The following is a 130328-nucleotide window of genomic DNA, read 5'->3' on the forward strand; positions in this document are numbered from 1 at the left end:
GGGGTTTGTCCAGGGGAGGCCCTGGAAGGTGGAAAGAGGCTGGAGGGCGCACCCTGCTTGTCTTCCTTCAGCAAAACCCCACTCCTCCTCTTCCTCAGCTCCTGGCTCCCTGGTGGGACCTCTTCCAGGGGTGCCAGTGAGCAGCCAGGAGACCCAGTGGTGCTGTTTGCGTGGCTGTCAGAAGCCCAAGGAAGCCCAGCTTGGGGTGGGAGGGAGCGGGAGCCTGTGCGTGTCCCAGGGGCCAGGCGCCTCAGACAGTTTTGGGGGAAGGCAGAAATAAAGTTGGGTGCTTGCTCCAGGAGTCGGGTGCCGTGCTGGGCTGACTCTCTCACACATGGGTGCCTTTAACCCTCCTGCCGGCGCTGGGAGGGGCCCCAGGTGCTTATACCCGTTTTCCAGAGGAGGAAATGGGCTCGGTGAAGCAGAGTCTGCACAGCGCGGCTCGGAGCAGCAGCGCAGGGCTGAGGCGTGGCCTTGCCAACCCCTTGGTGATGTCAGGGGAGAGGAGGGCACGCCCACCAACGCTGGAGCCTCTGCCCTCAGTCTGCCTGGGGTTTCTGTCTCAAGTCAAGGATTTTCTGAGACCACTCAGGGGCAGGGTCTTGGGTGTTAGCATCAGGGAAGGATCACAGTGGGAGGGGGACACTGTGCCTTGTCCCCAGACATGGGAGGAGGGTGAGGGTGGAGTGGGTGGGCAGGCGCCCTGGCCGTGCTCCTAGCAGAGTGACAGCTCCCCTGGGAGATGCCGAGGCACAGGCTTTGGGCCAACCCTGAGACAGAGAATGCACTTGTAGTAGCCCTGCCTCTTGGACAAATGAGTGACTGCCTCACGACCTGTCAGTCTCTGAGTCGGCGAGCCAGGCCTCCGGCAATGGGCTGGGGTTTCCCCGCTGGCCACACTGGGTCAGAGAAGGTGATGTCTGTGTGTGCCATGAGGCCCTCCCAGCTTTCAGAGGCTGCCATCACAGTCCTCTGTTAGGATGTGGCTTTTGGTCTCGGAATTGCCAGAGAGCTCTTGGCTGGTTCCACAAGCCCCACTCTGACTCTGGTGGTTCAGCCCCTGTAACCCCAGCATGGGGGGTGTGATATGTACGGGGCCCTGGGCTATTGACCAGAACCCTGGTGGCTAGCCACCCCCAAGGTCTGTGGCCTGTTCCCCAATTCCCAACCACATAGCTATGTGGGCTCACTCATCAACTTATTCACTCATTCAACAGACATCTGTGGAATTAGGTGCCAGGCTGGCTCTGTTACAGGCAGTGGGAATAACATGATGAGCAAGGCAGGGTTTCTATCCTCGTAGAGTTTATTGAGGGGTGGGGATGGGGGCAGTAAACAGGCCAATAAGAAAGTACCTGGGATTGATAAGTAGTGGGGGAGGGGAGCCTTCATTTAGGTTGTTGGCATTTCAACTGAAACCTGAATGACTGGAGGAGGCTACCCTGGAAAAATCTGGGGGGGGGGGGTGGGGAATAAGCAGCCAGTGCAAAGGCCCTGAGGCAGGAAGAAGCAAGATGTGGAGGGATGAAGAGGGGAGGGGGCAGGCAGGACCAGGTCGGTCGGCGGGGGTGGTTTTATTCTAAGAGCAACAGGGTTCTAAGGAGGGGAGTGACAAGATCTGATTTAAGATTTTAAAAGTCATTCTGGATGCTCTGTGGAAAATGGGTTGAAAGCAGGGAGCACAGTTGGAAGCCAGTAAAGTTGTGCAAGTGAGAGCGATGGGGGTAGTAGGAATAGGAAGAAGTGGGTGCTTTTGTATGTTTTGGAGGTTGAGGCATCTGCACTTGTGACTGGATGGAGCGCTGAGAACCAAGGGGACAGGCATGGTTCAGGGGAAATGGGTATGTTAAGTCTGAGGCTGCCAGCCATGGAACGGGAGGGTCGGGGAGTGTGTGGGCTGAATGAGCCTGGAGCTCAGGGCAGATGTATTTGGGGAGCATCAGCATCCAGGTGGGAGCCATGGGGCTGGATGAAATTACCCAAGAGGAGCTCAGGTGCAGCAGAAAGGGGATCCCAGGACTGAACCGGGTGCAGCATCCCTTAGAGAGGGGTTTCTCAATCTCAGCTCTCTTAGTGCGTTGTGCCCATAATCCTTTGTTGTGGGGGGCTGTCCTGTTCATCCTAAGACCCCTAACAGCATCACTGGCCACTACCTACTAGATGCCAGTAGCACCCCCCTTCCTCCTGCTGTGACAGTCAAAAATGTCTCCAGATATTGCCAAATGTTCCTTGGAGGGAGGGGGCAAAAACCACTCTGGGGATCACCGATTCCCAGTTTGGGAGAAGAAAAGGTGCTGAAAAGGAGTGGCAGCGAGGAGGGGGCAGGACTGCAGCGTGTTCCAAGGGAAGGGAGCTGTCCACTGGATAAATGTTGCTGAGAAACTGAGTCAGGAGGACACAGAAATGAGCCTGGCACTTGGAGATGTGGAGTCATGAGTGACCCACCAGACGGCCCAGCGAGGGCTGCTGAGGCAAACGGTGGAGGAGATGGCAGCTGCAGTGGTGGGGTGGGGTGGCGGCGGTGGTGGTGGGGGAGGGGAGACAACAACCATAGAGGGCTTCTTAAGAGGGGGCTGGCCTGTGTGGTGGAGGAGTGACAGCCAGGGAGGGGATAACAGAGGGAGCAGAGTCCCGGGGGATGTGAGAGGGTCTGGGGCCCACCGGAGGGCTTGGCTACAAGCGAGCGGAGTCGGAGCTCAGGTGCAGGTGTGTGGGGGCTGAGTTCCTCCAGTCGGCCTCCATTTTCTCCTGTGTAGGTAAAGTCATAGGTGGGGCGGGGGAGAATGTGAGGGGTTCGGATCCTGGAGTGGGAAGGAGCCGCTAGGGACGTATGGAGCTTTGTGGTCATGAATTTAAAGTGCGGCCAGTCGATGCAGACAGTGCTCTGCTCCGGAAAAAGCAGCCGCCTGTCAAAGGCAGGTGGATGATTTAGGTTTGACCAGGGTTGGGGTTTTGACCAGGAGGGGGAGAGGACGACCGACTTATGTTGTAGAGGGCACGGCTCAGGGGTCTGGGGAGGTGGGGTCATACGGGGTGGCCTGGGGACAAGGGTCCCAGGGACTTGAATGGCTGGGGCTTCAGGGGAAAGCCTGGGTGTGGCGCCAGGTGAGGAGCACCCCGGTGGGCCCTCTGGGGCGGGAGGGCAGCGCCAGGAGCCTCTGCAGCCCTGGTCCAGGAGGACCTGGGGCCAGTCTCAGCCCTCAGCTCTGCAGAAGTGGTTCCAGGGCTTTCAACTGAGGTGGCACATCTCTTGCTGTGCTCTCACAGCCAGGGATGGGACAACTGTCTCCCCTTCCTTTGAAAAAGATGCTACTAGGTCACCTTTCCCCCATGGCCCCTCTTTCCAAGGACATCCTTCAGGGGTGCCTTCATTCGGGCACTACCTGTCTGAGAAAGGCTCACGGCTGTCATCCACTACTACCTGCTGCCACTACCCCTCACCATTCAACAATCTTGGCCAGGTGTTGGGGAGAGAGAAGGGATGTCTGCTCTGGCGGAAACCCCTCGGACACCGTCTTAGTACAGTGCTCCCAGCGTGAAAGTGGTGCTGTGCGCACGGAGTCAGGGACCCTGGAGAACAGAGCACCTCCCTCTGCCTGAGAGTGGTGGTGGCAGGTGAGTGGACCTTGAAAGAGAGCAGGGGCCCACCAAGCACAGAAGGAACGGTCAGGAGGGGGTTTCTGGCAGAGCACACTGCCCCTGGAAAGGGCTGGGGGACATGTGGGAGCTCAGGGCCTGTCTAGGGACCAATATTAGCCTGGTGGGGCCGGGAAGGCGGGTCAGGGCCTGTCCCGTCCACCCCTCCCCCACCCGTGGCTGGGAAGGATCCGGGCAGCTCCTGCTGCTGGCTGGTTGTGGGTCTGGGACTGAACTCTGCCAGCGGTGGTGGACAGGATGACAACGGAAGCTGAGATCTCGTCGGGGAAGAGCTGAAGAAGCCCTGCTGTGGCCGTGGCTCTGATCCATGCAGGGCTGCGTGGAGCAGGCAGCTCCGGAAGGTGTGTGTGACAGCAACGGAGAGCTGCAGAGAGGAGTGGGAATTGAGTTATGTAACGGCCCCACTGCCCCGAGGGCCAGAGGCATGTCTGTGGGGGGGGGGGCTGGGAGGCGACAGAGGCGACAGAGCCTGGGCAGTGGCTCAGGAGTGCCTGTAGATTCTCCCTGGTTGTCCCCACCGGGACTGGTGCCCAGCAGGGCCTGGCACTGGGTGGACCCAGATCTGCCCCTTCGAGGAAGGCCCGGGTGAGAATCCCCCAGCGGGGACTCACAAGGTTGGGGGGATGGGGCAGGGAGGGAGTATGAGCAGCCCTGGCCTCGGTTCCTGCAGAGTCCTAGAGGCCTGGACTTCCTTTTAAGTTTCCCTTTTAAGGAAACCAGGCCAGGAGACAAAAGGCCAATGCTGCCTGCAGTGTCTGGGGAGATCCCCGCTGGTCCCCCAGCCTGAGTTTGGTTGGAGAGGGTGAAACCGTGGGCCTTCCCAGTGCCCGTTCGGGCTGCCAGGGCGCTCAGACTCTGAGGTCCCTGGGACAGGGAGTCACGGGGACGGGCAGGTAGTTGCTTAAGTGGCTGGTTCCTGGGCTCCGGTGGCCACCCCTCTGATCTTCCTCAGGGAAGGGGCTACTGAGACCTCTCCATCCTTGGCAACTGCGGACCCAGGCCCTGCCCAGCCCAGCCCGGCCCAGCTCAGGGAGTGGGAAGGATGCAGCCATAAAACCTGACTCTGGAGGGGGCAAGAGAGGCTGGCTGCTGTCTCCGAATCTGACCTAGACAGCACCCACCCCATCAGGCTGTGGGCACTCGCACCTAACAGAGGAGCTGGGTAGGCTGGCAGGAGGCAGGGACAGCCTGGGATCAAGGAGGACCCCCTACTCCCGGGCCACATGGCTGGGGGGTCGTCTGGGGTACCACCATCTGAGCCTGGGTAGGGGTGAGACATTGTGGGCACAGAGAGCTCACCCTCCCTAGTCCCATAAAGATGGAGCGGGCAGGACTGAAGGTCCAGTGGGCATGCTTGGAGGAGCCCTACTGTCACAGGTGGATTGATGTCTATTTATACAGTGGATGCCACGCAGAGCTGTGGGCTAGAAACATGAGGCCTGGCTATAGGCTCGGGTTATAGCACTAGGAACTCTGGGAGCTGAGGAAAAACGCACCCTTGAGGTTGCTCGGGCTGGCACTGGTGGCAGTGGCCACAGGGAGAGTGGGTAGGGCAAGGGTGCCCAAGGGAGAGCCTTGCTCCATAGCTCTTTGAGGCCAGATGGGGGTGGGGCGGGGGTTGCTTAATCAGAAATTCCTTCTTTCCCCAACTCCTCTTTGTGCCGCCACTCCAAGAGGGGTGTGCAGTGTGAATGTGGAAGAGTCAGCACGACTAGCGCAGGGATTCGGGGTCACTAGACAGGCACAGGGAAGCTTCTCCCTTCATAGCTGTCCCTGAGACCTACTCTTTCTCTGAGCTGTATCAAAAAGACCCCACCCTTGGCCCCCACAATTCCCCTTGCTCTGCGCCAAGGACATCCTCTTCCTATTGGTCAAGAGGTTGAAGTTTGCCAAGCGTCGTCCACCCCCAACAAAACCTTGCCTGAGACTCCGTTGTCGCTGAGATTTGAGTCCAAGCCGGTTTTCCTCTTACCTTTGCCTTTAATGGAGGAAACTGAGGCAGCTGCAGGAGAACAGGAAAGCTGAAGTCATAAATCGCTGAGCGCTCGCTTGCCCCACCGGGCTTGGGAATCTTTTTGGTGCCCGCAAGAGGCGGCGGGCACGCGGGTCTCCCGGCCAGCCGCAGGCCATCTGGGCGGCGGCAGGGGGCGCTCGCAAACCTGGCCTCGCGCGCCTCCTGGGGCTCCGCAGGCCCGACGGAATCCAGTCGGGGCGGGAAAGCATTTGAGGAAGGGGTTAGGGGCGGTCTCCCCGCTTCCCCCACCCCCTCCGCTCGGCTTCTTCCTCCTCCGGCGCCGGGTAGGTGGTGTATGGTTTATTACGCTCCGGCGCCCCCGGACGCCCACCCTCTCCTTGGGGCTTTTGGGCAGTGGGAGGAGAGATCGGCTCCCGCCCACCATCCTAGCCCCGGGTGCTCGGACTCAGCCCCTAAGTCCGCAGGAAAAAGATCCCGCCTTGGTGCCCGCTGACGCGCCAGCGCCGCGTCTCAGCTCCCCGCGTGCACCGACCCTTCCAGTTCTGCAAGCATCCTTCCCAGAGTCCCAAAGACCCAGCACGCCGGGCCCCTGTGACCTCCTGCAGCGCGGAGGCGCGAGGCAAAGGGGTTGGGGCGTCAGGGCGGCAGCCGGGGGCGCGGGGAGGTTGCTGCCCGCCCGTCCTCCGGTGAGGAGCACCTTCCACCCACCCTTAGTCCGCTCGCCCTCCCGCCCCGCCTCCCTCCCCACCTCCTGCTCCCGCCTCCAGTCTCCTCCCTCCTCCAGCCGCGCTCGCTCTCCTCTCGACTCCCCTGCCGCGGCGGGCTGCCTGCAGGCGCGGCTCCAGGCTCGAGCGAGCAAGCGAGCGGGCTCCTCGGCCTCCGCGCCTCCTCCGACAGCCGGCGGCGCGGCCCCCGCCCGGCCCGCCGGGCCCTGCGCCCCAGCGTACGTCCAGCAGCCTCGTTGCGGGAGGGCGCAACTTTCCCCCCGTCCTGGGCTGGGCGGAGACGGCAGCGGGACAACTTGGAAAACTTCTCTGGGGCGGACTGCAGGGACGCCGGGCTCTGGTGGAACAGGATGTAGGAGGGCAGCGGCTGGCCCCGGGCGTCCCCCAACCTTCTAACCGCCTTTCGGCCTGGCCATGGGGCTCCAGCGCCTTCAGCGCCGCCAGGGGGGTGACCCCCTTGTCTAGCCGAGCTGGGTGGGACAGGGCTGTCGCGGGCTGTGCACGCGCTGGGCGAGCAGCGCCCCTTCTGGCCGCGTCCGATCCCGCCATGGACCACCAGGAGCCCTACTCCGTGCAGGCCACTGCAGCCATTGCGGCGGTCATCACCTTCCTCATCCTCTTCACCATCTTTGGCAACGCGCTGGTCATCCTGGCTGTGTTGACGAGCCGCTCGCTGCGCGCCCCGCAGAACCTGTTCCTGGTGTCGCTGGCCGCTGCCGACATCCTGGTGGCCACGCTCATCATCCCTTTCTCGTTGGCCAATGAGCTGCTGGGCTACTGGTACTTCCGGCGCACGTGGTGTGAGGTGTACCTGGCGCTCGACGTGCTCTTCTGTACGTCTTCCATCGTGCACCTGTGCGCCATCAGCCTGGACCGCTACTGGGCCGTGACGCGCGCGCTGGAGTACAACACCAAGCGCACCCCGCGCCGCATCAAGTGCATCATCCTCACCGTGTGGCTCATCGCAGCTGTCATCTCGCTGCCGCCCCTTATCTACAAGGGGGACCAGGGCCCCCAGCCGCGCGGGCGGCCGCAGTGCAAGCTCAACCAAGAGGCCTGGTATATCCTGGCCTCCAGCATCGGATCCTTCTTTGCACCCTGCCTCATCATGATCCTTGTCTACCTGCGCATCTACCTGATTGCTAAACGCAGCCACCTCAGAGGTCCCAGGGCCAAGGGAGGCCCTGGGGGAGGTGGGTCTAAGCAGCCCCACCCAGTCCCTGCAGGAGCTTCAGCCTCAGCCAAACTGCCCACTGTGGCCTCTTGTCTGGCTGCTGCCGGAGAGGCCAATGGACACTCCGAGCCCACTGGGGAGAAGGAGGCAGAGACCCCTGAAGATTCTGGGACCCCTGCCTTGCCCCCCAGCTGGCCTGCCCTTCCTAGTTCAGGCCAGGATCAGAAGGAAGGAGTTTGTGGGGCATCTCTGGAGGAGGAAGCTGAAGAGGAGGAGGAAGAGGAGGAGGAGGAGGAGGAGGGGGAGGAAGAGTGTGAGCCTCAGGCGTTGCCAGCATCTCCTGCCTCAGCTTGCAGCCCACCCCTGCAGCAGCCACAGGGCTCCCGGGTGCTGGCGACCCTACGTGGCCAGGTGCTCCTGGGCAGGGGTGTGGCCACTGCAGGTGCGCAGTGGTGGCGGCGGCGGGCACAGCTGACTCGGGAGAAGCGGTTCACCTTCGTGCTGGCCGTGGTCATTGGCGTCTTCGTGCTCTGCTGGTTCCCCTTCTTCTTCAGCTACAGCCTGGGTGCCATCTGCCCCCAGCACTGCAAGGTGCCCCACGGCCTCTTCCAGTTCTTTTTCTGGATCGGCTACTGCAACAGCTCGCTGAACCCCGTCATCTACACCATCTTCAACCAGGACTTTCGCCGTGCCTTCCGAAGGATCCTTTGCCGCCAGTGGACCCAGACGGCATGGTGAGCCGCCTGCCCATGAGGGGTTGGTGCCAAGTGGCACCAGGGCTGCCCTGCTTCTTGCCATGTGTTATGTGGCCACCTTCCTGTGGCTTTCTGGTCCCTGCTCAGGTCCTACAGGCCTCATCGTGGGAGCCCACTAAGATGGGCAGGGGCAGGGATGCTGTTCACAGGGGTCCATTTGAAGCCTCCCTTTGCTGGCTCAGCTGTGGGGCAATGTCTTCTCCACCCCTTGCCTGAGCACGGGCAGATGGATAAGGCTTAGGCCTTCCTGAATATAGCCGAGGCCAGGCTAGGATAGAGCACCTCTCTCCCGGAACCCCAGACCTCGGCAAGCCGATGGATGGGCTTCCCTTCCTCAAGGACCCTGTGTTCTTGGCAGGTTGCTTGCTTGTGGTGTTTTTGTTTCTTTCTCATCTTCCCCATGTTGAGCAGGAAGCCAGACTTCCACTTTTCCCAGGAGGGCCTGCTGCTGAGGAGGAGGCAGAAATGACGACTGTGCATCCACGTTGGGCACCCATGGTCCTCGTCAGGCGCTGGGTGGGGATTTATGGGCTGGAACTGTCTCTGGGCCCTTCTGTCCCCTTCCTCTTGCTTTTGGATCTGTAGCTCTGTTAGAGGCCAGAGCTGTGGATCGTTTTCCTCACCTGGCGCCCCTCTGGGAAGCGGATGGGCACGTAGGTGCCTCAGTGGGGTGGTCTGGAGGCCTGGCCTCTGCCTCCACAGGAGATCCCTGATCGCTGGCATTCACCCCCTGCGAAAACCGGGGCGACAATAGCTTGCCGCCTACTTGCCGCGGGGAGATGAAAGTCTTTGCAGAAAGCTTTGGGCTCCATGGGGGAATGCACTAGAGAACCAGAAAATGTGATTATTTGGTGATATAAAAATCCCCTTTCTCTGTGTTTACCACCACCTCTCTTCCTGTAGACTTTTGTTCTGTGCCTGGGGTGTGTGAATTCCTACCCCAAACTGGAAGTGGGGAGTGGCAGACAGAACCACTATTTCAGTTAACGGATTTCTTTGAGAATGTGTTCTTGTGCCTGTAAAGGTTTGAGTTATTATGCTGCATGACAATTTCTTGACATTTCACCTGCAACACCAAGAGGGTTTTCAGTAGCTTGGGCCCCCCAGTGGGGGATGTCTTTTGTCATCAAGCAGGCAAATTGTTTCCCCAAGATAGCTAAAAATACCTACACCCTGAGAACAGTCTGAGATGAGAGCCTGTGGCAGGTGACAGAGCCCCAGGTAGGGTGCTGGGGCTGGAGCAGGTGAGCAAGGGCCCTGTGGCTTCCTGGGGGAGCCTCCCACCGGAGCACCCTGGTGGGTCTCCAAATCCCAGATGGGTCCTTGTGATGCATGACTGATCCCACCCTGGTGGGTGCCAGTTGCCCAGCCATGTTGTTCCACCCTACCGATGGGCTCCGGGGGCTTCTCCCTCCTGGTACTCTCTCGTACCCCAGATCCTGGCACCCAGAACAATTGGGAGCATATGAAGGATGTTTCCCCATCTCCATGGGAGTGCCTCACTGAAGCATTAAGCCAGTGGGCATCTTAGCTTGGGGGTGGGCTGAGCGGCACAGGCACTGTTGGTGCTCTGATGGACCTGGCCAGATTTGGAGGGGTGCTAAGAGAGTTTTCTGGGGTGGAGTCAATGGAGGGGACCAAAGAGGGTCCCTCCTGAGGAAGGGGCAGTCCAGCTCATTCCTCCATCGCGGTGTGAGGGTGGGGACTTGCCTGGGGCCAGGCTGGGGAGGCTGGGCCTAGGGGCGGGGCTGACTTATCACATCTGCTGACTGGTCTCACGTGTGCCCCATGGGACTCCTGCTATTGTTGCCTCTGGCCCCCTTGTCGTGATATGCAGGTATTTTTCAAAAGTCTGAGCTATTTTATCAATAAAAGATATTTTGTAATAAGCAAGCTGTGTCCTCGTTGCCCAAGGGCTGCCCGGAATAGTTACTCGTCAGCTACTTGCATAGCAGACTGCGCATGGGCTCCCTCCCAGGGCTGGTGCTCTCTCCTCCTCCAGGTGTGGCTGGCTGGTGCCCACCCACCTGCCTGCCTGCTTTTTTCATCAGCATCCCTTATTCATCATTACAAGTCAGTGGGGTGCGAGTGGCCAGAGACTGGATGCCTGGGAAGGGAGGTCTTCCTGGAGGAGGTGGCCTCTGGGCTGGGTCTTGGGGGAAGAGCAGGAGTGCACCAAGAGGGAAGATAGGAAGGTGTTTCTGGCAGGGGAACAGCACATGCAAAGGATGCTGTATTTGGTGAATTTGTAACAGTTTGAAGCCTTGCTGGGTGGTCAGGGGCAGCAGCTGGAGGCCGTGGAGGTGGTCGGGCACCACCCACATGGGGTGAGAGGAGCACGGGAGGGAGGGAAGGACGTCACTCTGCGCAATGTTTAAGCTGCTGCCTTCGGTGAGGGGCTCTCGAATGGAGCTGCTCCGCTTCAGGCCTCCCACACTAAAGACGCAGGCCCCGGCGTCAGAGCTGGGAGGCCTGCAGACGTCATGCCCGTCAGTCTCCTCCGCTCCCAGAGAAGTGTCTGAGGCCTCAAGCCGCCCTGTGAGTTGGGTTAGGGGTTGAGTCCACCAGGCTTCCTGTCCCACCTCAGAGAGGGCAGCCTTTGCGGCCTGAACCAGGCTGGCCTTGTTCTGAGGGCAGGGGCGCCCGCAGGGGGCGGGGGATAAGGTGGGTGCCAGTGCAGACCCCAGGGCACAGTGAGGCCTGGGAGGGGACAGCGGGGGGAGAAGCAGTGAGGCCCCAAGGGTCTGGTGGTGGGAGGCCACCCCCTAGCCCCACCTTGACCAAGGATTCATACTTTGGTGGGGCCACGGCTTCGCCCCCACCCGACCCAATGTGTCCACCATTATTGGGGGACATTGGGCTTCACTGAGGACTTAAGAGAGTCACACCCCGCCCTGAGGAGCTCCCACCCCTAAGGCCCTGAGCCTGATGAGGGTAGATCAGAGTAGTTCATTCGCTCCCATTTACTGAGCCAATTGCTCTCCTGGCATTTTGTCTGATTTCCTCATTTAACCCTTACACCCATCTTGTAAGATAAGTGTCAGCCCATTTTATTCAAGGGAAACTGAGGCTCAGAAAGGTTTAACGACTTGACAGAGGTCATCCAGGCCCAAGCTCTTTCCACTGGACCACACTGTCCCCTGTTGCCTGAGGGTCTGCAGGGGGCAGGGCCATGGGCCTGGGAGAAGAGCTCCCTGCCCAGTCTCTGGAAATGGTGGCAGAAAATTATCCTGCTGGTGCTGGACTGCTGGCAGCCCATTTTGAAAACATCGTCTCATTTAATCCTCACAACCTTGCTGGGTGTGGCCATTTTACAGAAGAGGAAACTGAGGCTCAGGGTCACCCAGCAGGCACTGGGCGTTTGGGGATTCTGAAACTGCATCTGGGAGATTCAGTAGGCGGCAGTGCTGTGATCGACTGCTCATGTCTATCACACCTATGGAATGCGTAAGCAATGGGGGTGTCACAGGTTTTCCGTTCCTTAGAGCTCAGTCCAGTCCCTGAATTTTATTAAAGAAGAAACTGAGGCCCGGAGAGAGATGACTTGCGTTGGACTCCCCATCGCCACGTGGTCATAGAGCCGGGTCTAGACCCCAGGTTGCTCAACTCTGTACCCACCATGCCGCATCCCCGTACTAAAGGGATTGCATCCACACTCAGGGAATAACAGGCCCACACTCAGGAGCCATCTGTTGATGGTCCACCGTGTACCAAGTCCTGTGCCAGGCTCGTCCCCATTTTGCCACCTTTTTCAGTTCTCCGATGAAGAAACGAAGGTGGAGTCCTGAGGACTTGCCCAGCGCCACACGGCTAATGGGTGGTGCAGCTGGACCTGGATCCCAGGACCCTTGGCGCCCACTCAGGCCTTCTCCTCTCAATTCCTGCTGTTCTGTGGGAGCTGTGCCTGCTTTTGATTTTACCCCGAGCCTATCTGAGGGTTGGTGAGTTGATGAGGTGGGCTCAGAGCAGCAGCGATATGGGGTGATCCCAGTTTTTCCTTGGAGGTGAGGGCAGGGGCAGCAGGAGGGCCTGGTGGCTCCCGAGGTGGGTGTGCACTGTCCTGGCTAGCACTGCTGACTTCTGGAGACCCCTCTCCTCAGATGCCCCTGAACAAAGGGAGGCGCCGATAGGGAAGACAGGTAAAGAAGGGGTGGGGTGGAGGGCTCAGGAAGACCGATCCCCCAACTGCACCTGCTCTGTGAGAGTCTGGGTCCTTAGATCACAGGGATACCCTTGAAAGGGAGTTCAGACCCAGCCCTTGCCTCATGCCAGTGGCTGAGAAATTCAGGGCAGCTGAGAATCCCTCTTTGGAGCATTGTTGCAGGAGGGACTCTCCACCCACCTGCTCAGAGGGTACCTGTGGGCAGAAGGCCCTGCTGACCTGCCACCAAGACTCAGGGCGGAGGCGGCTTGTGGGTTCTTCAGGCCCTTGCCCTCTCCCCATCCTCTGTGTGATCTCCGTCTTGTGTGTTTGGGGGGAGTGTGCTGGGAAGGGGGTGTGAGGCCTTGCCAGCTACCGCCTGCTGATGCAGTTGCTGCTGCCTGGGGAGACGGCATCTGCCCAGCTGGGGTCGATCCTGGGTGACCTTTCACTTCCCCGGTGCTGCCGGGAGCTCTGCTCAGGGGGCCTGCTCACTGTGGGCAGCAGGGCTGGGGCGGGACTTCTGTGCTGGTGAAAATCACAGCTGAGATGGCAGGGAGGCCAGGGTCATACCCTGCTTCTGCTGTCATCTGCTTGGCTGCCCCCAGGCAGGGCTGGGTCCTTCCCAGGGCCTCGGTGTCCCTGCCTGCCCACGACGGGTTGCCCCTGTGGTCCCCAAGGTCCCCAGCTTGAGGATCCATGTCTGCCCCACCCTCGCCGCAGCTCCCGGGAAGGTCCAGACATGGAGGTTCCTGGAGTTAATCAGTTCTTCTTAGAGTCGAGCTCCTGGGCAGGACCAAGGCTGTGTTTTCTTCGCCTGTGTAGCTCAGTACAGAAGCAGTCTGGAGTGACGGATCAGTGTGGGGCCGTCTAAGTTGGGCCATGGTGAGAAGACTAATGACAGCTCTGAGTCATTAGGGCCAGTGCCTGGCCCGCCTCCTCTGAGCCTGGAGTGATTACCATCCCCACTTTAGAGGTGAGGAAACTGAGGCAGGTTGAGGGACTTGCTTGAGGTCATCCAGAGGGAGGACAGGAACCCACCCAATCTAATTTCAACTTTGTCACTAATTGGCTTCAGCATTCATCTCCTCAACAGTGGGGAGCAGGCCCGGGGCCCTCCCAGCCCAGCAGAGCTCCTGCCTGTGTGAGCTGGAGGGACTCACTGCAGAGACCCTGTGTTTTGGGGGTAATCTCCCTGCCTGCTGGCAGGTCCCCTAGAACAGGAGCCCCGGCAGCGGGTGGGAGGCTCCCCCGCTCCCAGCTCTGCTCCCTGTTAGCAGGGGAGGTGGGGGGCACTCAGCTAAAATTAGATCTGGGATTCTTCGAGCTCCTGCATCCGTCCTTTCTTCCATCCAGTGGTGTGGGGAAGGCTGCTGTCAGAAGGCCAGCGCTGGAAGGAGCCTAGATGTCAGCTCGCACCCTCCCCAGGGCTCGCTGGCTCTGATCTTCTCACACCCTCACCTGGCCTCTGGCCAAAGGCTCCTGCCCTTGGCTTGGCCTTGCGGCCATGTATTGATTAGCAGTGATTTGAAGGGGAGAGGCGCCTCCCTGTAATACCCCCCCTCTACCCCTGGGATTCTGTGCTGCTTCCTTCCTCTCTCCCCCTCCTCCCTCCCTCCCTTCCCTTCTCCTGGCCCTTCCCACTTCCGGGTCCTCAGTGACTGCTCCCCCTTCTCTGAGCCTCGCCTCTGCCTTCTGCTAACTCTGACTTCTGCCTCTCCCTCGGGGATGATCCTGGCAGTTCATGGGGCCTGCAGGCTCAGTGGACCACTGTGGTTGCAAGGGGACCGGAACAGACTGGAGACCAAAAAAGAGCCTTCCTCCCTGGCAAGCCAGGGCTATTTTTGGCTCCACTGCAGCCCCCTGGGGCCACTGGCTCTCCAGCAGGAGGGGGAGGTGCTGGGCCCCAGCTGAGGGTGCGAGGGTCCTGCACCTTTGATTTCCCTGGGGAGGGGGCAGGCTCCTCTGGAGCTGAGGCTTAGGCCCCTCCAATCTCAGAGCAGCCACTGCTCAGATGGACTGCCACTACCTCCAACCCCAGGAGACCTGGGCTGCTCCAAGAGGGAAAAGGGCTGGGCCATGGTGTGGGGAGCCCGGGTGTCGCTGCGTCCATCCTAGTTCCCACCCCAGCCCAGCTGCAGCTGTGAGTGGGGGAGCGTGGGAGGCTGCCTATGAGTCCCCGGACAGTGCGGGCAGGCGAGGGTTAAACCCAGCTCTCTGGCCCCCAGTGTGGGGGAGCGTGGTGGGGTGGTCACAGGCAGCGGACTCCACTCCGCTAGGTCCCTGGGTGCATGTTGTCAAGTGCCAGTTTGACACAGCTGTCCCAGTTGCAAATTCAGGCAGGAGAGGAGTGACCTCTTCACCCCCTGCTGGCCTGGCAGCTGGAGTTGGGTGGGCCCAGGGCTGGCAGCTGCTTGAAGGATTTCCTCTGCTGTCTCAGAAGTACTGGCTGGGGTCCAGAGGCTCCGGTCATGGTCCCAACAGGGCCACCAAATTCCTGGGTGATCTTGGGCAAATGCCTTCACCTCTCTAGGCTTCAAATTCCTCATTGTCAGACGAAGGAGTTGCACAGGAGCATGGTTCGAATGATGTCCTGGGTGCTGCCCTAGGAGCCACTGGGCAAGGGCAGAGAGAGAGGAGGCACCGAGTCAGTGGTCCCCTGCCCCCTCCCTGCCCCTGCTTCTGTTGCTATTTTCAGGAAGCAGCCCCTCCTGCCCACCCCAGGCTCGAGTAACACCCCCAGCCACCTCCCTGTCCTGCCCCTGACGCCTGCCTGTGTCCCAGGGAAACCTAGGTGGCATGACCCTCCGAAGGGTCATCTTGAAAGACATTCCCCCAAGGCAGGCTGGGAGCTGGTGGGACGGGAGTGGGCCAGTGCAGAGGTGACTGTACCAAGCCTGTGCTTGACATTGTGTCCACAGTAAGGCTGGAAGGGGGCTCGAGCTGGGGGGCAGCAGAGAGGAGGGGGGAGGTCCCCTGGGAGAGGCAAGAGGGGAGGGGGCTCCTGGGGAAGGCTTGCTCCCACGGGGGCACGGCCTGAAACGACACAGGGAGAGGATGTGGCTCCTGGAGACAGGCCCACTGTGGCCCGCGGGCTCCCTGGCAGGGGCAGGGGCTCTCTGCCTCATTGGCCCCGGGGCTCCTCTCATGGCCCAGCACAGAGCAGCCGCACAGAAAACATTGTTGACCCAGTGAGCTTCCCCAGCAAAGTGGGGCAGCCTTGGCGTCAGTTGCCTAGGCTGGGGGCCCTGCTCTCCGGGAATGTCTCTGATTTGGTGTTTAATTTTTCTGTTTTGTTTTGTTTCTTTCCATAGTTTCCTAGAGAAATTCTTTTGGAAGATTCCTTCCTGGCCTTGGCTGAGCCAGAGGCAGGAGAATTGTCCCGCAGAGCTGGGGGAGCGCCATGCGTCCCAGGAGGTGGTGGCAGGGACCCGTCCCAGAGTGTGGAAGAGAAGATGGGGGTGGACAAAGAGGGGAGAGGCAGAGGGAGGGCGTGGTTGGGTCATCCGGTGGCAGCATGAAAAGAGTACTGGCCTTGCAGTCAAACCTAGCTGCATCGCCTACCGGCTGTGTAGCCTCAGGCAAACTGCGAAACCTCTCTGAGCCTCAATTTCCTCACCTTTAAAATGGGGTAACATTAACTACCTTAAGATTGGACAGGTGTGTTGAGAGGTAGAGATGATATATAAAATGTCCTAATAGAGTGTGGGAGCGCAGAGTTGGCACCCATGAGTGGCAGAGCCATGAGAATCACCCCTCTAGAAGTCCAGGTCCTCTCCAAGGTGAGCTGGCAGAACCTCTGTCCCCCAGGTGGCCCCTGACTCACTGCTCAGTGGCCTGATGGCAGGAGGGAGGACTGTCTGTCCCGGACTCCTGTGTATGGAGTCTGCGCTACCTGCCGCCCCTCTCTCCCTGCTCCACAGGCTCCGAAGCCTCTCCCAGCGAGAGCTCTGCCAGGATTTCTCCAGCCTGCAGCTGGGAGGGGACGATTCTCAGGCGAATAGGTCAAATACGCCACAGTATGCCCACCCCCTTCCTGCTGTGCCCGTGGCAGACATCAGTAACGGACCCCAGAGCTCTCTCCATGAGCGGAAACAAGGCAGCAGGGCGTGCCAGGCAGGCATTCTCAAACGATGGCGGCTGGAGCACAAGAGGAACCCGATTTGCCCCCCAGGTCTAGGGAGAACGCTAGGGGCCACAGGGCAAGGGCTGCCAGCCTGAGGTGAGGGGAACCGCTGGGGGTGGTGAAGAGGGCCGTCTCTGGAGACCTTGGATTCCTGCACTGCTGCTGCAGTAGGGGCCCCCAGGGGTCGGATGTCAGCTCCCAGAGGACCCCAGAACTTCTGAGAAAACTGCATGTGGAAGCACAGCTGCCACATAGGGCAGGTCTGAGCGCGGCGGGGTGGTGAGGCCAGGCAGCGGGGCTGGACCTGGTGAGCGTGGGGGCTTTTGGGCCAGCACGTCTTGCCCTGGGCTGTGGAGGGGTGGGAAGAGCTGGGAAGGGATGCAGGCACTTTAAGAGGTCTTCTCCTCCAGGAGCGTGTGAAACAAGGCAAGGAAGCTTCGGGCAGCGCCAGCCCTCACAGTTGAATGGCCTCTGTGCTGCTTGTGAGTCTGGTCACCTGGTCTGAGCAGGCGCTGTCGCCCTCTGTGCTCCAGGAGTAGGATTTGAGCCCAGTTCCCTCTGCCTGCAGCCCCCTGGCCCGTCCCCACACGCTGCACCTTCCTGGCCCCTCCCCACCAAACCCTCCTCCCTCCTTGCTCTAAGGTTGCTCCAGCCAGTGTGCTAGGACCTCACAGACCTGGCTGCTGCTTGTCTCTGACTCCTGCTAGACGGCGAGCTCCCCCAGGGCTGGGAGGGGGTCTGTCTCATCCACCGTGTATCCCAGGCCTGACCGTGCCCTGCCAAGCGTGAAAATGTACGGGCTCCCTGGCCGGCCAGCTGCCCTGGATTCCCCTCCTGGAGGGGGGAACAGTGGACAGGGGGTGGAGGTCAGAGCCTCTTGAACACCAGCATGTGGGCTCCTGGGCTGAGCTGCGTTGGGCAGCTGGGCTGAGTCCCCACGGCACGGCTTTGGTTTGGCTGAGTGGAGAGTGCAAGTCTGGGGCCTGAGGGGATTTGCTGGGGCCTGTGGAGGTGGGCAGAGGCTGCCTCCAGCGATGCCCTCTGCCCCCAATGCCCATCTCACCTGCAGTCACGGGATGGACGGCTGGTCCGGGATAAGCAGCTTGGAGGGCCCTGTCTGGAACCTGCGTGGACACTGGGTCCCTTCCTGCCGCGCCTGTCCAGTGCACTGAGCTCTGTGCGCAGCTCAAAGGGCCACAGAGAGAGAGTCAACACCACCCAGGACCCTGGGAGCCAGGCGGGGCAGGGCAGGAGCGGTCCAGCGGGCAAGGAGAGGCGTCCAGCACCAACGTTACAGAGCACTGAGGGATGGAGGGCAGCCACTCAGCACTTGGCAAGCAGGGCAGGTGGGTTGGTGGGGGCATGAGGCAGGGAAGGAGGGCTGCCAGAGGGTGGTGCTCTGCGAGGACTGGAGGCTGGCGTCTCAGGCCGCAGGGGGTTGGATGGGGAAGCAGGGGAGGCCATACTGGCCAGGCTATGGCCTGGGTGTGGGCTTGCTCACGTTCCTAGGTGACTTCTGGCCCCAGGCTGCCCCCCAGGGGCCGGGGACAGGGCGGGGTGAGGCCGGGCCAGCAGCCCTGCTCCAGAGGCAGCTGACTAAAAATAAGTTGGGATGTCAGGGTCTCCTGGCTCCAGGAAGAGGCGAAGAGGGATGAGCGGCAGGGGGAGGAGGAGGCAAAGGGGAGGAGACGCAGTCACAGCTGAAAGTTGCCAACAAACTTATTGTTTATTTTCCTCTCTGGCCTGGAGTCTCTCAGGCCACCGCTCCCTGTGTCTGGGTGAGGAGCACTGGTCTCTCTGGGCCTGGGGGTGCCCCCAGACCCCTCGCTGCATACCCAGCACCCCATTTCCCATTCGTTCCTTTGAGACCCCCTCCAAAGTCAGCGGAGGGCCGGAGACGGGAATTCTGTGGGTGAAGGCAAAGGGATCAGGTTGCAAAGATCCCGTTTAGAGAAAGAATAAACTTGGTGCGTCCAAGTTTCACTTTTACTCTCGTATTCTGCAGATGTGGAAACTGGGCCAGGCAGTGTAGGGACCTGTCCCAGGTCACATGGCTGCCGATGCCTGGAGCCACACCAGAGCCCAGGTCTCTGGACACTCAGCGTTGGCTCTCTGCGTGGGGCGTTAGCTCAGATATGGCACAACCACTGCCCACACCCACCTTGGAAGAAGGGGCAGGGCGAGGGCATGCAACAGGGAAAGGTGGGTCCCCATCATGGTGACAGGCCAGTGGGTGTGGCTGGGGGGTGCGAGGGCAGGCTGGCACTACCACCCCACAAGTCGTCAGGGTTCATGTGACACCCACCTCAGCCCACCTGCCAGGCCTCCAGACCCCTCAGGGGCTTGGCTTGTTGGTGACATGCCTCCTTGTCTGTCTGCCCTGCATTCCAGGGGGCGGGAGTGGCTTTGCAGATACCGAGGGGTAAACATGGTGCACCCTGTGCCCTCTGCCTCTCGGCTCTGGGGCAAGGCCAGTGAGAAGCCCACTGCTCATCCTGGCTGCGGAGCTCACCGGGGTGACGTGGACACAGCCCCTCTTGACCCTGGGCATCCTGACCTGTGGCCTGGGCGTTGGGGGGCTCAGAAGATCTGCGTGGGCCTCCTTGCCTCTCCCTTGGCACAGCAGCTCCCCTAGGCTCGCCTGGATCCAGCCTGCAACCCGCGCCCCCATTTCCCTCCACCCTCTTCCCATCCTGCTCTCCTAGCCCTCACTCAGAAGAGCCTCCACTGGGTGAACCCTGACTGACCAGAGGTCACGGTCCGCTTGGTTCCCTTGAACCTCTGTGTGGGGCGGCCCTCGCTGCCCTGAACGCCTGCCGCTGTTTATCTGCACCTCTCTGATCACAGTGATGAGGATCAAAGCTGCCCCAGGGAGAGAGCCCAAGGCATCCTGGCCTACATGCCGATCTATATGACCCGATTCACATCTAAAGTTATACGACCACACAATAACCAGACTCCACCTGCACTGATACCATTTAATGACTTTGTACACCATCTTTCCTTTGTCTAGTAAAAATAAGCCATGTACCCTCGCCTTATAAATTTAGCCCTAACGTTCAACACATTCCAGCTCTTCACTGCCCAGGGGTCCTGTCCCCATGCCTGTAGCTCTTCACTGCCCAGGGGTCCTGTCCCCATGCTACTCCATGCTATTCTCTGAATAAAGGAGCACTACTGCCAGACCTTGAGAGTCCAAGAAATCTTTCTTTCGACTCCTCGGCATCAACAGCTGGCTGGGCAGCACGAGAGGGCAGTGAGCTCCTCAGGAGGGGCCGGGCCCAGGCCCTGTGCCCCCTGTGCTGCGGGGATAGGCCTGCATGTGGGGCATGGGAGGGAGTAGGGGCTGAGAAGCAGCTTGCAGGAGGGGCTCCCCTGCAGGGCCATCAGCCCCCTTTATTCTCTCTTTTTGATTCCTTTTCCTTCTCTTCCTTTGTTTTATTGACTCTGTTGATAAACTCTCTAGGACTCAAAATCCTCAGCCTTGACTTGCCAACTGCAGCTCCATCCATTGGTAATCTCTCTCTCTCTCTCTCTCTCACACACACACACACCTGCTTCTTCCCCCTCGCTCACTGCCCCACCCCCCAGTGGCAGGCGGCTCAGAGCCTCTGGAAGCCCAGCCCCTTGGCTCTCCCCCTCCCAGCTGGGTCGTGCCCCAGCCCTGGCTCATCTTTCCAGATTCTGGGGGTTGTTTCAGGGAGGTGCTGGGATCTGGGTCCCATCCTGTCACCCTGACCCAGCCATCCAGAGCTCTGGGCCCAGGACATGGGGCCCCAAGGCATGTGAAAGGCCAGAGCCACATCCTCCCAGAGCCTGGGATCCTGCCCTCCTGCCGAGGCCCAGCGTGCTTCCTGGCTGCCCTCCCACCGCCTGGCCAGGCTATCCTCTCCCCTACCCTGGGCGAACTCCCCCAAGCTGGAATGTCCCGCCACCCTCTCGACCTGGTGGCCCTGAAGTGGATGTCCGGCTGGAGGCTCTGTGGATGGAAGGCCAAGGGCCCAGAGGACAGAAGCAGAAAGGGCCACTGTGGGCGTGACCGGCTTCGTGGCGGGGGGCTGCCCTGGGCCGCGGGATGCTGGACAGGAAACTTGGCCTCTGAGGTCCCCTATGACCCCAGACTCAGAGCCCCCACAAACAGAACCCAGGCCCTGCAGTCACCCTGGGGTGATACTGGGGTATCCAATGAGGTGCTTTGCCCCCTGCCATCTGCTCAACCAGGCCTGGAGCAGCCCCGGAGCAGATGGCCACTCATCAACAGGGCTCTTGGGGTGGCATCTGCTCCTGACCAAGTGGGGTCCTTGGGCAAGTCACTCTGAGCCTGTTTTCTCATCTATAAAAGAGAAAGAATTAAGACAGAATGGGACAATGTCTGTAGAGAGCCAGGTGCATTGAACATTTTGTCCTCCCCTTTCTTCTCGCCCACAGACATGGTCTCTGCCCTTTCCAGCAGGTGCTGGAGGGTGAGGTGTTCAGGAGTAGCCCATCTCTAGGCACCCCCAGGGTCGGCCCTTGGTCCCGGGAAGCACTGGGGGTGACTGTGCAGAGCAGCAGAGCTGCATTCAGATCCTGGCTTATTTGCTATGTGACCTCAGAGAAGTTACTCAACTTCCCTGACTCTTGTATTGTCATCTGTAAAATGAGGTCCCTGCTGTACCTAGCTCAGAGGATCATGGAGAGAGTCATGTGGGGACGCTTGTCACAGAGACCGTGCCTGTGTTTGTTGTCGGCCCTAGGCAGGGTGGGAGGGAAGCAGGGCCTGGGGACGCAAGTGTGACCCTGGGGTCCTGGCTAGGCTGCAGAACGGGTCTGGATGGGACAGGGGCAGATGGGGGCCTGGGGCTGCCTCCAAGACACCCATCCCTGGGCTGCGGCATCAGCCAGGGCTGCCACCTCTTCTCTCTGTTATTCACTAGTAATTGCCCTAAATGCTACATCTGTTGTCATGACAACATATTACCCGTCCTCAGGTAAAAGCCCTGTGTGTAGGGGAGTCAGGCTGGCTCCAGCTCCGGGCTCCACCGCTGTCCCCGACGGCCTCTCTCTGGGTTCCCCAGCTGGTCCCCCCCATCCCTCCCTCCATCCCTCCCTCCTATTTGGGGCTTTCAGAGAGGTCACTCCTGTTTTCTGAATTTCCAGAATTTTTCTGTTACTTTTGTTGTCTCCGTCTCATTTTGCGTCACCGGGTCTCCCTCTCATTCCTCCTCCCCCCTCCCCTCCTTCTCTCACATCTCTCCTTCCTTCTCCCCTTCTTTTTCCTTTTCCCTGGATCCTGAGCCTCTTTCTTGGTTTCCCTCCATCTCCTCTCTGCCTGTCTCTGTCTCTCTCTCCCTCCTTCTCCCCCGACCATTGGCTGCAGTGGGACAGCATAAAGGTGGGTGGGGACAGGCAGGGCCTGCTGGCTGCGATGGGTCTGCTGTGCAGGGGCCTCAGGCGGCCTGTGGGGCTTTCTGCCCTGGAGCAAGTGAGCTCCGGGTAGGCACACCCCGAGAGCCTCTGGCCCGTCTGGTGTGTGGCCGGGAGGGGCTCCACCTGCTCCTGAGGAAGCGTGGGTTCAGGGAGCTGCCTTAACTCCTCCATGCCCACCCCCTGCCTTCTGCCCATCCCGCTCTGGGGCTCCAGCTCAAATGATCTCCTGACTGGGCCTTACACACTTCCTGAGTGCCCACTACACGCTCAGCACCATCCTAAGGGCATCCACACAAGAAGCCTTGTGACAGCTCCGGAGGTAAGTGACGTTATTCCATTTTACAGGCCAGGAAATGAAAGATCAGAGGGGTCAAGCAACTTGGTCAAGGCCACACAGCTGGTGGATAGAGGAGGCAGGAGTCGAAGTTCTGTTCCCTGGCCAGTGCTCTTACTCATGGTGCTCTAATAATAATACTGCTTCTTGGGTGCTCACCACGTGTCAGGCATGTACATCTAGTCCTAGTTAGGGCTCGGATAGCCCTCATAGCAGCCCTACTAGCTGATCCCATGAGCATCTGTTTTACCAATGAGGGAATCAGGGCACAGAGAGGTTAAGTATCTTTCTCAAGGCCACACTGCAGTCAGGAGTATGCCGGGAATTGAACCCAGGTCTTTTTGCCTCCAGAGCCCAGACTTTTAACCCTGAGTGCTGTTGCCACTCTCTTCCTCTCCTATGGGGAGGGATCATAGAAGAAAGGGACAAGGACTTCGACTTCATATGCCCTTCTTCTCCCTGATTCCCTGTAAAGTCCCCTTTGGTCCCAGCCAGGGACATTTTGAGAATCAGAGGAGGAAGCCGTGTGGCCATAAGCAGTGTCCTCTCCTTTGCTGGGTTCCGTGCAAGCAGGGAGGGAGTTCCAGGTCGCCAGGGGAGGCCCACAGGTCCTATAGCTCCTCGTGGGCCTCCAAGGCAAGCCCGGCACCCCACCCCCAGGCTCTCGTTGCTGGACCCGACCCCCAGGATCTGGGGGCGCAGGAGGGCTGATGCGTGGCTAGGAGCCTGAACTGAGTCATGGGCCTGTTGGGGCCCCAGCATCTGGGCAGGCTCTCCTGGCCCGGGTCCGCCAGGAACATCCACAGCCCTCCTTGCCCCACTGCTCCAGTCCCTAGAGAGCAGCTTGGGCCTTGGAACACACTGTCCCGGAGCACGGCTGTCGGCATGATGGAGAGGCGGGTTATTTTTAACAGCCAAGACTCACGGACGGAGCCTCCTCCAGGCCAGGGGAAGAGACCTCCATGGAGGGTGGGGACAAAACTCCAGGTCCTCCTCCCCTTGCCTGCCCTCTCTGCTCCTTCCCCATCACTCCCCGGCCTGAGAGCCACACAGGCTTTATGGCTGGCCCCAGGGTTGAGGGGATCTTCGGGCAGAGGTAGCTGCCTCCTGGCTCTCAACCCCGAGGGAGGGCCTGGCAGCAGTGGGAGCCTCAGAAGCGGGCCACCCCTTCCTCCTCTAGAAGCTGCAGGTCTGGGAGCTGATCAGACCTATGTGCCACACCGGGACTGCAGGGAGCCCAGGCCCAGGACCGGCCTGCTGGTGGCGGCTCCCACCAGGCCTGGACCCCCTCTCTATCTGTGCCTCGGGGGGAAGTAGCTCATTCTCCAAGCTCCGCAGGCCCTTCTCAGCTTGAGCTGGGATCTCCGTAGGACCAGGTGTGGGCCCTGTTGCGTCCCCAACTTCTTTGGACACCTCAGAGCTCACTCCCACTGGTCCCCTCCTGCTGACGCCCCGTTTGTTAGGTCTTCCAGGGAGCCAGGCATGTGCTGAGCGCTGGCCTGCATTCCTTTCTCCCTGTGAGCTGTCACCGCTGAGGGGGGGTGGAAATGCCTTACCCACCCCTCTCTGGATGCCGAAGTTTTCAGTTCTTGGAATGACCCTCTCCTGCCCTCCTGCATCCCTTCTTGGGAGTGTCCTTTCAGCACTTCCAAAGGACACACCGTTACCTCTCACAGAGCTTCATATGACAGCAGCCTGTTGCTGGGAGAGGGCAGCAGGCTGAGAGGCCAAGACCTGGCTCTGCCCTGCTCTGCTGCCGTGTACACGGGATGAGTCTCTCCTCCTCTCTGGGCCTAGGTCTCGTCGTCTAGGCCAGGGCAGTGTGGGAGAAAATGCTCCCCAAGGCCGTTCTTGCCTGAGGCCCAGCTGGGTCCACTAGGGGGTTCAGGCCTGACCAGCCAGGTCAGGGAGATGCTTGCGGGATGGACGTGCCGGTTTTAACACGCCCTCCACTTCTGACCTCGCCTCCTCCAAGCCCCTCTCCACTCTGCACTCAGAGGGGCCTTTTTATTTCAATTATTTTATTGAGGTCGTATTGGTTTATAACATTGTGTAGTTTCAGGTACACATCATTTATTTATTTATTTTTTAAGATTTTATTTTCCTTTTTCTCCTCAAAGCCCCCCAGTATATAGTTGTGTATTTTTAGCTGTGGGTCCTTCTAGTTGTGGTTTGTGGGACGCCACCTCAGCATGGCCTGATGAGCGGTGCCATGTCCACGGCGAAACCCTGGACAGCCGAAGCGGAGCACACGAACTTAACCACTCGGCCACAGGGCAAGCCCCCATCAGGTGTACATTATTATATATCAGTTTCTGTATAAACTGCATCATGCTCACCACCGATAGTCTAATTTTTATTCATCCCTATACATATGTGCCCCTTTACCTCTTTTGCCCACCTCCCAAACTCCTTGCCCTCTGGTAACCACAAATCTATTCTCTCTCTCTCTGTGTTTTTTTTGTGAGGAAGATTGGCCCTGAGCTAACATCTGTGCCAATCTTCCTCTACTTTATGTGGGATGCCACCACAGCATGGCTTGATCAGCAGTGCTCAGTCTACTCCCAGGATCTGAACCTGCAAACCCCGGGCCACCAAAGCAGAGTGCACGAACTAACCACTATGCCACCGGGCCAGCCCCCACTAATCTGTTCTCCTTATCCATGTGTTTGTTTATCTTCCACGTATGAGTGAAGTCATACTATGTTTGTCTTTCTCTGGCTTATTTTGCTTAACATCATACCCTCAAGGTCCATCCATGTTGCTGCAAATGGGATGTTTTTTTTTTTATGGCTAAGTAGTATTCCATTGTGTATATATGCCACATCTTCTTTATCCAGTCATCAGTTGATGGGCACTTGGATTGCTTCCACGTCTTGGCTATTGTGAATAATGCTGCAGTGAACACAGGGGTGCATAGATCTCTTTGGACTGTTGATTTCAGGTTCTTTGGATAAATACCCAGTAGTGAGATAGCTGGATCGCATGGTATTCCTGTTTTTAATTTTTTGAGAACCCTCCATACTGTTTTCCAGAGTAGCTGTGTAAGGTTGTGTTCCCACCAGCAGCGTATGAGGGTTCCCTTTTCTCCACATCCTCTCCAATACTTATTCTTGTCTTGTTAATAATAGCCATTCTGACAGATATGAGGCGATATCTCAGTGTAGTTTTGATTTGCTTTTCCCTAATGATTAGTGATGTTGAACATCTTTTCATGTGCCTGTTGGCCGTCTGCATATCTTCTTTGGAAAAATGTCTGTTCATATCCTCTGCCCATTTTTTGATTGGGTTGTTCATTTTTGTTGTTGAGTTGTATGACTTCTTTATATATTTTGGAAATTAACCCCTTGTCGGATATGTGATTTGCAAATATTTTGTCCAGTTGGTGGGTTGTCTTTTCATTTTGTTCATGGTTTCCTTTGCCTTGCAGAAGCTTTTTAGTCTGTTTATTAGATTTAGATTAGATTTGTTTATTTTTTCTTGTTTCCCTTGCCTAAATAGACATGACATTTGAAAAGATGCTGCTAAGACCGATGTCTTAGATGTTTTATGATTTCAGGTCTTACTTTCAAGTCTTTAATCCACTTTGAGTTAATTTTTGTGTATTGTGTAAGATAATGGTCAACTTTCATTCTTTTGCTTGTGGCTGTCAGTTTTCCCAACACCATTTATGGAAGAGACTTTCTTTCCTCCATTGTAAATTCTTGGCTCCTTTGTCGAAGATTAGCTTTCCATAGACGTGTGGTTTTATTTCTGGGATTTCGCTTCTGTTCCATTGATCTGTGTGTCTGTTTCTGTGCTAGTATCATGCTGTTTTGGTTACTGTAGCTTTTAGTACATTTTGAAGTCAGGGATTGTGGTGCCTCCAGCTTTGTTCTTTTTTCTCAGGATTGCTTTGGCTATTTGAGGGCTTTTGTTGTTTCATGTAAAGTTTAGGGTTCTTTGTTCTATTTCTGTGAAGAACATCATTGGGATTCTGATTGGGATTGCATTGAACCTGTAGATTGCTTTAGGTAATATGGACATTTTAACTATGTCTATTCTTCCAATCCATGAGCATGGAATATATTTCCATTTCTTTATGTCTTCTTTGATTTCTTTCAATATCTTATAGTTTTCAGTATTTCACCTCCTTGGTTAAATTTATTCCTAGATATTTTATTCTCTTTCTTGTGCATTGTAAATGGGATTGTATTCTTGACTTCTCTTTCTGTTAGTTTGTTATTAGTGTATAGAAATGCAACTGATTTTTGTAGGTTGATTTTGTACCCTGCAAGTTTGCTGTAGTTGTTGATTATTTCTAATAGTTTTCTGGTGGATTCTTTAGAGTTTTTTGTATATGGAATCATGTCATCCTCAAATAGCAAGAGTTTCACTTCTTCCTTTCCAGTTTGGCTTCCTTTTATTTCTTTTTCTTGCCTAATTGCTCTGGCCAAAACCTCCAGTACTATGTTGAATAGGAGTGGCCAGAGTGGGCACCCTTGTCTTGTTCCTGTTCTTAGAGGGATGGCTTTCAGTTTTCCACCATTAAGTATGATGTAGGCCATGGGTTTGTCATGCATGGCCTTTATTATGTTGCGGTACTTTCATTCTACACCCACTTTATTGAGAGTGTTTATCATAAATGGATGTTGGATCATGTCAAATGCTTTCTCTGCTTCTCCTGAGATGATCGTGTGGTTTTTCTTCCTCATTTTATCAATGTGGTGGATCACATTGATTGATTTGCGGATGTTGAACCATCCCTGCATCCCTGGTATAAATCCCACTTGATCATAGTGAGTGATCCTTTTAATGTATTGCTGTATTCGGTTTGCCAATATTTTGTTGAGGATTTTTGCATCTATGTTCATCAGCAATATTGGCCTGTCATTTTCCTTCTTTGTGTTGTCCTTGTCTGTTTTTGGTGTCAGAGTAATGTTGGCCTCATAGAATGAGTTAGGGGTGTTCCGCCTTCTTCAGTTTTTGGAAAAGTTTGAGAAGGATAGGTATTAAATCTTTTTTGAATGTTTGGTAGAATTCTCCAGAGAAGCCATCTGGTCCTGGACTTTTGTTTTCTGAGAGGTTTTTGATTACTGTTTCAATCTCTTTACTTGTGATTGGTCTATTCAGATTCTCTATTTCTTCTTGATTCAGTTTTGGGAGGTTGTATGAGTCTAAGAATTTATCCGTTTCTTATAGGTTATCCAGTTTGTTAGCATATAGCCTGTTATAGTATTCTCTTATAATCCTTTGTATTTCTGTGGTATCATTGTAATTTCTTATCATTCATTTTTAATTTTATTTGAGACTTCTTTCTTTTATTCTTAGTGAGTCTGGCTAAGCGTTTGTCAATTTTGTTTATCTTCTCAAAGAACAAGCTCTAAGTTTCGTTGATCCTTTCTACTGTTTTTTTTTTTAGCCTCTATTTCTGCCCTAATTTTTATTATTTCCCTTCTTCTGCTGACTTTGGGCTTTGTTCTTTTTTTTGTTATGTTAAGTGTAGTTTAAGATTACTTATTTGAGGTTTTCTTGTTTGTTGAGGTGGGCCTGTATTGCTATAAATTTCTCTCTTAGAATTTCCCACTTTTGCGGCATCCCCTAAGAGTTGATATGTTGTATTTTCATTTTCATTTGTCTCCAGGTATTTTTTTATTTCTCCATTGATCCAATGGTTGTTCAGCAGCATGTTGTTTGGTCTCCACATATTTGTGACTTTCCCAGCTTTTTTCTTACAGTTGATTTCTAGTTTCATAGCATTGTGGCTGGAAAAGATGCTTGCTATGATTTCAATCTTCTTAAATTTATTGAGGCTTGCCATGTTTCCCAACATATGGTCTATCTTTGAGAATGTTCTATGTGCACTTAAGAATGTATATTCTGCTGTTTTTGAATGGAATATTCTCTATATAGCCAAGTCCATCTGGTCTAGTGTGTCATTTAAGTCCATTATTTCCTTGTTGATTTTTTGTCTGGATGATCAATCCATTGATGTTAGTAGGGTGTTGAGGTCCCCAGAGGGACCTTTTTAAAAGATTACTCAGATCAGACACAGAAGTGCACAGCCCCACGTGTACAGCTCAGTGACTGTTTACATATGTATACTCCACCCAGATCAAGGTACAGAGCATTTCCTTCCCCTCAGAAAATCTCTTTCCCCCTTCCCAGTCAATAATCCCCAGGAAAGAACATCATTCTTATTTCTATCACTATAGATTAGTTTTGCCTGTTTTAGAATTTTCATATAAATGTGAACATATAGACTCTTTTGTGTCTGGCTTCTTTTGCTCTGAAGCCATATAATGTCTGAGAGATTTGTCCATGCTGTCTCAGTATTGGTTCATTCCTTTTCATTGCTGAATAGTATTCTGTTGTATGGATGTACCACAATTTGTTTATCCATTCCCTGTTGATGGACATGTGGATGGTTCCAAGTTTTGGGCAGCTATGAGTAAAATTGATATAAATGTTCATGCATATGTCTTTTGATGGACATATGCACTCATTTCTTTTGGGTAAATATCTAGGAGTGGAATTACTGGGTCATAAGATAGGCAAATATTTAGCTTTAGGTGATATTGCCAAACAGTTTTCCAAAATGATTCTACCAATTACACTTCTGTCAGCAGATTATGAGAGTTCCAGTTCCTCCACATCCTCACCAGCATTTGGTGTTAGTCTTTTTGCCAGTCTGGAGAGTGTGTAGTGGTATCTCCTTGGTTTAATTCATATTTTCCTATTGACTAGTGATGCCGAGCATCTTGTCATGTGCTTATTGGCCATTTGGATAACTTCTTTTGTGAAGTGCCTGTTCAAGTCTTTTGCCCATTTAAAAAATTGGATTGTTTCTTTTTTTCTTATTGATTTATAAGAGTTCTTTATGTGCTCTGAATAAAAATATTTTGTCAGAAATGTATTTTTTTATTGAAATAAAATTCGCATAACATAAAGTCAATCATTTAAAAGTGTAGGATTCAGTGGCACTTAGTACATTCCCAATGTTGTGGGACCATCACCTCCTTCTTGTTCCAGAACATTTCATCACCCCAAAAGGAAACCTCATTCCCATTAAGCAGTCGCTCCCCATGTTCCCCTTCTGCCAGTCCCTGACAACCCTAATCTACTTTCTGTCTCTATGGCTTTCCCTATTCTGGACATTTCATGTAAAGGGAATCATACAATATGTGACCCTTTGTGTCTGGTATCTTCCACTTAGCGTAATTTTTTCCAGGTTCATCTACGATGTAGCAGGCATCAGAATCTCATTCCTTTTTATGGCTAATTGTTATTCCATTGTATGGATCTACCACATTTTATTTATCCATTCAGCAGGCGATGGGCATTTGGGTTATTTCCATCTTTTGACTATTGTGAATAGTACTTTTATGAACATTTGTGTACCTGTTTTCAATTCTTTTGGGTATAGACCTAGGAGTGGAATTGCTGGGTCATATGATAATTCCATGTTTAGAGTTTTGAGGCACTGCCAAACTATTTTCTAAAGCAGCTGTACCATTTTACATTCCCACTAGCAATGTGTGAAGGTTCCAATTTTTCCACATCCTCAACAACACTTCTTATTGTTCGTTTTGAAAATTCTGGCCATTCCAGCAGATGTGAAGTGGTATGTCATTGTGGTTTTGATCTGCATTTCCCTGATGACTAATGATGTTGAACATCTATTCATGTGCTTGTTGACCATTTCTGTATATTCTTTGGAGAAATGTCTGTTCAGATCCTTTGTCCATTTTTCAGTTGGACTAAATTTTTCATCACTGAGCTGTAAGAGTTCTTTATATATTCTGGAAACTAGACTCATATCAGATCTGTATATATTTGATTTAAAAACACTTTTCTTTATTTTGTAGGTTTTCTTTTCATTTTTTCTTTCTTTCTTGTTCTTTGCTGCTCAGAAGCTTTTTAATCCTGATGAAGTCCAATTTATCTATTTTTTTCTTTTGTGGCTTGTGTTTTTGGTATCATAGCTAAGAACCCATTGCCAAATCCAAGGTCATGAATATTTATTCCTATGTTTTCTTCCAAGAGCTTTTTAGGTTTAGCCCCATTTGGATATTCGATCCATTTCAAGTTGATTTTTGCATATGCTATGAGGTAGGGGGACACCTTAACTCTTTGACACCTGTGTATCCAGTTGTCCTAGCACTGTTTGTCAAAAAGACTCTTCTTTCCCCATTGAATGGTCTGGGCACCCTTGTCGAAAATCAGTTAACCATAGGCATAGGAGTTTATTTCTGGACTCTCAGTTCTATCCCATCAGCCTATACGTCTCTCCTGTTTGGATTGTAAAAAGTGTTTTTGTTCCTGAAGAAGCTTGTCTTCTTTGCATTTGCCGTTTTCTTTGGCTGGAATGTTCTTCCCTCCAGTTTCACATGGCTCCTTCTTATCACTAAGATCTTCTGGCAATGTCTCCTTAGAGAGGCCTCCCCTTGTCACTCTGCACCACATACTCTTTTACTTTCTTCATAAGAATTATTGTGTTTGAGTTTGCAAACTCCACGGGAGCAGTTTTCTGCCCTAGTTAGTGGCATAAAGTGCCTGCAACAGGCACTTAAAATCTTATCAAGTGGATGGTCACTCTTGCCTACCCTGGTATGCCCTTCCTCACCTTCTGCACTGACTTAAATGCTCCCTGTCTTTTAAGATCCCATTCAAATGCCATCTCCTCCCTGAAGCCCTCCCAGGCTGTCTTTCTCGGCAGTGCCGTTGGCTCCCCTCCTCTGTCGTGGGGAGGGTTGGACCAGCCTCCTGCATTTGATTGGAAGCTCCCTGAGGGCAGGGGCCCCACCTCTGCATCCCCACTCGTGCCCTGTAGCTCACACAGAGTGGAACCTTCCCTGGACAGGCTCTGGTCCTGACCTGGTCTGAGTAGAGGACTGGGGTGAAGGCAAATTTGGGTGAGGGACATACCAGAGCTTGGTGGCCACCGAGTGGAAGGATTTAAACCAAGAGACAAAGTCAAAGATGGTCTCACAGCTTTTAGCTTCAGCATCTGGGGTGATCATCATTCTCAGGTCAGAAAAGCAGAAGTTAAGTGGGGGACCTGGTATGGAGACCAGCAATGAATTCAGTTTTCTACAAGTTGATTTGGAGGCTACGGCAAGGTGGACAGACAGAAGTGCCCCATGGCAGCTGGGATCCCGGGCAATCAGAGTGGGAGGTGACAGAGTTAGTTCCTGAGGACTGTGAGCCCAAGTGTGTTCTGTGTGGTAGGTGTGGGATCCTAAAAACCCTGCAAGTTAGGCTCTATTTGCCTATTTATACACCAGGAAACTGACGCTCAAAGAGGTGAAGCAACTGTCCCAGGGGCACACGGCCCCTAAATGAGAGGGCCAGAATGCACACCCGGGTCTTCTGACTCCAAAAGCTGCCTGCTGCGGCAGGGCTAGTGCTACGGGGGTCGCTTCTGCCAGAGAATAGCCCTGGCCTCTGCCCCTGGACGCACCAGCTGAAGACAGAAAGACGAGGTGGGACTGGCTCAGACATGGAGGAGGTGGTGAAGCCACACTTCAGACAGCTGCAGAAGCTGATGTGAAGGAATTAGAATGTCAGTAATTTTCATTTAGGCACAGGCTTGAAGACGAGACCTCGGCTAAGTGGCTGAAGAGAATAGAGATAGTAAACTAAGGCAGCACTGGGCTCCCCTTTGGCCTTTCCACACCTCCTTCCTGTCCTCTTAAGCCCCTCCCAGCCTCACCTTCCACCCTTCCACCAGTGGACTGCCCTGAGCCCACTTGCTTAGGGGTAAACCCCCTCAGCTGCCAGCCTCCCCTGCTTCCCTTCGGAGGCTCTCTGGTTGCTTCTGCCAGTGGAAGGCACACAGCTGGTTTCCCAGTGTTCCTGGGTCACAGGGAGGTGTGTGTGGGGGGGTTACAACATCCTCCACTCCCCAGGCACCAGCCCGCCGTTTCCCTGAAGTCACTCCTGCCATCCCTTTCCTCCTGTCCAGTGGGATGGAGCCCTGAGACCATCCATCTGCTGGTTTCCCCACTCTGAGACCTGAGGGGCAGACATAGCTGCACCCGCCAAGGAGCCTGAGCTCTCCTCCCCAGGGAAGGAATGAGGGGTGGCTGGAGTGGGACAGAAGGACAGAGGGCTGAGGAAGGGACAGGGGCAGGAGGGGAAGAGGTAGCAATTCTGGCTCTACCCCCTGTTACTGTGTGACCTCAGGCAAGCTCCGTCCCCTCTCTGGGCAGCAGTCCATCCTCTGTGGATTGCGGAAGCACAGTGCTTACAAGATCGTTTGTGAAGATGAGGTGAGATGATGCAAGACAAACCTGAGGACAGGCTTGCCCATGGCCAGCACTGGGGAATGGGGGTGGTTGTTATGGCAGCCACTGTGGTTGGCTGGGAGGCCGGTGATAGGGAGTGAGGACAAGAGAGGGGAAGAGCCAGCGGCTGCGGTCAGGGTCTGGGGGCTGGAGAAAATCCTGCAGGGAGCCCTCCCACCTCTCCTGCAAGCCTGGAAGAAGCTGCGGAGAGGAGAGAGTAAGGAGAGGACAGAGGAGGGGGAGGTGTCCTCACCAGGCTGCTTAGGGGCAGGAGGGCGTGTGGGGAGGGTTACGGGAGCTGGCATGTATCTGGGCACCAGGGGGCCCCTACACATCAGGAGACAACTGTCCTTCTCCCCAGTCAATGAAGAGCTGAGATCCAGGCCCAGGTTATCCACCTACCCAATACACGCTTCTCTCCTGGGGAGGGGCACCCCACTCCCCCGCCCCCTGGCCTCCCCAGTGGCCCCATCACATCCATCCGCCTTGTCCATCTCTGCTGTAAGGTCCTGCCGTAAGGAGGCTGCTGGCAGATGGTTTCCCTGCAGGGCACAGTCAGCCCAGGTTAATGGCTCCTCACTGGGCCTGAGTGATGGCCCTGGTGCCTGCAATGAACGATATGTGGTCACTGGTCCCTCTGCCCCTGGCAGCTCCCAGACACTTGCAATAGAATTATAGCCTCACATCCACCATCCCAGGGCCAGGGCGGCTTGCCCTCAGCTGTCCTCCGGGGTGGGGGGTTGGGTCATCCTACCTAGGGCCCCTGCAGGGAGCATGTGCCTGAAGACAGAGGAGGATGAGCCCAGGAGCTGGGGTCCAGAGACTCAGCTCCGGGTCACCAGGGACCCTGGGCCACTCACATGACCTCTGGTCTGGTCTCCTTACCCCTGGCCTCTCCTCCACAGCCTCATCTCTTTGGAATCCAGACTTGCCCATGGCGCTTTCCTGCTTTAAGCCTGTCAGTGGCTCCTACCTCGCAAGGACAGAGTCCAGACGCTTTGGCTGGTTCTGGGGACCCTCACATTCGGCCCCACAGCTCTCTGGGGGTTATTTCTTCTCTAGCCCTGTACTGGGGCTATCCTGGCTGCTTGTCATGCCCCCAAGGTATCCAGATCCTACAGGGTGTGTGGGAGGCAGCAGCCTATGGTTAAGGATGCGGGCTCAGGGTAAATCGCTCAGGGATGAGCTGTCCAGTGCCCCTGACATCCTCGGTCTCCTCTTCATCCTGAGAACCTGTTAGACCACATTTCTCAGTCCCCTTGACCTAGGGATGAGTTGGGCCAGTGGGAAGGGGACAGAAGAGACATGTGCCACTTCCACTTGGCCCAGAAAAGTCTCCCATGTGCAATCCTTCACTCAGTTTCCCTCTGCGACAATCTCAAACACCATGGACTAAAGATGGTGGCACCAGGGGATGAATGGAGCCTGGGTCCCTGAGTCACTGCTGGGAGGAGAGCTGCCTGACTCACATGGGACTGTGAGATGAGCAAGAAATCAATTTGTGCTAAGCCATGGAGATTTGGGGGCTCTTTGTGACAGCAGCTGTGTAGGAGTAACTGTGGGCAACTCATGTATCATAAGACTCAGTTTTCTCATCTGTGAAATGAGGCAGTAATACCTACCCCCTAGAATTATGAACGAGGTAATGTCAGGCACCCAGCACTTACTAAGCTCTCAATCACTGACGCTATTTGACATCATCTCTAGGCCTCTGCACGGGCCAATGCCCGGCCTTTTCTTCCCAGCCTTCTCCACTCTGGGCCTCCTGCCAGGCCCACTGCTCTCTCTGGGGGCCCTTTCTGAGCCCCCAGCTAAGGACTTCCACTCCAGGGCTCTGCAGCCCGAGAACACCCTCTGCCGGGCACTTTCCTCACCGCACTGTTCTCACTTGTCTGTGTGTCTGTCTCTCCCTGGACTGGGCACCACTAGCAGGTCATGTGGAGCTTGGCACAAAGCAGGGCACACAGATGGCTCTTTCCTTTGTAAACCAGGCTTGTCCTGGCTGTCCCTCCACTAGGAAGACTGAGGCCCTGCGTGTGAAACTGCTTTGGAAAGTGAGGAAGGCTCTCCAAGCCTCTCAGGGTCGGTTCTTGACCCAGAGCACCCCACCCCCTGTCCTCGCCTCGGCTCCACTCCGGGAGCGCCGTCCACCAAACTTCCTCTGCCTGCCTCAGCTCCCTCTGTCTCTGAGGCCGAAGGACAGAGTTGCCAAGGCAACTGGCCGCAGCAGAACTCAGGTGAGGCCTGTAACCCCGCCAGGGCCCTGCCCTCTTCCTCAGCCCAGCCATGCTGCAGCCCCCGCCAGCTGCTGGGCAGATGTGGCTAAGACTAGCCGAGTTTGGTGAACACAGGCCACCAGATAGCATGGGGGTCTCACAACCAGAGCCCTGACACAAGCCAGCCCGGGGCTCCTACTGACGGCAGCCGTGCTTGGCCCTCCCTCACTTCCTTCATCTCCTCCCTCTCTCTTTCCTCCCATGTGCAGAGGGTCAGGAGTGTGGTTTTCCCCTCCACTCAGGTGAGAGGGAGGTGGCCAGCCTTCCTTGCACCTTTGAAGTATGGGGTGGAGGTGAGGGCCCTGAAGGCTTGCAGGGAGCCACCCCTTGGAGGCATGGTGTTGGGGGAAGGGAGGGAGGCGGGAACTTGGCTGAAGCGAGGGGAGCCTGTGCCCATCGGGCCCCAGGGTTCTGGTTCAGCTGTGGCCTGGCCCTGTGAAAGGATGGGATGAGAGCTATGCTGATGGGTACTGGGCCAGGCTGGAGAAGAGGCCCAGCCAGCCCCTTGCTGCCTCTGTCAGCTGTCAGGTGAGTCTGGGAGGGGGAGACCCCGCCTGGGGCAGTGGGACATGGGCTGGACCACGAGGCTGCATTTCCCTCCCTCATTTCCTCCTCGCTCAGTCCCTGATGCTTCAGTCACAAGTAGTGCCAGAGTGGAGGGGCAAGGACGTAGAATGAGCCTCCAGGGTCTTTGTCCAGGAGATGTTTCCAGTTTGGAATGGGGCAGCGATTCACCCCAGGTGGAGCCCCAGTTTCTCCTGGGGCCCTAATCCTGCTGGGTGAGGATGCTCTGTAGGGTGTGCAGGCAGGATTCACCCGCCAGAGCTCACTGTGGTCCACGGCAGCTGCCCGCTGGGGAGGAGCCCTGCCCATGGGGGACCCTGTCTTTGAGGCTGCCCAGGGAGTGGCCAGGAGCCACCTGGCTTCCTGGCCCCCAAGTCCACCTGCCTCATGGACAGCTGTGGCCTGCTGGTAACCTGTCCCACAGATCGCACACTGAGGAACCGATTTCCAACCTGCGGTCACATAGACACGGTTGTGGTGACGTTGATGGGCTTCTAAATAGAAGAGGGAGACATGCTCAGTCTCCCTGTCACAGCAGCTCCACTCTGTCCCTGTTCCTCCCTGGTAATGTTTGTGTGGCCCATAGCCCGCTGTCCTCACTCAGTTCCGCGTCCTGCTTTTCTACCAAATGTCACAACAGCAGCATTTCCCCGTGTTGTCAGTGTTTGCAGGCCCCGTTTTAAAGGGCACAACTGCAGTTTATATAACTGTTCTTTTGTTTTTGGAAACTTAGGTGGCTTCTGGTTTTTCAGCACTACGGAAAAGCCTGCGTGGAATATTTTTGAGCCTAGAGCTTTCTCCTCCATGAGGATATCTCTCTGGGCAGGATTTCCAGAACCGGGACTGCTGGCTCAAGGGGCTCGGCTGTTCTGACCTGGTCCCTCCATCTTGAGATGAGGAGATGAGGTCCAGGGAGGGGAGGTGGCCTGGAGAAGGTCAACCGGCAGGTTTGTGGTGCTGCTGGGGTGGACCCAGAACCTGTGGCCTCTTCCTCTCCTTGAAGCTTTGTGGGAAACAGGTCTGAGCTGCTGCAAAAGCCCCTCCAAGGAGATTTCTTAAAAAGACAGCTTTATTGAGATATAATTTGCATACACACTTCAATGGCTTTTAGTATATTCACAGAGTTGTGCAATCACCACCACAAACAATATTGGAACATGTTCATCACCCCCAAAAGAAACCCTGTACCTTCTCTGTCATCTCCCAATCTTCTACTCCCCTCCCCAGCCACTGCCCCTGGCAATCACTAATCTACATTCTGTCTCTATGGATTTACCTGTTCTGGACGTTTCATATAAATGGAATCACACAATATGTGGCCTTTTGTGCCTGGCTTCCTTCACTTAGCATAATGTTTTCAAGGCTCATCCATGTTGTAGTGTGTGTCAGTGCTTCATTCCTTTTTATTGCTGAATGATATTCCGTTGTGTGGATATACCACATCTTATTTATCCATTCATCAGTTGCTGGACATTTAGGCTGTTTTGACCTTTTGGCTATTATGAATAATGCTGCTATGAACATTCATAGGCAAGTTTTTGTGGAGACATATGTTTTCATTTCTTTTGGGTATATACCTAGGAGTGAAATTGTTGGGTCCTATGTTGTAACTCTTTGTTTAACATTTTGGGGAATTGCCAGACTGTTTTCCAACGTAGCTGCACCATTTTACATTTCTACCAGTAGTGTCTGAGGGTTCCAACTCCTCCACATCCTTGTCGACACTTGTTATCATCTAGTTTTTTGGTGTAGCCATACTAATGGGTGTGAAATGGTATCTCATTGTGGTTTTGACTTGCATTTCTCTGGTGGCTAATGATGCTGAGTGTCTTTTCATGTGCCCAATGCCCACTTGTATATCTTCTTTGGAGAAGCATCAATTCAGACCCTTTGCCCGTGTTTTAATTGGGTTGTTTGTCTTTTTATCCTTGAGTTGTAAGAGTTCTTATATATTCTAGATACAAGTCTCTTATCAGATAAACGATTTGTAAATATTGTCTCCCAGTCAGTAGGTTATCTTTTCACTTTCCTGATGATGTCTTTTGAAGCACAAATTTTTTACTTTTCAAGAGAGCACACAGCAGCCGTGGACCTCTCTGTGAGGAAGGACAGAGGCGGAGTTAAGGGGAGGGCTCTGTGTGTTTGCTTGTCCGGGTTGAGAAGAGCAGGCCTGCTTGAGGTGAGGAGAGAGGCACCCACGGAGAAATGGAGGGCAAGAGAGAAGGAGACAGCCCTTGGGAAGGCAGAGTGGTCAGGCCCAGAGGGCCTGGGGCGTCTTCTCCTCATGTGCTGGCTCACCTCCCTTTCCCTTCACTCAGCTCCACTTCCAACGAACCCTCCCCTCCACAGCCTGCAGGGAAGTGCCAGGAAGCTGTCCCTCACGGCTGCATTTCCCCGGGGTGTGGGTGGAGGGCCTGGGGCAGAAACACCTCCAGGGAAGGTACGAGACAGGTAGAGACTCAGCTACAGAGCTCTGGGAGCAGCTGCCCAAAACATGCAGAATCCAGCACCCAGCACGGATTGATGTCTCAGTCTGTTTACTCACTCATTCGTTTGAACACTCGTTCATTTGCGCATCGTTCTCTAGGTGAGCAGCCCTGTGCCCTGGGCCCCGTGCTGGGCTGAGGCCCTTGGGGAGCCATGGCCTGGAACCAAGCCCTGGCCACATAGGATGCTGCTGCTGGAACCCAGGGTGGCTCAGGGCCACAGCCTGAGAGAAGAGAGACCAAACGACAGAAGAGGAGGAGGGCATCAGAAGCTCCCTGGAAATCCATCCACTTGCTAGCAATGAAATTAAGAAAACAGTTCCGCTCACAATAGCATCAAAGAATGAAATACTTAGGAATAAATGTAACAAAAGAATTGAAAAACATATACTCTGAAAACTACAAAACACTTTTGAAAGAAATTAAAGGAGATATAAATAAATGAAAAGACATCCCACGTTCCTGGATCAGAAGGTTTAATATTGTTAACAAGGCAATACTCCCCAAATTGACCTACAGATTCAGCACAATCTCCATCAGAATTCCAGCTGGCTTCTCCAAAAGATTGATAATATTCAATTTGGAAATGTAAGGGTCCCAGAATAGCCAAGACAACACTGAAAAAGTACAAAGTTGAAGGATTTCTGACTTCAGAACTTACTACAAAGCTACATTAACTAAGACTGTGTGGTGTTGACATAAAGCTACATTCCAATCAGTGAAATAGAATTTAGAATAGAGAAATAGACTCTCACATTTACAGCCAATTGATTTTTGACAGGGTTGCCAAGACAATTCAAAGAATAGTCTTTTCAACAAATGGTGTTCGGACACTGGATATCTATATGCAAAAGAGTGAATTTGGATCTCTACTTCACACTGTACATACAAAAATTAATTCAAAATAGATCAAAGATTTTTTTTTTGAGGAAGATTAGCCCTGAGCTAACTGCTGCTAATTCTCCTCTTTTTGCTGAGGAGGACTGGCCCTGAGCTAACATCCGTGCCCATCTTCCTCTACTTTACATGTGGGACGCCTACCACAGCATGACTTGCCAAGCCATGCCATGTCTGCACCCAGGGTTTGAACTGGCAAACCCTGGGTCACCGAGAAGCAGAATGTGTGAACTTAACCACTGCACCACCAGGCCGGCCCCTAGATCAAAGATTTTAAAGTAAGAGTGAAAACAACAAAACTCGTAGAAGAAAACAGGCATAAATCTCCTGACATTGGATTAGGCAATGGTTTCTTAGATATGACACTGAGAACCCAAGCAACCAAATAAACAATGGATAAATTGGACTTCTTCAAAATTAAAAAAATTGTGCTTCAAAGGACGCTGTCAGGAAAGCGAAAAGAGAACTAAGAACCAGGAGGAGGTGGAGACCCAGAGGTCCCCTGTGGCATCCTGCACACTCGTGAGAGATGGCCTTGAGGGTGGCCATGGGAAACCTGATTAGTGACATCACTTACAATTCAGTAGTTGAAAATAGAGCGAGTCAGAAACAGCACAGGTAACCATGGGGCAGAGGACTTCTTCTTCCGGGAGTCCTCTGGGAGGCACTGTGTGATGTGGGAAGTGACATCTTCAGCAACACCCACACTAGCCACGTAGCATCACCCAGGGGTCAGAAGCACCTCCCTGCCCTCGAGATCTGATAAGATGGCTGCGAACCCCAAGCCTCATCATCTGTGGCGGCCTGAAGCCCTCTTGGAGGTCTCTGTTACTACTGAGGCAGAGCTCATGGACCCCCATTCTTCCCAATGTGGCTCCCACACTGATGTCTGGTCCACACCATAGCTACCCTCCTCAGGTCCCTAAGAAGCCCCATACACAAAGCATCATGGGAACAGTGGACGCTTCTGAGCAGCTGGTCGTCCTGAGGAGGGGTCTCACTAGATGCTGCAGAGCCAATAACTTTAAAATGACGTTTTGGACAATCCCAAATTTGCCTATGGGACTCTTCACTTGGCCTCCTCCCATAGTGCCTCGGCTCATACTGCACCCCCCGCCCCATCTCCTTCCCTCCTTCTCCGTCATTTCTCACCTTCTCTTTGGAGACACCACCACAGCCTGCTATCTCCTCAGCCTAAGCCTGCCTTGTAAACTTCAGCTCCTGCCTTGGCAGGTAGCAAAGACTTTTTCAAACAGGTATGTCCTTTCTCCTCTCATCACACGAGCTGGTGGGCGTGTAGTCTGGTGTGGTCACTCTGGGAGCAATCCGCCAGCCCCTAGGGCATTAAGTATGCATAACTCCACAGGCTGCCACCCTACTGCTGGGGGTTTCTCCCAGGAAGCTCCCAGCCAGGTCTGCAGGAACCTTCATGAGGATGTTTCTTGCAGTGTTATTTACAGCAGTGAAGAGGATTAAATTAATGGTCCAACATTAGGAGAATGGATAGAATGTGAGCCACACAGCCATCAGGAGCCATGAACAAGGTGACACACAGTCACCAGCAGATCCTAAAATACAGCGCTGAGTAAAAACCGTGTGATGGGCAGAGTCTTTACCATGAATCCGCCCCTGTAAACTGAAAATATGAGCACACGGTATCATACTAGAGAGGTCTAAGGATACATGGATATTTAAGGATGTCCACGGGGGGATAGGAGGAGGAAGGGCAGTGAAGGGAAAACAGGAATCAGTCCTACGAGTGGCACCTCACAGGGCCTGCAGGTGAGGGTGGGTGTGAATGGAGGTGAGTGCATGTGCTCAGAAAGGAGGAGGCGGGAGTGGGGAGGGCACTGTGGCTGCAGAGAGAGGGTGAGCTGGGGCTGGGCTGAGAAACTGTCTCAGGACCTGCAGGGAGGGAAGTGTGGGCGAGCCCTGAGGAGCGGCAGCCTGGAGGGTCAGGATTCAAGCATGCGGGCCTCTGGCTCTGCTCGCCTGGGACAAGGCAGGGGCCGGAGGGCTTGGAAGATGTGGCCTTCTGCGTGCCTCTCTGCTGAGGTCGGGGCGTGAGGCTCAGCCAGCCAGAATTCTTGGGCCACCTCTGGCTGAGTGCAGACGACAGCTGTCCCCAGTGGAGGGGTGGGGGCCTTGGCCCCTGGAAGCAAGCCAAGGGATGTGGATGCTCAGCAATGTGCGGACGTGAGGAACTCTGCCGTCCCTGGCCTCTGGCTGGCCAGCCCGGAGCCAGGCCTGGACTCTTCCTCCCCTCTCCCTGACATCCAGCACCCTGGAGGCCAATGGCTCTGCATTGGGCTGGGCGGGAGCAGGAGGGACCTCCAGGGCCGAAGGGAGGGGAGGCCACTGTAAATGCCTTGGCAGCTTGACCTCATCTGCCTCCTAGTTAGAGAGACACTGCACAGAGCGTGCCTGAGCTCAGTGGGCATTGACTCCAGGACTTGGCAGCCTTGCCGGAACTTGGGGAAGAGGCAAGTGGGCTTCCTATGGGCCCACAGGCAGCCCAAGAGCTGGCCCATGAGTGGGAGGGAGGGAAGGAGGGCGGCTGTGGTGCTCTGGGCTCTGACAGACAGGAGATGGGAGTCTATGTCCCTTCTGTCCCTCATTAGTGATCTGGCCTCAGGCCAGTTGCTTCCCTCCTCTCTAAGGAAATTGTGGGGTCAGATACACTCCTGGAGGTGGAGAAACTTCCTTTGTACACTGTGAAGTGCTGCCTGAGTAGGGGATGGAGTGGAGAGCTGGCCTTTCAGGCTGTGATTCACGTGGTTCGCGTGATTCACTGGCCTCGGCTGGGCAAGCACAGTGGTCCCAGTTGCAGGCAGGTGTCTGAGCTGCAGGCTGGGCCCTTCTCTTTTGCGTCCCCTCTCAGACTAGCGCCTGGGCTGGGGTGAGTGCGAGTCCAAAACCGAATCCCTGCCCTGGCCAGGACATGGGTTTGGAGCCCGTAGAGGCTCTGTCAGTTTGCATTTTGCAAACTGGAAAGGACTGTCCTCATGAGAAGGGTTATTACAATGGCGAGATGGCCTGATAGCTTTGGGAAGCAAATCAACAACGAGAGAGCAGCCAATCTCTCAACATACGGAAGGCCCACCGTATGGGTGTGGCTTCACTGGGGCTGCCTGCTCAGCGGTGAGGCCCTGAGTGGGTTGTGGGACCTGCACTGGTCAGCTGGCCAATGCTCTCACCCCGTGGCTGTGGCGGATGTGCTCAGAGACATGGAGACGCAGGCCAGGCCAGGCCCAGCTGCTTGAGTTACTTGCAAGTGTGCTAATTCACTGCCCCCTCTCCTGCAGCTGGGCCTCTTGCCCAAGGTCACAGGGATGGTCAGTAATAGTCTTGGTCAGCATCCAAGGTCTCAGAGCCCTGGGCAGCTGCCCAAGGCTGGGGGGTTTCCGCCTCGCAGCCCCTCCCAGAAGCATGCTTGTTTGGAACCCTGGTGATGCTGCAGCGGGTACTCTGTGTGGGGCAGGTGATGGCGACAGGGAGCATAGCGTCCCTCTCAAGGGTACTCTAGAGGGAGCCACACTCTGGTCTGACCTCACCATCCCAAAGCAGGGGTTCCATCCACAGCACTGTCAGACGGCCATCCAGGCTCTGCTTACATCCTTCCAGGGAAGGGGAACTCACTGCTTTGTGGGTAGCTGGGCTCAGTGTTTTCAGGTGGATAGGGAGGATGGAGTGCAATAATATCTTCAAGTGCCGGGCCCGTGGAAGTGCCCAGGTAATGTGTGCCCATCTTGCTCCCCATTGCTGGGCAGTCATTCCTGTTATAAAAGGCTTCCTGTAGTGACCCAAAGTCAGTCACTGCCAGACATTGGGGGTATCCTCATGCTACCCCCTAGAGCTGTGCAGAGCAAGTCTCACGCTGTTTCCCTTAAAGTGTCTGAAGAAAAGCATTACGTCATCCCTCAGCCTCCTCTCCCCCCACCCCTCACCTTTGCCAGACCTCATGCCATCCTGATGGGGTCCTCGGGACACAGCAGATCACTGCTGGCCATAGTCTGCTGTACGTAGGAGGACGGGGCATCCGCGTCCAGCTGAACCAAGGTGTAACCATGTTGCTTGTTTTGGCCAATGGTATGTGGGCAAAAGTGTCATATGTCCCTTTCAGGCAGAACCTGTAAGAGTCAGCCTGTGGTTTGCCATGTCTCTTTTCCCTTTGTTACCAGACAGAGAAAATGTTCTAGATAAAGGCTACTTGGTCAGCTTGAGTCCCAGAGCGAAGATGACATGCATCAGAGCCACAGCCAACTCACAGTGGATGTGGAGCATGAGAGAGAAGCCATTGAGATTTGGGGATCTTTTGTCAGTGAAGTAAGATGCAGCCTGTCCTGACTGATACACACTCGTTTGCTAATGTTTCTTCGAAAGTGGGATTTTAGTCTCACAGGGACGAGAGCAGTGTGCGGTAAGATGGGATGCCCTCCATGAGCAGGGATTATGGAAACATCGATCAGTTCAGCAGTTCTTACAGCAGCACATGCGCTCATAATAAACTAGGATGCCGCCCATTCCTTGTGAACATGAACAGCTGGCGAACCAGGACTTCCTCGTTCCCTGCATAAGCAGAGGAGCGTCTACACCTGCAGAGGCCACTTGTCCTTCACTGGTATTCAGTTTCACCCACTGACTCTCAGCTATCTCTATCCTGTTGGGTTCATTTGTTTTAACATTTTGTTATGAAATTTTCAAACATGCAAAAAAGTTGAAAGAATTGTACGATGGACACCTATAAACTCCCCACCTAGATTCTAAAGTTTACATTTTACTGTGCTTACTTTGTCACATCTCTATCTATCTATGCATCCTTCTACTCATCTTTCAATCTGTCTTATCTTTTGATGACTTTCAAAGTAAGTTGCAGACATTAGTACACTTCCTCTGCCCCCCAAACATTTCAGTGTGCATACATTGACTAGAGATCAATATTTCTTTACTTTTTCTTAGGTATATACAATGAAATGCACAAGACATAAGTTTTGACAAATGCAAACAGCTGGGTAACCCAAGCTTCTATCGAGACAGAGGACGTTACCATCATCACGCTCTTTCCCTGGAGATCTCTCCACCTCCACCTTCCAGAGGTGAGCACTGTTTTGAGGGGTTTTGCCTATTCTAGAAATTCATATAAATGGAATTTTACAGTGTCAGACTTCTTTTAATCACCATAATATTTTTGAGATTCACCCAGATTGTTGTATGTATCTGTGCTTTGTTCCTTTTTGTCACTGAGTAGTGTTCTGTGGTCGGATTGCACCACAATGTGTTTATGTGTTGTCTTACCAATGGGCACCTGGGCCATTTCCAGCTGTTGGCTATTATGAATAAACCTGTTAAGAACATTTGCGTATGAGCCTTTGTGTGGACATAGGTCTTCATTTCTCTTGGGTCAGTATTTAATATTGGAATTGCTGGCTGATACGTAGATGTATCTTTAATTTTACGTGTTAAATATATAACACATAACGGTATAAGAAACTGACAGATTTTTTCCCAAAGTGGCTCTACTCTCTTCATTCCCACCAGCAATGTCTGGGAGCGCGCCCACTGTTCCACACTCTTGGGTTAATTTTGAATCTGGGTCCCGTCATTCAATGAGCCCACAGTCCTTTCCAGCCAATGCAATCCTTGAGATTGGTTAATATGCATACTAAGGCCCATCCAACTCACTGTCTAGAGTTTTGAGCTGAATGGAGCCTTACAGCTCGATATCAGAGGCTGACTCTGTGAATAATAAGTTGTTCAGTCATCTATAAAAACGCACCACTGCGCTCTAACCTGTGTACATCACCTCCAGGGTATCATGAGACGGTTTAGAAAACTGAGACATGCTATGCTTCTAACATCCTCCTCCTAATTGCCAAATATCAAAGGGGGAAGGGGCAGTTGGCAGGACCTGCTGAGGAGCCCTGTGTATTGGTGCATTGCTTCCTCTGGAAGATCCAGCTGATGCTGTTTCCCAGTTCTTATAAATAAAGCTGTTGAATAATTTAGGAATCTTACTAGAGAGAAAATTCAAGGGTATCTGTGTCTAGCTTTCTGAATCCCTTCTTTGAAAAGGGGCACAGAATTTCCCCATCACTTATCTGTTGGCAACTTTCTTGTCTCCCTGATTTTTCAAAGGCCACTGATAGAGAGCGCTTGATCACATCTGCAGGTTTGTGTAATTCCTTGGGCCTGAGGGCAGGGAGAGAGGGGAGGGAGGCAGACAATGGACATATTGAACACCCGTGTGTGCACTGTGTGTGCGTTATACACACACTGTCTGATCTCAGGTGTTATCATCATTCCCATTTTCAAATGAGGAAGCCAAGCCCCATAGAGACTAAGTGATTGTCCAAGGTCACAGGGCTGATTAGTGGCAGAGCTGGCATTTGCAGATCCCATGACCCCAAAGCTTTCTCCTAGACACTCTTAAAGAGCCCTCTGGTGGCCTCAACTGAGCACTGGTTGTGAACCTCAAACCTGTATTTAGGGAAGGCAGCTGTTCCAACAGAGCAGCAGGATAGCTTTCCCACCACTGAGGAGCAGCGCCCGGACCATCCTGGACCTGTCCGAGGTCAGTGGGGGACACGGGGCTTGGAAATGAGCACTCTCTCCAAAACACCTATTGAACTCGCTCTGCTCATGCGTTCTGCCCTTGATGTGAGTTCTTTAGGGTCGTGACGGGCCCTGGTGTCTGATATTGGGAACCCACAATCAGTCCCATTGTGAGCACGACGGCCTTGCCTGAGGGAGGCATCCCAGGATGCTCCAGGGAAGGGGTGGAGGTGATGCCCGGTCTTGGGAGGTGAGATCGTTCATTGGATTTCAAGGTTGTCAGTCACCCCCAGCCTGCAAATCAGGGAGGATCTTGAGGCATCCTTCATTTCCAAATTTGGGAGGGGAGGTGGAATTGGGAGGGCAGGGCTGGACCATGTCAAGAAATAATTTTGGGCAAATGAAAGCTATCCAGGACAGCTCCCAGTTGCTCAGAAGACAAACGACTCTTGGAGGTAGCATGTCTAAGGGATTGGGACAGGCATTTTGTGACAGATGTTTGCAGAGTTTGGCCAGCTTGTATATTAAGACGAAAGATTGTGGCATTACTCTCCAAAGCCTGGCATGCAGCACGCACTTAATAAGACACTTAACATCAAAATTGTATACGTCATAAATGGAGCCACTTTCTGTGGGGTGTTACATTTCTTGGAAGGAAAGGTACAACAGATGAGGACCCAGTCACCAGAGAGGGTCCCGTGGTTCAACTACGATGCCTTTATGGAATTAGCTGTGAGCTGAGCTATTGGCCCTGGGAAACTGGGTTTCGAGGGTTTAACTCCAAAGGTTGGGGATGAATGCAGGACTCTTTGGAGCCTTGATGGAGCCAGAGGACAAGTTGGGCATGTGTCTTGAAGGATGAGCAGGGCAAAAGTACAAAGGATACACACAGCCTGCCCCTATGGCTTCCAAGGAGGTCCTCTAGGCTCCTTCAGTTTGGGGTCACCCAAGCCTTGCTGGGGCTGCTTGAGCCTTCCCTCCAATCTGAGAGAGAAGGGACTGGGCAGGTCCAGGGATACCTGAAGCCTAGGGGCCAGCTCTGTACGATGGTTGATAGCCCATGGGGACCTGGGAGGACAAGGGGCCTAATCACATGAGCAGAAGTCCCAAGGCAGAGTGGTGAGGGGAAGGGCGCTGGGCTCGGGGACTGCAGGCTTCTTTATGTCTTCTGAGCATTCGTGAACCTTCTGGTCCTTTGTGACCTCAACTGTGAAGTGGGGATGATGATGCCAATTCCTGACCTGACCAATTCACAGAGCTAATGGGAGGCTGCAAAGAGGTAATAGATACGGCTCCGGTAGGATGTAGAAGGTTGTGAAAGACCATTGTTCTTGCCATAGCAACAAGGATCACTGAATTCAAAGGCAGTTTGAAATAAATTATCCAAACTGAGGAGCACAGCAGACAAAAATTTTTAAATGTTTCCTTTAAAGCTATAGGAAAGCTGTGGACACACACACACAGAGTCTAAATGAACTAAATTACAGAGAAGATCAAGCCCTTCCAGGAGAGGAGAGACGGGCAGTTGCTTTCATACTGCCAGTGGGGGTGGGTGCCTACACTGGGTAGTGGAGCAGCAGACCCAGCACAGGCAGAGAGACTTTGCTGGGAAAGGAGAAAACATCCAACCTTTCAACAACCAGGTGAACTCGTGTGGTAGAAGAGAATCTAGAGGAGCCCCAAATATAGAGCTATCCCCTGCTAGCTAGCTTTCCAGTTCTCCTTCATGGGCCTTTGGCTGAATAAGTGTCAACTGGGGGCAGGGCTGGAAAACAGAGAGAGAGAGCGAGTGAGTAAGAGAGAGAGAGAGGATGATCCACGATTTCACAGCACTCGGATCCAAAGCCCTGCTGGGAGGGAGGGTGCTGAACTCACTCTTGAAATATTGAAACCTCAGTGAAATTAGACTGCCTCAGCTTCCATCTAGTTCAACTCTTGATAAGGTTAATGAGATAAACCCCTTCGTGCCAGCAATCTGACAGAGGAAAGGGCGTGGCCTCTTCTGGTCGGGGGATATGCCTACTTCAGTGTCTGTCATTATTTCGTATACAGTGTCTGGCATGTAATACAAAATTATGAGACATACAAAGAAGCGGCAAAATGTTAACTCATAATCAAGAGACAAAGTAACCAGTAGAAGCAGATCCACAAACAACCTGGATGTTGGAATCAACAGGCAAGGACATTAAAAGACGAATGATAAATATGTCAAAGCATTTAGAAATAAGATGAGCAAACAACAGAGAAATGGAAGTGCTGAAAAAATAAGCAGATGGGACTTCTGCTTTCCGATCTGGCATGTAAGGAGTTCGGGACTTGTCACTCTTTAACGACAAGATAAAAAAGGAACAAACTGAAAAATCAACAGCTCTTCATAGATCAGTGAGAGAAGTGAGGCTCCACGGCAAACTGCTGCCCCCCAAATTGGAAAGACAGAGAGGCAAACACAGTGAACCACGACATGCTGGAGCAGAAACCTCTGAGCAGAAATCCCCACAGGAACCAGCACAGGGGCAGGAAAACTGGAACCGTAATTAATGAATTGCTGGAGGCTCAGTGTGGACAAGTCTGAGAGAGAAAAGCTCCAGGGGAAACCAGTCATATGGGGTGCCCACACTTCTGTGAGGTTTACCCCCAGGAACTTGACCAAGTTCTCACAGAAAATAGAGAAAAATCCTCCGCGCTTCTGGCAGAAGGAGGGTACAAGGAACCATTTTGAAACACACCAGAGCCCTCTGTTCTTTTTAGCAAGGTCAGTCCTCAGGAGAAACTGTTTTACCAGAGCCTAAACTATTGCAGTTTTGGGGCTGGCCCCATGGCCGAGTGGTTAAGTTCATGTGCTCTGCGTTGGCAGCCTGGGGTTCATCAGTTTGGATCCTGGGTGTGGAGATGGCACCACTCATCAGGCCATGCTGAGGTGGCCTCCCACATAGAAGAAGTAGAATGAGTTATAACTAAGGTATACAACTATGTATTGCAGCTTTGGGAAGAAAAACAAAAAACAAAAAAAAGTATCACAGTTTTATGAGAGGCTAACAGAACTTGAGGATTCAAAAAGAAATGCTGGAGACAAAAAACGCTATAACAGAAATGAAGAATGCCTTTGATGGACTCATTAGTAGACTGGACATGGCTGAGAAAAGAATCTCTGAGCTTGAGGATGTGTTAACAGAAACTTCCAGAATGCAGAAGTGAAGAGCAAAAAGACTTTAAAAAATGGTACAGAATAGCTAAGAACTGTGGGATAACTAGAAAAAGTGTAGCACACACATAATGGGAATACCAGAAGGAGAAGCAAGGAAGAGAAATAAAGAGAAAAATATTTGAATCAATAATGACTGAGAATTTCTCCAAACTAATGTCAACTACCAAACCACAGATCCAGGAAGCTGAATGTCTTAGTTGGTTTGGGCTGTGATATAACAAAATACCACAGACTGGGTGGCTTATAAACAACAGAGATTTATTTCCCACAGTTCTGGAGGCTGGGAGGCTGAGATCAGAGTGCTAACATGGTCAGGTCCTGTGTCTGGTAAGGGCCTGCTTCCTGGTTCATGAGCAGCTGTCTCCTTGCTGTAAACTCACGTGGTGGAAGGAGTAGTGGAGCTTTCTAGGCCTCTTTTATATGGGCACTAATCCTACTCATGAGAGCTCTGCCTTCATGATGATCAAAGGCCCTGCCTCCTAGTACCATCACACTGGGCATTAGGTTTCAATGTATGAATTTCAGGGGGATGCAAGACTACAGACCATAGCAGTTAGAGAACACTAAGCAGGATAAATGCCAAAAAAAGGGGGGAAAAAACCCCCCACCTAGGTATATCATGTTCAAAGTGCAGAAAATCAAAGATAAAAAATCTGGAAAGAAACCAGAGGGGGAAAAACACCTTATCTATAGAGGAGCAAAGATGAAAACTGTGGCTGAGTTCTCTTCAGAAACCATGCAAGAAAGAAGAGAGTGCACTGAAATATTTCAAGTGTTGAGAGAAAAAGCCCCCAAACCTGGAATTCTGTGAAACTATCCTTCGAAAGTGAAGGAACAAAAGAGACTTTCTCAGACAAACAAAAAATTGAAGGAATTTGTTGCCAGTAAACCTGCCTTGCAAAAACAATGTTAAAAGAAGTTCTTCAGAGAGAAATAAAATGATATAGGTCAGAAATTTGGGTCTACATAAAGAAAGGAAGAGTATCAGAGAAGGAATAAGTGTAGGTAAAATAAAAACTTTTCTCTTGTTCTTAATGATCTAACGGATAACAGTTTGTTCAAAATAATAGCAATAATGTATTTGAATATCACTTATATATAAGTGAAATGAATAACAGCAATGATATATGATGGGAGGGAGAAATTAGAATTATTTTGTTATTATAAGGTACTTGCACTGCCCATGAATTGCTATAGTGGAATTTGAAAATGGACTTGGATTAGTTGTAAATGTATATTGCAAACTCTAAAGCAACCACTAAAAAGAGGAAAAAAATATATATATACATAACTTATATCTTAAGAAAGGAGAGAAAATGGAATCAAATAAAATACTCAACTAAAACCAAAACAGGCAGAAAAAGACTGGAAGAAAAAATAGGAACCAAGTATAAGGGAAACAAATAGAAAACGGTAACAAATATGGTAGATATCGATCCAACTATATCAATAATTACTTTAAATGTAAATGGTATAAATACACCAATTAAAAGATAAAGATTGTCAGAGTGGATCAAAAAACAAGACCCAATTATATGTTGTCTACAAGAAACCCACTTTAAATATAAAGACACATATAGATTAAAAGTAAACGGATGGAGAAAGATATACCATGCTAACATTAATCAAAAGAAAGTGGGAATCGGGCTGGCCCCGTGGCCGAGTGGTTAAGTTCTCACGCTCCACTGCAGGCGGTCCAGTGTTTCATTGGTTCGAATCCTGGGCGCGGACATGGCACTGCTCATCAAGCCACGCTGAGGCAGCGTCCCACATGCCACAACTAGAAGGACCCACAACGAAGAATATACAACTATGTACTGGGAGGCTTTGGGGAGAAAAAGGAAAAAAGTAAAATCTTTAAAAAAAAAAAACCTCAGCAGTAAAAAAAAAAAAAAAAAAAGAAAAGAAAGTGGGAATAGCAACATTAATTTCAGACAAAGCAGACTTCAGAGAAAGGAAAGTTGTCAAGGATAAAGAGAGGCATTACATAATGATAAAGGAGTCAATTCTCCAAGAAACCATAACAATCCTTAATGTGTACGCTCCTAACAGCAGATTATGAAAATATGTGGGCAAAAATTTATAGAACTGCAAGGAGAAATAGGTGAATCTACTATTTTGGTTGGAGTCTTCAACATCTATCAGAAATCAACAGATCCATCAAGCACAAAATTTACATACTACTTCATTCCACAGCAGAATACATATTTTTCTCAAGCTCACATGGAATAGTCACCAAGATGGATGACATCCTAGGCCATAAAACACCCCTTAAGAAATTTAAAATAATAGCAATCATACAATATCTGTTCTCAGACCAAAATCAAATTAAACTAGAAATCAACAGTAGAAAGATAGCTGGAAAATCCAAGAATACTTGGAGATTGAACAACACACTTCTAAACAATACATGGGTTAAAAAAGAAACATCGAGAGAAATTTAAAAATATTTTTAATTATATCAAAGCAAAAATATAACATCAAAATTTGTGGGATGCAGTGAAAGCAGTGCTTAGAGGAAAATTTATAACATTGGATGCATGTATTAGAAAAGAAAGGGGCTGGCCCCATGGCTTAGTGGTTAAGTTCACATGCTCTGCTTTGCTGGTCCAGGGTTTTGCTGGTTCAGCTCCTGGGCACAGACATGGCACCACTCATCAGGTCATGTTGAGGTGGCATCCCATATAGCACAACCAGAGGCACTCACAACTAGAATATACAGCTATGTACCGGGGGACTTTGGGGAGAAGGAAAAAAAAAAAAAAAGAAAGAAAAGAAGAAAGATCTGAAGTCAGTCATCTAAGCTTCCATCTTAGGAAACTATAAAAAGAAGAGTAAATGAAATTCAAAGTAAGCAGAAGAAAAGAAATAATAAAGATTAGAGCAGAATCAATAAAATCGAAAACAAAAAATCAATAGAGAAAATCAATGAAAACAAAAGCTGGTTCTTTGAAAATGTCAATAAAATTGATACAACTCTAGTCAGTCTAACTAAGAAGAAAAAGAGAGAAGACGATTACTAATATCAGAAATGAAAGAGGGGACATCACTGCAGATCTTTTATTAAAAGGATAAAAAGGGAACAAGTCTGTGCCCACAAATTTGATGACCTAGATGAAACGGACCAATTCCTTGAAAGACACAATCTGCCAAAGCTTACACAAGAAGAAATAGATAATCTGAATAGTTCTATATCTATTAAAGAAATTGATTCAATAATTAATAACCTTCCAAAACAGAAAACACCAGGCCCAGATGGGTTCACTGGTGAATTCTACCCAACCTTTAAGGAAGAAATTATACCAATTCTGTACAATGTCCTGCAGAAGACAGAAGCAGAGGGAGTACTTCCCTAACTCATCCTAAGAGGCCAGCATTATCCTAATACCAAATCAGACAAAGACATTACACGAAAAGAGAACTACAGACCAACATCTTTCATGAACATAGGTGCAAAAATCTTCAACAAAATATTAACAAATTGAATGTGATGATGTATAGAAAGAATTACACACCACAAGCAAGTGGGACTTATTCCAGGTACGTAAGTTTGGTTAACATTCAAAAACCAATTAATGCAATCCATCACATCAACAGGCTAAAGAAGAAAAATCATATGATCATATCAATAGATGCAGAAAAAGCATTGACAAAATCAACACCCATTCATGATAAAAACCCTCAGCAAAGTAGGAATAGAGAAGAACTTCCTCAATTTGATAAAGAACATCCACAAAAACCCTACAGCTAACATCAAACTTAATGGTGAGAAATTAGAAGCTTTTCCACCAGGATCAGGAAGAAGGCAAAGATGTCCCCTTGAACCACTACTTTTCAACATTATACTGGAAGCTTTAGATAATACAATAAGATGAGAAAAGGAAATAAAATGTATACTGATCAGAAAGGAAGAAATAAAACTGTTCTTGTTCACAGATGACATGATTGTCTATGTAGAAAATCTGAAAGGATTGACAAAAACAAAATAAAACAAAACAAAAATCACTCCTGAAACTAATAAGTGATCATAGCAATGTTGCAGGATACAAGGTTAATATGCAAAAGCCAATTGCTTTCCTATTTAGCAGCAATGAGCAAGTGGAATTTGAAATTAAAAACACAATACCATTTACATTAGCACCCCCTGAAATAAAATACTTAAGTATAAATCTAACAAAATATGCACAAGATATATATGAGGAAAACTATAAAACTCTGATGAAAGAAATTGAAGAAGAACTAAATAAATGGAGAGGTGTTCCATGTTCATGGATAAGAAGATTCATTATTGTCAAGATGTCAGTTCTTCCCAACTTGATCTGTAGATTCAAGGCAATTTCATTCAAAATCCCAGCAAGCTAACTTGATAATATTGACAAACTGATTCTAAAGTTTACATGGAGATGCAAAAGACCCAGAATAGCCAACACAATATTAAGAAGAAGAACAAAGTCAGAGGACTGACACTACCTGACTTCCAGACTTATTATAAAGCTACAGTAATGAAGGCAGTGTGATATTGGTGAAAGAACAGACAAACAGATCAAGGGAACAGAATTGAGGACCCAGAAATAGACCCACACAATTGGGTCAACTGATTTTTGACAAAGGAGCAAACGCAATATAATGGAGAAAAGACAGAGTTTTCAACAAATGGTGCTGGAACAATTGGACAGCTACATACAAAAGAAAACAGAAGCAATGTAGACAGATTTTATGCCCTTCATAAAAATTAATTCAAAATGGGTCAAAGACATAAATGTAAAATGCAAAATGCTAAAACTCCTAGAAGAAAATATAGGAGAAAGTCTAGGTGACTGAGTAAGGTGATGACTTTTTAGCTGTAAGATCAAAGACTTGATCCATGAAAGAAATATTTGATAAACTGGACTTCATTAAAATTGAAAATCTCTGCTCTGTGAAAGACACTGTCAAGAGAATAAGATAAGCCACAGACTGGGAGAAAATATTTGTAAAAGGCATATCTGATAAATGATTGTTATCCAAAATATACAAAGAACTCTTAAAACCCAACAATAAGAAGATGAACAATTAAATTTTTTAAAATTGGCAAAAGACATGAACAGACTCCTCACCAAAGAAGATATACAGATGGCAAATAAACATGTGAAAAGGTTCTCAACATCACAAGTCATTAGGGAACTTCAAATTATAACAACAATGAGATACTACTACACGCCTATAGAATGGCCAAAATTTAAAACACTGACAACACCCAATGCTGGTGAGCATGTGGAGAAATAGGAATTCTCATTCATTGCTGGTGGGAATGCAAAATGGTATGGCCACTTTGCAAGATACTTTGACAGTTTGCTGCAAAACTAAATATATATTCTTACCATATAATCCAGCAGTTGTGCTCTTTGGTTTTAACCTAAATGAGTTGAAAACTTATGTTCACACAAAAACCTGCACATGAATGTTTATAGCAGCTTTATTCATAATGGCTGAAACTTGGAAGCAACCAAGATGTCCTCCAGTAGGTGAATGGATAAATAAACTGTGGTACATCCAAACAATGGAATATTATTCAGCACTAAAAAGAAATGACCCATCAAGCTGTGAAAATACATGGAGAAATCTTAAAAGCATTTTATTAAGTGAAAGAAGCCAATCTGAAAAGGCTACATACTGTATGATTCCAATTAGATAAAATTCTGGAAAAGGCAAACTATGGAGACAGAAAAAGATCAGTGGTTGTCAGGGGTTAGGAGGGAGGGACAGAGGAACAGGAGAGAAGATGATTTTTAGGGCAGCAAGACTACTCTATGTGATATGATAGTGGTGGACACATTATACATTTGTCCAAACCCGTAGAATATACAACACCAAGAGTGAACCCTAATGTAAACTACAGACTGAGTGATAATAATGTGTCGATGTACATTTATTGATTGCAAAAAAAATGTACCACTCTGGTGGGGGATGTGGATAGTGGGGGTTGAGGGGTATGTGGGAATTCTCTGTACTTTCTGATCAATTTTTCTGTGAATGTAAAACTGCTATAAAAAGTAAAGTCTATTGAAAGAAAAAAAGCAAATCAAAACTCTGGAACTGAAAAATTCAATACCTGAAGTGACACATTCATCTAATAGGCTTAAGAGCAAATTGCTTACAAAAGAAGAAAGGATCAGTGAACTCAAAGGCAGGTCAAAATAAATTGTCCAAACTGAAGCACAGAAAGACACCAACAATAATAGCAGAACAGAGTAAGGGTGAGCAAACTATGGGCCCATGGGTCAAAGCTGGCCCGCTGCTTGTTATTGTACATAAAGTTTTATTGGAACACAGGCATTGCTATTTGTTTAAATATTGTCTGTGGCTGCTTTAACGACTCAATGGCACAGCCCAGTAATTGTGACAGAGATCATACGGTCTGCAAAGCCTAAAATACTTACACTCTGGCCTTTTAAAGTTTGAAAACCCTTTGAATAGAGCAATAAAAATATATGAAACAATATTAAATAGAATGACTTATGCATAATTGGAGTCTCAGAAAAAGGAGACGAGAGAGAGAGAATGGGGCAGAATAAACATTTGAAGAGAGAATGAGTGAACATTTTCCAAATCTGATGAATGACATCAACCCGCAGATTTAAGAATCCTAGGAAACTCAAGCAGGAGAAACACAAGGAAGGCTATCGATACCTGGGTACATTATAATCAAGCTAGAGAAGAGAGGCAGAGAGAAAATCTTAAAATCATCCAGAAAATATAGTCATATTACACTCAGAGGAAAAGCAGTAAGAATTATAGCTGATTTCTTATTAGAAACAAAGGAAGCCAGAAGACAACTGAAGGATAACTTGAAAAAGCTTAAAGGAAAAAAGCCTGTGAACTTGGAAGCCTGTATCCAGTAATCATCTCCTTTAAAAATAAAGGCCAAATTAGGATGTTTTCAGACAAATAAAAGCTTGGAGAATTCACTGCTAGGACACCTGCACGACAAGAAGTACTAACAGAAGTTCTTCAGGCCGAAAGAAAGACTCGCAGACGCAAGTCCAGACTACCAGGAAGAAATAGAGAGCACCAGAACCTGTAAGCATGTGGGCAAATATGAGACTCATATATTGTTTTTACTTTTTAGAAAGACTTTTGACTGTTTAAAGCAAAAATAAGAATGTAGAAGTAAAATATATGGTAACATTAGTACAAAAGACTGAGAGGGATAAATAAATTATCCTGTTGCAAAGCTCATTTATCATCTTGATGAGAGTGACAGTTCAGGGGTGTACACATTCATAGAGACTCACTGAGCTGTACACTTAAGATCTGGGCAGTTCCCTGTATGTTAATTATACTGTACTTCAGTGAAGTGCTGTTAACAGAAAAAGAGAGATAACGGACATGACAGAGCTCTGTAAGCTGTGCAAGACAAATAGAGGGATGTTTATTTTTGTCAGAGGGGAGTCGGGTCCTGCTCCCTGGAAGAGGCTGTTACAGGCTGCAGATGGAGTTGGGCCGAGGTTCAGTCCACTTCCTGTTCTGCTGACAAGGCAGGAATTTCCTCTGCGACTGACTCCTGCTGGAGGCTGTCTTGCTCCTTCATGGAGAGCTGCAACCGGACTTGGTCCATGAGGTGAAGGGCCCTGAGGCCTGGCCTTCCTGTCCTGGGCCTCAGGAGGCAGGGGTCCTGGAAGACTGCCCATCCCATTCCTGGGACGCTCTCCTTGCGGTGGGGAAAACTAGAATGCCAGCCTGGAAGGCACTTCTGGTTCAGTCGGTGCATGGCTGCCATTTTACAGAGATGGGACTTGGGCTCAGAGCGAGTAAATTCAAGAAACTGGACTTGAAACCAGGCCTCCTTTTTGTGTTACAACAGCTGCTTTGGGTCTATTTAAGCGTGTCCTTCCTGAACAAAGCTCGAGGATCCACAATTATCTCTATCTCTGCCCCTTTCTTAAAAATCTTCATCCTACCAATGCCGTTGCTTTGTTAGTTCTGAGGAAAGCAGCTGACAAAACTGATTCATACTAAGGCATGAGTGACTGATACCCATTTAAAGCTTGCCTAAAAAGCCGTGCATGTTAACCACCTCCAAGAAATGGTCCAAAGGGTGTGATCTCATCCAACATTGCAGGCTGGGGAGAAATATTTTGGGGCAGAGGCATGCAAAGAAGGCGAGAAAAGAGTTTCCAGCCTGGAGGCAGCGTGGTGCAGGAGGGAAGGCAGGGTTCTGGCTCTGCCCTAACTCACTGGTTCATCTTGGGGACATGATAAAACCTCCCTGGGCCTATTTCTTCCTCTGTAGAATGAGGCTGGACACTAGAATAGCTCAGAGGCCCCTATCTCTGACATCCTACCTCTTTTCACTTACAACCTTCTGGTGTGTTTGCTTTGCAAGAGTGATCTCTTTATCGTCTTTGGCTCTCATGACCACCTTAGAGGGAGACTAGAGCCTTGGGTGTGGGGTCTGCACTTTACAGGTGAGGGCGGGGTGGAGAAGGAAGGCCACTCTGTGGGCTGGACTCTGAGTCCCTCCCTCTCCCCCAGGCTGCCTCATGAAAGGGGCTGGAGGAGCCTTCTTTGCACACCAGAGCCCTGACTGCTTCTCTGGCCGGCCCAGGGCAGCAGCGCCCTCCCTCGATGGGGGTGGGGGTGTAGGAGCCAGCCCCACTTGAGGCCCCAGAGGGAAGTAGGGGACCCCTGTCAGATGGGCTGTCCCTCTCAGCTCCGCCCCAACATCAGGCACCGGAGCCACCTCCAGCGCCTTCACCAACTCCCAGACGCCTCTCACCCTCTGCCCCTCTGTGCCTTTGCTCCGGCATGCCCTTGGCCTTGGCTGCCCTTCTCTCCTTCTCTGCCTGCGATGCCCTCACTGCAGTGGCTCCCCATGGCAGAGTGCAGTTCACGGCACCGTGGAGGACAGCCATTGAACTTATTCAAGGCTCTTCCTTGCTCCGGAGATCTCCCTGGGGGAAGAACCGTATCTGTTCCCTCTTGTCCACCCACTGCCCAGTGCACGGTGCCTGCACACAGCCCGGTTCAGGACATGCATTCTGGTCGCCTCAGTGGGCTGGTGCTGCAGAGTCCCTGAGCACTGACCTCGCCTGGCCCAGGCACATTCTGGGGAGACTGAGGAAAGCACAGGCTGAGAATCTACAGACACAGAAAAATCTGGGTTCAAATTCCAGCTCGTCGCACAGGATCTGGCGACTTTGCCTCAGGCCTCTGACCCTCACCCTAAAATGAGAGACTAGCGCCTCCTTCGCAGGCCATGGTGATGAGTAAGCGAAATGCCGTATATGAAGCAAATGCTCAATTAATGACAATTCTTATTCTCACTGTTAATACTCCTGGTACCACCGGAGAGCCCCTGGGCAGGCCACTTAACATCCTCTGCTTTCTCACTGTAAAGCGCCTACCAGTCCCAGCACTCCTGCCTCGCTGGGTGTGGGGCAGGTTAGACGTGGTTGGGTGATGATGGGTTGTGGGGCCAGGAGTGAGGGGGACCAGATGGGGCCCATGGCAACTTCCCACGCTCACACTGGGGCCGGGGCCGAGCCAGCCCCGCTGCTCCCTTGCCGCAGAAGCACTGGCTGCTCCCCCTGCTCTGCACCGACATGACATGGTCCACAGGAGTCCCATCCATCATTCCCGACCGCTGGCCCCCACCCCCCACGCGCAGAGCCCTAAGCTCCTGTGCTTCTCTCTTGCTTTAGGGATTTAAAACTGTTTTATTTCCAAAGTAAAAAGAACAAAGCCCCTCTAATCGTGACAATTATGTGGTAATAAAAGGAGGCTTAATGGGCTCTCGTTAAGAGGAGCGCATAGGGAATGAGACGCAACAGCTCTGACAGCTGCCAGTGCCGACTGTCACAGAATCACAGCTGCCACTCCCTAAGGGACCAGGAGGAGGGGAGGGGAACGTGGGAGACAGCCTGGAAGGCACGCCTGCCTGGTCCTTCCCCTGGGCTGCAGATTCTCCTCCAGGAAATGGGATTCCAGGAAAAATGGCCCAGGAGCAGACCCGGGGCCACCAGATCCTTATCTGGTCTCTCAGAGTGGTCTCAGGTGGCCTGCCACGTTTGTAGCGCTTGGTGTATGATCAGAGATGCAACAAACATGTGTCAGGACAGGAACTTAGAGGCCACGTGGATCAGGTATGGCACATCCTTGGCCACACATAACCACTCCTGTACCATCATGCACCCTTTCCTGCTGAGCCTAGAGACAGCCTCGGGATTCTTCCTTAAAGGACACTCCAGACCGTCATGCCCACTTGTCCTGTGAGTGGAGGCCTGAAGAGCCACAGCCAGATCCGGAACATCCTCGAACCCCGCGTGGTTGGATCCATTTCCTCAGCTCAGTGGTCCACGGCGGGAAAGCCGTGACTCAGGCCTGAGTGAGGGACCTGTGCATCTACGTAACATCTTCATCCTGAGCCGTGTCCCCTCGAGCTCAGGTGAGGAGTCCGCATGGAGCCCTCATGTCTCCAAAAGTCCAAGTCAGTCCATGTCAGTGTTAGTGGGAGCTCTGGCCTTGCACTAACGACATACGAGGCTCTTGTATTGTACTTTGTATTAATGAAATACAAACTTCTTCCAAAAGTTTCCCCGGGAAAAGGCACAGAAGAGGAAGGTGTGTCTGAAAATGTCTTCAGTGCACCGTCGCACGTGATGGATGGCGTGGCAGGTGTGTTCCTCCAGGTTCCTGCGGCAGATGGCTGCTCCACGGAGGAGATGGCCTCCCTGGCTGCTGGCCCTTCTAGCTCCTGGCGGCAGGGGCAGCTCCTCCTGACCTTGTGGACGTGTCCCTCTCCTCTCCTCCACCGTAACATCCTGTCACTCAGAAACTCCCAGTGATGATTACAAACCAACGAAAAGGCAAATAGGCAGAGGAAACACTAACAAATAGCAACTTTAATTACCACATGCACATGCAGACCACATTCCAGGAATGCATTTTAACCAGAGGCACCTCCTGGGGAAAAACTGAAAACACTAATAAGAAAAAAAGCCCCTGCTGCCTCTGCTAGACTTGGCTCTAGCAGCAGCTGCTCCTGTTTGAGAAGACCTACATTCCAGGAATATTACATTTTTAAATTTTAATTAATTTTTATTTTTGGTGGAGAGTGTGTTTATTTTTTGAACCAGTAGCAGCAGCAGTGGAGGGAGAAATGGGGGAACAGCAAAGCTGGTTCAAGGTGTCATTCTGCCTTGGCTGGGGTGGTGTGTGTGTGGTACCCAAGCGCCCTTTTCCGGGCCTCCCTGGCCACACAGACTCCATGTCTCTGACATCGCTTCAGATTGATGCTGTTAGAATGAATGGAGAAGGAAAGTGAAGGGGATGTGGGCGGAACGGTACCCCTCCTGGGATTCTTGCTGGGGGGTTTCTGGCACAGAGCAAACACTGCTGGTGGGGGCACATCGTGGGGGAAGGGCCATCTGCTGGGAAAGGGACAGGGAAGGAGATGTGACCCCCTGCCCGTCCTTGCGGAGGCTGCATAGACTCCACTCTACACCCCCACCCCCACCCTTCAGCACCAGTGGAGGAACCTAAGGCTGCTGGCTGGCCTGAGGTCACCGGGAGCGAAGCGGCGGCAGGGCCAGCCCGGGGCTGCCCCAGGTCCCACAAAAGCCACCTGCCCACCTAGCCACCCAGATCCCTCTGAGCGCCCATTGTGGACGCACACCAGGATGGCTGACCGCGCCTGCCCACGGCGCACCGGGAACTAGGGTCTTTGCGCTCCTCCCCGGGCTGCCCGGAACAGGAAACACCCCGGGGAGAGCGTTGAACCGTGCGGGCGGGCGCCGAGCCGGGGGCGCTCTTGGGGCGCGAGGAGAAGCCTCAGAGAGCATGCGTGAGAACGCCAAGACAGCAGGACTGCCTGACCCCATTTGTATCGAAAACCAATGAATATATATTTTATGAGGAAACCACGAATCTCTTATGCCTCTATGCGAATTTTAAAAGATCCGGAGGAGTACCCAAAAAATTGTTAGTAATGGTTATTTGGGGGAGGGAGATGCTTCATCTTGGACGTTTGGTATTTGCTCGAATTGTTTACCGTGAATGTGGAGATCTTTTTACATATTATTTTTGTAGAAAAATACTAGCTGAAGTAGTTACCTCTGGGGACAGAAACTCATGTTGGGGAGGGGGAGGTAGTTAAGAGACACATTAGCATTGTCTGGAATATTTACGGTTTTATTTTGTTTTTGATTTTACAAAGAGATGTTCTTGAGCAACTTTAAAAAACGCTAAAAACCTGGCAAATAAATAAAAAGTAAAACCGGCTGCAGCTTCTGAGCCGCCCTTCCCCACACGCTGCCTCCACTTCCACCCTGCCTGGGATGCTCAGGGCTTAGGAAGGCAAACCCCTGTCTGCAGCTGGAGGAGGGCCTGCAGAGGCCCAGCTGACTGGATCCCGCAGGGGCCAGGCCCAGAGAGGCTGTGTGCTGTTCCAGGGCAGCTCAGCACTGAGGATCCCGGCTCCTTGGAGTCTAGAGGGGGGTCAGACGTCGCTTCACTTACCCAATCCTGCAGTCAGCTGCAGAGGAGCAGGGCGGGACCCAGGGCCCCAGCCCAGCTCCCCAGAAATGGATGGTGTTCTTGACACTGATCCTGGCCCTCCCCCCATGGCAAAGCATCATGCCAGTCTCCGAAGTCCTTCTCTCTGCATCCGGAAGGGGCCCTGGCAGGTCCTGAGCCCACAGTCTGAGGATCCACAACTTTGCCCAGGGGAGGCCTGACCCAGCATGGGCTGGGGGAGGGGTGTATGCTTGGCAGAGGGGGTCTCACGCCCCACCCAGCACCGAGCACCCTTCCCTCTCCCCACCCGCTCTGCTTCCTCAGTGGCTGGCAAGTGGCATTGTCAGCACCTGACAGCCCCCTCGGCTCCCTCAGTCCTGCTCCTGCACTGTCATGTCACTTTGAACAGCTATCGTGCCACCTCTGAAACACATCCAGTTTCCTCACTTGATTCTGGTAAGAGCCCTGGACAGAAGCCAGGAAACCCAGCCTGGAGTCCTCGCTTTGCCCCAACCAGTCTGGTGACCCTGGGCATCCTTTTCCCTGGGGAGTGAGAGAGGCACCACCTTCCTGCCCAGCTGGACAAGAACATCAGGAGAGCTGAGGGCTGGACGAGGCAGAGGGAGCAGTGTTTTCATTCATTCAATAGTCAGTGTTTACTAAGCACATGCAGCACACCAGGTGCAGTGCAAGGGGAGACCCAGAGAGAGGAGAAACTGTCTCTGCCATCGCGGAGCTCAGAGCGGAGAGGGGTGGCCAGCTGACAAGCGGACAGAGAGTTATGTGACAATTCCACAGTGAAGGCTTTTGAAGTAGCCAGACAGGGCCTTGAGTTCTGCCTGAGGGAGCTTGGAAGCTTTGTAGAGGACAGGGCATTTGATCTGGGCTTTGAGGGATGGCTAAATGTTCACCAATTGGAAGAGACCAGAGGGGCCTCACAGGCAGCAGGCAAAACATGTTTCACCTAGAGATGCATCAGAAGGGCTGCGGCGGAAGATGAGGCTGAAAAGGCAGGCGGGTGCCAGATAATGCTGGGTCTTTGTATCAGGCAGAGTGCTCTTGGCTGCAGATAAGAGAACTGCCCAGCTAAAGTGTGTAAACACAATCTTTATTATGTCACATAACAACAGAGGCAGGGCATTGGCAGGGCTGGCTAACTTAGCAGCTCAATGGTATGGTTAAGGACTGTTTTTTCCACCGTGGGCTTCCACCCATGGTCAGAAGATGGCTGCCACAGTGCTAGACAACATGCCCTCAAACATCCAACGACAGCAAAGGGCACTTTCCCCAGAAGCCTCAGCAGACTTCCACCCAGGTCCCCTTAGCTAGGATTGGGTCACGTGACAAGGCCTCAGCTGTAAAGAGGGGATGTAAATGCAAGCACCTGGCATTTTCTCTCTTTAATGGAAGGCTGAGTAGGCCAGTAAGGAAGGAGGGTGGAAGGAGAGGGCCTGGGAATGACCGTTGTTAGACACCCAGTGGTGTCTGCCAGTGTCTTGAATGCCAGGCTTACGAGTAAGGACACCACCATGAAACAATGGGGCAGCCATCAAAAGCCTGCAGCTGGGGTAGTGGTGGTGGAGCCTGAGTGCTGGGAAGCTCACACACACACACACACACACACAGAGCAGTTCTCACATTATCCCCCAGAGGGAGGAAGGAAGGGTAATTGGCAGGGGGTCACCCAGTTCCCAAAGAGCAGTGACCCAACTTGCTCAGTGATTCCCTGGAGGCTGGCGATCTATGTGGGGAGCCTGCAGATGGCCAGGGAGAAGCCTTCGGAGACTGGACAGGCTCAGAACACATGGCGGGGCAGGGCCACCGTGCCAAGCTCTTCCCCACCAATGCCTGAAATCCCACCGTTAGAGCTTCATTCCTTTGGGTTAAGCACTGCCCTCCTCCATTTTACAAAGCAAACACCCACAGCAAACAAAGGCACTCAGGCCATAATGGGAGTAGTTGACAGAACCATCGTTGACCCAGACAGGGCCCAGATCCCAGGGCATCTGGTTGGGACTAGGCTCTAAGAGCAAGGAAGGAGGCCACCCAAGACTCGCTCTGCTGATGTCCCCGGCTGCTCCCGGCACTTCCTCACTCTGCCATTGAGGATGAAAGCAGCAGACCCAATCATGGGTGGGTGAGTCGGGGGAGCAGCAGGGCCAGAGGCAAAGCCTGGTGGTCCCTAGCCTTCCCCATGTCCCTGCGAGAGGGGACCGCGATTCCTGATGTATGAGTGCTGTCAGTCCGCGCTCCATACAGACATGGCCACTGAGGCCCGGAGAGGCCGGGCACGCAGCTGGTGAGTGTGAGCAGAGGGAGGAAGGCAGGACTTTGGCACATGCCTCCTCTCAGCCTGTGTTACCGGGGGGATTATGGGTTGGGGGTTGGGGGAGGGGCCCTCCCCACCTCTGAGACCCCCTCCCTCACAGGGCAGAGCCACTGAGTTGGCTCCCAGTTCCCCACAGACAGATGTGAGGGAGAAATAAACTTCCATCTTGTTCAGGTGCTGTCACTCACAGCAGAAACCAATCCGAACGGACACGAGCCCCTCACTCTTTGGAGTCCTGCTAGGTGGCCAAGTGCTGTCACCACCATCGTCTCCCATGGGGCCTGCCAACCCCCTGGGATTCTCCGAGTGCTCCTGTTTGGCAGGGCAGTGAGGTGGGCTGCCCAGAGTCAGAACCACAGGGCAGCTCCAGCCACGGGCCTTTTGCAGTCTCTTGGCCCCATTTCCCCAAATGACCGAGCAGCAGAGTTTGTAAACTCACTTTCCTGAGCCCTCCACAGCCATGTTGGACCAGAGTCTCTAGTGACGGGCCTAAGAACGTGCCTTTTTAGCACTTCTGGAGGATTCTGAAGAGCGGATTTAGCCCAATATGCTTATTTAACTCAGAGAGCAGAGAGGGGAAGTGACCTGTTCAGGGCAACCCACCTGGCCAGTGGCAGAGTCGAGATCAGAGCTGGGTTGGCCTGGCTCCCAGAGCATGCTGGCTGGAGGAGGAGGGGCAGGAAGGCCTGCGGTCAGTGGTCGGGCGTGGAGGGCTGCCCAGCTAGGGGTTAAAGGCCAGAGCCTCCTCACAGTCTCTGTGGCCAGGCTGTGATGCCAGCCGAGGACCTGACACTCCCCCGGGATGCTAGGACAGCTTTGCCACCCCGTGCACATTCTTCCCAGTGCCGGGAGTATCCAAACCGAGCTCAGGCAGACCCAGCCACAGAACAGGTTTGCACATCTGCCTGCTGCAGTCTGGCTGTACCACTCCTCTGTGGGCCCCTCACCCCAGCCCACAGCCCCCAAGTTTCTGCCTCTGCCTCTGACCTCTGGCTCACCCCCAGGGCACTAGGCTCCTGCTTCTCTGACCTCAAGCACTGGGTTCTGGCACAGGGCTGGGCGCACAGGGCTGGGTGCACAGGACACTCTCAGTGGTTAGTGAGGACAATGCTAATCTGGGAGAAGAGTCCCTGGCAGGAGACCTGGCCCTGCCCTTATCTCCATAAGGTAAGAGAGATGGATGGTGGGATGGAGGGATAGAGAGATGGAGGGATGGATGGATGGAGAGATGCATAGAGATGGAGAGAGAGAGGGATGGCTAGAGAGATGAATGGATGGATGGATGGATGGATGGATGGATGGGTGGATGGATGGATGAGGAGAGAAAGAAGTGTGAGCCCATACTCTACTTCCCGTGAATGGATTTCCATCTCAGGACGGAGTTGACTGGACGGCTCCGTCTCCCAGATGGTGAGTGAAGCGGGCAGTGGCCTGGAGCAAGGCAGGGCTGGGCAGGGGGCAGTAGTAAGGTTGGGAGGAGACTTGGTGATGCCTGGATGTCAGGGAAGGTGGCCTGGGAGGAGAGTGTGGAGGATGGGGCTGAGCCTTCTGGCTGGGGTCAGGAGACAGAGAAGGCCAAGATTCAGCCGCATTGGCCTGCCTCTCTCCTGCCTATGTCTGAGTGGGAGCCTCTCTTTGGGGCATGGGATCCCACAAACTGAGCTGTGCTGTCCCCCTGTGCCCCACCAGGGCCAAGTGCTGTAGCATTCTGAGGATATGGGGTGTTGGTGAGGATGAGTCAGGTAACCACAGTCATGGAGCCCCGCACGGGGCATGGGTGACAGAGGGCCCAGGGGTGAGGCATTTACCGTCTGTGGGAGGTGGTTGCAGAGGAGGGCACAGGGGCTGGGCTTGCCTGCAGCAACCCTCTAGTCGTCTCAGCAAGTCTGCAGGGAGAGCCTGTGGGAAGCTGTGCTGCAGGATGGGCAGCGGGCTCTGTGAGTTGGGGTCTCTGCTCCAGAGCCAGGCAGCAGGGGCCAGATGGGAAGTCATCCACCACGCAGACGCCGGCTGCACCAGGGCCGCTGAGTAGCCGAGGGGGAAGGCTTCCCTGGAGCAGAGTAGCTCTGGGGAGCAGGAGGGAGGCGCAAGGCAGATCACTCCGTGTGCGCAGTGCTGGGCGCGGACAACGGTGGCTTCCAGGGACGAGCTCTCTCCCCGTGTACCCCCTCCCCAATTGTCCCTGAGTCACCAGCACCCTTCGCTTCCACTTGGTTCCCTGAGGTGCTTCCTGTCCCCCACTGTCCTGTGAGTCACCTCCGCCCACTCAGCGTCCCTCCCACACGGTGCGAGCATCATCCCTGCCTCCCCAGCTCACTCTCCCTGCCTGCACGTGTGCTTTCAAAAGGTTGATGAGAGGCAAGCGGCGTGGGTAGGCGGGCAGGGCCCCGAGGGCGCCAGCCTCTCTCTGCTTCTCACTCCCAGTCCATCGTGCAGGTCTTCTCCCCAGCTCTGGGGTGCTCTCTTCTGTCAGGTGGCAGACTGACCAAGTTGGAGGAGTGAGGGCAGGGGACAGGTTGGGGAAGGTGCTGGGCTCCCAGGGCCTCAGCAGAGCGGGAGGGTTCAGAAGGGGCCACCTGCCATGGCACCACGGAGGGCTCCTTACTGCTCCACGCAAGCCCACCCCCTCGTTAGCTGATTGTGAAGCCTACCTTTCCACCATTCGAGGTGCATTCCTCCAGGCCACAGCACTGGGTCTCCAAGAGAGCCCCTCAGGGATGAAGAAACCCCAAAAGGGCTGCCAGGTGGATCTTCACTTCTCAGCCATGGGTTTATTCTCAGTTGCTCCAGCCAGCCGTCCCCAGCTGAGGACAAGGCCCCACTGGGCAGTGGCCTGGGTGGTGTCCCAGTGGGAGCATGCAGAGCTGGCCTTTAGCACTGTCTGCCTTCCATCCTGCTCTGTGGCCATATTTCTGGACCTCGGGTCCCCTTTTACAGCATCGGGGCGGGGGGTGGTGGATGTTCTTTGAGTTTCCTCCTGGCTCCAACATCGGAAACCGACACCTACCTCTGTCTGCAGCTGTGTGACTTCAGTCAAATCGTTTGACCTCCCTAAGCCTCAGTTTCATTCTGTGTGAATGAGAGAGATAATGACAGCCCCTGAAGATTAGATTTTTGATGGAAGAATCGTAACAGCAGTGACCCCTTAGCCCTTTACCATTTGCTAGGTGCTTTCACACAAAACGTCTCGGTGGACCCTCCCAACAACCCTGTGAGGTAGTGGTATTTTCATCCCCAGCTTACAGTTTGAGAAACAAAGGCTCAGCTATAGGCAGACAGGTGCAGAGGTGGGCCTCCCGTCCAGGTCCCCCATCACCAGATGAAAGGCCAGGTCCCCGGGGAAAAGCCCAGGTCTAGCTGGAGTGAGTGGTGGCCCAGAATGTCTGGCCTCCTCCCCTTTCTCTCCTGGGTTGGGCACCTCTGGGAAGGCAGGGGCTCTGGGAAGGCAGACCAGCGGCAGCCCCTCCCCACTGCAGCTCGAGGGGATGGGGAGATACTTCTGACAGCTGTGAGGATAATCAGCACTTCTCCGTCGCCACTAATAGCATGTTTAGCTTGCCGACTCCTCTGTTTGCCTGGTGCCTCCCACGGGCCCACAGCTGGGACTTACTTAGCTCCTGCTTGGGGTGGGATGGCCGTAGCAGAGAGGCCTCCCTGCTCCCTAGTCCTGGCCACAGCTGGTGGCTCCACCCAGGACCCTGGACCTGGGGCGCAGGAACACCTGCAATTCCATTCCTCAGCTCCCCCCACCCCAGGGAGCTCCCTCCAGGCTCTAGGGACGTGGAAAGGGCCTCCTGTTCCTGGAGATCTGAGTGCCCCATCTCTCCTAGCTTCAGTGCTCTGAGTCTCTCTCCCTACCCCACCCAGGACCAAGTGAGGGAAGATTCTGGGTCCAAGTGGGTTCCTTCTGCATGGAGAGGGCAGGACTTGGGCCAGTCCACCTTCAGATTACACTTCCAGCCCTCCATCTGACCCCTTCACCTCTCCGGGCCATCATGGGACACAGCCTCTGCTCAGGTCTGACCATACTGCGGGCAGGATGGATCCCCAGCCCATCAGGCGTGATCACTCCTGAGCGCCAACTCACCAGGTTAGTAGAGAACCCAGCTCGCACTCTCGGGGGCTGCTTCTCTCCTGGCTCATCCCCGTGCCCCAAGGGTTCATGGGCTTCCCCAAAGCCGCTGGCCAGATTTCCCTTCTGGGAGGATAAGACCCTTCGGGCTGCCTGTGCCCACCATCCTCAGCCTGGTGTCTCACTGCCACGCGGTGGCCCTGGCTTCCTTGCTCCTGGGCCTAGCTCCTGCCTGATGAAAGGCTTCTCCCTTAGGAGTCACTCCCTGGTGACGCACCAGCCCAGACAGGATGGACCCCACAGTGGGCAGCTGAGGACACTTGTCTGTCTGTCCATCGGTTTTAGGGACGCGTTGACCTAACAAAGCTACGAGCCTTTGTTTACCACAGGGCTCACCACTGGAATGTTCCCCCAGGACGGCAGGGGCTTGTTCCCATTCACGGGTGGTCCCTCCAGCTCCTAGAGCAGTTGAGGGCTCAGACGGGTCCTCAGTTACCATTTGCCGACTGAACAAATACATACAAATTTCTGTTCTCTTTTCCCTTAACCTTATTTCACAAAGAATCTTCCAAGTTTGCCATTTTTCTTGGCTGCGTAATAAATAATCTGCCTTATGGAGACATCGGCCCCTCCCCTCACAATTTGCAGAACATTTTGGCTGATTCCAGTTTTGTACTATTATAAATAATGTTGCTATAAACAGCTGTGTACATATAGCTATTTTTCCCTTGCAATTATGTCTTTGGGAGGAATTCCAAACAGTGGGATTACTGGGTCAAAGAGCATGGCATATTTATGGCCCCGGATATGGTGGGACTGGCTGATTCTCAGCCCCCAGGCCAGCTCTGTTGTCCCTAAGGTTTGTCTCTGAGTGAATGCCCACAAAAGCCTCTTGCCCCTGGTGCCCAGGGGGGCTCTCTATGGCTCCTGATGGCTGTGGGGCCAGGCGCAGTGGCAAGGGAGCTGGTGTGAGGTTTGTGGAGGGGGTCAGGAGGAGGGAGCTGTGGGAACGGAGGAGATGAGGTGTGTCCCCCCAGTTCCTGGGGCCAGGAGCCCTGTTATGGGAGCACAAGAGGGCCACTTCCTTTCCCAGACCCATTCCTGCTCTAGGATCAGCTCTCCCTGTCCTGAAGCCCCCCCATCCCAGTCTCTGAGAAGGGAGCAGGATTCCCCAGGGGCTGCAGGAAGAAGGGAGGGGACTCTCATGTCTCAGCTATGTCTGACTCCCCTCCTCGAGGCCCTTGGATGGAGGGCCATGTCTGGGGAGAAACAGGTCGTGTGGAAACTGGTTTTGAGCAAAAGCATTGCATCATTCTAGCAAATGGGTCTGAGATCCAGTCTCCCCCAATGGGCTCTGTCTGCCTTCTGTCCTGTCCCCTTCCTCTGCCCCTCACTTATTCACTTACCTGAGCCCCCTTAACCCATCTTCAGCCCCCAGACCCAGGGACCTGGATGGTAGAGGGGGAGGGGTCCACATCAGCCCATTCTGGGCCCTACCCCAGAACCTGCCTCCTGCTTGAGGTGGGGTGGACAGGGGAGTTGGCCTGCTTACTTGATAGCTGCATTTAACAGAGACCCCCAAGGTGATGGAGTCGTACATTGTAAAGAGTAGTGCAGTGGCAGGAGGGGCCTGCTGTTTCTCAGCTGGCTAAGTGCCAGCACAACAGTGATGGGCAGCAGAAGCCAGGAGGGAGGAGTCAGGGCTCCTCGTGTCCCTCTTGGCTGTCTCCTCCGGAGCATGGAGCAGGCTCTCTCTGTCCCTTCTTCCCTCGCCCTTTTGGCTTCTGGGCCTCCCATAGCAAGAGGTTCTGGGAAGCAGTGCAGAAAAAGCACGGGAGTTGGGAGTTCTCATCCTGTCTTTGCCACTAACTAGCTGTGTGACCCAGGCCCTCTGCCCTCTCAGTCCTCAGCCAGGATGGTGACACTCACTCCTGCCTCATGTGGCTCCTGCAGCGGCTTGGACCCAGCAGGATGGGCCTCGAGTGGCTGACATGTTGGCTGGACCCCAGGTGGGGTGGGAATCCGGAAGGAGCCTGGTTCCTGTCTCCTGACGTCAGCTCTTAGCCTGGCGCTAGGAGCCTCTCTACAGTTAGGGGTGTCAGTCCCCCTTTCTTCAGCTTCCCCCTCCTCTTCCCATGCCTCACTCTGCTTCACAGAGATGGGGAGCTTTTTGCTGGCTGATGATGAAAACAATGGCTGTGGGAGCGTGTGGGTGCACACAGGGGGGCTGTGTGGGTTGTGTAATTTTCCCGGACAGGCAGGCATGAGAGGGGGAAGAAATTATCCTGTCTAAAATCTCGGAGATGAGCTCTTCTCCAGAGCTGGCAGAGTGACGGCATCATGTCTGGGTGGTGAGGCACGAGACAGGCTAGGCCATTCCCAGAGGCAGGAGCGAGGCAGGGCAGGGCCAGTCCTCAGCGAGGATCCCAGGAAGGCCACAACAACAAAGATGACCTTTTATGTTTGCCCAGGCGTCATCCCTTACAAAGAGCTGTAACACCCACCAGAACAAGAATCCAGAGGGACCATCAGTCAACCTAGTTTACAGGCGAGGAAACCAAGGTTCCAAGGGTTTAACTGTCCTGCCCAGGGCACAGAGCCAGTTGGTGGTAGAGACAGGGCTTGAAGCCAGGCCTGTGGATCCTGAAGTCCACATCTGCCTGGCACCTCCTCCTAAATGACCCCGTGGACGTGATGTTTCTGAAGGTGAGGGAGGGAGGGACCACCAAAGCAAACAGCAGCTGCAGTTTATGTTCTGGATCCCCAGACAGAATTTGCCCAAGGCCCCTCTGCCCCCCGACTCCCACCCAGCCTCCACCTTGAGAAGTGCATCTTTCACGGTAGAGGAGGAGAAAGGTTGGACTGGGGAGAAGGCAGTCCTACCGGGACCCCAAATCCCAGGGGGTGGGCTTGGCAACTCTCTGGGATTCACAGGGAACCTCTAGGAATCTTTTGGACTCCTTGCTCTCTGCATGCTGATTGTTTTTCCACTGTAAAGAAGGAGCCAGCTGGGGTTGGCCCTGTGGCCTAGTGGTTAAGTTCGCGTGCTCTGCTTCAGCGGCCCAGGGTTTTGCTGGTTCGGATCCTGGGCGCAGACATGGTAACGCTCGTTAGGCCATGTTGAGGTGCTGTCCCACATACCACAACTAGAAGGACCCACAACTAAAAATATACAACTATGTACCAGGGAGCTTTGGGGAGAAAAAAGGAAAAATGAAATCTTTAAAGAAGGAGTCAGCTAACAATGGCTAAAAACAGAAACTTTCTCAGAAATCTCTAGCGCCTTCCTTGGCGACGTTTCCTTTAGATAGTGGGAAGTCCTGTAGTGATGGGCCAGGCGGAAGGAGAATGGGCAGGGACTGTTGGTACCAGGTCCTTATGGTAGTCATTGGGCCGGTCACAAATGTTCAATTCCCAGGCCCATCATGGGTGTTGACTTCTCCATCCACTTCAGTTCACGCCTGGCCATCTGATTTGCTTTTACCAATAAAATGTGAGTGGAAGCGATGTGCGTGTGACTTCCAGGCGGAAGCTTTGAGAGCCCATGTGTGGTCCAGCATGTTCTCTTTGTCTCTGAGGTCTTGGACCTGTTGAGATGAGGCCTCCATCAAACTGGGTCACTGAGTGACTATGCCCATGGTGAACTTGTTGCGTGCACAAGAAATAAATTTTATTGCTTTAAGCTGTTGTGATTTGGGGGCTGTTTGCTACAACAGCATAACCCAGCCTATTGGGACTGATACAGTCACCAAGCTGGCCAATAAGACCCTTGCCTGGGACTTTAGAATTAGGACTTAGGTCTTTCTAGTGGGCTGGCCCCATAATATGTAAACCTGGCTGCTGTGTTTTCCATGGGAATGTGGAAGCAGAACACTCATTTTTTAAGGAGAGAGAAGAAAGCAGGCACACAGGAAGGAGAGATGGAGAGACAGCCCCAGCACGCTATTTCCTGCCGAAGACCTGGATGCATAAAAATCCCCATACTTTTTCTTATACAAGCGTGGGCGAGTTTAGGTTGCTTTCCAGCAAGAGTCCTAATAGACTGAAAGGGGATTTGGGACAAGCCCCCATCATACAGATGAGGCTGCTGAGGCTCAGAGCGGTCAAGTGACTTGTCCGAGGTCGTAGAGCCACCGAGGACAAATTTCACTTGCTCCCTTTCTTGGTAAAATAATTCAAACAGTAAAGATAAACGTGTTAGCCTTCCCTTCTTGCTCTCCCAACCCCATTTGCCAAAAACAAATACTGTTTTAAGTTTGGTGGGCATTTTACCAGACCTTTTACATTTTTTTTTTGAGGAAGATTAGCCCTGAGCTAACATCTGCTGCCAATCCTCCTCTTTTTGCTGAGGAAGACTGGCCCTGAGCTAATATCCATGCCCATCTTCCTCTACTTTATGTGGGACACCTACCACGGCATGGCTTGACAAGCAGTGCCATGTCCACACCCAGGATCTGAACGGCAAACCCTGGGCTACTGAAGCGGAACGTATGTAACCACTGTGCCACCGGGACGCCTACCAGACCTTTTACAAAATGTATTTACAAGCATGTATTTATGCCCACTTTTAAAAGAAAAATGGGGTCATATTATACCCATTTTTCTGAAATTCACTTTTTTCACTCATCAGATTGTTGACACTTCCAAATTCTATCTGTACCCCGCCAATCTGGTGACATGCCAGGGAGAGAAGTGGTGAATGCAGTCAGGGCCCAGACTCAAGGGCTGGAGATCAGAAAGCCCTCCAGGAGGGGAGAGACTGAGGCAGGCCCCTGGCGCAGCCCCTTTTGAGCCTCCCCGCGGCCCCTCTGGTCAGCGGCTCCTCCGGCCAGCTCTGCACCAGGAGCAGTTTGGCCTTTTGTTTAAGTTGAAACCCGCTCTCGGGTCGAGTCCTCCCACTGGCCCAGTGCGTCTCCATAATTCCTGCGGCACATCGCTTTACCTGCCCCCCGCTTCCCACAGTACCTAGGGAGGAGCGGGGTGTCTCCCGCCTGCTGTGGGTGTAACTCCCCGACTGTCAGTCACATCACAGCCTTAGCAGCCCCAATGACCTGCTCTGCAGAAGGTGGTAACAAGTGCCATTATGGATCAGGAAGAAATCAGGGGCCCAAAGGCAGAGAACCAAGGACCTCGCCGAGGGAAGGGAGAGAACCCAGAGGGAGCTGAGACAGCTGGAAGGCGGGCGGGTGGGCAATTAAAGAAGGGGGCTGAGTTTTCAATTAACAGGCTCCTCCACTAGCAGTGGATAATTAACGGATTAGTAAGGCTGTTAGCAAGGCTGCTGCCAGCCAGGATTGGTGCGGGCACCTGGGGGGAGGATTGGGGCTCCAGATCCTGCAGGAATGAAAAGGAGCTCAGGAACCTGAGGGCAGCTGAAGGTCATGGGACTGAGCAGGGACATTGCATGCAGGCTGGAAGGTGGGAGGGCAGGCCCAGAGTGCAGGGGTACTGTCACCTGACTGTCCCCTAGCCTGAAAGGGCCCTTTTTGCAGAGCTCTCTTTGCCTGGGGACGGGCTAAGGAGGCAGTTTATGAGAACATCTTGGGTGTTGACACCCCTTGAATTTGCATATCACCATACAGCTCACAACAAGCTTTCACAGTCATTTGAGGTGAAGCTGCACAATGTAGAGGTGAGAGCCAAGACTGTAACATTAGACACTCCTGAGTCAAAATCTTACTCCCACTTCCCACCTGGGTGTGGCTCATCAGACATCCCAGAGGCTCTCTCAGATGCTCTCCCAGGCTTCTCAGCACCTTCTAGTTAGGCAAGGTCACACCCAAGCATAAAAGAGCCAGTGTATGACCCTCCAGCTGTGTCTTTCTCTGCCAGGGAGTTTGAAGGCGACAGTTCAGAAAGCAGAGCCTTAAACAGCCTGAATCCCTGAGTGACCTGCACGGCTCAGATCCCCCAGCGTGTCCCTGGGGAACATGCAGTGGGAGTGAGAAGTAAACCATTGTGTTAAGTCATGAGAGTTTGGAGCTGTTTGTTACAGCAGCATAACCAAGCCTACCCCGACTATTACACAGATGACCCGCACCTCCCTGAGCCTCTGTTTCGCCATCCATAAAGCAGGTAAGATTGTACTCACCTCAAATGATTATTGTGAGGTTAAGTGAGAGGATATATTGGTTGGCTGAAGAGTACTCTCACCTCCTGAATCCCACATCCCCTCTAAAAAAAAGGAACAATGCCCCAGCCAAGGTCATTTGCTTGGCCACTGATAGTGGTTGGAACTTTTACAGTGCTGGGCAAAGAGTTTAAAGGTTGAGCCCACAGAGGATGGGTAAGGTCCGTTGGATGCTGGAGGCCAGACCAGCTCCCTCCCTGTCTGAATTCTCCACATCTCTTCTGTCTGCAATGTGGGGAGAGAGGCTGAGGGCTGCTACCCTGGTGCTCACCTGGGGAGGGCTGGCTGGACCGGAAGTGCTTCTCCGGGAGCTGCTGGGCCCAGGTGGGCTTCCCTGGGTTCTTGAGGCCCCAGGCATCGGTGACTCTTATGACCTGTCAGCAGCAGACTTTCCCTCTGCCCCTCTCCTGCATAGCCCCAGCTGAGCATCCTCTCCTGGCCACCCCCTTCCCCACCACCTCTCCATCATAACCTTTGGCCTGCTCCTGAGCTGGTCCCATGTTCCTCCAAAGAAGAGGAGCAGAGTCACAGCCCTGGAAGCGGCTGATTGTTCTTCTCCACTCCATTTTTGGCCTGTTCCCCACTGCTCCTGTTTGGTCTAGAGGATCAAACCCATTTTTTTTTTTTTTAGCTGATCTCATTCTTCCTGCAGTTTCTGATGCTCTGCGTCCAAAGCCTGAGTAACCGTTTCTGATCGCTTTCCAAATATGCAGCCCTCTCACCCTCTCTCTGTAGTTGGCTCCCTGCTCCCAGCTCACTCGATTTAGAGGCAGAATGTTCCCGGCACAGGCTTTTAAAATTTTCTTCTTAGCCTGTGCATATTCCACTGGGACTCTTCCCCGCTCAACCCAAGAAGCTGCCATTTCCCCCCAAAGCCAGCAGCCACAACCCCTCTTCTCTAAGCTTCCAGCCAACCATGACTGAGCCCCCAGCTCTGGACCCTGAGATACACAAGCACAGTCAGGAGTGACCTCATGGTCACTGAGGATCCCCAATCAGGAAAGAACTTGACTCCCAGATGTCTTACGTGTAGCCACAGACCGGCAGGGGTTGGCAATTTCCCTTGTCTCTCACAGATGAACCCCTGTTCTGGCTGATGCCAGCGCTGCCACCCCAACCACCAGAGGTACGGCCACTAGGCCTGTGCTGTCCAACACGGCAGCCACTGGCCCCCTGTGGCTACTGAGTACCTGAAATGTGGTCAGAAAAATTAAGATGTGCTGTGCGTGTAAAACACACACTGGATTCTGAAGACTTAGGATGAAAAAAGAACATAAAATATCTTGTTAATGTCTAATTAACACCATAAATTACCTCATTCAATAATATATAAAATATCTCATTAATTTGTATTGTTACATGTTGAAATGATACTATTTTGAATATACTGGGTTAAGATATATTATTGAAACTAATTTCACCTGTTATTTTTACCTTTTCAAAGTGGCTGCTAGGAATTTAGAGTGACATATGCACATGCATTACATTTCTGTTGCCCATGCTGCACGGGCTGCCTCTCCATCACACCGGCCTGCGGAAGGCAGCCACCGAAACACTGTAGGTTAGTCCCCTATTGCTGCAGTAACAACTTTCCACCAACTCAGTGGATTAAAACCATGCAAATTCACCGTCTTACAGTTCTGGAGGCCAGAAATTTGGCACAGGGGCCACTGGGTTAAAATCGGGGTGTCACCAGGGCTGTGTGCCTTTCTCGAGGCTGGAGAGGAGAATCCGTCTTTTGCCTTTTCCAGCTTCTATGAGCTGCCTGCTTTCTTGGGCTCTTGGCCCCTTCCACCTCCAAGGCCAGCAATGACCGGTTGAGCGTCAGTTCACATGTTCTGACACTGACTCTCCTGCCTCCCTCTTCCACAGTTAAGGGGCCCCGTGATTACCTTGGGCTCATCTGGATGATCAGGACAACCTCCTTATTTATTTATTTTTTTGAGGAAGATTAGCCCTGAGCTAACATCCGCAGCCAATCCTCCTCTTTTTGCTGAGGAAGACTGGCCCTGAGCTAACATCCGTGCCCATCTTCCTCTATTTTATACGTGGGATGCCACCACAGCATGGCTTGATAAGCGGTGTGCAGGTCTGCACCTGAGATCCGAACTGGCGAACCCCGGGCCGCTGAAGTGGAGTGTGGAAACTTAACTGCTGCACCACTGGGCTGGCCCCATAACCTCCTTATTTTAAGGTCACCTGATTAACAACCTTCATTCCACCTGCAACTATGATTCTCCATTACCATGGGGATTGAGATGTGCACATCTTGGGGGCCGCTCTTCTGCCTCCTATATGCCAGTACCTTGTACATCTGTTTTCTTGTCCTGTTCAAACTGGTCAGATCTTGGAGATGACTGACGTGGGACATGCCTCATTTCCCCCTTTTCCTTTCCTACAGTCCCCTGAGATCTGTTTGGGGATCATGTGATCCCAAAGAAGGAGACTCCATTGTGAAGTAGATGGGGAGCGGGAGCATGTGACTTGACTGAGCCAATCAGCAAGTTATCCCCTACCTGCTCCCTACATACACAGGAACTGACTTGTTCAGGAGGGGGCATGTGGCACAAGCCAGGCCAATCAGAGCAAATCTCAGGACTTCATTGAAATACTGGAATGAAAGAGCTTTCTCTGCTCTAGAGGTTGAGTCCACCTGGAAGCTTTGGAACAGCTGTAGCCATTTTTGCTACAGGGGGAAAGCCAGCCTGAAATGACAGTAATTTGCAGAGAACTGCAAGGAAATGGTGCCATCTTGAACCTCTGGATCAAGCCATGCCTGAGGCCCTCCCTGGCTCTAAATTTTCAGTTAGGTGAATCAACAAATTTCCTTTATTCAAACCATTTGAATTGGATCTTCTGCTATTTACAAAATAAAGACTTGAGGTGACACACAGTAAGGTTAAAGTAGTATTTAATGAAGACACATCAGGACACCTAAAGTCTGCCCTCAACTAGCCACCCTTCTCACGGGTCCCTGAGGCACAGGTCCACAATGGAACATGCCCATCCCTCCCCCACATTTCTGAGAGGACCCTTTCCCTCTGCTTCTCCCCTCTCCTGGAGTTGATGTTTTGGGTGTGTTGGTCAGCCTCGTCCAATCCGTTTTCTCTGGGAACTGCTCTAATCCTATGGCTGGATTGATGGGGCAAGAGATGGACACAAGGATGAACCAGACCATCAGGTGTTCTCTCTCAGGAATTTGAAATAAGAATTCAGAGGCGCCAGCAGTCCACTGTCTGTGGGAACTCAGAGCTGAGGGCTAAGAAAGCTTCCCTTCACCCAGAGGGAAAGAGGTGCAGCTTGGCATGGGGAGAAGAGCAGAAGCAGGCGGCCCCGAGGCCCGGAAGAGCCAGAGGGAGCAGCTGCTTCCATCTCCAAGGGCCTCCAGCTCCGGGCCAGTCCTTCCCGAGGTCTGACTGCTCCTCCTGCCCATCCTGAGATGTACCATACGTCCTCAGAATAAATCCCCACCCACCCCTTTTTCCTTTGTAGATAAGTTGAATGAATTTCTATCACTTGAAATAAAAAATCCTTGAATAAGGCACCCTTCCCAACCCCACACCTGCCCTAGGTCCCTAGACTAGCGCCCTGGCCTTCTGGGGACCCTCATGCAGGCGGCCCTCATCCTACCTCTGTGCCAGGCAGACCAGGCTGCTGAGCTTGAGGCGTTAACTGAACCGTCTGGGTCACAGAGGGCAGGGGAAGCAGCGCTGGGCGGAGTCCCAGGGCTTCTGACCTGAGAGCATTGTCCCCTTCCTCTCTCTCAAAGTCCAGGATGGCTACACAACGCAGTAGGGCTGATGACAGGTGTCCTCTGAGCGGGGCTCCTGGGACGACCCAGCAGGTCTCCACCTTTGCCCTTCTCCCTCCCCTTATTCCTCTCTGGGGCACGATGCTCTGCCTGAAGGGGCATCAGCCATCTTGTGACCATGAGGACGAAGGCACCTGCTGAGGATGGCAAAGTAGGAAGCTGGAAGGACAGTGGTCCCCGATAACCTCGCCCCAACCCCAGCAGCTTGACCACCATAGCCTCCTCTTGGCGTCTGGACTTATTACTTGAGTTAAAAGAAAAAACAAAAAAACCCCCACACACTCTATCGATAACACTATTGTCAGGTTTCTGTGTTTGCGTTACGTGCAGTTGTCACTGATCCTCACTTGTGTCCTCTGGGAATTTTGGTCACAGATGGAGTTTCCTGGTAGGAAAGGAAAGGGCTCAGGGATTCTCTAATCTCACCATTTTGTTTGCAAGGACAGGCGGAAGGTCGGCAGGAACCTGATCTTCCCCAGTGCCCTGGTGGGTGAATTCTAGGAGGATTCCCTCGTCATAGAGAACCCAAAGGAGGATGGCCACCATTGGAGCCATTCTTTTCATTTTACTGATGAAGAAACTGAGCTCTGTGTCAGTTAGGGTATGTTCGACTGCAAGTAAGAAAAATCAGCTAATGGGAGGTTAATTGAAGAGGAGTTTATGTTACTCACATAGCAAATCTATGGGGTCCCAGAATTGTCTCACAGCCCAATAAAGTGAAAGTGTGAGGTTGGCAAGTCTGAGATTTTCTTGGTATTTCCTTCATTGTTGCAAGATGGCTGCCATAGCTCCAAACATCACATCCTCACTTCATGGTGAACAAAACTGAAAAGAAGAGAAAAGGACAGAGGGGAGAAAAGGGGAGGGAGTTTTCCTTATAGAAGAAAATCTTTCCCAGAAGGACCCCAGCAGAATCCCCCTTCTTTCTCATTGCCTGGGTATAGGTCACATGGTTACCCCTAGTTGCAGTAGGAGCTGCCCAAGGCAAGTATTTAACAAAGGGCAGAGGTGCTGCCACAACTGTTTGCACAGTCATGATCCATCCCCTGGCTGGTCATAGTGCCACCAAGCCAAATCAGGGTTGTGTTGGTAAGGTATGAAGAGAGAATGCCTACTGGGTAGGTGACTGAGGGGGACCTGACTTGTCCAGGATCAGACAGTGACTCGTGGAGAAAATAAGACTAGAACCCCAATCCTCTCTCCTCCGATCTCTGAGCAGAAAGAACCTCCGTGTCCCGGTGCAGTAGATGCTGCCAGGGCATCTGCTGGACAATCAGAATACTATGCTGTTGGGGTAGTCCACGCCCTTTAAGACAGTCATGGTTTTCCTGTGCCCTCTGCTGGAGACTGACCAAGAATGGGTGCGTGATGCAATTCTGGTCAGTGAGATATGACAGAAACCACTAGGAGGATTCTGGGAAAAGTTCCCTCACTCTTAAAAAGACATATCCAGGAAGAGGTGGTCTCCTCTGGTGGGTGTTGTCAAGTTTGGATGTGACGCCTGGAACTGTGGCAGCCATCTTGTCATTGTGAGGGATGCTGGCCTGAGAACAGAACTGGCCCACTGAGGAGGGCAGCATGGAAAGGTGGAAGCAACCTGGTCTCTGTTGATGTCACCGCAGCACTGAAATAACCAGCTGTGGGCTGTCGTACCTCTGGGCTTCTTTGTGCAGGAGGCACATCTCCCTTATTGTTTAAGCCCCTTTGAGTTGGGCCTTCTGTTCCTTGCAGCCGAAAGCACTCTAGTCCACACATTTCCCTCTGCTTGAGTTCCTGCTCCAGGGGCAGGTGCAGAGCAGCACCAAGCAGTCCCACTCTGGGCAAGAGCACTACTGCCCGTTCTTTGCACAACAGTTGGAGCTCAGCCTTGTGGGGCTGGCTGCTTAGTACATAACCACGCTGCCCATTACAGCCAGGGAGAGGCCGAGAACTGTGTTCAAAACCCCAGGGAGTGGGGAGGAGTAGGGAGGAGTGGGGAGGAGTGGTTTCGGGGGAGGTGTCGTGGGGGCCGCATAAAGGAAGGCCATTCCTGAACCCTCAGAACCACCTCCCCCCACCAGCCCAGCATGGCCCCGGGTGGCCCTGGAGACAATGCCATCAGCCACCCACCAGCTGCTTGTGGGCGGGGCGGGGCGGAAAGGCTGGTGGGTAAGTGCTGGAGACTCCCCAGGCCCTGGGGCTGGACCAGAATGGGTTTTTGTGGAGGAAGTATGACCATTCTGTCTCCACCGCTTGCTGGGTGCAAGATGAATACAGGCCAGTTAAGTACTTTTCTGGCAACTGATTATATAGATTTGCTTCCACATGAGCTCTCTCTTGCCATGACCCAGGACCCCAAGAGGGCCCTCCCCCAGTCATTTGTGTCGAGAACACTCTGAACATGCTAGCCTCTTTGCTTTCTGGGAAAAGGACTCTTTGGCAGGGAGAAGGGTCTAGAGGGAAGCACTTCTTGAAGCATTTTCTTTCTTGGAGGAAATGCTAGAAGGCCTGAATGTCACTGCTCCCCCCAAGCCACCCACCGCCAGCTGCCAATTGCAGGTCTGCAGATTGCTGGTCCCACCATGCCGCTCTCCCGCCCAGAGGCTCCAGCGGTGCCTGCCGCCCTGGGATTGCCATGCCTGAGCCGGGCGACAAGCAACTTCATGTGCTGCTGTTCCAGCTTCACGTGGCTGAGCTCCTGCTTGGGCCATTCCCTGTGCCAGAATTCCCTTACTGTCCCAGGCAGTTATGCCACCCTAGTGTGGCCATCAGACTCATACGGGTTGGCTCAGGCAGGGGCATGTGACTCATTCCGGGCTGAAGTAGGTCAGTCCTAGGGTTTTGGGGGAACCTTTGGGAAACGGATGCCCACACTTCTGCATTGGTTAGCTGGAGAGGATACAGCTGGCGTTGGTGGGGACCATCTTTGTCATCCAGGGGAGTCAGTCTGCGAATGAAACCAACCCAGAGGAAAGCAGATTGGAAAGGCATCAAGGGACATCAGATGACATTATCTGAGCACCAGAATCAACCTATGCCTGAAACCCACCTCTGGACTCTTCAGTCATTTGTGTCAATAAATGTCCTTTGTTTAAAAAAAAACACCATAACTATTTGAGCTGGGCTTTCTGTCACTCACGTTAGAAGTCGTTATTAATATAAGGCACAATTCCCTGTCAGGCAGAATTAATCTCTCTTTTGTTGCTCTCACAGCATGTTCCCCACCGTAGCAGCATTTGCTGATTCTTTCTCTACCTGCCCAACTGAACTGCCCCTTCTGCAGGAGTGGACACTGCTGTGGCGCCACTTCCGCTAGATCTCAGGTGCTGTTCATTCTTCTCTCAAGTTGAGTTAAGCTCCTTGGCGCATTATCATCTTTGGTCCACATAAAACCCCTCTCTTGTTTTATTTATTGTCTTTTATCTCTATACCCCACTCCCATTCCCTTCCTCTGCATAGGCAACATGCTAATGGGCTCCCCCCCCCATCATTGTATGTGTTCCTCAAGATGGATATTGTCTGTGTGAAGGGTAGTGTTTTGACTCTCATGTTGTTTCTTTTTAAACTCAGCATTGTTTTAAGGCCCATCCAGGTTGCTTTCTGTGCAGCAAATCTCTCCCAGCTGCTGCTTTATTCTCCACGGTGTGAATCATTCCCACTTTTCTTTCCGTTCTCCCCGAGGTGGACCCCTAGGTTGCCTCCAGCACTCCTTGCTCCCCACACCATCACAAAGAACTCTGCAGTGGACATTCATGATATGCACGTCCTGCGGACCTCTGTCCATTTCTTTTGCATCTATACCTGGAGATGGAGTTGCAGGGTTGTAGGGGGTGTGTACCATTGATTAAAATACCTCCACAGGGGCTGCGCTCCCACAAGCAGCCCCATCACCAACATCCCACATGTGCACCCAACACCAACGCCCATCTTATCCAGCTAAGTTTGGCCTGTCTAATAGATTGCACTAGTTCTCTACTGCTGTGTAACAAGTTACCACAAACTTCATGGTTTCAAATAACACACACTTTTTATCTCCCATTTTCTATGGGCCAGGAGTCTGGGCATGGCTTAGCTGGGTCCTCTGCTCAGGCTGCAATGAAGGTATTGGCTAGGCTGCATTCTCCTCAGAGGCTCAACTGGAGAAAGATCTGCTTCCAGGCTGCCTTAGGTTGTTGGCAGAATTCACCCCCTTGTGGTTGCAGAACTCAAGGTAACTTTCTTCTTCAGGGTCAGCAGGAGAGAGAGTCTCTGACCTCTGCATCCTTTTCTAAAGGGCTCACCTGATTAGGTTTGACTCACCTAGGATAAACTCTGTTGATTAATTTAAAGTCCACTGATTAGGGACTCTAATTACATCGGCAAATTGCTTTACTTTTCCATGTAGCATAACCCAATCAGGGGTTGACAGCCATCACCTTTGTTATGTTAGAGGCAAGTTACAGGCCTTGCCCACGCTCAAGGGGAAAGGATTATATAAGGGCTTGGGCACTGGGGCTCATCTTGGAATTCCGCCTACCGGCATAGGTGTAATGTGATATTTTATTGTTGTTGTTTTAAGTTGTGGTAAAATACACATAACACACTTACCGTCTTAACCATTTTTAAGTATAGTTCAGTAATATTAAGCACATTCACATTGTTGTGCAGCCATCACCACTATCCATCTCAAGAAGCTTTCATCCTGCAAAACCGAAACTCTGTACCCATTAAACACTGACCTCCCATTGCCCCCTCCCCCAGCCCTGGGAAACCACCACTCTACTTTCTGTCTCTATGATTTTGACAACTCTAAGTATCTCATATAAGTGGAATCATACTGTATTTGTCTTTTTCTGACTGGCTTATTTCACTTAACATAACGTCCTCAAGGTTCATCCGTGCTGTAGCATGCGTCAGAATTTCCTTCCTTTTTAAGGCTGAATAATATTCAGTTGTAGGCATAGACCACATTTTGTTTATCCGTTTATCTGTCAATGGACACTTAGCTTCCATTTTTTTTGCTTTTGTGAATAATGCTGCTACAAACATGAGTGCACAAATATCTCTTTGAGATCCTGCTTTTAATTCTGTCGGGTATATGCCCAGAATTAGAATTGCTGGGTCATATAGTAATTCTAGTCTTAAGTTTTTGAGGAACTGTCATACAGTTTTCCTAGTGGCCGCACCATTTTACATTTCCACCTACAGTGCACAAGGGTTTCAATTTCTCCACATCCTCACCAACACTTGTTATTTTCTGGTTGTTTGATAGTAGCCATCCTAATGGGTGCAAGATGGTATCTCATTGTGGTTTTGATGTGCATTTCCCTAATGATAGGAAAGTTGAGCACCTTTTCATGTGCTTATTGGCTATTTGCATGTCTTCCTTGGAAAAAAGCATCTGTTCAGTTATCCTATTATTATGATCTGTATTTCTCTACTAATGATTTTGGCAATCTCCTCATATGTTTCTTGGATTTTGGGGTTTCCTCTTCCCAAACTTGCCTGCTCATAGACTTTGTCCATTTATTTTTTCTTGTTAATTTGCACGAGTTCCTAGTTTATGGAGGCGCCAGTGATCTTGTAAATTTTAGACTTTGCACATATCTTCTCTCATTTTGTCATGTGTTATTTGGAACAGATATCTTTAAATTTTGACATAATAAAGTTCCCCCTCCCCTTTTTTGGTTTATGGATTGTGTTTTGAAATTTTGTCTAAGGAATCTTTTCCTCCTTCTGGGTCTCAGAGATGTTGAGACCTTCCATGGTCCCTTCCATGTTGTTTTCTATCAATGTTATAATTTGGCCTCTCACATTGCCTCTTTAATCCACCATCTGAGCATCCACCTTGTATGGGATAACATCGTTTTTCGCTATAAAGCAAGTCAGAGTTTTCCCAATAAGAACAACTCTTTTTCCACTGGCTTGTGATGCACCTTTTAACACATATCAAGTTCCCCTGTAACCAAGGAACCACCTCTGAACTCTCCATGCCATCCCAATAGGTCATCTATTCTTTCACAAATATCATATTGGTTTTTTGTTTGTTCGTTTTCTTAGAACAATGTCACTGTAGTGTGTCTGAGTATCTGGGAGAGCGAGTTTCCTTCCCACCCTCCTTTTACTTAGGCATCTACAGACCTTTATTCTTCCTCGCACATTTCAGAGTAAGTTTACATAGCTGGAAGTTTCACTGGCACCACAGTGAAGTTATAGATTAGTTTAGGGAGAACTGACAGAGTCATATATCAGGCCACCCCTCCCCAGGGCACGAGATGACTCTAGTTGGGGAGTGTCTACACCCCCACTTTGCTCCCTCCCAGCAATTAGCGGGCAATGGATGGAGTTTGCTAAATTAATGCTACGGAGGAAATCTCCAAGGAGGAAGGAAGAGTGGGCCTGGAATGTTCCTCAGCACCATTCCCTCTATTCCCAGCCAAGTTGGGCAATAGAGAGGAAATACCCTGTTATAGAACCTATGTTTTCTGGGTAGGCAAAACCCAAGTACAATGGAGGAAACACATAAGGTGAGAAGTTGGGCACCTCTAGGTGGGGGCAAAGGGCAAGGGGATCACAGAGCAACAGAATAACTCCTAGCTTTCCCCAGGGTGGCCCAACCCTCCTGGTCAGCATCACATGGTGGCACTGGCTGGTTTACCATCATCCCTGATGTTTGGAGGATCAATCATGCTTTTCCAAGTGCGTCTGCCCCACAATCTTACTGAGCCACACCCCAAGCATTCGAAGTAAGTAGACAGATTATTACCCCTATTCACCAGCAGAGAACTAAGGTCCACAGAGAGGGAAGTTCACTCATCATTCAATAAACGTTTATCAAGAATCCATAGTGCTGGGCCCTTTGGCAAAGCAGAGACCAGACAAATGGCCCCAGCCTGGTGTTGGTAAGTTAGCAGTAGACACCATGGTTGACACGTTGTTTTTGTCAGTCAGCATCCCTTTCCTGAGGAAACCAACCCCTCCACACCCCACTCCTGCTGAGGTGGTTAATCATGGTGTCCCACTCACTGCACACAGTTAGGGAAAGGGGGCAGGGGTCTGGGTGGAGCCCACATGTCACCTTACCCCTTGGACACAATGATTGGCCCAGACGGTAGGCAGATGATCCTAGCAGAACCAATCAGAGTCTTCTCTGGGGTTTTCATACGGATGTTGGGGGACAGACATTTCTTTCTACTAAGGTTGCTAGGGTGGACAGATATAAGTCTTGGGCTGCTGGCAGTCATCCTGGTATAGGATAGAGCCTTCAGGAAGAACAAAACCAAGCTGAGACAAGTAGTGCAGACACATGAGAGAGAATCAGAGACCTGAAAATGTTGTTTGAGCACTGGATCAAGCCATGCCTGAAGCTAACATGCCTATACTTTCCAGTTATGTGAGCCAACCCATTATCTTTTGACTTAAGTTTGTTTAAGTTGGAATCAGTGGAAAGGAAAAGAACCCCACTGGACAGAGAACCCAACAACAAGCCCAGCTTTCTGCCCATTCTACTGTGCTGCCATCCCTCAGGTATCACCAGACACTTTTAGGTTGGGGCTCATTTTGGTCCTAATTCCTCTTTTCTCAAAATCTCTTTGAATCCTAATTCTGTCAGCAAAAGTCCTTTATTCCTTATTGTTTCATGCCACCCGCTAGAAGGCTAAACCTGCCTTATGGATCAACATCCAAGTTATTGATAAAAATGTCAGGGTGAAGGACAGAGCCCTGTAGCAGGAAAAACCCTCCTCCCACAGGCCATCAACCTATTAATTTTTCACACCATTTCTGGTCTTCATAGAACCAAAGATTCTCATTATTATAAAATTACTTCACATTCCCCACATCCCATACCCCCTGCCCCTGCAGCTTCTTGGCTCAAGTTTTCAACCTTAAAGCTGCCAATCTTGGCCAGGAAGAAAGTGGCCTGTGTGGTGAGCATCTGTTGGCGTCTTCCCGGCATCCATCTTCCCATTCTGCCACTAGCAGCACCCAGATTTCACTTCTCCATTCTCAGCAGTGTGGTTTGCTGCACTATTTAATACGACTTTATGGAAGGTTCTAGGATAGTGGAAGGAGCTACAACACAGAGCACAACCAATGGTTACCTCTAAAGGTGACTGTGCTGACTTCTTGGACATGAAGGGTATCCCAGAAAGAGGCCCTTTCCCCAGCCCCCCTGGTGAGCCCCAGAGAGAGGGGCCAGAGCCCCCCTGTCCAGATAATGCCAGCCTCCGTCCTCTTCCAGATGCCCTACAGCAGGAAGACCCATCACATTCAGGGAACACCGAGCCCCAACCACAGGGAGGGCCTTTGTCCCTCTAGACCCAGGGAGTCAGTTACTTGCGTCAAGGCATTCTGGGTGATGCAGTCTGGCCTGAATTCAGGGTGGGGCTCTGGAAGTTCAGTCCAGGTTGGGTGGGGCCAAGCCCAGATGAGTTTCTCTGTTTCTCCCAATGTCTGATCAGCCAGAGTCAGTCTGCATGGCAGCCAGCCTGCAGGTCTTGCTGCGTGGCAGCTCCATGTTTTCTGCACACTGTTTGATGAAGGGCACACTGAATCCTCTGTACCCCAACTAAGATCCAGGTCTGAGAGGTGATGCTTCTTTTTAAATGTTCAAATTGCAGCAAACAGCAAAAACAAAACACATTTCTTACAAAGTAGCCACATGACTGAGGACAGAACTCTGCTACCTGACAGACCTGGTTTCTGCCGTCACAATATGCAACTTTCAAGTCGGAAGCATCTGTTTTGGGTCACTTCTCAGCATTAAATCTCCCTGAGAAGGAGAAGTGGGGTCCTACGGGAAACTGCGAAACTCGAATGCCCATACGGATGCTGTTCCCAGGAAAAAGGGACATCAGGTAAATTCAAGTCTATATCCTTAGGAGGCAACTTACAACTTCCAAATAAAGGTGGTTTTGTTTTTGTTTTTTTCAGCTTTAGAATCTCAGGATTTAGTTGTGGCTAGTGCACCTTGATACAGAAGAAAGGTAAGATGGGGGACAAAATGGATTCTGCAAATACTGAAAGGACATTGCAAACCTGGGTGAGGATGAGTGGACACAAACATACGGCCTAGGTAGATAGACACCAAGTAGCATAAAGAAGGTAGAGAGATGGCTACACCCTGGAGAGAAGGGTAGGGGCAGTCACATCAGGGGTAGTGAGTCAGAGAGAGGGAAGAGATGTGAACCAGCCTTCTGCTCTCCCACCCAGCCAGGCTCTGATGTGGCTTTGCTCACGCAGTGTCACAATGTTCTGAAACCGTGGAATTCTCTGGCATGTTGAGTGGGCTCATTACACGTGGAGCTGTGCAGGTCATTCCATCCTTCATTTATTCTATATGGGCTGCCTACTACTTGTTGGTCCCCTGCTGGATGCCAGGATCAGTCAAAAGATGAATGAACCAATAAGATCTTCGTTCACCTGGAGCTTAGGGCCGAGACAAGAGTTGTGTATTAATCAAATAAGCACACGAATAAACAAACACACGGGTCATAGGGCCAGCTGAAACCCAGGCACCTTGTGACTCTGGCACGTCCCTGACTATGGAATTCTTATCAACAAAGGAAATGACACTGGGGAGACCTGACTTGTTTTTCATGACCTCAAACTGGCTTCCGGTGATTCTCTTTTCTAAGTGTCCCCAACTCAGAATTTTGCTGGAGCCTAAACTCCAGCGTGGCAGCGTGTGTACCCGGGGAACCTCTTTCATCAGAACCTGGCTGCCCACAAGTCCTCGTCCAACCTTCCGGGAGCCCTGAGTCTCACGAACACCTCCAAAGACCCCACGCACCGGCGGGCTGCGGCTTGAAGGAGAAGCAAGGCGCAGCACACACCCAGGGCCTCAGGGACTCACCACACCCCACACGCGGCGTCCGCATCGCCCCGCCCACACGCCTTGAGCGCGTGTCACGTGTTCACGCAGCGCGCACCGCGGCGTGGGCGGGGCGCCACGGAGGCGGGGCTTCAGGCCCAGCGTGCGTCCCAATTGGCTATCAGGGCTGCCTTCCAGACCGGCGCGTATAAGCGGCGGGTCGACGCCATCCGACCTCCTGACTGGGCTGCGGCTTTGGCGCGAGTTGGCGGCAGGTGTGAGGTGAGACCTGCGCGGGGCGTTTCGTGCTGGGCCGGGTCGGACCGAGCCCAGGGTCGTCGAGAGGCTTTCTGGCTCCCGGAGCTGCCCGCAGGGCCTTGGTGACAGCTGGCGGGGACTGGACAGAGCCCCGGCCCTGTCGCCTGCCGCGCCAGTGACGCCCTCTGAGGGGCCGTGGTCTGAGGGGCAGCTTTGCTTGGTCCTTGGCCTCGGGCGCCCTAACCCGGGGCACGTGCCCAGGATGCTGTTGGACCCCCTCTGGGTCTGGGGGCGGCTCGTGGAGCGTCTGCCGTGGGCTGCGGAGGGACCAGTGCTGAGGGCCCCGGCTCGGGCTGGGGGCGAAGAGGTCATGCTCGAGTCTGGTTCTTTGTAGGGTGCAGACAGTGCAGACAGGAACGGGTTTGGACCTGATCCTTGGGTCAAAGGCTCTAAACGCTGACATGCAGTGCGCAGGGGCCCACATCATGTGCCATGGATGGTGGCAGATGGTAAGGCACATGGTGCCTGGCTAAAGGGACAGTGGCCCCGGGCTCCAGCCAGCTGAGGCCCTGTGGGGTGTCTGCCACAGATGCCAGGTCTCAGGGGTTTATTAAACAGCAGCCGCTGGAAACCTTGTTTTTTGTGGGGGTTTTTTGCTGAGGAAGATTGCCCTGAGCTAACATCTGTGCCAGTCTTCCTCTGTTTTGTGTGTGGCTCACCACCACAGCATGGCCACCAATGAGTGGTGTACGTCTGTGCCTGGGAGCTGAACCTGGGCCACCGAGCATGCTGAACTTAACCACTGGCCATGGGCCGGCACGTAACTCTGTTTTTTTATGTAAGAAGCTCTCTAGTTTTAAATGTTAATGTTAACTTGACAGGTTCTGGAATATCGTGTGGCCAAAGGAAGTACAGATGTGACTGCATTTGGCCTTGGGGCTGCCCGTTTGTCACCTCTGCTGTAGGTGCTTTAGGTCCTGAGGGAGGGACATCCAGGCAGGGGCTACAGACTTTCAGAGATCCCCATTTTGGGGCCTGGGTGCTCGAAAGGTATGTCCCGGAACCCACCTCTGGGTTGTGTGAACTGAGTGGTTGAGGTAATGGGCCAGTGGGAGCCACCCCTCCCCCTGTCTTTCCTTCCACCCCTTTGGGGTTAGCACAGATCTGCTTGGGGTTCGAGCTTGAGAATGGGGCGGTCTGAGGCAGGACTCCCCAGCTGCAGCCCTGGTCTGGGAGGCCCCTGTGCCAAGTGTCTGAGTGGGGCTGTGAGGACGCTGTCACAGTGGAAGTGCTTTGGGAGAAGTCTGCCAGAGCTTGTGCGCTGAGGGGTGGTGATCCTGTGCCACCTGGCTTCGTGGTTCTGGACTGTGCAGCTGGGGAGGGGGTGAGACCTGAGGAGTTCTGGGAGGGGGAGTCACCGTGTATCCTCTAGCGCGTCCCGGCTCCCTCCCCTGGGTGGGCTGCTGGGCATGCGGAGGTGAGTCAGTTGTAGCCCTTGCCCTCTGGACGCTTTCAGAAGATGTGGGGAAGTGAAACCTCAGTTCTGGAGGAGAGGAAAAACCTAGAGGGTGATTCAGAGGTGCTGTGGACACAATTTGGAAGGGAGAAGGCACTCCAGAGGGGCACGTGGATCGTGTGGTGGGGGCAGGATAACGTAAACAACTGGTCCAGCCAACTTATCAGGACACGGTGAGGGATCAGGGTGGAGGGGTTTTAGCACCCCATTTCTGGGCCAGGAGGGCCTCACTGCTGTTTTCTGAAGATGAACGTTTGTTCAGGGGAATATTGTGGTGGGAAGGAGGGGGCTGGGGAGGTACCAAGTGGGATCTTCTGTGGAGAGCGCTGCGTAAGAGGAAATCGATGTGGAATAGTCTCTCTTGTCCCCAGCAGATGAACATTCCTCGGGAACAGCTCTGTGTGGCATTTCCCTGTGTTCTGACCCCCCATCTAGTACCGGGCCCACATTCCTGTGACAATTGAGTGGGTAAAGGGCCATCTTCTGGTGCAAGGAGAAGAGCAGCTGAGCAGGAACTGGCTTTGTGGCGATGGTCCTGTTTGTCTTTGACAGTCTCATGCCTCCTTCCTGCCAGCCCAGCCTCGTTCTTTCCCTCTGCACAGGAGGGTCTGAGTCTCCAGTACAGCCCCTGTCTGTGCTAGGAGATGATGGGGTGGGTATTGATGATAAGAAAATTGATCTTCTTGTTAGCCTCAGGGAGCCCCTCTCTGGATGCTGGAGACATTTTGAAGACAGCGGGCTCCTTGGTGGGACCGGTCAGGTATGGGGTGGGGCTTTGATCTGAGCCAGCCCCCAGCTTCCAGCCTAATTTCTCACCACTGCTGGCCTGGGTGTTGTTTTGGGGGTGGGAATTTGGCGGTTACCACAGTAAACCCTAGTTGTGGCCCAGACTCCAGTACCCCCTCCATCCTTCTACCTCTCCCCAGGTCAAGTTCCTTTGGAGAGAGGGTGTGAGGGAGAGGTGGCTGGTTCCCAGATGTTATAGGCCCCCATGGACACCATTTTGGAAGCCAGACTCCATACTCAGCAGAAGAGCAGCCAGAATGGCCGGGAGGTAGTGCGGCCCCTCCCATTCCCAGAACACCCTCTGCCCTCCCACCTCCCCTCATGTGCCCCTCTCTCCTGGAGCCTCCCTCCCTCCGCCAAGGACTTTGAGTCCTCTCATCTCTCCCTGTGGCCCTTTTCCAGACCAGCCTGTGGTCCTCAGGCTTTGGGATGAAGCTGGAAGCTGTCACCCCATTCCTGGGGAAATATCGCCCCTTTGTGGGTCGTTGCTGCCAGACCTGCACCCCTAAGAGCTGGGTGAGTGATGCAGGGCTGGGGCCCACCCTGGGAAGCTTGGGGTAGCTTGGTTGTGGGAGCCACACTCTTGGAAGCAGCTTCCTTTATGTCTTTCCAAGCTTGGCCCTCCCTTGCCCATGTGCCTGCTCTTGTCTTTCAAGGGAATGGATGCACTGGTATGGGTTGTGTTGTTGGCCTCGGCCTGGCTCACAGGCCTGGGAGGGTTGGGTGGGGAAGTGCAGAGAGGCCTGAGGGGAGTTAGGGCATAGCCAGAGGGCTGGGGTAGTGCCTCAATGAGTCCTCTTGTTCAGTTTGGGGGACTCCGCCCACTCAGAGTCACTCAGCACATGCTTGAAGACCTCTTGTGCATCCCTGCCATGTGCTAGTGCTGATGGGACCCAGGGTTCTGGTGGAGATCCAGGCTACATGTTCTCTGTTGTTGATGGGAGAACTTCTCAGAGACTTTAACATATGCTGCTTTCCAAGAGGCGATTCTGTTCAGAATGCAGCCCTTTCATTTTGGAACCGTTTTTCCTGAGTGAGCTTTAGGATCAGGGTTGAATATCTTTTGGGAAACACTGAGCTATAATCCTGTCTCCTGGTAGACTCAATAGTCCATCAGGCAAAGACCACAGAAGACAGAACGGGGGCTTTCCTTTGCCACTTTGCGAAGGCCCCCAAGAACGTGCTGTCTCTGCCCCCTCTTGGGCAGGAGTCCCTCTTCCACAGAAGCATAATGGATTTGGGCTTCTGCAATGCGATCCTGGTGAAGGAGGAGAACACCAGGTAGTCAGAGCTGGGGGGTGGGCAGGGTCCTTGGGGGAAGGGCTGCTGGGGCCCTGCTTTGTGGTGGCATTTTCTTCCTGTGATGGAAAAAGAAGGGCTCCTACCTGCTGCTCCATAGCCACAGGCAGGGAGAGGTAGGCTTGGAGCTCTCTTGATGCACCCTCTGTGAGCATTTATGGATTGCCCACTGTGTGTCAGGCCCTGAACCTGTACCACTCAGTGGGGAGAGGGGTGGAAATGAGGCACAGATGGTCAGGTTCTTCCTTTTCCCGCTCTGTGATAAGCCAAGCTCAGGTGTTCCTGGGCCTTGGGACTGGGGTGTGATCCCTTCCTGATGGAGTAGCCCTCTGTGGGCCCTAGTAGGGGATGGGCCCTCTGAAAGATATTCCCCCTGCTCTCGGGGCTGTGTCCAGGTTTCGGGGCTGGCTGGTTCGGAGGCTCTGCTATTTCTTGTGGTCACTGGAGCAGCACATACCCCCCTGCCAGGATGCTCCACAGAAGATCATGGAAAGCACTGGGTGAGAAGGCAGGGTCTGGGGTCTGGCTGGCACTTCTGGGATCCTTGAAGAGATGACAAAGGCAGGGATGGTTTAGAGGGCTGGGTTCTGGAATGTTAGCTTTGCCTGGGACCCTTCCTTAAAGATGGAGTGTGAAGACTGGGAGCTGTGCCCTGGGGAGACCATGGGGCTGAAGGAAGTGACCTGAAAGACGTTAGGCATGCCCCAGCCTGACACCACTCTTCTCACACCACAGGGTGCAAAATGTCATCTCAGGGAGGGCCCCAGGAGGGGCTGGGGAGGGCCAGGTGCCCAACCTTGTGAAGAAAGAGGTACAGCGCATCCTGGGACACATCCAGGCCCCGCCCTGCCCCTTCCTGCTCAGGTAACTCCGTGCTGAGGGTCACTCGTCCCTAGGCTGGGGTCTCTGCCCTTCTAGAGAGTGAGTGTTGACTGAGCTTGGGGAAGGACTGGACTCCCCTCCTGGGGAGCCATGCGGTGTGTTTACCAGAGGGGCTCAGGGAGCCCCTGATCCGGATACTGTGGGACCTTTTAAGGACAGCTGGTTCCTTGGTGGGACCAGTTGGGTATGGGTGGGGCTTTGATCTGAGCCAGCTCCCAGTTTTCAGACCAGTTTCTCACCACTGCTGGCCTGGGTATTGTCTCTCTGTCCTGGGGGTGGGAATATGGGGGTCACCTCAGTAACCCCTGGTTGTGGCTGACTTAAGTACCTCCTCCGTCCTTCTACCTCTCCCCAGGTCAAATTCCTGTGGAGAGAGGGAAAGAGGCAGAGGTGGTTGGTTCCCTGATCTTATAGGCCCCCATGCTCCCACTTGCATTCATGCTTTTGTCACCTGTTCCCTCCCTTATTCATCTAGCACAGGGCTGAGCTCCTCTTAGATGCAGGACACTAACATAAAGGGGTGAACAGAGATACACTTGGCTGCAAGAAGGACAAAACAGGGCTAGGACTAAGAATACCTGGAGGGGAGGAAGAGACTTGTAAGCCCGGGACAAAAGCGGGGAAAGGAGCCAGCCTTGGCGAGGCGTCGATGGGAGGAACAGTCCTGCTGGAGGGAAGAGCAAGTGCTATGGCTGCAGGAAAGGGCCAGATTTCCTTATGAAGTTGATGGAGTTGGAAGCTGGGAAGTAAGGGAGAGAGTTGTTGGAGGTGAAATTGAGAGGTAGAATGGACCAGATATGCAGGGCCATACAAGAAGTTTGGATTTGATTTCTAAGTGCAGTAAAAACCAATGGAAAGGTTTTAAGCAGGGAATGATAAGATTAATTGGGATCAAGAGCAGAAAGCAGAAGACCATTTGGGACGCTATTTTGTTAGTCCAGGTGAGATGTGATGATGGCTTGGATGGGGAGGTGACAGTGGAGGTTGGAAAAATGGATTGAGACACCAATGTGAAATTAACGGGACTCACTGATGGATTGGAGGGTAGGGGTAGGGGCAGTGAGGGCAAAAGGGAGATCTCACAGGAGAGCCGGCTTTCTGACTGAGCACCTGGTGGTGTGGACAGAGGGGTCAGGCTTGGGAGGAGTGAGTTTGGTCCACAAAGGATGTTTTGGATATAAAGAGTTTCAGACACCTGATGTGCTGGTGGAGACACTGAGGAGGCAGCTGCTTATATGAGTCTGGAGCTCAGAAGAGAGGTTGGGGCCAGGGATGTACATTTGCAAAAGTTTTAGCATGTAGATGATGTTTAAAGCCAGGGGAGGAATGAGTCACTGAGGGAAAGAGGGTGCAGGGCTGTGTGTGTCTGGCTCAGCTGTCTTCAAAGTGCTGAGAAGTCAACTGAGCAAGGAGAAGAAGTAGAGGTTGTTGGTGACCTTGACCAGCCCTCCATGTGACAATTCTTTGACTTTGTTGAGACTTCCAGTCCTTTAGACCTGACCACCTTTATATCAGCCATCAGCCCCTTCTGTCTTTCCTTCCTCCTGGTCTATCTTTGATTCCAGGGCCCATCTTAATAATAATGTCCTTATGAAGCAGTCACTTGGGCACAACTGATTCCGTTTGAACCCAGCTGCTACCTGCCTTCTCTGTACCTAAGCAGCCAAATGTTGCTAGGGGAAAACACACTTGGTGGTCCTGTTTTCCTTGATGAGTGCAGTTCTCAAAGGGGCACAAGGCTGTGATCCAGACTGCTCCCATCTCATCTTTACGCACCGTCACCTGATACCCGTGTCTCATGCTTCATGGAGACATAGGAGCCATCAATGGGGACATGCTGCTTGTCCACCACATCTCCATACTACCTGCATCTCCACTTCCATCCTCATTTAAAGCCAGTCCCCCTATCGGGCCTCTGGACAACCCCTCCAGACTTTGCCCCTTTAGTTATTCCCTTTCCTGCTTGTATCACTAACTCCTCCCTTTTTATTTCACCCTTCCCAGCAGTTTGCAAAAACCAGGCCAGGTTATGCCTGAAGAGAGTCTTTAATCTCTAATCTGCTTTGGGGTAAATGGAGGCAAGGAGATGCTTTGAAGCTGATGCGAGGCAGCTGCACCATGAGGTCTTCTTGAGAGAGTATCAGCACCTCACAGGCATAGGCTCTGGCGTCAGGCCGGCCCTCCAGTCCCAGCACCACTGCTTCTTAGCTCTCTCTACTGCTCAGCAGTTTCTGTAACCTCTCTGAGCCTCACTTTCCTCTTCTGTAAAGTCGGGACAATAATAGTGCCCACCATAGAGGAGTGCCAGGAAGCCCTCTGAGATGCTGTGGGACCCTGCCTCGTGGGTGGTGCCCTGCCACACCTGACTGGGCATTGCTCTCTAGGCTGTTCAGCTGGGCTCTGCTGCGGTTCCTGAACTGCCTCTTCCTGAACGTGCAGCTCCACAAGGGCCAGATGAAGATGGTCCACAAGGCCGCCCAGGCGGTAAGGCCCGCCCTCTGCTGGGATGGGGATGGCGGGAGCAGAGCGGTAGAGCTAGGCCAAGCCAAGCCCGAAGTCAGGACCAGCCCCTTCAGCTGCTGGGAAAAATCCACTGCTCTTTGACGACCTTCTCTTTGTGTCTCACGGTCCTGCTCCCACGGGGCTTCCTCTAACGTCTTTTCATCATGGTCTTAACAGCCATTACATCAACGCATTACCTTAAAAGTTGTCGACAGAGCTCCTCTACTTTTGGGAAATGTGCTCAGGAAGAACTGCTCAGCTGAACCCTCCCTCCCACTGGGGCTGCCCTGGGTCTGGAGGAGCAGGGTTTCAGCTCCCTGCGTCTTCAGGGTTGGGGGCAGGTAGGCACTTCCCTCTGCTCTCTCCGGAGCAGGGCTCGCCGCTTGTCTTCCTCTCTACCCACAAGTCACTCCTGGACGGGATTCTGCTGCCCTTCGTGCTGCTCTCCCAGGGCCTGGGCGTGCTCCGTGTGGCTTGGGACCCCCGTGCCTGCTCCCCAATCCTCAGGTAAAAGCCTTGTGTCCCTAGACATACATGGGAGGAGTCCCCAGGCTGGGGCAGGGGTGTGTGGGGATGTGCTGGCAGCAGCTCCCAGAGGCCCTCTTCCTGGCCTCTCTGCTCCCAGCCCTCCCTGTGGGCTCAGATGGAGGGTGAGCTATGGGCCCTAGGGCCATGCCTGGCCTCACGGTGTTCAGACAGGACCCAGGCTGGCCCTGGGTGGGCCGAGGCTCTCACTAGCCTCCTGCTTGGTCCTGTCTCCTGAACCCCTTCCCTCATTGTGCCGTTTGCCCCACAGAGCTCTGCTAAGGAAGCTTGGGGGGCTTTTCCTACCCCCAGAGGCCAACCTCCCCCTGGACAGTTCTGAGGGGGTCCTTGCAAGGGCTGTGATCCATGCGGTGAGTGCCCCCAGTGGTTGTGTATGGGGCCAGACCAGGGTACAGGGGCCTGTTGCTGCTCTGGCCTTGACACCTGTCTCCTCTACCCCCCTTTCAGGCTATGGAGCAGCTGCTGGTCAGCAGGCAACCCCTGCTCATCTTTCTGGAGGAGCTCCCTGGGGCCCAGGGGCCTCGGCTGTCAGCCTTGGGCCAGGCCTGGCTGGGACTGGTGGTGGAGGCGGTCAAGGTGGGCATCGTCCCAGATGCTCTCCTGGTGCCAGTGGCCATCACCTATGACCTGGTTCCAGATGCACCACGTTATGCACACCATGTGAGGCCCTCCTGCTCCTTGGGACCCCATCTCCATCTTTTAGACATTCTCCAGAGAGGAGGCACAATATGGTGTCCTGTGGCTGAGTCCCCTTTAGGGCTGGGGTCAAGGAGGGGCTGCAAAGGAATTCTATCCCCTATAATTATCATCTTGTGGCACCTGACAAGGCTGTTACAGTCATCCTTTCATTTCACTCTCAAAAGACCCAGCTAGAGAGGGATTTTTCCTGTTTCATGGGTGAGAAAATGAGCCTGGAGAGGTCATGGTCATGTACCAGTTTGGGCCTGAGACATAGTTGAGCAGAGAGTGGTGCCCCTGGTGAGCTGGCTCACTCAGCCCCTCCTTCCCTGCAGGCCTCAGCCCCACTGGGGCTGTGGACGGGAGCTCTGGCTGTCCTGCGAAGCCTGCGAGGCTGGGGCTGTAGCCACCGGGTCTGTGTCCGTGTGCAGCTGGCCCAGCCCTTCTCCCTGCAGGTACGAAGCCTGTTGGGTAAAGCTGGAGTACCTCAGGTCTGTCCTGGGGCTTCTGGCAGCCTGGCCCTCAAAGCCACTACAGGAATAGCCTTGCCTACCTGAGGTGGGCTGTGTGCAGGTTTCCTGGTGGGCCAGAGCAGGCCACCTAAGAGCCTTGTCCTGGGCAGGAATACACCATCAATGCCAGAAGCTGTTGGGGAAGCAGGCAGACCCTGGAGCAGCTGCTGCAGCCCATCGTGCTGGGCCAGTGGTAGGAGCAGGGGAGTGTGTGGGTCTCGGGGGCAAAGCATGCAGTCTTTTGGCCCCAGCTGGTGAACTGGCAACCCTTACCCCCACATACCCACATCACCAGCTCCAGCCTTGCCTCACCAAATATGCTTGGGTCATCCAGAACAGTGCCAGGCACCCCTCCTTGCCTGTAATCTGAGTGTGGGAAATGGCAGCCCTGGAAGGGGCTGGTGTTACATGAGCCATCCCCTGCCCTTGGGCTGGGATAGGGAAGCACCCTCACTTTTGAGAAAGCTGTGGGTTTCCCCATGACTATCTTTAGATTTGGTCCCTTCATCCTGTGATCTCTGTCTCTATCCCAGTACTGCTGTTCCAGACACTGAGAAGGAACAGGAGTGGACCCCAGTAACTCAGCCTCTTCTGGCCCTCAAGGAAGAGGACCAGTGCCTGATCAGGAGGCTGAGCTGTCACGTCCTGAATGGTGAGGGGGAACTAGGTCTGAGCCTTTTGGGGGAGGGTCCTGAGCAGTCCCTTCTCTCTGGGTTGGCGAGTCATCAGGGCCGTCCATTCCAAGTGGGTTTCTGCACCTGACTCTCCCTCCTGTGTGGCCCCTGGGATATGTGAATAGGAGTGGAACCCTCTTCTGCCCCTGTGGAGTGGGTCAGCCAGGGAGAACATGAGGGAGCCACTAAGTGAGTGCACACTGATGGCCTCCTGAACCACAGTGGGTGAGCCTGGTTCCAAGCCACCTACTTGAGGTCACACTGGCCCTGTTTCGGGCTCATCACTTCACCTCTCTGAGCCTGGTCTCCTTAGCTGTAAATGGGGGTGATGTTAACTGAGCGGAATAACGCATGTAAGAGACTTCAACACAGTGTCTGGCACAGAGGCGGCTCTAACAGAATTGTCATTACTACTGTCTTCTCAAGTGCTCCTCTGTGGCAGACTGTTGGTGGGTGCGACTACTAAGACCCTGCTTCTCAGCATAGATTTGATAAATGGCAACCTCCACTGAGAAGGGTGGCATCCAAGGCTCAGGCCTGCTCTGCCCTTCCCTGGGGTGGAGTGTGTGTGGGGTATGTGTGGCTGCTGCCAGGGAGCCAGGGGAGGAGTGTTCTTGGCCCACAATACCTGCAGAGTGATGGAGGAACTAGGCTGCTGGGCCTGGGCCTGGGCCTGGGCCCCTGACCAGCATCTCCCCACTCCCGGCCCCAGCCAGCGTGGCCAGCTCGGCGGTGATGAGCACGGCCATCATGGCAACGCTGCTGCTGTTTAAGCACCCAAAGGTAGGGCACAGTGTGGTAGGGGGCTGGGGAACAGGGTGTGGCCCTCTTGCTCAGTCCCTGCACTGCCCATCCAGGGGGTGTTCCTGTCACAGCTCCTGGGGGAGTTCTCCTGGCTGACAGAGGAGACATTGCTGCGTGGCTTTGATGTGGGCTTCTCAGGGCAGCTGCGGTGCCTGTTGCAGCACACGCTGAGCCTGCTGCGGGCACACGTGGCTCTGCTGCGTGTCCGCCAGGGGGATTTGCTGGTGGTTCCACGGCCTGGGCCAGGCCTCATGGACCTTGCACGCTTGAGCACAGAGCTGCTGCCGGCCTTCCTGAGCGAGGCCGTGGGTGGTGAGTCCCAAGTACTCAGGGTGGGTGGGATGTGTATAAGAAGTGAGGGGAACGGCTCCCTTCCTCATGCCTGTCCCCCTCCTCCCCCAGCCTGTGCTGTGCGGGGGCTGCTGGCAGGCAGAGTGCCACCTGAGGGGCCCTGGGAGCTGCAAGGCATCGAGCTGCTGAGCCAGAATGAGCTATACCGCCAGATCCTGCTGCTGCTGCACTTGCTGCCACAAGACCTGCTGCTGCTGCCGGTCAGGCCTCTCCTGCCAGCCCAGCTCGGTCCCAGGGCCTCCCGGGAGCCTCCTGGTTGTAGGAGGGGGCCCATACCTGCCCAAGCCCTTACTCCTCAGACCTTGGGTCTGCCTTGGGCCAGGCCCCTGCCCATCACCTGTCTCTCCTGAGGCCACACGAATGCCTCTTTCTCCCCAGCCTTGCCAGTCTTCCTACTGCTACTGTCAGGAGGTGCTGGACCGTCTCATCCAGTGTGGGCTCCTGGTTGCTGAGGAGGTAGGTGGGGCAGCTGGAAACAAAGCCCCTGCCTGAGGCCTGACCTCCTTTAGCCTTCCACCCTGAGTGACAGCTGCCCTGGGCTCTTTGTCTGCCTTGTGTGTGCTGTGGGGGTGGGCAGCCCCCTGACCTAGCAGACAGAGAAGCTTGGGTCCTGCTTCTGCCAGTATCCACCTTGGAATTTGGCAGACCACATCTGCCCTGGGCCCATGTGTATCCATCATGACAGGACCAGACAAGTATACCTCTGAGGGTCTTTGCACACCTCCTGCCCCTGACATTTCTTGTCCATATGGCTATGGTCCTTGAGGGTGAGTGTCCACTTCCCCTTGCCCTGCAAGTTGGCTCAGCACTGCCACGGTCTGGCATGGCCCTGGTGTCCTCTTGGGCTCCTTAGGTCTGCTTTTACTGGTTTCACCTCCATGTGCCTGGTCTGGGGGACTCGGAGCTGAACCTTGGCCAGCCTGACAGGGACCAATGGCTCCCATGGCCCCCAGACCCCAGGCTCCCAGCTGGCCTGCGACACAGGGCGACAGCGTTTGAGTGCAAAGCTGCTGTGGAAACCGAGTGGGGACTTTACTGATAGTGACAGTGATGACTTCGAGGAGGCGGAGGGCCGGTACTTTAGGGTGCGTTGGGAAAAGCCACTTGGTGGGGGAGGGAGGCAGTAGGGTGGCAGTGGGAGCTGCCCTCACCCTGGCCTGTCCTCCTGCAGCTCAGTCAGCAGTCGCGCTGCCCCGACTTCTTCCTCTTTCTCTGCCGCCTGCTCAGCCCACTGCTCAAGGCCTTCGCCCAGGCTGCCGCCTTCCTCCACCAGGGACAGCTGCCTGATAGCGGTGAGGCCTGCACTTCTCTGGTGTCCTCAGGGAGAGGCTGAGAGCTCAGGCAGGGGCTTTGCCTATGTGGGGCCCCAGGCCTAGGTCTCCTCTCTGCCACAGAGTCGGGCTACGTGGAGCAGCTGTTCCAGTTCCTGCAGGACACTGCCCAGGAGGAAGGGTTCTTTGGTGAGTCCCAAAGCAGCTGCCCAGGCTTTCAGGAGGCAGGGGAGGGTTTGCTGGTTGCTGCTGCCCCCTGCTGGGCAGTGGCAGCCCAACTCCAGGAAGGAGGGTTGCAGAGTACAGAGAGGGCCTTCAGGTCCCGTCTGAGCCCTAACCTTGGGTGGTTACTTCCTTCAACAAGGAGAGAAGCCTGTACCCAGTGGCTCTCTGCCCTCCCTACAGCCTTCACTTCTTTCTTCCCTCCAGAGTGTGCAGACCCAAATCTTGCCATCAGTGCTATCTGGACCTTCAGAGACCTGGGGGTGAGAGGAGCCGGTCTCACCATCCTCCTGTCTCCCACCCCCAGTCCCACCCCTTGATAGAGCTGCTCAGGGAAGCCCAGCTGTGTCCACTCTGGGATTTACCCAGTGTCTCCCAAGAATAGGTGTGACAGTAGTTGGAGAAGGTAGGATGGCTTTCCTGCCCCTCTTGGTCTCCCAAACCACTGCCTCATCCTTCTCCCAGGTGGGGTACTGGGAATAGTCTGAAAGGCAGCATTTGCACTCAAACGCTGAGGCCTGAGGGGCCAAAGGTCTCTGCAGTTTTCTGGGGCAGCCTCCATGGAGTGCTCACAGCCTTTCTCCATGGCCCAGGTGTTACAGCAGACACAAAGCCCTGCAGGCCCCATGCTCCACCTGTCTCCCACATTTGCCAGCCGGGACAATCAGGAAAAGCTGGAACAGTTCATTCGGCAGTTCATTTGTGGCTAGAACTGTGAGGTGGAGCCCGTCCTGAGACTTCTCAGCCCCAGAACACAGCCGTGCCCTGGAGCCAGAAGACAGAGGAGGTTGCAGACCCTTAGCTGGACTATAAAATCTTTGAGGTTTGATTGTCCCTTGCTGTCTTTTGCTTTCTCCATCCCTTGATGTGATAAAGCCCAGCAGTGTCTTTTTGGTGTGTGTGTGTCTATCTGTTCTCCTTCCCCACGCCATGAGAACGCTCTATCTTGCTCCTTGAAACACACCCTAAAAGAAGACAAACAGCAGAAGCCAAGCTGCTGCTTTGGCCTGAGTTTATTCAGGAGGAGAGCTCCATCTCCTCTCCCTCTACCTGGAAGAAGAGGCTTGAGGGGCCATGGCTGGCAGTGGGCCTCTTCCCGTGCTGGGCTGAGTGGGAATGGATGCACCCATCTCCAGTCTTAAGTCTAGGGCCTGTGGCAGGAGCCATCACACCACCTTGTTGATGATGACGCCTAGTTCTTCAATCTCACACTGGACTTCATCGCCTTTCTGCAACAGAGCAGGCCACGAGGATGTCAGTCCTTTAGTCTGACACACATCTACACATACACAGGCCTGGATTTCTGAAGTCTAAGCCAAGCCTGCCAGGCCTTCTGGGTCCTCCCTTTCCTCCTTTTAGCCAACCTACCTTGAGAAAGACAGGAGGTTTCCTAAATACACCAACACCTGGGGGAGTCCCCGTCAGGATGACGTCCCCTGGGTAGAGAGTGACGAACCTGGGGCAAAAGGGCCAGGTGAGACCTGGGGCTGAGGTGGCCACAGCCAGGGATGGAGGGCTCAGCTCAGCCTCAGATAGGTGTGTGGGGCAGGGCTGCATTCCACTTACTGGGAGACCCAGGCTATCAGCTCTTCTGTCTTAAACACCATCTGGTTGGTGTTGCTGCTCTGGACCACCTCCCCGTTCACTCGGCAGCAGATCTTTAAGTTGTGTGGATCTGAAATGCAAAAACAACACCTTGGGGTTCTCCCTGTTTTTCCTCAAACCTCCCCCTGTACTCAGAAAATGAAAGCACAGGGAGGCCCATGACTTGCTAGGTGAAAGGGCTGTCTGCTGGTCTCCCTGCATATGCTCTTGGCACTCTGCTTGCTCAGACTCAGCATTCCCTACTCCGGAACTTTCTGTATGGACACTGGCAGGCCTGTGTGCATCCACACCTATCAGAGCACCTGCCAGTGGTCAGTTGGGTGATTTAAGGAGGGAATGTGTCCCAGATCCTCCAGAGGGAGAGAAAAGTGGCAGTTTTTTGCCTTAAAAAATGGACATCTAAAAATGACTTGGCATCTATAAAACAACAGAGTAACTGCACAAGCGGGGGCAATGAAGCCTCCAGCACCTGATGCGGGCAGGGAACAGCTTACCCACGATAGTGTCCTGGGTAAGCAGCTCTTTGAACTTTTTTTGTTTTACACACTCACAAATATACCCCTTTGAGCAGGTGGAACACAATTTAACTTCACCAACTACTGCATGAGGTGGTGTGAGGCTTAACCGCCTGGACAGGCCCCCACCTGAATGGCAGCGCTCTGCCCTCTGACCTGCCATCTTTCCTCCTGGCTCACTGTGCTCTTGCTGCAGGTAGCTGGTGCTGCCCTGGTAACACTGGCTGGGCAAGGTCCTGTTGGTGCTCTCCAGCTCCCTTAGTGTGGAAAATGAATGGGCTTTCTAACAGCCATTCTGTGTGATGCGCAAGGGCCAGCTTTGCTTCCTTCCAACTTAAAGACTCTTCCAGATGGTGGTGGCTAGACGGAGCTAGACCTACCCATCAGGGGAGCACCATTCTTTGTAATGCACTTCACAATTGCAGGTTTACCACCTCTGGGGCTGTGGTCCTTTAGGAGGTGAGGGGACATGGAAGAAGGCCTGCTGAGGACTTGTGGCCCAGCTTTAGAGACTTGCTCTCTAAGGAATCAGCAGAAGGCAGCTGGTGGAGGGGGAATCCGCATCAGGCTGCACCCTACACTCCCACTTCCTGAGCACTGCTTTTTCTGTACTTTCACGTAGCCGTGCAAGAGCAGGGAGAGTCGTCCATGGGCTCTCAGAGACCTACCTGCTACACCGTCCTTGGTCACCAAGGCAGGGCCCAGGGGACAGAAGGTGTCAAAGGTTTTTCCTAGGAGCCACTGCTTTCCATTGCGTTTCATTTGCCAGTCACGAGCACTCACGTCATGTGCCACAGTGAAGCCGGCCACATGAGCCATGGCATCTGTGGCCTATAGGGGGTATGGGATTTGGCCAGATTGGAGGTTAGATCACAGTGACTCCAAAACCTGTAACAAAGCCTTTATCCCATGTTAGTAGCCAGAGCTAGCCAAAGGTGGTAGGGGAGGGGCAAGGCAGGTGTCAAAGCAGGTAGTGCCAACTACTTCCCAATGCCAGGGAATGTGCCAGTACTGGCACTGCCCCTTCCACCTCACCTTGATGTGCTTGCCTTTCTTTCCAATGACCACGGCCAGCTCCACCTCCCAGTCCACCTCCTGTAGAGTGGGAAAGGGGCAGTGAATTGCCTGGCTCTGGGGCCCTTTCCTGTGCTGAGGGGCTGCATGTTGTGCATCAGGGCCTGGGCCTCTAACATGGGGGTTGCCGCTGGCCCGCATTTATAATCAACACAAACCAGAGTGGAGTGAACAACGGGGGCTGCGTGACTTGCAGAGCCATAGACTTTGGGCAGTGGCAAGCAGCACCACTGCATACAGGCACAGCTGCCCATTGTGAGTATAAAGCAGCACCACCAGTCTGGGGGACTGAGTTTAGAAGTGACCCTTGATACTTCCAAAAAAGGATAAATAGCAAGTAATAATAGCTAACCCTACCATGTGCCAGGCACCTGCTTTAATGAGTTAACTCACTTAAATGATAAGAAAAGGATCAACATACCAAAATAAATGTGGGCAAAAGTCTTGAACAAACAATTCACAAAAAGAAAAGAAACAGCCACAAAAAATGAAAATATGCTCAGCATTTCCCATAATCAGCAAAGCACAACTACAAAATAGATCCAATTTAGCCTTTCAAATTGGCTGCTCTTTCTAATGGTGACAACCAGAGTTGCTATGAGCACACCTGATACCTGATCTCGGTCTCTTGGTCTCTAATATGGCTCCCCACTAGAAAGAACTGGGTACCTCGGGAGAAATGGCTAATTCCAGGTCCAAAATACAGTACAAGATGAGCCTGAAGTATCTTTGCCAGAAAGCAAGGAAGTGCTCAAAAAGTGAAGAGGATGGGAGCCAACTTGAAGCCCCTCACCGGCCAAAGTGAGACTTTGAATATCAAAAAGAATGTAAATGATAGATTACAACATATTAGATAAAAATCAGGAATTCACAGTGATACTAAAGGGACAGGGATAAAAAAAAGGAGGGAGGCAGCTTTTCTTCACAGAATGCTAGATAATAAGAGAAGTTATGATAAAAAATCACCTTTTCTAACCCCCAACGCAATAATGGATTCTGGTAAGGATGACCAGAGGATCCCTGGATGAAAAACTGCAGCAATAAGACAGTCATGTGGTCTCAAACTAATCCCTTATAGATTGATTATTAATTACCACAGTGAAATGCACCTTTACATTGGAGAGATCTTATGAACGTAAGTAAACTGAGTGATCAAGGACCACCTGACATGAGCCTCCCAATGGGAGGCAATGTGGGTACACAACATCTATTGCTCTAAGACTGAATGTTTGTGTCCCCCCAAAATTCCTATGTTGACACCTAACCCCCAATGTTATGCTATTAGGAGGTGGGGCCTTTGGGAGGTGATTAGGTCAGGAGGGCAGAGCCTCCATGAATAGGATTAGTGCCATATGAAAGAGACCCAAAGAGCTCTTGCCCTTTTAGCCATGTGAAGAAACAGTGAAATGACAGCAGTCTGTGAACAAGGAAGTGGCCCCTCACCAGGCACCAAATCTGTTGGTGCCTTGATCTTGGAATTCTCAGCCTCCAGAACTGTGAGAAGTAAATTTCTGTTGTTTATAAGCCACTCAGTCAGTGGTATTTTCTTACAGCAGCCCAAATGAACTAAGACACCTGTACAGACAAAAATGTTTAACCTGAATCTAATCACGAGGACACAACTAGAAAAATCCAGAGTGTAGGATATGCTATGAGACAACTTGCCTGGATTCTTCAATAAGTCAGTGTCATGAAAGACTGAAAAGGGCAGGGGGATTGTTTGAGATCAGAGATCAGCAAACTATGGCCCGCCTATGGGTTGAATCGAGCTCTCTGCCTGTTTTTGAAAATAAAATCAAGTTTCCCTGGAACACAGCCATGTTCATTCATTTATGTATCAGCCATGGCTGCTTTCAGACTGCAGTGGCAAAGTTGAGTTGTTGCAACAGACACTATATGGCATTCAAAGCCGAATATTTACTAACTGGCCCTTTGAGAAGAAGTCTGTAGGTCCCTGTCTCAGATTAAAGCCACTAAAGAGACATAACCAAATATAATGTGCAGCCTTGATTGATCCTGGGTCAACAAACAAAAAAACAAACAAAACAGTACCCAAATTAAAAGTCATCTTTGAGTGTGGTATATATATACAATAGAATACTACTCAGCCATAAAAAAAGACAAATTGGAGGCTGGCAGGGTGGCATAGCAGTTAAGTTCGCGCACTTCGCTTTGGCGGCCCAGGGTTCACCACTTGGAATCCTGGGTGCAGACCTATGCACTGCTTATCAAGCCACGCTGTGGCAGGCATCCCACACATAAAATAGAGGAAGATGGGCACGGATGTTAGCTCAGGGCCAATCTTCCTCAGCAAAAAGAGGAGGATTGGCGGTGGATGTCAGCTCAGGGCTAATCTTCCTCAAAAATTAAGACAAAATCTTCCCATTTGCAACAGCATGGATAGACCTTGAGGGTATGATGTTAAGCAAAATAAGCCTGACAGAGAAGGACAAACACCACATGATTTCACTCATATGGAGAAGATAAACAAACACATGGCCAAAGAGAATAGATTACTGGTTACCAGAGGGGAAGGGGCTGGGGGTGGGCATAAGGGGTAAAGGGGCACGTATATATGGTGGCTGACAAATAATAACGTACAACTGAAATTTGACAATGTTATAAACTATTGTGACCTCAAAAAAATTTTTTAAAAAAGGTCATCTTTGGGGACAACTGGGAATATTCCCATTTGGACTACATATTAGATACTATTCATGTTAATTTTCTTAGTTGTGATAATGATATTAGGGTCACATGGGACATTATCCTTATTCTTAGAAGATGCATGCTGAATTTTATTAATTTTCTACAATGAAGGTACAGCACTTTTGCAATTCAAATGGGAATAGTGGAAAGGTCTCTCTTCTCATTAATTTCTTTTTTCCTGAAGCCAGTCTTATTACTGTACAATCCCCTGTAGTTTCTATTTAATACACTACTGAGCAACAGGTGGCTCCTTTTGGCTGGATGCTGACCACTGAGTGCCCTGTAATGGGCCCCAGTGACCAGGGAGGGCAGTGGGGAGGCACCGACCTGGCTCTCGGGTGGGAGGACGACCTCATCGTAGGGCCCCACAATGGAGCTGGCAAACTTGCTGAAGATGATGGGCTCCTTGGGCACGGGCACGTTCTGTTCTTTGCAGTGGTCCACATAATTCATGCCAACACACACCACCTTGTCTGGCCGCGTGACTGGGGCCAGGAAAGTCACCTCTGACCGTGGTAGGACTGGTAATTGGGCAGCCAGGGCTCTACAGAGACCAGAGCAGGAAAGAGGGGCTGTGTGGGAGCAGGCCAGCAATCCTGGGGCATGCTGGGGAGATCCTGCAGCGGCTACAAGTTTTGCTATTTAAAATATATTTTCTAGATCTATCAACGAAAAGGGTCAGTGTGAAAATCAAGCCCAGCTCTTGCCCTCTGATATCAGAGCACTGTTTATTTATCCAGTGCTCATTTCCTTTCCCCCATTAGGTGACACACATCCATGTAAGTGAATTCAAAAGGTGCAAATGGGAATAACGGAGGCCCTTCTTCTTACCCCCTCTCCTAGTCACCCCGCTCCAGCCTTGGAGAAACCACTGTGTCCTGTGCAGCTCTTCCCATCCCTTTTTATGCAAATGACAGCACACCATATACAGCTTTTAAAAATACATATCTATTTTGAAGACGTCTCCATAATAGTATATAGCTTCCTCTTTTTTCTTATAGCTGCGTATTACCGTAGTGTAGAGACACCCAATTCCCTAATGAGAGATGGGGAAGTAGTTTCCTATCTTGAGAGAACATGACAGTAGGGGAAACATGCTCCTACCAACACTGTGTGCTGTCAAAGATTTCTATTTTTGCCAGTTTAACAGGTGAAAATGATCTCAGAGTGGTTTTTAATTCACTGTTCATCGACATCTTTAGACCAGATTCCATAGGGCTTCTGGATTAAGGGAAGTCCCTATCTAATCTAGCCCAAACCCAAGAACCATCTTTAAGAAAATCTCTTTGCAGTCATCTCTCCTCTAAGGAGCCAAGAGTCCAATCACTCCCCCAGCTTCCCAAGATGCCTCTTAGGACCCCAGGTAGCAGCCTCCTCAGGGAGGCAGCAACTTAATCCTCTGCGGAAGGCAGTGTGATGAAGTAGTTCTAGCTCCACCACTAAATGGGTGGCCTTGGGATAATCACCCTCCCTGGACCTCAGTTTTCCACCCTGTAAACTGAGGATGTTGTCATAAGATTTCTAAGGCTCTTCACTAAGAGAAGAGGTGACAAAGAAACGGTGGGGTTACTCTGCTCCCTTGCAAAAGAGCTCCCTGCCCATTCTGTTTCCCAGGGCAGGGATGGGGCGGGAGGAGGGAGAGGGGGAACAGGGTAGTCGCTGCAGGACAATGCTGCCTGCTGATTTACCTTCTCGCCACTGAGAGCGTGGCCTCTCCCTGCTCCAGGAACTCTATCATCGTCTTGGGCAGTGTGGGGTCAAAGGCATTGAGGTTGATGACCCCGCCACCAGCCTGTGACTCCAGTCCCAGGTGAGGTCCCATCAGGTGGGGTGCCTGGAACTGCACCAGTCTCATGTCTCTGGACTGTTGAAAGGGCCACCTCTGAGCCTGCAGAACGGTGAGCAATCTCCTTCCACCAGAGACCAGCATCAGAGTCTGTGGAGAAAAAAGCAGGTCCTAGGGGCAGGGAGCTGGGAACCATAATCAGGATCCCCAGAGTTCCTTGAGCTGTGCCCAAGGCCCTTCACCCCATCAGCCATTCCTGGCACACCACATGGGAAGTGCTTCAGATTTATGTTATTTCACTCTGTTACACTTTATGAGGTGACTTTTTGCTCAATTCAACGCATGTACTGAAACGTTTCTAGAGGAGTGACTATCTCATGCCAGGCACTAAGCTGGGTGCCAGGATTCCAGCGTTCTTTCAACCAGCGCTTTCTGAAAGCTTACACTGTACCTGGGCAAATCAGACCTACTCAGCTCTGCCAACCTGCTTGCGGGAGAGGCCGAAGTCAACAACTGATGCCATAAGTAAGATTCAGCAATTGGGACTACTGCTGCGACATCAAGGGTCCTGTCTTTGTCTAGTTTCTTGTTTTTTTTTTAAGATTTTATTTTTTTCCTTTTTCTCCCCAAAGCCCCCCTGTACATAGTTGTATATTCTTCGTTGTGGGTTCTTCTAGTTGTGGCATGTGGGACGCTGCCTCAGCGTGGTTTGATGAGCAGTGCCATGTCCGTGCCCAGGATTCGAACCAACGAAACACTGGGCCGCCTGCAGCGGAGCACGCAAACTTAACCACTCGGCCACGGGGCCAGCCCCCTTTGTCTAGTTTCTTGAGGAAGGAATGCTAAGCTGAGCTGGGCTGGGCTAAAACGAGCAGGACTAGGAATTAGACAAGAGTAGGGCCCAGCATGGGCAAGTGACACTGGAGAAACTGGATTCACAGTTGCCACAAGCAATTTTTTAAATGCCAGTTTGATCCTGTTACCCTCCTACTTAAAATGCTTTTCACTGCTGACATTACCAAGCCAGAACCCCTAGCTGTCCCAGCATTCTAAGAGCAGCCCCCACCTGCGTCTCCAGACAGAAATTACTTAGTTTCTCCTGCTGGAGCACAGGCTGCCTGAGAGAAGAGGCTGCAGACAAAGGGCAGGGCCTAGGCCTGACAAGCATCCCTGGGCTGTCTCTTCTCTGGGTTCTGGGGCCATGTCTGTCTCTTTCACTGCTGAGGCCACAGTGCCCAGCACTGTGCCTGGCACACAGAAGGCTCTCAGCTACTCTCTACTGAATGAGCAAATGCCAGAAGCAGAGGCTTGACTCTTCACTACTTGGGAAAGCTTGGTGCTTGTCAACCTCAGGAGGTGTGGCTGTGCCTTCCTCAAATCACCTAGAAGGTATCAACAGGGCTCAGGTCCTGTTTTGAGTTCTAGGCTCTACTCAAAGACAAACCCCGTTCTCTTGTTTTGTTTCTAATCTAAGTCTGGCCTCCATTCCAAACAGTCCCTCCCCTGCACGGTTCCTTGCTTTTAAGAATAGCCCTTTTCGCTCAGGCATGTGGAAGTAGTACCAGACGCCTGATCCTCACTCCCACCATTCCATCTGTCTTGTTCAGTTAAAGTTCTCAGTAAACTAGTAAACCATAGTAAACCACTGTGCTGGCAGATGAGTCCGACCAGAAAAACCAGGCTTCAAGCCTCCTGCCCTCCTGTCATAACACAAGCCCAATCATCACACTGTCAAAAGGCTGTTCAAGCCCAAGTGCATGTGCTCAGACACTCCACACGCTAAAATAACAGTAACTGCTCCCAGTGAATGACAGGTCTCATTTTAATCGCCTTATCTACAATGTCTGGTTTAATTATTTTGACAATCGTGGAAAGTAGGTACCATTAGCCTCATTTTACAGATGAAAAAGTTACGGCTTAGAGAGGTTAAGGGATTCGCCCATATTCCCAAGAAGGGGAAAGAGCTGGAAAGACTTCAATCCAAGTCCAGGTGACAATGAAGTTTTTAGTTCAGAAACCAGGTGTTGTGCAAACAAGATAATCCAGCTTCAGCCCACTCCCCCCCCCCCCCCCCCCAGGACACTTTAGCCCAGAAGGCTGTGGTGAGAAGTAGGAGATCCTCTAGAGGCCCTGGACACCCTGTCTGCCCCTAGCCATGCTCAGGGAAGCTTGGTCGCCTGCTAGCTGCTGCCTCAGGGATAAGGCTGGTCATCTGCTCTCCACGATAACCCCAGGCTCCACTAACCGCCCTTTCCACATGACAGGCACCAGCAGGTTCTCATTCTGTCAAACAGGTAGTGCACCCCATTTTACAGAAGGGGACACTGAGGCGTAAGGAAGAGAAGCCACCTGCCAAGGTCAGAAAGCGGCCCCGGTGCTTCTGTAACAGAGCCCGACCTCAATCCACCTCTGAAAAAGGATCCTTAAGCAAAGAGCAGCGACGTGAGGCGAAAACGGCACAAGCATCGCAGCCTGAAAGACCTGAGCTTGTACCTGGGACGGCGTCCCGCCATCCACTCGCCTGGGACCCTGTGCCGGCCCCTCGGGTTTCCTACGAGCCCAGCTTAGTCCCCTGCACTCAGTGGGCGCTCTCCAGGGCCCGCCCTGCCCTGTTTTCGGAGCGGGTGGAAACCTGGGTCCAGTCCTGCCCTCAGCTGGAGGCCTGGAGGGAGCCTGAGGCCCGGCGCCCCGCTGCCTGGCGCGGGGACGCCTCCCGGCCTGGCCTGAACTCAACCTACCTGGCGGCAGCCGGTCCAGGGGTCCAAGGTCAGCGAGAGCCGAAAGGCTGGTATCACGTTGGAGCGGCCGCCGGAGAACTACAGCTACAGGGCACCGCGCCGCGCCTCTCAACGAGACGTCGGCAGAGGCGGGCGCTCCCTGGTGACGTTGCAGAACTACGGCCAATAGTAGGGCGCCTCGTTCTGCCCCGGAAGCCAAGTCCGGAGGGGGCGGGTCCGGCGCTGGAGGTCTGGCGTCTCCCTAGTGCATCTTTGGGCTCTGGGCTGGGTCCACGCGGCGGAGGACGCGGGCGCCCGAGGCGCAAAGTTCCTGGAGGCGCTCTCTCTTAGGGTGCCCTGCGCTGGCACGAGCCTGAGAGAACGTGCCTCCTGAAGTTGTGCCCTCCGGGCGCCTCGCCGGCTTCACCTGCGGCAGGCCCTCCTTCTAGGCCAGGCCCCGTTCTGATTGTTGGGCAAATGCGGTGGAAGGAATCAAATTATAGCGCGCTGGCAGACAAAGACACATCTTTTTGTCTTCTGGTTTTAACATATCCTTGAGGAGAGGAGGGACGATTGCACCCATTTTATATATGGAGAACCAGGGGCCGGAAGTGTTTTGCTCAAGATGACTCAGGCAGTGAGTAGTGGAACCAGCATTCTTGACCCCAAGTCCAGCCTTTTACACCCAGTCTTAGCAGCCCTGTCTTCTATGCAGTGTGTTGGGCGCAGGGCAGGGTAGTGGGAGGCATAACCTCCAGCGTCAGAGAGCAGGCGTTCTAACGTGGAGAGGTGGTTTAATTATCAGGCGGTTACAACCCAGCTTTCCAGGCGTCTGGCAAATGAAGACACATAAGGGGCTCTGGGCAAGAGGTCCCAGACCTAATCAAGGACCAGATCATCAGGGGCTTTACTTGTCCCAGGAAGGAGTTGGAGCCTTATTTAAGCGCACAGGAGGCCATTGGAAGGTCCTCACCGGGGGTGCCATGGTTAGACTTGCGTTGAGTAGTTTTACTCTGGCCACACCTCCAAAGAAAGGTGTCTGGGTAAGAGTGCAGTGGGGAGCGCCGTGGTGGCTTGGCTTGCGATGGAGATGGTGAGTCCAGAGATGTTCAGGAGGTAGAACTGGCAGCCCTCAGTGATGACAGGAGGTGGGAGTGAGGGGGAAGGAGGTGCAGGCCCAGTCGTAGGTTTCCGGCCTGGTAGATGGCAGTGCCATCCATGGACACGGGTTCTGGAAGGGCAGCAGGTCTGGGGAGAGGATGGTGAGCTCAGTTTTGGATGGGTTGTATTTAATGTGCCTGTGGGACATTCCAGAGTCACTGCAGAGTGCGCAGTTGGAGATATGAGTGTGGAACTTGGGGCTCTAAACTGGGTTGAAAGTAGAGGTCAGCATAGAAATAGAAATGGAACCTGTGGGAGTGAGTATGATCGGGGGGAATGGACTAGAGAGCCTGGCGTAAACTCCAGTCAGGAGACATATTATGTAAGGGTGGGCAGCACCAGAGGGGCAGCCAGAGAGACTAAAGGGAAACAGGGTAAGGGAAATATAACTTAGGCAGAGGTCAGGGGGCCACGCTTTCCATGTGCCAAGGAGAGGAGGACTTCTGCTTCTGGACAAGATGGAGGAACAGGGACAGGATTTACACTCCTGCATGACAACCAAAAAACTCAGATAAAGTGTATGAAACGATGGTTTTTAAGAAATTGGACCTCAAGCATGAAGAAGAATGATCTTGGATAGACAGGAAACAAATGAGGCAGGCCCTATGGCTGTCCCAGCTTAATGCTTTGAGAGAGTTTGCAGGCTGTGGCACAGTAAGTGGGGACTGAGGTGGACACAGCATCTCCCATTAGTTGCAGCAATGGAGCTGAGGGCCCAGTGAGACCAAGGAAGCTAGAGCTTGCAGGATAGAGTACTGGAGTCAAGATACATGGGCTGAAAGAGAGCTCAGAGTTCTGTAGAGGTTTCTTCTCGAGTCTTCAGCAGAGTACTGAGCAGTGCATGCCTGTGAGGTAATTATCTGAGACCAGGGAAAGAATCATCATAAAAATTAGAGGGAAGAGTGCCAAGAGATTGCACAAGGCCAGGAACAGTGGCTCTTCCCAAGCAGTGTTCCAGTCCTGCTTGATGAATCAAAAATCAAGACCCAAAAGGATCAAATTGGCTCCAAGTAACTTAACTACATCACAGACCAAGCTCAGTAATGTTTATAGAAACAAAAATAATCAGCACCCACAGGGTAAAAATGATCTGCTATCTAATCAGAGATTACCCAGGCTTGGAAAGACCAGGAAAACGTGACCCATAATGAGAATAATCAAGCAGTTTAATCCAACTCAGAACTGAAAGATGTTAGAATTAACCGACAAGGACATTAGAGCAATTATTATTAACTGTACTCCATATGTTCAAAAGTTAACTAGAGACATGGAAGATACTTTAAAAAGACCCAAATCAAACTTCTATTGATGTAAACTACAATGCCTGAGATAAAAAATGCACTAGGTGGATTAATGGCAGACTCAATTGTGCAGAAGAAAAGACTAGTGAGTTTGAAAACATAGCACTAGCTGTTCGGCCGGAAGGTCTATCTTCTCATCATTTGCCAAAATGACCAACACAAAGGGAAAGAAGAGAGGTCCCCACTATATGTTCTGTAGATCTTTTGGAAAACATGAAGTTGTCCCTTTGGCCACAAACATGCAAATCTACAAGAAAGGTGATCTTATAGGCATCAAAGAAATGGGCACTGTTCAAAAAGGAATGCCCCACAAGTGTTACCGTGGCAAAACTGGAAGAGTCTACAATGTTACGTGGCATGCTGTTGGCATTGTTGTAAACAAACAAGTTAAGAGCAAGATTCTCACCAAAGGCATAAATGTACATATGAGCATATTAAGCACTTTAAGAGTGAGAAAACTTCCTGAAACATGTGAAGGAAATGATCAGGAAAAGAAGGAAGCCAAAGAGAAAGTACTTGGTTTCAGCTGAAGCACCAGCCTCCTCCACCCGGAGAAATGGAGAAATTGGTTCTCCATTTGTGAGAACCAATGGGAAGGAGCCTGAGCTGCTGGAACCCATTCCCTGTGAATAAGAGATGTAAAAAATATGAAACGCCTCTAGACTGTAAAACTGCTTCTCTCAATAGAGTAGAGGTGTAGGGTCCCCTCACCAAAGAAGCATTTAAAGCAAACTTAAAAAAGAAAACATACCACTAGGAGCTATCCAAAATGAAACACAGAGTAAAAAATAATTTAAACATGATGAAAAGATCATCAGTGAGCTGTGGGGAAAAAAGAAAGAGGACTATAGTAAAAATATGGGGAAATACAAGAGACTGTCCTTGAGTTTTCTAAATTATGTTTGACAATTGAAGCAAAGGTAATGCTGCCCGATGTGGTTCTCAATGTATATAGAGCAAATATTTAAGACAATTATATTATAAATGGGGGGGTGTAAAGGGAGGGAAGGTTTATATGCTTTACTTGAACTGGTAGAAAGTCTACCCCAATTGACTGTGATAAGTTATGTATATATAATGTAATATCTAAAGAAACCACTAAAAATCGATACAAAGTTAAGCTCAAGACCACTGGACATAAGTCAAAATGGAATTCTAAAAAATGTTCATGTAGCTCATGGGAAGGCAGGAAAAGAAAGTGAAACAAGAACAAAGAAAATAAACAGAAAACAAAAAAATAAAATGGTAGATTTAAGCCTTAATATAGTCATAATTAAATAATTACATTAAGTGTAAATGTATTATATGTTAAATGTAATAAAAAGTTAAATTAGATTGAATAATTATATTAAATGGTCTAAATATACCAGTTAAAAGGCAGAGATTGTCAATGTGGATAAAAAAGAAAACATGCTGGGGCCAGTCCAGTGGCGCAGCAGTTAAGTGTGCACTTTCCACTTTGGCAGCCCAGGGTTCACCGGTTTGGATCCCAGATGCGGACATGGCACTGCTTGGCACGCCATGCTGTGGTAGGTGTCCCACGTATAAAGTAGAGGAAGATGGGCATGGATGTTAGCTCAGGGCCAGTCTTCCTCAGCAAAAAGAGGAGGATTGGCAGTAGTTAGCTCAGGGCTGTTCTTCCTCAAACAAAACAAAACAAAACAAAAACATGCTGTCTCTATGGTGTCTACAAAAAACTCACAACAAATATAACAGTGTAGGCAGACAGTAAAAGGGGGAAGAGATATACCATGAAAACATTAACCAAAAGAAATCAAGAGTGGCTATAATAATTTGAGTGACATAGACTTCAGAGCAAAGAAAACTACCAATGACAGAGAGGGCCGTTACATAAGGATAAAGAGTCAGTCCACTAAGAAGACATAGCAATCAGAAATGTGTAAGTACAAACAGCAGGGGTGCGTAATATGTGAAATAAAGACTGACAGAACTGAAAGGAGAAACAGACAAATCCACAATTATGGCTGGAAACTTCAACATCCCTTTCTCAACTAGACAGAAAATCAGAAAGGATATAGAACAACTCAACAGCACAATCAACCAACAGCAGCTGATCAACATTTAGAGAACACTTTATCCAACAATAGCAAAATACATATCCTTTTCAAGTGCCCATGGAGCGTTTGCCAAGATAGACCATATTCTGAGCCATAAAACAGATGTGAACAAATTAAAAGAATTGAACTCATACAGAGTGTGTTCTTTGAGCAAATGGAACCAAACTAGAAATCAATAACAGAAATATAAGTGGAAAAAATTTTAAAAACTTGGAAACTAAAAAGCACACTTCTAAACAATCCACGAGTGTAAGATAAAGTCTCAAGGAAAATAAGAAATACATTAAGCTTAATAAAAATGAAAAATAACACACCAAAATTTGTGGGATGCAGCTAAGACAGTGCTCAGAAGGAAATTTACAGCACTAAATTCTTACTTTAGAAAAGAAGAAAATTCTTAAATCAATAAGCTTAGCTGCCTGTAGCTCCTAGGAAAAGGAGAGATAAATAAACCCAAAGCAAGCAGAAGAAAAAAATAATAAAGTTAAGAGCAAAAAATAAATGAAAATTTCAATGAAATTGAAACCAGAAAAATAATAGATAAAAATCAATGAAACAAAAAGCTGGTGCTTTGAATAGATCAATGCAATGACAAGCTTCTACCAAGAATGATAAAGGAAAAGGGAAGAAAACACATATTACCAATATCAAGAATGAAAACAGGTGATATCACTACAGACCCTGAAGGCATCAAAAAGATAATAAGAGGATATATGAACAAATCTACAGAAATATATTTGACAACTTTGGTGAAATGGACCTATTCCTCAAAGTTCAGACAATCAGAATTTGCCCAATATGAAATAGATAATTTGAATAACACTATATCTATTAAGGAAATCGAATTTGTAATTTAAAAACTCTTGAAAAAGAAATATCCACTCTTAGATGGTTTCACTGGAGAATTCTATCAAATGTTTAAAGAAGAATGAACACCAATTCTACATAATTTATTCCAGAGAACAGAAGAGGAAGAAACATGTCTCAATTCATTTTATGAAGGTTAGATAGCCTGATACAAAAAAGAGACAAGGATAGTACAAAAAGGAAACTAGAGACCAATATCGCTCATGAATATAGGTATAAAAAGCCCTAACAAAATACTACTAAGTATAAATCAGCAATATAAAAATAATTCTCCACCATGACCAAATGGTGTTTATCCCAGGAATGCAAAGCTAATATCCAAAAATTAGTCCATGTAGTTTACCATGTTAATAGGCTAAAAAAAACCCACTATGTCGTATCAATTAATGTAGGAAAAAATCTGACAAAATTCAACACCTGTTCATGATAAAAAGTCTCAGAGAACTAAGGATAAAGGGGAATTTTCTCAACTTGATAAAGAGCATTTACCAAAAAGCCTACAGTTAACATTATAGTTAATGGTGAAAAACGGAATGCTTTCCACCTAAGGTTGGGAACAAGACAAAAATGTCTGTTCCCACCACTCTTATTCATCCTAGTACTGGAAGTTCTAGCTGGTGCAATAAGGCAATGAAAGGAAATAAAAAGCATATACGTTGGAAAGGAAGAAATAGGCATATCCCTATTTGCAGATGACATGATTGTCTTCATAGAAAATTCCAAGGATTCTACAAAAACAAAACGAAACAATACTCCTGGGAAGAATAAGTGAGTTCAACAAGGTTACAGAATACAGATCAACATACAAAAATCAACTATATTTCTATACACTAACGATGAAAATGTGCATCCTGAAATTAAAAATACAATACCATTTGCTCAAATAAAAATGAATACTTAGGTGCAAATCTAACAAAATGTATGCAGGACTTGTATGCTAAAAATTACAAAACACTGATGAAAGAAATCAAAGATCAAACAAATAATGAGACATACTATGTTCATAGACTGGAAGACTCAACATAGTAAAGATGTTAATTCTCCACAGACTGATATACAGGTTTAACAATTCCTACCAAAATCCCAGCAAGATTGTTTGTGCATATAGATAAGAGTATTCTAAAATTTACATTGAATGGCAGAAGCACCAGAATAGCTAAAATAATTTCACAAAAGAAGAATAAAATGAGAGTAATCAGCCTACCCGATTTCAAGGCTTATGTAGTTACAGTAATCAAGATTGTGTGGTATTAGCAGAGGGTTAGACAGATCAATGGAACAGAAAAGAGAACCCAGAAATGGGCCCACACAAATATACCCAACTTGTTTTTGAGAAAGATACAAAAGGAATTCAATGGAGGAAGGATAGTCCTTTCAACAAATAGTGCTGGAGCAGTTAAATATCCATCACTTAAAAGAACCTTGACCTAAACTTCATATATTATACAAATTTAACTCAAAATGGACCCTAGAATTAAATTTAAAATGTAAAGTTATCAAACTTTTAGAACAAAATATAGAAAATCTTTGAGATTTATGGCTTGGTAAAATGTTCTTAGACGTTACACCAAAAGCATAATAAAAGAAAAAAAATCATTGAAGTGTACTTCATCAAAATTAAAAACTTTTGCTCTGCAAAAGGATGTTAAGAGGATGAAAGAACGAGCTATAGACTGGGAGAAAATATTTGCAAATTACTCTATCTGACAAAGAACTTGTATCTAGGATATATAATTAACTCTCAAAAATGAACAGAGAAACAGCAATCTAATTAGAAAATGGGCAAATGATGTGAAGAGATGTTTCACTGAAGAAGTTACACAGATGGCATGTGATCACATGTAAAGATGATTAGTGTCACTAGAGATTAGGGGGATGCAAATGAAGACCATGATGAGATATCACTGCACAATTATTAGAACAGCTAAAATAACAATGGAGACAGTACCACATGCTGGAGAGGATGTAGATAACCGCATCTCTCCTACATTGCTGGTGGGAAGGTGAAATGCTGTAGCCACTGTAGAAGGCAGTTTGACTATTTGTTAAAAAACTAAACATGCACTTACCATATGGCCCAACAATTGTACTCTTGGGCATTTATCCCAGAGAAATGAAACCCTGTACATGACTGTTCATAGCAGTTTCATTTGTAATAGCTAAAAACATGAGAATAACCAAATTTTTTTTTTACAATAGGTGAATGGTTAAATAAAATGTGGTATATCCATATCAAGGAAGGCTACTTGTCAATAAAAAGGAACCAACTTTGGATATACTCAATAACTTGGATGAATCTCAAGGGCATTATACTGAGTGAAAAAGGCTGGTCTCAAAAGGTCATATTTTGTATGATACCATTTATATGACATCTCAAAATTTCAGAGATGGAGAACAGATTAATGGTTGCTAAGGGTCACATATGGGCATTTTGGTTTTTATGCACGAGAAAAATAATCTTTTTTTAAGCCACTGCTATTTTGAACCCCTGTTACTTGCAGCCATACATAGTCTGAACTGATAAACCTTCTGTCATACCATGCTTTCTCAAATTTCCTCTTCAATCTCAGTTCCTTTTTCAGACTCACCCTTCTCCATTCCAACCTATAAATGTTGGCATCTCTCAAGCGTGGTCCTTATGGCTCCTTCTCTCACTCAGTAGGATCCCTAAGCAATCTTTTTCATCCTTGATGGCTTAACTATCACCTACAGAAGGAAGTCTCATATGTGTATATCTCCATACACCCAACTGTCTGTTGGACATCTCCATTTGATGTCTCAAAGCTACCACAAACTCAACATGTCTGAGACTGAATTCATGATTTTTCCACATAAAATATGGTTTTCTTCTCTATCTTAGGGGATATCATGACCATCCATCCAGCAGGGCAGCTCCCAGAGCAGAATTCAGTCTTTGCCCCTCCCTCACTTCCACTCCCAGTTCCAACCTATCTTCACATCCTAGCAGACTTACCTCCCCAAATCTTCTGAATAGTTAGAATTCCCACCATCCCAGGCCAAGCCGCTATTATGTCCTGCCTGGCCGTTCTCCTGCTATGCCTCTGTGACGATTTTAGAGCATGTCCACAAACTCTTTGACATTCCTTCCATCAACAAGTGGCGTCTAATTTCCACCTCCTTTACTGTGGGCTGAACTTAATGACTCACTTCTAATAAATAGAGTGTAGTGGATGACCCTGCATGACTTCCAAGGCTAGTGTGTTAGTCTGCTTAGGCTGCCATAGGACCAGATCATTTAAACAACAGAAATTTATTTTCTCAGTTCTGGAGGCGGGGAGTCTGAATCAAGGTGTTGGCAGCTTGGGCTCTTCTGAGGTCTCTTTGCTTGGGTTGCTGATGGCCACCCTCCTGCTGCCTCTTCACATGGTTGTCACTCTGTGCATGCACCCCTGGTGTCTGTGCAAATTTCCCCTTCTTATGAGGATGTTACCAGTGCATTGGGTTCTTGTTGTCCACCAGGATAGAAACCAAGAGAGATGACAAATGGAAGTAGAAAAGTGAAAGTTTATTAGCTCGTGCACAAGGGAGGCACAAGGGAGCCAGTCCAGAAAGGTGCCGGGGTCCCGCCCCGGCTGAGTCCAGGTTCCTGAGGGATGGACGGCGTCGGCGCAATGAGGGGAAAATAAAGGGGACGTGAGACTTGGGTTGGTGTTAGCAAGTCCAACTTTACTGTGCACAAGTGTTGTTTATATATTTTTCAGGATTAGTACAGAAATGGTTCTACAAATGTTCTCAGAGAGATAAGGAAGTAAAAAACGAGCACAAGAATATTTATTAGCATTCTATTCTATAGAGCATAAGGTTAATGGTAGTCTTCTCTGCAATTAACTAGTGTTTGTTGTCTCTAAGCTAAAGGAGATAGGTACCTAGGCATCTGCTGTAATTCATGGTAAAGTTAAATCAAAGAGAGAAGGTCCAGGCCTCCGGACAGGACAGCAGTCCGTCTGTTTACATCCTGGGGGAGCCATCCCTGCCTCCCTCAATCATTTACGCCATTAGTGTAGACGGTTAATGGGAACAAAAGGCGACTCCAGGGTGTCTTATCCCCAGGGCTATCTGCATTCTCAGCGGGCAGTTAAACATCTTTACTTTTTCGCACACTTTAGGGGGTGGAAGCATTCCTTTGTCTTTTAGATTGTAGAGCTAACAGTCCCTTAAGTACACTGCCGGAGGAAGTATCATTTTGTTAGTAAAGTAAAGGGCTGAAAAGCTAAGCTAAACTACATATCTTCAAGAATGAAAAACAGAAATAAGTATAGACATAACCTTGCTAGGAAGCATGCATATAATTCAGAAAATATCAGGGGTGTCGGCTGGCCATTCTTCACCGAGGGGCATCCCTGCACCCCTCGGCCCTTCTACTCATCAATTATTTATTATTTATTGCTTTTAGGAGAAAACCTCTATAACATTTTAACAGAAAGCAGAAGGTCAAGAATAATATATAGATACTTCTTGATCATCCAATTAACCAGCAAACCTAGAAATATGGTATATGATGCATATATATATATATTTAGCCAAAGAACTGGAGGGAGAAGGAAACATTAACCAGACAGAGGCCATAAACCTAATTCGACATCTTATCTGGGCAGGATTCCTTTCTGCTTGTCTCAAATGGGACTGTGTGCTCCTCCAATAATTAACTGAAAAATATCTTGAAAGTTACCTGCAGGTGGTCACATTCTCTTACTATATCTAATTTTCCCGGGAGGTAGTGCCTCCCAAGCAGCCACCCAAAGGAGTGAAAACTGGAGGTTAAGAAAGGAAAAGGAATGAAGAGCAACTAGAAGCAGCACAGGTTTCAGAACTATGTGAGGGGCTGGCCGGTTATTCTTCACCAAGGGGCGACCCTGCACCCCTCGGCATTAATTGGCTGGACCCTGTCAAACAGCCGATCAAATGATGTAGCCACGGCTCCCGGCAGAAAGGAAAGGTGCAGGTGATTGCCTCATTAGGGAGCAGGACTGTGGGGCTTTTATTAGGCAAAGGCTCGGGGAGAGTGCCTTGTCATGGCATGTAGAGGTGAGGTTTTCCTTGCGCTTGCAATATTGTTCGACATGCCACCATTGCATGTTTCATTAGCATGTAAGCTCTCCACCCCTGGGTGTGATTTTTACTATGATAATGGGGCTAGGGTCACCTTCGGTGGACTCCTGGGTGCTAGGGCACATATGTAAGCCTGGGAAAGTCCTGATGCTGTGGAATGTGGATCCTGGTGGTCTCTGATTCTCCTAGCTTGCCCAATGGTTAGGGGCCTTTTCTTGTTAGGCCAGGGGCCTTGTAGATGACCCTATCTCATTAGACTAGCTCCTGTCTCGGGGACACCAGTCATATGAGGGCCCACCCTAATAGCCTCATTGTAACTTAATTTCCTTTTTACAAGCCCTATCCCCAAATACAATTACATTCTGAGGTACTAGGGGTTGGGACTTTAACATAAAAATTTGGGGGGGACACAACTCGGCCCAAACCAGCTAGGTAATAAATGGTGATACAGCTTCTTCCTGGCTCTCTCTTGGGACAGTGTATCAGTCTGGGTCCAATCAGGAAAGAAATCACGTAGTAATTTGAACAGACTAAGTTTAATTTAAGAAAGTATTAACCGGGGATTGGAGTCATGAGGGATTGGCTGGTAGGAGTAAGGAGAATTCTAAAGAATATAAAATGATCAAATAGAAGGAGAAGCCATACTCTTAGGACCCAAGGAAGGAGGCCCCCAGGGCTGAGATGCAGCCCTTGCTGGGACGGCAGAGATGTTGTAGAGCTGCGCTGGGGAAACCTGCTGGAAACCTGGAGCTCACCGGGAGTCCACCCTCTGGGGTACTGGAGGCACTCTGTTACAGCACCTCCTGAGGGAGCGGGTGCCAGGGAGTCGCTGCCACCGGTGCTGCTGGCAGCAGGCACTCCAAGTGGAGAATGCGGCAGGAGCCTGGTGCGGGAACGAGCTGACACGCTGCAGGAGGTGGGCCCTGGGGAAGCCGCGTGTAACACAGGAGGCTGGTGCTGGAGGAGCTGCCCGTGCTGCGGGAGCCCGCCCAGTGGGAACACTGAAACCCAGGAAGCAAATCCTTTCCTCCTAGGATGTCTCTCCAGTGCCCTCCAGTGTCAGCTGGCAAGGAAAAAATATTTAAAGGGCCTGGGGCCATTTTCACAGAGCTGCAAAAAAGGTGAATCTGGAGCTGAGAGGCAATAAACAGATAACTGGCCCAGTCCACCTCCTTGACCTCTCTGCTTCCGTGTGCACCCGTTTACACACATCTGAACTCCGTACAGCAACAAAACGACTCTCTCTTTCTCTCTAACAATGTGAAGCATCCTTCGTACCAGTGACGAAGTTCTCACCCTTTCCCCAGGAGTCATGGGATCCATCACTGGCTATATTAATTGCTCCTCAAATTCAGTAACAGTCTCCCTGAGTATTCTGTTGCTTAAAATGTAAAATTACATTCTGACAACTTGTGTATAAAGTAAAATTGGGAAGGAGAGAGAAGCAAATGGTGAGCACATCCAAGTGTAACAATCCAATAGAAAGTACACGGAGCTACCACAGTTGACCTCTCTGTAATTGGTTGCAAGGCCGTGGTTGATACTGATGGCTTGCTTCTTTCACTGCACATTCCGTATTTCCTCTGCCCTTGATGAGAATTTCAGCTGATCGGGGTTCTTCACCTAGAGGAGTGACCTCAACTTTCCTTCCTGAAAGGTTTGAGCCCTCAGTCGTCCTGCCTTTTTTGGTTACGGTAGTTTTTCATTAACCTTTACTATTTTCATTAACCTTTTTTATTGCTGGATTTTTCATTAAACTTTGCTGCAAATCTCTGCCCCTTCCAAGATGGAGGAGGTCCAGTGTAGTCAACCTGCCACCAGACGGCTGGCTGGTGCCCACTGGGCATGGTACCATATCAGGAATTCGATATTGGTCTCTGCTTTTGGCAGACGAGGCACTTAGCAGTCATGTTAGCCAGGTCAGCCTTGGTAAGGGGGAGTCCACATCGCTGAGACCATGTAGATGCCATTCCTGCCAGCTGGTCACTTTGTTCATGGGCCTGTTGAGCAGGCATTGGGGTGGGCGGGGAGAGAGGCTGGCTGACATCCACAGAGTACGTTATTTTGTCCACCTGATCATGAAGTGTCTCCTCTGCAGTGGATGCCTTTTCTTGGGCATTCACATGCACATCAATATCTTCACAGTCTGCGTCCGTCCAGAGAGGTCCATCCACATACCTTTTCTCCAGACTTTCTTGTCACCAACTGTGATGGTTCATTTTGTGTGCTAACTTGGCTTGGCCACGGTGCCCAGATATTTGGTCAAACATTATTCTGGATGTTTCGTGAGAATGGTTTTCCCATGGGATTAACATTTAAACTGATAGATTTTGAGTAAAGCAGCTTGCCTTCCATAAGGGGGATGGGCCTTGTCTAATTGGTTGAAGGCCTAAATAGAACAGGGACTGACCTTCCCTGAGCAAGAAGGAATTTTGCCAAAGACTGCCTTTCGACTCACACTGCAACTCCTCCCAGTTTTCCAGCCTGCTGGCCTACCCTGTCAGATTTTGGACACACAAGCCTCCACAATCACATGGGCCAATTCCTGAAGATAAATATCTAACTATGTATCTATCTATCTATCTATCTATCTATCTATCTATCTATCTATCTGTCTGTCTGTCTATCTACCTACCTATCTATCTGTCTATCATGTTGATCACGTCTCTAACTAATACACCGACCTTCCATCCCTGTTCCTTCCAAGTCCTTGACGATGCAGCCGAACCATTAACAACTGATGCTGCGTCAACGTAGATTCATTCTTCTGGCCATCTCTCACTCCAGAAAATCAACTATGCTGCCCGAAGTCCTGTCCACAGCGAGGAGTTTTCTTTACCACTGACCTTCAGGGCCATCCCTGAGTGAGAGGTCAGGCGGCAGCTTATAACTTTGGGGCGGTATCAGCATTATATCATGCAGACCCATCTGTAAACCACGCTTGAGTGTTTTCATCCTCAGTGAACTGATCCTAAAGAACATCCCAGGAAGCCCCAGGCATGGGTTGGGGAAGAGGTGGCAATGCGACTGGAGTTGGTGTCAAAGGAACCTGAGCCACCTGCTCCTGCAACTCAGCTAAAGCTTCCACACCTGCCCGGGCTCGGCCCATGTGATGGCAGATTGCTGCTGCACACGTCCAACCTTATGACCAGGAGGGCCCGACAACACCCAGATTGTTCTGGGTGGCTCAGGCCGCACGGCCACCTGACATCCCATGGTTTGGTGCCTGGTCTCTGACGGAGCCCAGCAGCAAGCCGGAGCTGTTCTCCAAAGGAGAGGAGTTACCTACAGAAGAGGGGACAGACGTGCTCCACAGTCCTCGAGTCTGCGCTGCGAGGATGCTCCTATCGGCGCGTTCCGGAGGCTCCATAGAGCATCTGTATTTGCCATAAACTTCAATTTCCACATGACTCCTACCCCAGCCATCATCTGGTTGCAAGTGCATGAAAGACCTTGAACAAGAATCACCGTGAGATGTGATAATAACCAGTGACTGTTCTGCAGACCACAACAGCCTCCTTGCTGGTTTCCCGGCATCCACTCCGGCCCCCTCCAATTTGATGTCCAGGTTTCAGCCAGAGGGAGATTTTCAAAACACCAGTTTGACATAACTTGTCAGTGGCTTCCTGCTGCTCTCAGGATTAGACCAAAATCTTCTGAGGACCTTGCCCCTACCTGCCGCTCCACCCTGCCGACCAACCCATTTCACCTGCATTTGCGTCCAGGATTCCTAACTCCAACCCCATCAACCCAGCCCCTGATTCTGGGCAGCGCTGTCTCCCTTCCACCCCACAGCCCTTTACCTGGCTCACTCCTACTCGTCCTTCAGGTTCTCCTGAGGTCACGTGGCCTGTCCAAACGTTCTCATGGAACCGTGGGCCTCACCTTCATGGCTGTGGCACTGGTTGTAAATTTACACTCTTTTCTGTGATTTATTCTATTACTGTCTTATCTCCAAAAAATTATTAAAGTCTGCACCAAGGAAGAGTTTGCAAATACTCTGCCATTTTATCCCCAGACGCTGGCACAGTGCTGGGTGTACAACAGTTGTTGTTGTTTTTGGTGAGTGAGTGAATGAGGAAGCAATGGGCTGGGGGACCGGGGTGGACAGGAGCTGGAAGGAAGATACCTCCACATCAGTGTCTTGATGCCTGTTCCCCACACATGGGGGACAGGGTCTGGGTCAGGGGCATAAGTCTGAGATCAGGGTGTCCTCCCTTCTGGGCCCCTTTGCTCTGCTGAGGACAAAGTTCCACTCACGGCTGAGGAGTTTGTCAACAAAGCTGAGAACCTGAGGATTTCGCAATCCTGGTTGGCTGGCAGTTGGCTGTTGGGGACTGACTGACGGCTTTGCCTTATTTTTAGTTTCTGGAAGTTTTACTCTATTTGGTGATTTTTCGAAACTGGGAAAAAGCAGTGGCTGGCTTCATCTGCTGTCCTCCTGGGGTCGGGGCGCAGCCAGAACTGCTCAGGAGGGGAAAGCGGATGGAAGAGGGGCTGGGCTCGGGGCGGGTGGGTGCTCAGGCAGAGGGGCCCTACAGTGCATGCCGAGGAGAAGTTTCAAAGAGACATTGACTCCAGTGACGCCCAAGAGCTGGCCCCATGACCCGCAGGCTCAGGGCCCTGACCCCCAGCATGCCCTGGCTGTCCTCTCCCACGGCAGTGACCTCCTTCCCTACAAACTTCAGTTCCACAGCATTACTGACCAGTCCCTTCCCCATGTCCAGCCACTGTGCCAGTCCCGGGGCCCCAGGGGTGAACGCCATGGCTTCCGCTTGCAAGGTGCCCACAGGCTGGCAGGGGAGGCAGCAGGGGGAAGGTTGGCCTTGGCCCCTCTTCCTTCAGGGCCCACCGGAGTCTAGAAAGCACACTCCCCACCTCACAGCCTAAGCCTGACATTAGGGGCTGTAGCTGTTGAGAATTTCAGCTAAAAGTGCCAGACAGCCCAGTTCTAGCTGGCTTAAGAGGGGCGTGTAGGTTCCAATTAGTGGCTCTTATAAATGAAGAGTCTAGAGATTAGCAGGGGCTTGCTTAAGGTGCTGTTTGATTTTGAGTTCAAGGGCTGACATCCCCCCTCACCCCTAGACCTTGCTTTCTCTCTCCTCATCCCTCTGTCAGGCCTTCTACTCTGGCTTCATTCCCATAGCTCCTCACAGTGACAAAATGGCAGCAACCGCTTGAGGACTCTCATCCCCTCAGCTTCAGATAGTTAGGGAGCAGCATTTTTTCCCAGCCTTCCCAGCACAGGTTGCCCTGGGCCTCATTGGCTGTAATTGGGTCAGGGGCCCCCCCTCCACCAGTCAGTCTGACCGAGGAAAGACAACATACCAATTGGTTTAGGCCTGGCCTTGGAGTTAGGGTCCACCGCTTTAAGTATAAGAGAGTGGGGAGGGATCCCCAGGGAGATTGGGGGACTAATGCCAGGAGAAGAGGGAGGGTGCTGGGGAGGCAGAAGACTGGTGTCCAGTCAACCGACTTTCCTCATTGTCCCCATGGTGTCCAGGAACATCGGAAAGAAAGAAGTTCCTGAAGGCCTGTTTTCCCCCAGGGGAATGGAGGGGCCATCTCAGGCAGAGCGATGGGGCGGACCCAGATCCTGCCTCCACAGGAAGGTCTGACAATTTTCGAAGCCAGCCAAGAGAGCTGAACAGAGGGCCCTTCGCCCAGGTCAGGGTGCGAGAGCAAAGACAGGTAGCGCTCGGGCCGCTGAGTTAGAGGGAAGCTGGGGTTTCCTGCTGGAGGGACAGGTGGAACAAAAAGGTATGCAGCAGCTGGCAGGGAGCCCAGCTCTAACACTGATGGTGGGGGAGATCCGTGGGGTGGAGAGGCCACTGACTGGTGCCACCACCCCCCGAGAGAGGGCCGTGCTCAGGCGGAGCCTGAATCCCTTCCCGGGCCACACTGGGCCTCCAGTCAGGCCCACTCCCATTACACTGTCTCTTCTCCGGGACCTCTCAGCTCTGGCCGAGGGCTAACTAGACCCTTACCTTCCCCTTTGAGATATATGTGATTTCCCGCTGCGAGTGGGCAGGGTATGGGTGAGATGGGTGGCGACTTTCTTGTGGGTGTCCTCATCTTGGCCCTGCTCAGGCACAGGGTTACTCCTGGCCCGGCTGGCTCTGGTTCCGGCCCACAGACACCCTCCTGCCTGTGCAGACTGGGCTCCACCTACACCCCACTTTTGACTTGGCAGGCAGCTAGAGTCTGCACATTCCGTTTAGAACCAGCTGGTTCAGACAAAGTCCACGCGATTCTAGCTGACCCAAGCATAACCAGAGATGGCTGGCCTCGTGCTGCCCTACCCACAAGTGCTCGGGCCCATGTGACAGATGAGAGGCCTGAAATGGGGACCAGAACCTGCTGTGGGTTGGCAACAGTATCTATGGCTTTGGGGCCTTGTCTGGGATGGAGCAGCTTGATGGGGACAATGGAAAGAACCAGGAACCATGTCCAGGATGACAGGAGCTGACTGGAGGAAGCCCTCATACTCAGTCTCAGAGCCTTCCTGACTTGGCGTCACAGTTCCTGTCAGGAATATGTCCACCTGGGAAGGTGGGTCAGACAAGGGAGAATGGCTCCCAAGTGCTCTGCATGGGCATCACACGTGCTTCACACCCTGAGGCAGGCTCCTCCCTTCCTCACTTGGAGCCTGTTTCCTCTTGTTTTCTTCAGTTTCATGGGGATTCCATACGGGCAATCCTCTCGGGCGAGCTTGTCCCCCAGCCTGTGCCTCATGGTGCCTTCCCTCATGGCCCGAGTCACTGCCCTGGACTTTCCTCTTTGCCTCTGGTGTCCCCACAAGACGTGAACTCCCCAAAGGCAGAGGATGCAGAGCATTCACTGAGCTCTCCTCATGATGTAGCCCACGCCTGGCATGTGGAAGGTGTTTAATAAACGTAGGATGACGCCTGCCCTGGTGTAGACCCGGGAATCTGGAACGTGGAAGGAGCAGGGGAGAGGGTGACTGGAGTGTGACCACCTGGTGTGAAGGAGGAGGAGAAATCCCACTCGAAGCTGACACGCAGGGATTGGGAGCCGACAGAGGGCAAGCAGCTTGCAGCCTGGGGAGCCTCCGAGGCAGCAGTGAACTTGAAGGACAGAGTTGATGCTCCTGTGGGCTCCAGGCAACTGCACAGAGCTTGGAGACAGGAGGGTCCGAGAGACTGCCACAAGCTCTCTGTCCCCAGAAAGGTGTGTGGGGGCTGTTCTCAAGGCGGGTTCTGTGTTGTTTGAAACCCGCTCAGCATGCCCCTGTCTCCTGGTCTCCACAGCCCAGACTTTTCCGGGACAGCTTGCTGTCTCCTGTCTGGGCTGTGAAGGGTGTACGTGGGCTTTCCAGCTTTTTTGAGGGTTTTAGAAGCCTCATGAGTAAGGCTAGGCTGGCAAAACCAGATGTAACTTTATTTGCATTGGGCTGGAGTGAAGTCAGCTCCGTGCGGTAACAGCTATGCAGTCTACTGAGTAGTTACATGTGTCCAAGTGAATAAAATGACAAAAAATAAAAATGGGTAGTTAGGTCCCCTCTGCCCGGCACCCAGCTCAGCGGACTCCCAGTCACCTTGTGGGATTGTTACTGATAAATCCAGTCTTCTGGGGGAAAACCACGTGGAGAATGAGGCAGAAATATGAACACGTCTTCGATGCTATGAAAGAAATGACAAGTAGGGACCTGGGGGTGGGCAATCCGTGAGGAGGCAGGTGTGCAGCACAGTCGCCCCCTGGTGGTCACTGGGGAGCACCGCACTTGGCACCACAGGCCAATGGCATCTCCAGTCAAACCGCCTGGAGGAGGAGGAGAGAACGATGGACCCTCTGGATGGTAGACTGGCCCTTGGAAAGTTGCACAGCAGTGTGATGGGGAAGAGTATGGACACCTTATCCCACGTCCCTGGCCCTCACGTTCCCCAATCGTGTTGTAAGGGTAACATGGGGGGCCTCCTGCATAGGCTGTGACAGTGAATGAGACAAGCCAGGCCCACACTCCTCCACGCTGGCTCTGGGCCCTCTCCTGTGTGAGGCAGGTCAGTGTGGCCACGCAGTGGGTGGTGCCAGGAGGGTGGAGCCTGTGGATGGCGGGCTGCCCCCTATGGCCTGACTGAGCCAGGGGACCCCCCAGTGGGCCTTGGGGTTAGCAGAAAAACCGGGAATCATCACAGATTTATTTCCAATACTGGAAGCTCCTTCTGAAAAGCCTGTCCTTTCTCTGGTGGCTTATTGGAATGAGTCACCCTTCTATAGAAAGGGAGAGAATACACCAAAACTTCAGTGGGTTAGGAAGGAAGGATGCTCATATTTAAGAGGCAAGTAAATATTCATTTTTAATCATCATAACAATCCTATCAGAGGACTGTTTTTCTGCTCATTTTACAGATAAGGAAACTGAGGCTCAGCAAGGTAAATTGACATGCTTAAGGTGAAACAGAAAGTTCCAGAACCGAAGATTGCCCTAGATGTCACAGGGCCTTGGAAGCGTGGCACGTAAGGAGGTTATGGGGGTGTGTAAGGACACAGCCGCTCCTCATTCCTCAGGGCGGGGTGGAGGGGAGGAGACGATTTAGATGAGAAACTGCCCTCAACCCCCACCACACCCATCACCCTGGGCAGCACCCCCTCCCTTTTGCCCCAACTTCTGTGCTGATCCCTGGGGAGGGAGCTGTGTAATCCTGTCCCCCAGAGCTGACTGGACCAGCCCTGACACCTGTCCCGAGGGCAGCCAGTTCATAGGCTGGCAAGAGGCTGGAAGGGTGGTCTTCAGACCAGTTAGTTCCTCTGGGGACCAGGAGAGAGATGGCCCGACCTCATGGCTGGAGCTAAATTTGGTGCCTGAATATCCTATGCTCATTGAAACCTGGTGCTGTCATGTAGGTTCTCTACATGTGCTTGCTTTACAGATAAGGAAACTGAGGCACCGAGAGACTGTGTAACTTGCTGAAGGCAGTACAGCTGGTGATTGGTGAGCTGGAGTCAGTTTCGGCAGACTGGCTTCAGAGTGTCCGCTTGCAATACGTCACAAGGACGCTGGGGAGCTACTGGCTGTCATGTGTGCTTGAGGCCAACTAGGGTCCTCTAGGATCACCCCCCAGTCCTCATTCTAGGTCCCGCTCATCTCTCTTCTGACCAGTGGGATCACTTGCAAGGTGCCAAGCATGCCTGTCATCTTCTTGTCCCTGGGCATCTGGTCAAGCTGAGTTCTCAGCCAGAAACAGCCCCCTAAGCCACCCTTTTCGGGTCCCCACTTCCCTGGGTGGATGTGGTTCGTCCCTCCTCTGTGCTCCATTTGTGTTTAAATGAGGCATGAGACAGTCTATGTTCTGTCATAGTCCTTCACGTCCGTGTCCCATCACTATGAAACCCCCACCACCCTGCTTGGCGCTGAAGGAGCAGGCTTTGGGGCCAGCCAGTGCTGTTTTGAGTTCTGGTCCTGTCACTCACTGGTCTTGGCCGAGGTCCCTTACAGGTGTGGTTATGACACCTGTTGACTGGTGCCTGACTTTAAAGGGAAAGCCACTGCCATTTCATTGTCATGTGTGATGTTTGCTATAGAGACCCTGTCGTCAGCTTAGGGAAGTTCCCTTCTTTTCCTAATTTTTTTCACGAATGGGTGCTGAATGTTTTTAATGCTTTCTCTGTATCTAATGAGATGATCATAAGGTTTTCTCATTTAATCTCTTGTTCCAGTATCTACCTCTGTGTAAAAATTACCCCAAAATATAGTGACTTCAAACAACCACAATGACATGTATTTGCTCATCAGTCTATGCTTGGGGCATGACTCATCAAGAGCAGCCTCTTTCTGCCCACCCACTCTCAGCTGGGAGGGCTCAAAGCTGGGAACTGGAATCATCTGAAGGCTCCCTCACTCATATGCCTGACAGTTGTTGGGGCTGGCTGTAAGTGGGGACATCAGCTGGGACTGTTGGCGGGAGCCCTTGCATGTGGGCTCTCCGTGTGGCTTGGGCCTCCTCACAATATGGTGGCTGGGCTTCCAAGG

The 130328-nt window shown here is 51.5% G+C and overlaps 3 protein-coding genes, 2 long non-coding RNA genes and 1 pseudogene across 8 annotated transcripts; 4 read left to right on the forward strand and 2 right to left on the reverse strand.

Moving 5' to 3' along the window:
* Positions 1-6403: 6403 nt before the first annotated feature.
* On the forward strand, positions 6404-10175 carry ADRA2B (adrenoceptor alpha 2B). The gene has a single exon (XM_008539586.2). The coding sequence runs from the start codon at positions 6905-6907 to the stop codon at positions 8267-8269; it is 1365 nt and encodes a 454-aa protein (XP_008537808.1). The 5' UTR covers positions 6404-6904; the 3' UTR covers positions 8270-10175.
* Positions 10176-37991: 27816 nt separating this feature from the next.
* LOC139075690 (uncharacterized) lies at positions 37992-44141 on the forward strand. Its single transcript, XR_011526347.1, has 2 exons — positions 37992-40043; positions 42969-44141. It is a non-coding gene; the product is annotated as an uncharacterized lncRNA (long non-coding RNA).
* A 15461-nt stretch (positions 44142-59602) lies between these two features.
* On the reverse strand, positions 59603-60322 carry LOC139075616 (uncharacterized). Its single transcript, XR_011526220.1, has 2 exons — positions 60158-60322; positions 59603-59820 (listed from the first exon to the last, which is right to left on the reverse strand). It is a non-coding gene; the product is annotated as an uncharacterized lncRNA (long non-coding RNA).
* Positions 60323-82864: 22542 nt separating this feature from the next.
* Positions 82865-110147, reverse strand: LOC103563045 (oxaloacetate tautomerase FAHD2A, mitochondrial). Of its 2 annotated transcripts, XM_008538246.2 has the most exons (8): positions 109882-110147; positions 107046-107293; positions 105685-105901; positions 102610-102669; positions 102243-102405; positions 101021-101129; positions 100823-100910; positions 100450-100683 (listed from the first exon to the last, which is right to left on the reverse strand). In XM_008538246.2, exons 2-8 carry the CDS (start codon positions 107285-107287, stop codon positions 100621-100623), a joined length of 942 nt encoding a protein of 313 aa, XP_008536468.1. In that variant the 5' UTR covers positions 107288-107293; positions 109882-110147; the 3' UTR covers positions 100450-100620. The 2 variants fall into 2 exon arrangements, with proteins under 2 accessions (XP_070428233.1, XP_008536468.1); XM_070572132.1 differs by lacking the exons at positions 100450-100683; positions 100823-100910 and adding an exon at positions 82865-86768.
* Positions 86274-100288, forward strand: GPAT2 (glycerol-3-phosphate acyltransferase 2, mitochondrial). 3 transcript variants are annotated; one of them, XM_008538245.2, is made up of 23 exons: positions 86274-86326; positions 86978-87435; positions 89854-89981; positions 90116-90229; positions 90921-90994; positions 91408-91512; positions 91748-91876; positions 94279-94378; positions 94770-94903; positions 95193-95292; positions 95390-95602; positions 95956-96075; positions 96243-96325; positions 96666-96784; positions 97519-97589; positions 97664-97922; positions 98013-98161; positions 98340-98417; positions 98915-99046; positions 99133-99253; positions 99356-99421; positions 99662-99717; positions 100048-100288. In XM_008538245.2, the coding sequence occupies exons 3-23, from the start codon at positions 89919-89921 to the stop codon at positions 100162-100164; spliced, it is 2403 nt and encodes an 800-aa protein (XP_008536467.1). In that variant the 5' UTR covers positions 86274-86326; positions 86978-87435; positions 89854-89918; the 3' UTR covers positions 100165-100288. The 3 variants fall into 3 exon arrangements, with proteins under 3 accessions (XP_008536467.1, XP_070428231.1, XP_070428232.1); XM_070572130.1 differs by lacking the exon at positions 86274-86326 and having other exon boundaries at positions 87273-87435; positions 97664-98161; XM_070572131.1 differs by lacking the exons at positions 86274-86326; positions 86978-87435 and having other exon boundaries at positions 89818-89981; positions 97664-98161.
* A 136-nt stretch (positions 110148-110283) lies between the features above and the next one.
* Positions 110284-113068, forward strand: LOC139075507 (large ribosomal subunit protein eL21-like; annotated as a pseudogene).
* Positions 113069-130328: the final 17260 nt, after the last annotated feature.

The sequence above is a fragment of the Equus przewalskii genome, chromosome 14, assembly GCF_037783145.1.
Source record: "Equus przewalskii isolate Varuska chromosome 14, EquPr2, whole genome shotgun sequence".
Lineage (NCBI taxonomy): Eukaryota > Metazoa > Chordata > Mammalia > Perissodactyla > Equidae > Equus > Equus przewalskii.

Coding starts and splice junctions, on each gene's coding strand:
- LOC103563045 (XM_008538246.2), bottom strand. CDS start 107,287: ATGCTGGTCTCTGGTGGAAGGAGATTGCTCACCGTTCTGCAGGCTCAG. Junction 105,902..107,045: donor ACGCTCTCAGTGGCGAGAAG/GTAAATCAGCAG, acceptor TGGTCTCTGTAG/AGCCCTGGCTGCCCAATTAC. Junction 100,911..101,020: donor CTGATAGCCTGGGTCTCCCA/GTAAGTGGAATG, acceptor CTTTTGCCCCAG/GTTCGTCACTCTCTACCCAG.
- GPAT2 (XM_070572130.1), top strand. CDS start 89,919: ATGGACACCATTTTGGAAGCCAGACTCCATACTCAGCAGAAGAGCAGC. Junction 91,877..94,278: donor CCCTGCCCCTTCCTGCTCAG/GTAACTCCGTGC, acceptor ATTGCTCTCTAG/GCTGTTCAGCTGGGCTCTGC. Junction 96,076..96,242: donor CCCAGCCCTTCTCCCTGCAG/GTACGAAGCCTG, acceptor TGTCCTGGGCAG/GAATACACCATCAATGCCAG.
- ADRA2B (XM_008539586.2), top strand. CDS start 6,905: ATGGACCACCAGGAGCCCTACTCCGTGCAGGCCACTGCAGCCATTGCG.